Source organism: Strigops habroptila, chromosome Z (assembly GCF_004027225.2).
Source record: "Strigops habroptila isolate Jane chromosome Z, bStrHab1.2.pri, whole genome shotgun sequence".
NCBI lineage: Eukaryota > Metazoa > Chordata > Aves > Psittaciformes > Psittacidae > Strigops > Strigops habroptila.
Window position 1 is genome coordinate 19,366,123 of NC_044302.2, and position 127,704 is coordinate 19,493,826.

Consider the following 127,704-nt stretch of genomic DNA (forward strand, 5'->3'; position numbering starts at 1 on the left):
ACAAGTTTCCTACTGTTTCAGATACAGCATACGCCTCCTCAAGAGGGAGCTCAAACAACACACCAAAACCCCAGCTTGAATGTGGAGGAAATCACAAAAGGAAGAAACTGTTTTTCATTATTTGTTCTTTACTACACCAAGAACTCATTTTCAATAATCTCAAGAGTCACTATTCAAAGTGAAGCATTTGCCTTACAGTTCCATAAATACTTTCCATACCTACAATTTGCTTTAGTCAAATAAAAGTTGTAATAAATCCAATATTGTTTTAAACTTATCTACTATACTACAACTGCATACTGCTGAAAAGTTCAGGTAGGGAACTGAGAATATGAAATTCTGATCTAAGTCAGTCTTGCGAAAACACTGGGGAAGGTACTTCAGGAAGTAGTTTAGTAATCATGTAGGAAAGATGAGAATAATTATGAAACAGCTGTATGTATTCCACAGATTTTACTTACACTGTGATCAAGTTAGTATGCTGGTGGCATATAATGTAGTATCAGAGCAGGCATCTGTTACAATACAAATCTGATTACTTTAAATCCAAGAATCACTACACAACATGTAATATCAGGGTCAGTGTCAATTTCTTACCTCTTTTGGATAGCAGCAGAAATGAACTTGCCCAGTGCGTGTGGCTGCATGATCCAGCTGCTATCAAGGACACCTGTTACATTGAAGAATTATCCAAGAAAGCACCAGAAAGGGGATGTGAAATCATTACAATATCTACCCATTGAAAAAATTAACCACTAAACCTAACTTTGTTTGTATCACTAGTTTAGAATAAACCACATAGGGATCAAGACAATCCAAAGGAATGTTTTGCTAACCTAGTGTAAATAAAACATACTGCTTAGTTTAATGTGGTTGCACTAGCTTTCTGTCATGTGCTTGCGAGCTTGCAGAACAATTGCTAAGAATCTTCTCCTAGATGAGGGTGAGGGTTGGACATGAGGGTTGCAAGGAGTAGTAGCAGGGGCATGCGTGCAACCATAACATACAGGATTCTGTCTGCAAGCCTTCAGTGCCTTTCAACAGCTCCTAGTTCCGGGTCAGACATGGCCTGGTGCTCAAACTTCTAAATTGACTCGTTAATTCTTTTCTTCAAACAGCTCTTGAAAGATTCTTCTATTGTGGTCCTTACCAAAAGTGCAAATAAACTTCTAATTAAAACTACACTGAATAATGACTTCTTCTTTTGATAAGCAAGTAAATAGAAAACGTTTGGAAATAACGTATCAGTTCATGTGTAAGTTCACTAATAAATAACACACACTGCTTCATAAAATGCTTCGTAACTACAGCATTTTTTGCAGTTCTTTGCTTTTGATTAGCAAAGCAGAACCCTCACTTTGTTTAGCTGCTTACATGTAACTTCTAGCTTCCAAATCTTGGTGGGAGGGAGCACAGCTTTCAGGACTTTCTCAAAGACCGTAAAAGCTATAATGTCGCTTTCTTTTTCTCCTCTAACACTGTGGAAGAACTGTAGGAGAACATTTTGAAAGTCTCCACAAAGAGCGCAGCGATCCCCTGATAACGTACCGGTGAGGGACAGCCTGGGCACAGCCGAGCACCAGGCGGGAGGAGCCCCGCTGCCCTCAGGGAGCGGAACACAGTCGGTTCGTCCGCACCCGGGCCCACACCGGGTCAGAAGGTCTAGGCCGCGTGCACCCGGCCGGGCCGGCAGTCGGCCCCGCTCACGGCACCGCACAATCGAGCCCCCGACGCCGCTTGCACAGGCGACGGGACTACAGCTCCCGGCTGCCCCCGGGAGCACAGCCGACTGCTCCCGCCGCGGGGACGGCTGGGAACTGTGGTCATTCCCGCCCTTTCTGCTCGGCAGCCACCGCCCGCGGGCCGCGTCCCCGCCCGCCGCGGGAGCGGGGCGGGGCGGCGGCAGCGCCTCGCAGGGAGGCGGGCGGTGGCGCGGCCCTCCCGTGCGCAGGGGCGGGGAGCGCGGCGCCGGCCCCGCCTGTGGCGCTCCGTGGAGCTGTTCAGCGCCCAGGTGCTGAGTCTCCGCGCGGCTGACGGAGGCTCCGGCAGCGCTCCCTTCCCACCGCTCCCCGGCGCGGCGATGGCCCCGGCGCCCAACCGCCTCCGCCAGGCATCCTGAACTCCCACCCGCCCGCCGCGCTCCAGCGTGGATGCAGCAGCTCCAGGGGCCCCTGGCTCCGCTGGGAAACACGGCAGGTAAAGCTTCCCCCTCCCCGCCCATCCGCATTGCACCCCAGCCCGCCCCTCGGCTCCGAGCTGCCGGCGGGGCCCGGTTCGAGGGGCTTTTGGCACCCGAGCGCCGGAGGCTGATGGAGACACGAGTTGCCTGGCAGGGAGCGAGCTCCGCGAGGTGGACCGCGACGAACAAAGCGGTGCAGCGCATAGGCTCTTTAAGTAGTTTCGTTATTTTAATTTCCGGGGGGTGGGGAAGGGAAGAGAATAGAAGGATGGCTGGTTAACTGCAAAGATCTGTGCTTAGTTATATGTAGGAAAAAACCCCAAACATCTAAGTATATTAATTTGCTCTTGGAATATTGTTCCTATTCTTGTGGTTCAGCAGTGGAAGAGATAAAGGCAGTGTTTGTCATACAGGTAAGGTAGTGCTATAGTCAAGACTGCAAAATGGTTTCCTCGAGTACCCTCCTTAGCTGTAGTGCTTGTATAGATTTTGCACAGCACGAATTTCTTACTTATTTTTGTGTGGATTACTACACATACAATCCCCACCCCCCCACCCCTGCCCAAGAGCCAAGACAAGCAACAGAAGCATAGAGACAGACTAGCAAGCACAGTTCCTGTAAATAGGTGTCACAAAAGAGAGGACAAAATTCCACTGTGTTTAAGGCCAATTGGCAAGTTCTATCCTACACGAAGTCATTTACAGCCCAGCATTGTGCTGCTGTACCTGATGCTTCAGGCTTCCCCTCAGTGTTGGGTGATGAACAGGGAATTGAGCAAACAAATTAAACATGCATAATCAAGCAGCAAGTGTTCTTAAATGCTTCTATGTGTGATAGCTTCTGTAGTCAAAGATTCCTTAGCTATCAGAAGACCATGTTGTACCCTAGAGTACAACAGCTGTACTTTTTTTTTTTTTTTTTTTTAAATTGGTAGTACAGGTTGACTTACAATTTCTCTGGGTGGCATGGGAAGTGGGAGGCTGGCAAAACAAACTCAGCACTCTTCTTGGGTGTAGATAGAGAGAAAAGTTTAGCCTAGGAGACTGCCTGCAGCCAGACCAGTAACTTAGGCAGCTTCTATACTGATTTTGACAAAAAACTGAAGAACCAAACTGAGATTAAAAAATTGCTTCCTTAAAAAAAACAAATGCAGTCTATTTAGCAGATTTGTAACACTTCTGCCTTGTATCAAGAAATAATTTCTTTGTGTGTAAGGCATCCCTCACTCCTCACATTGCTATATCATGTATTAAAGCAGGAAGAGAGCCAGAAGGGCAACTGCTGGAAACAGTGAGGCGGGTATTTAAACGCAAGTTGATCAATTCCCATGTTATTAAAGATTCTCCAATCTGGATAAAACCTTAGTGCAATTCATTACCAGGATAACACATGTTAGATTGGTCTTACATAGGCTACAATTTAACAGTTTTTGTGCTTTACTGTAATAAAAAAGTTGAACAGATTGGGTACCATCCCACAGTCATTGCACATCCAAAAACTCTTCTTCCGATGGGCATGTTGGACATGCAGGGGCATAACATCAGGCCCTCAAAAGTAGCCTTTTAGGAACTGAGTTAACAGTGCATTACTGTAAAATTAAAATCAATTTGTGCATGACTGCATGCAAGGCAAGCTTACCCCCTGCCAGTAGAATTAAAAGATTTCCTGACAGAGCTCCTCTCTACCTCTCTGCCTTTTAGTGTCGGCACCATAGAAGCCTCCTAGCACGTGATCGGCTGTGTGTGATTTAACCTATGTTATTGAATTTTTTCCCCAGGGAACAACTACTACAGAGTGATAAGTCAACCATTTTGATCTAGTTCTGTTTAGTGATGGTAACCATAGCATACACGGCCTAACCCAACCTGAATATCTTACAGTAGCAGTTTGTTTCTAATTTAAAAGGACACTGTTACACCTTAAATAGGTTCTCATGTTTGGGTAGGAATGAAAAAGCTGAATACCAGAAGAGCACTGTAGACATTTCAGTTGTATATCTTCAGTTGCTGCTGCCTGCAACAGCCCTTGAAAAGCCAGTAAAATACCAGAAAATCTGAGCTCTGACCCCACCCCTGCATTGCCATAATTCATAAACTGAGACTCTGTGCTTACTTCCACATTCATATTTTCACCTGGTCAGTTAGGACAAAGACAAAGCTGCTTTGTGCTAGTGAAGCTCGTGAGGCACGCTTTTAATAGAGCCAACGATCTGGTCTTCCCAAACTATTTTTAAAAGGACACTTCTGTTACCCTGGCATTGTTTATGCTAAAGGCTATTGCAAATAGAACATTTATGTTAATTACTTACATGTCAGCTCGGGCAATAAGCAATCAATATTTTTTAGATCTACCACAACTTTCCCTGTCCACTTTTCATGCATTCAGCACAGTAAATCTCAAATTGCAATCTCTTTGCGAAAATGTTTATTTTAACTTCTATAGTAGATTGCTGAAGTCATGGATATGTTTCCATTACACTTAAGTAAAAGTCTACTTTTCAAAAAGACTTGGACAAAAAACACCGACCTGGAAATATTTTTAACATGAGAGCCACTGTTATGATGACACTACACAGCAATGCATCAAGGATTTTATTTATTTTTATTTTAAAGATTAAAAAAATCCTTATAAGCACAATCTGTACGAAAATGCTGCAGTTGAAAATCAACATGTGCTATTGAAAAGGAGAGATTAATGCTTTTTTTACTGCTATCTATATAAGGGAGAGTGACAAGACATATACATTTATGAAGAACCAAAGTACCCTATATTAAAAAAAAAATCTTTTAATATGGTGTTCTGTTCCCTGTGATTTGTGGATTGTGGTTGAAATGACGTACGCATTTTCTACAACTCTAAAAAGAGAAAAAAATATTTTATGTATTCTATAGTGTAGTTTTTCTGCTTGAATTCTAGCAATGCTTGGCATTAAATATAACTTATCCTCATAAATGTCTTTAATTGTTAGTATAATACTCCCAAATCTACCCTTCCAAGAATATATTTAAAGGCACAATGCAATAAGCGGTTACTGAATGTCCTCCTCCTACAAGAGAGGGCCTGCTAACTTAAAAGGAGCAATCCTGGTGACTCGCTCCAAGTGGCAAGTAATATTCTCAGTAATTTTTGAAGGTACAGCTCCTAACTTGTGAATCTTTAACTATAGATTTTAAGCATTTGTAGTAAGTTCTCTGCTACACTCAAGAGTAAGCAGAAGAAAACTGTCACTGCTCTCCAAGTGTGATTGATACAATCATGTATTTTTATGTATCACAGGTCAAACTCACTGTAAAATCTGGGAAAACATTAAACTACAGTTGAATCATGCCATTGTTGGGCTGACAATACAATGCTGTCAAAGGTTTGTGTACAAGTGTTCACTTCCATTTTATTTTGTCTTGAACAAGTAGTTTAAGAAACATGTAGAATTGCAATGAATACAATATTTTCCTTCTTGACTAAGTTCTGCTCAACTTTGTTTCTAGTGCTTGGGTTGAGGATAAGAAGAGGAAGAATATGGGATAGAGGGCAAGCCCTGCACATAAAGTTTTATTTATCCACTGGGAAGTCAGCAAATTTTGGAGATTCCTGACTTAGTCATGCAAATACTGCCCTTTGATAGCTACACTGTCAGGATCACTCAGCTTTTACTCCAAAAACAGCAGTCAGAGTGGTGCCATACTTAATGAAGTGAGCAGCAAGCATCCTCTTAAGTCAAAGCAGGAGCAAGCAACTTCATAATTATTGAAAATCTCAGTGAAAGGAGACTGAGAAATCTCTCAGTCTTGAATCTTGCTCTACAAGTCTGAGGTTTAACAAGTATATTTAAAGAACAGAAAGAAAGCACTCTGTGAGCTGACCCCAGTCTTCTCAATGGGAGCGGATGCCTGGGCAGCATGCCTGCTGTTCTGTGTGATGTTTATTCCCTCTGGCTGCTGGCCTACTAGGTTTCAGATTAAATGCTGCTATGTAGGTTTGTATTCTTCACTCACCTGCTATTCTGCAGCTAGCACAGACAATGTAAATCAGTGCTAGTCCAAGTACAAGAACTGTACAGAACTTTTTCTGTCATTCTTTCATTCTTCAGGTTTCTTTTTTGCCTCTTTTTTTTAGACTTGTCTTAGGCTGCTATAAAAAAGTGGGTGGTTTTTGTTGTGGGTTTTTTTTGGTTTTGGATTTTTTTTGTTTGGTTGGTTTTTGTTGTTTTAAACCTCTTGTTACTCGTCCTTAAAAAAATACAACTTGACAAAATTTTCAAATACAGAATCATAAGAGTTCAATGTGAACACATAGGACCAAATTCTTTAAAAATTCTCAAACAGCTAGAATTTCCATTAGCTTCAGTTTAAGATGACCATACAGTCTTCTCTAGATCTGAACCCAAGATGTCTCGGACATTACGAAACAAAAGTCATCTATGCACAAGCAATATTCCACTCATAAGTTTAGCTTCTGCCTTTATGCCTGCAGATAGGAACTATTCTTGCTGACATTTGCAGGTGTGGAGAGCAGCCCTGGTGACACAGTTTGGTATCTTTGCTTTGGAAGTGCATTAAAAATTTTGGCATCACACATACAGGGTAGATAAACATTAAACCAGCATCTTAAAAATATGGGAAACAATTATTAAAGGTACTTTTTGTTAACATTCCCACAGCATCTGTTGAAACCTAAATCTTGAAATTGGCATGTGGCCTATGGCACAGCTCAACTACGGAATTAGAACAAGATTTAACAACTCTGTTCAGTTTTGAGATCATTCAAATTCTATATTCTTCAGCTTATCAAGAGGATGTTTACTCCAGAAATATGCTACCAGAGAATGTGTTACAATTAGACAACAAAAGCTGAGAAGTTCTGATTTAAGTATGAAGTACACATCAAGGCTTAGACTTGTATCACTGTCTCATGGGAAAAATACCACAAGATGCACTACAAATGTAATGTGAACTGCAGAGAGAGTATCCTAGACGCTGCTGTGGGTAGCTGAATACTGTCTTAAAGAACACACCTAAGGAAAAAGTTTAATATTTGTTTACTGTACAATCACACCACCTCCAACCCCCTTTCCTGCTAAAAGGCATTAATTTGAACAGCATTCTATTACTGTTACACAATTTCAAAGTTTAACCACACACAGTTCCTTAAATCTGAAAAATGAGATAATAAATGCAAGCCAAGTAGTTGCTTTGTGGTACTTAAGACTTCTGTCAACTACTGTAACTCAAGCACAATCTATTTCAGTACTAAGAATAGTAAAAATAACATCTGACAAGCCACATTTGCCACTCAAAAGTACACAAGCTTTCAACGTATTTTAAAAACTGACTCAAGGAGAAGAAAGAACCACAGGATTCCATCTGTCCTTCCTGACTATTTCTAAACAAATTAACATTTGATTAATAGTTTTGCTTCAAATCAGGCTTTGGGTTTTTTTTACTCTTTCCCACTTATACCGTGCTTCAAGCACAGTAGAAGCTATTCACCTTTAAGCAGGAACGTCTTGCCTTAATCTTCTGTCTGCCAAAAGAGAAGATAGATAGCCACTTTGCTCCCTTCACTCAAAAAAAAAGAAAACTGTGTTGGAAAAAGGGGTAAAAATCCGTAGACTCGTTTAGTTATTGCGAAGAAGCTAGCAGAAAGACTCATGACCACTTGCCTCAGGAAGTTGTGAAACTTTATTTTCTTTTATTACCAAGCAGTTAATGGGTGGAGAAAAGGCAGAATTTAACCCTGCCTGGGAAGAGATAGTCTTATTTCCAAAATAATTTAGCAGCTATCAGTTGAGAGGTTGTAGCTTTCTATACAGGCTACTCCACCCTTCCCACACTGCTAAGCAGAACTGTGTGCCACTGATAATGACAATAATGAAAAATTCTGTCTCAGTGAGAAATTACAAGTGAAGATACGTTAAAATAGTGAGTATGCCCTGAAACACTTCAAATATCACAGACTGGAAGAAGAACTCATCAGTTACAGACTCCTTAGCACAGTTACTTCTGTAAAACAGTACTGCCATACAGATGGGAGACCAAAGTCTCAAAGCTTTTTCTATAGAAATGCTTCATCCAGCTCAAAAGCTGAACTCCACTGATGACCTACTAGCAGAAGGAAAAGACAGGGAGACTCTAGAAAACACAACACAGACAGGAGTCTCTTATCCAAGCTAAAGAACTGGCAGAGATCAATGAAGATAAGAATCTTGTTAATCTTATTATTTCTGTGTGGGGTTGGGATATGTTAGTAAAATCTATTCTGAGGATAGAGAGAAGTTTGTGTTCTCACAAGTGAGAGTAAAGAAGGATAAAATCCATGTTGGAAACCCTTAGTGCCTCTTTGAAAAAGAGAGGAAGGAAGAAACGCTGACAATTAGTGCCCATAATTAATTCGTAACTGTAAGTATGCATATTTTTCTGACACACACACACTGGAGATGAGGATTCTTGCTAGTCATAGAGGATGCACATATCATTTTTTCATGATGAAACTTAAAGCTCTATAGAGTTTTAACTTTAAACTTCATGTACCCTTCAAACATAGCAAGACAATGCAAAAGTAAAGATGACTGTATAGTCTAAAAACAGCACTTCATTGTTTCCAGTCCTGGGGAAACTTTTCTTACTCCCACACCAAAGGTGGAAAAATTACGGAAAAAACCTTGTCCTTGATAAAGTGCGATCATGTATATTACTCTAGTTGCTGCCAGGGTATCAGCTGTATGATAAGCATTCCTTTCAAAGAGCAATGTACAATGGAAACAAAGCACAAGATGTCGGCTACCATTTGTCCTTTCAGCTTCCTAGTTAAACTCTAAATTTTCAAATAGCGTGAGTGACAGAACTAGAAAAATGGAACTTTTAAAAAGCCAGCCTTGTGATCACTTCTCAAACTCCAGCTTTAGGCCAGTATTCTCTTTATGTCTCCCAAAGAAAAACAGTCATGTATTCAAGGTACTTATGGTAAAAAAGTACAGGAACAGCTAAGTCTTTATTGAACAGAGGAACCTTTACTGAAAGTTTCTCTGACACGCAGTATAGAGGCTGCTGATGCATACATCTAATTATATTAGTCTGTGTTTTGGTACTACAAGAAAAGGCTATGGAACACAAGAGTCAATCTATAGGTGAGAAGATTACCTTACAGATCACTAGGTCAGCATGAAGTAAGTATTCCTTCAATATGTTTTGGCTTTCCAAGACAGTCTGCACAAGTAACTTACAACAAATATGGAAAGTTCATCTCTGCCATCTAATATGATACTTGATTTCATAATTTCACAAAGATAAGGTCCTTGAAGCTTAGTTTGTACATTAATCTTGCAGACTCTGCACACCAAACTTTCTCAGAAAAAAAAGCTAAACCCAGCCCTAAAAGAAACCCCCACATTTAGGCCTTCATTCAGGTCAATCATTCTCCTCAGATCTTAATGCTTTTGATTGTTATTTTTCCCACTATTTTCTTGCACACCAACAAATTTCAAGTGTCACACAGAAGAGGGGGAAAAGGATTTTTGATTTGTTTATTTATTGTAAATAACTACTTCCATTACATTCATTTTCTGCTTCACCTGGTGGTCTGCCTACAATTCTTACCAGGTGTTCCATAACATACCCACAAAGAAAGCTTTCCTCTATCCAATCTCAGTTTCAAATGTATGTATGCATTTCCCATAGAACCTAGGAAAATCCTGACAGAGGGAAGAACCAGTAAACAGCTTCAGACATGGAGAGGCTGCATATTAACTCTACGTCAAGCAAAGATTACAGTGCTAATTTCATAATCTGCCTCTGAAGAGCTACTTCTGACAATGCTGCATGGCCCAGCTCCAGATTTCTCCATTCAGAACTTACCTATACACAGTCTTTAGGTCTGCATCACAACACAAGTTATACCATATTATATTATTCATTTTTACAGAATATGGGAAATTACTTCAACTTATTGAGCCAACTGTAAGTAAATCAGTCTGCCTTTTCTCAGAAAGTGTGAAAAGTTTAAGAAGCTCTATATAGTGATGTTTCTGTTACTTTAGGATGTTACAGATGAGCATGTCTTGGCCACTGAAGTGTGACTTAGTCAGATAGGTTTAATAAAATGTAAATCTAATTAGAATACAATGTCAAAACTATGATGAAGCTGAAGCCTCTATTTTCCATGGTGGAAAGATCGTATTAATGTAATGCAGAAGTTGATTTTTTTTTTTTTTTATTCACTTCACTTTGTCAACTATATTGTTCAAATTTTGACTGGTTTGTTACCAGGAATTCTCTTTAGTAACAGTGATTATTTAAAGCAAAAAATTTGAAATCTTGTGAAACCAAATGATTTTTTTTTTTTTTTTTTCCCCTCCAGAGAGAATTAATTGAGAGATGCCTTCTAGTTAATAGGATGCAAGTAGCAGCTAGTTCCTTCTACCCTGGCATGTAAGTGGTTTTTGTCTCCTCTTAAAATATCTTCCCAATAACATTCGGGTGAATAGTTTTATTCTTCTGTAGAGAGATTACTTGTTTTTTCCAGCACAGTAAATTAACATAGGCAGTGTGTTCACCTAACAGTGATGACATTCCTAAATAGTAATGGCATAATGCTTACTTTGAGCCCAGAGTACATCCTAGTAACAGTGAGGGAAGGTAAGTTATAGCTCACCAGCTTCTGTCAGCAGCTTTCTTGGGTTTGACTACTTGCTTTTTTAGCATAAGATATCTACGGCTTCACTCAATGAGAGGAAAAGTTTACCAGTTGCCAGTTCACAGTTGCAGAATTCTGGACATTTTCAAATTCATCTGCCTCTCACAGTCATACTTAATCATAAGGCTTGTCATAAACACACTTGAGAACTTCACTTACTAGGGTTTTGGAGACAACTTCTGCAGCCTCAAATACTACCACTAGGCTACCTTCCTATTGAAAGTCAGATACTGGCTGCAGCAATTTGACTTGCCTGAGAGAAAGACAGAAAATAAGTAGATTTATACTCTCACGTCCCTCCATCCTCCTGTCTTACTTGACTGTTCTCACTTTCTGTGCACAAAGACTACACAAAAACCGTCTAGGCAATACCAGAAAGACACTGTGTAACTTAGCAAGATGACAAGCTTTTCCATACAGCTGGAATTACTATACTAGCATGTTAGTCTGTTACAATATAGTAGTACTGCTTTAACTTTGTAGCTGAGGACAGACCAAGATATTATGAGCACACCTTTACCAGCATAACAGCATCACAATGGGAGAAGACCTGTTTCAACTGCAATAGTTTAGTTTGGAAACAAACCCTCATCACACAGACAGTCCCTCACTGGAGATATTAAATGACAGGTCTAAATTTACCCTGGAGATCAGAAGTACAGTGGGGAAATAAAATCCAGCTTACAAATTATTAGTTACTAAGCCCACTCAGTTTTCTTTATCAGTAAGAAATAACATATATGAAAGACGGTCAGAATATGACAAGCAGTAACATCCAGCATGCGAATCAATGTCTCAGGAGTTTTAATCTCCTGGGGCTTTCTCCATGAGGACAGCTGCCAGCTACAGATGCTTGGCTGACTAATTGGCACTAGCAGTAAACAGTATTTGAATTTGTCCGGAAAAGGAGCAGAGAATCTGAGAAAGGCTTATCAACATTCATTAAAAAAGTCTGGCATGCCACTATCATTATTAAAAGATTCATTTCTACCCCTGATAATTGCACTAACACCAAGTAGCAGTTTATAATGCTCTAAACACTAACTAAATGAACTATCACTATTGGCAGATTATAAAACAAGTACAGTGTACAAAAATAAAACAAACTGCTACTGTAATGGGGGATACTATACACTTGGGGCTTCGTAAAGCAATTTTGCATCCAGGCCTGACTGGCTTACAAGCAAACAGAACTTTTCGTAGAAAAAGATGGCTAGATTGTTTAGCAATATGCCAGCTACAAGGGCATCTATCGTATCTGTAATGCTACAAAGAAGTTGTTCTCTACTTCTTAACAAAAGATATCAATCTTATGTTTCTCAGGAGCTATTATGTGATTTATGTAGTATTTGAAAGTATTTAGATGTCTCTTTCAGTGATGTTTAAAGAATAGAGTTACTGGGAAACAACAAACAGAACTGGACTAGGCTTTCCTTGCACTTGGACATCGACTTTCCACACAGAATTCAGAGTAAGCTACATTGCCAAACTGAGGAAAATTACTCTGAAAATTTCAGGAAAATAAACAAAGTGATAGAAAATCAAATTCCAAAAGAACGCAGAGAAAAAGAGGAGGCTGAAGAAAGCAACCATAAGTGCCAAGGACTGAATAGTGAGGATTGAAATACAGGATATTTGTGTGCAGCAACAATTGTCTTAAAAGCTTCTGAATAAAAAATTAACAGCTGATGGTGTACTCTCTAGGACTTGCATCTAGTCTGAGATGAAGAGCTGTTAAGATAGTGAGTGAGCCAGCAAGACAGATGGCTGGTGAAGGAACTGACATTGCAAGAGCTAGAACATTCAGTAGAGAGGAAAAACAACAGCTATACCCATGAAGGAACTGCTGCCAAGCATTTAAATGAAGTGAAAGGAATCAGGCAATTTCAACAGTTTCTATAAAAATTTGGATGATATGCTGAACTGCAGGCAACGTATAAGGCCCCAAGCCTGACAGTTCACCACCACTGCAGAAACAAAAAGATGATAGAATGATTAAAAGGTCATGCATTACCTGAGAAAACCACAGCAAACAGTTCAGAAATGTGTGATTCCACAAGCAGGTACAGAAAATTCTCAATAGACATGAGCACTGAAAAGATAAATCTACCACCTAGAATCCATTTGCAAAAAGCTACCTCTTGGTATTCAATATGAAAAAGTGTCAGAAGCTAAGAATGGTGCCCTCCTCTCCCCCCAGCTTTAAAGTCTGTCTAATAAGAAGAAAATAGTCTCCATGAAGCTTGCATTCCTCACAGCTACAGGTTTACTATCAGCAGGATTCCAGGAATTCTTTACAGTCAATTGCAATACCTGTATCTTGAGACCCACTTAATACCTGCAATCAGGTTTCCACATGCTTTCAAATACTTCTAGTACAAGCCACGCAGTTCTCTTCACATTAAAACAAAAACAAACAAACAAACAAACAAAAAACCAAACCAAAACAAAACAACAACAACAACAAAAAAAACCATGAACAAAACAAACAGAAACCCAAACCAAAAAACAAAACCACCACACACAAAAAACCCAAACACCTGGAAAACTTGGCCACAACATATTCCTCCACAGGGAAGTGAGGGTTGCAGGAAGAATAAGTTTGAGAACTGAACAGTTGTGCATTCAGAGTGAGGTGTCCTGAGGTCTCATTAAAATTGATCTCAAATTTTATTAGCACTTGATACCATCGTAAGAAGCTATAGCTCTGACAAAAAAGAAGATGCATAATAATACTCATAATGGGCACCTAAATAAAACAATAGGTTCTACATTGACTACTGATTAGCCAATTTACTTTTTTTTCACTACTTTTGCAGCCCATTACTATTGCCAATCATCAAGAACAAGAGGAAAACCGCATCCTTCTTTTGAGTTCTGTGATGGTGCTTATGTATTTAGAATTGCATTATTACATAGATACACACTTCAGTATTCGCTGTTTTCATGAGACATGTACTGTAGTAAGAGGTTTTGAGTTGTTTAGTTCAAGGAAAAAAAAAAAAAAAGAAAAGCTTATTGCTGAAGACTGCTTCTCCAAAATTCTTTAAGCTGTGCTGAGAATTTTGCCACTACTGCAGAAGAAATATGGCTGTGACATGGCCAAGCAGAATATTAAAAATCCTGTCAAATTTGTTACAGAATAAGATTATCTTTCTGATATTCAGAAAATTACATTACTTTCCAAGATGCTGAAAGATTTTTAATACACAGGCCAAGCAACCTAATTAAATAAATTGTATGGGATGGCTCCAAAACATTATAGATCACATATTAATGCAAAAAGCGAACATAATTATGAAGTACCTGTCCCAGACTTTTGGGTACATAAAACAGAATTATACAAACCATTAACGTAATAATGAATATAAGAATAATCATCAGAATGACAAAAATAAGCCAGTGCAACTGACAAAAACTAATTGTTTACTGTTCAGAAAAAACAAAAACAACCCCAAACCAGAAGTCATCAGCAGCAAGACTGCTTAAAGCTACTACCAAGGAATCCCCCAAACTCCATACTTTACTATCTAACTGTCTATACAGATATATCAGAAATTAAAACGCCCTTTCATGGTATTTCCCTTCTTCAGATCATTTCAAGTTTCCCTTTCCTAGCTTACACTTGCATTCTAGTTCTGCTAGAAGATAGCAGCAACATGAAGCAATAGGAAAAGGCTAGGAAAGCCGTGGCTGCTACAACATTTCAGGAGGGACTAAGTAATAAAAATCCCAGAAGGCCAAACAAGTAACATGAACAGCTCTTCAGCATCCCAGAGAAGAATATGATCTCTCCCACACAGCACTCAATGCAGTCAACTTCTGCCAGACTTACAATCAATCCTCATTTTGTACCTGAGTCACTTCCCAGTTGAGGAAATGATAGAAGTGGGCTAATAGTCAGCAAGCCAGCCAGCCAGTTCAGCATCAATAAAGATGGCAGGGTTTATTAATCATAATCAGATGAGGCACCTTTTTCCTGGTTTAAAAAGTGACTGTGGTGTTAAAGAGTTTGTGGCATAGTATTGGAAAGATACATGTAAGGTAAAACAAGGCTATACCTCAAGAGGGCACTGACACTTTACTTCTGAAGCTAACATTATATAGCTCCAAACAAATGTAAGATTGAGAAGAATAACGTACAGATTACACTTCACCTGGAGAACACCAACTGATGTTTCACTCTCACCAAAGCCAAGCACCTGGCTTCCGGGAACGAGAGCGCCCACCCTTCGCCAAAGCGTTCTGTGCTCTGCTCAACCCCGCAGCCGTTACACAGCGCCTCCCGTTGGTGCTTTCCCGCCCCGTCTCCGCCTCTCCTGCCGAGCAACCAATTAGAGCGAGGGTGGAGGGAGCGCGGGTCCTCCTCTCTCGCGCCTCTTGGAGTTATATCATCCTAGTTCACTTACACAGCAAAAGCTGTGTTCTCTTTTGCAACTGTATTAATTATCAGTTGGATTAATATTCTGTTGTTGAATTTTATTTCCCCTATGTCCTGTAAAATCAATTAATTTACATAGATTCAACCAATTTTGGTTACAGGAAAAGAAAGGAGGGATTGCTGCTTTTGCTTCTGGGCCATCTCATCTATTGTCACTAGCAACATTGTAGGCTGACATGAGTGAGGAGCTAGTAAAAGGAAGAGGTGCTCAGTTCTGGCTCAGAAAGACTGATCTATAAATAAAAGAGGGGCTAAACCCAAAACCGACCCATGGATATTACCAGCAAATGTAGTAGTAAGCTTTGTCATTCAATGTAGATTCATTTGGTAGATTTACTTAGTCTGTTTTAGATTGCCTCTTCTCTTTCTCCTTCTCTGGTAGAAATACAGTGTCAGAAGTTCCAATACCCTTACTGGGTTGGGTTTGAGCATATGAAAACAGATTTTTAAAAGCTCAGAGCCAGGTTTTCAAGTACTTGGCATCTATAATTGGGGACAGATTTTCAAAAGAGGTTAGCACTGTCTGTTCTGAGCTCTTGTGAAGATTTGTCCATTTTGATTTTGTGCCTAACTGAAGTGATCTGTTGAAAATCTGGTCCCTGTTGCTAAGCATGAAATTCTTAGAAAGCCAAGAGGGCAGTAATAACACATACAACCCCCAAAAAAGCTATACAGCAGCCCCCACAAAGTTCAGTACCCCAAAGCTGCTACCCAGCACAGAGTAAGACAGGGTTGAGCTCTATGGCATGGGCAGCCAAAGAATTTTCTAGGTTGAGACCCAGTTTAGCAGCAAAACATTTTTGCTACCTCTGTTCTGGCTGTGTGTTTATTTAAAGCATAAGCTTTTCTGAAAGGGAGGCTGCTAGTTATGAGTCCAAAATGTCATATGTGTTTGGGAAAGTACAGGACTGAAATGTTTTAATTAAAATTTGCTCAAGTAACCATCTATAATATTGTGAGTTCTGAGATAACCACCTACTGCTAGAGCTGTGCTGCCTGCTGTCCTGGAGGCCAGGATAAACATTTTGATTCCCTTTTGATATAATCAATGGTTCAATTTCTACTTAGTTTGATTTGCCAGTGTTGAGTCCTGCACTAAAATAGTTGCACTACAAACAAAATTAATATTTTGTATTGGAAAAAAACTTCTTTCAATCGTCCACTTTTTTCGGTTTTTTTTTTTTTTTTTTTACTGGCAGAGCTCTTACAGGGTAGTAATATTTATTCAGGTAGCCTTTCTGGCTAGTTATGTGATGGCTTACTGCAGATTCAGGCACTGTAGAGGATTTTTAGTTCTGTTTTTGAATAATTCCTTTAATTTTAAATTAATTTAGTTGTCCACTTGTGCAATATTTTGGCCTTGTCATTGGTCCCTTAAAAATCACTATGTCTGATTAGATATTGAATAGTTAAACAAATTTTACATGGTTGGAGATTAGCTTGCATTTATGAGAAGTACTTACTTTAATTATGTGAAATCTGTATAAGGATTTATTATTTTATTATCAGGACACAAATTATGAATATGCAAAGTTTTTGTAAATTGATTTGGAAGAGTTCCTGTGCCAAGTTAAGCTACAGAAAGATATTTTTCTTAAGCTTAGAGATTTTTTTTTTTTTTTTTTTCTCACTTAGCTTGCAGTCCCACAAACTGTGATGCCTCACTGGTGGATAGAACCTGTGCAGGATGTGCCTGTTTTGCCAAGTGGGAATGTAGTGCAAGATTCCTCAGAAAATTTTACTAGTCCTGCTTCCATAGAAGCAGAAAAACAAATATTGATCAACTTTATGTAATAGAAAACGATTTGCGAGGAAGAAAGTAAATAATCTGTTTCAAATGCCAGAGATACTAACATGGCTGTTTTACGATAATTTAGTATGCCTTTGGACAAAACTTCTCATACACAATCTCCATCACTTGATGCCAACATAAACCCTGGGGAAATGAATAATTAATTGTTGCATCTGAAGAAACAAACCAATAATTTTCTGTAGACTTGTAAGGGGAAAAAGAAAAAACAAAACAAATGAAAACAGAGTTGTATTTTTAACTTGCATTCTACTACTTTTGTGCCGTGCTTGCACAGATTAAATATGGACTTTAAATAATCCAGATTAAGCAGACTCTAATACTATAATTCTTGTGTAGGAAGCATGGGATACCTGTCTATAAACTAGTGTTGCACTTACAGAATAGCTGTGTAAACCTCAGATAAACAAATGAAAATAAACTCAAAATGGCTAAATTTAAGACAATAACTCTCAGAGCAGTAAGATTTAGAAAGATTCAAGTAAAGGTCATAAGGGAAAAAAGATGAACTGTTATAAAGGTAACCACTTTACTGACCTTTCATAAAATCGAACTGGAAATTTAGGACATCATTCTGTATTCAGTGTTAGCTGGAGCAAATTCTAGGCTCTTAAAAAACTTAGGAAGTTAGGATAGTGTGGTGATTGTACAGATTGAAAGAATTTGCCTGAGGAGAACTGCCCATAAACACTGTCACCAACTTTCTGAGCTCCAGGTACAGGTCCTTCCATTTTGCTTCAGAGCCTGTCTATGGGGTTGAATGGAGACAGTATGTTGTTTGCAAGGTAGCTATGATGATAGGACACTATTTTGTTTTGTTCGTGTCAAGTGCAAGCAAGTTTAATGTGAAAGATTTTGCTTGGGCTTTGGGAAATATTCTTTTATTCATTGTTCATCTGGACACAGAGTTCTGGAGTTTCACTTATCCTTCTAATGTTGCATACATGCATGCATGCTAAAAACCACATGTGCTTTGAAGCCAGAGACATGTAGTTTTTAAAATTATTGATATCAATTTCATGTAGTAGTTCCTAAGGTTTCATCTTGGGTTTGTTTTGGTATTTGGTTTTTGTTTTTGTTTTAATGTAGAACCTGAACACTAAAATTGCAATGCATGACCTGTAAGGACTCTGTAGATCAGGGAAAGCTATTTTCCCAGACACACCATTAGGTCACTACACTTCATCTTTTATGCTACGTACACAGTTGTCACAGTGATAAATACATAAAGTTGAGAAGGGGTATGTTTATAAATCTTTCCTCTTTCATGGCAAAGACTGAAGATGCTCAAAATTAATAACAAAACAAAACCTACCACAGAAGGCTATAGAAATGTCGCAGCAGTCACAAGCCTCATTTTGGACAAAGAATGTATCATGTGCTTATAATGATATTCAGCTTTGTTTGTCACACTTTTAGGGGAAGATCACTTAGCTCTGTTTTACATGTCTATTCCTTGAATGTCCTTCTGCAAATGAAAATTTAATTTGGTGAGGCTAATGTAGTGAATCTGATTTAGCTCACACCTCACTGATATTGTGAGCCCATTATGGTGTTACTACTCTTCAATTAGAGGCATTAAGGTAAGAAGTGGCCTAGTAATGAAAGGTACACACCCAGAGCAATGTAGCAAAAAATTTAAATCGGGCAAAAGGAAGACAAAATTATCTACTACACTGATATCTAATGAAAGGACATTTTTCATAAGCGGCTATTTTGAAAGAGTCCTGAAGAAGTGTTAGTGCTAAACGTTACTGTGCCATTATCTGTTCATCCAGGCTACAGACTGGAATTTGTCTCAGATGCAGATACCTACATCTGTAGTTCTATACACTGCCTAACACTTGTACTTGAACAAGGTCAAGCCATTTGGTATGAAGATGTTTGTTCTATTTGTGAGAATAACATCTAAGCTACACTTCGAAATAGAATCATAGACTGGTTTGGGTTGGAAAAAGGTCTTAATATCATCTCATTCCAACCCCTCTGCCATGGGCAGGGACACCTCACACTAGGCTCTGTGCACCCTGCCCTTGAACACGGCCAAAAAATGTCTAACATAAAAGTGTATTTTCTGCTTTGGTGTTTAATGTGCTTTCAGTTTTGAAAATCAAATGCTTAATGTAAAATGATTTATTTGTGCTCCAGAAAACAAATATTTACTAGTGTTGGTATAAAATCAGTGTAACTGTCTTCTGTTGTTGAAGATATTAGAAACTAACTTTGTGTGCCTTTCCAAAATGTCCATTCTCTCATGTGACTAGCATTTTGTGAGACTGACTGTCACGGGATCTTACAGAATACCTTTGTTAGAGAAACTCTTGCTTCTGTAGGATCACTTCAGTGAGGCTGTTCTGAATTTTGCACACTAAGCTGAAAGGATTAGAGGAAGCAGAGGGATACTAACTGACAATAGGGGGCAGAGGCCATAGAAATTGCATGTGAGTTACCAAATATTTCAGTACTGCTTCAAAAGTATGAGTATTTCCATTCTGAAGAAAAAACAGTCCCATGGAGGATTGGTGGCCAGAGAAAATGTAATCAACCCGAGCAGCAAGGAAGTAACTTTTGTTGGTTCAGTAAGGAGTGAAATCTAAGAAAAATGGCAGAAGTGAAGGCAAAAGCTGTACTTCTTTTTTTTCAGAAGAAGTGTATTAAGCTTGAGGTGCTTCTGACAGAGATCCAGTACAGTAGGAATAGTAAGGCTGCTGACTGATAGAATTGCAAGTAATAGTGAGTTTCACTTAGCTACTCTTTTTGCCTTCTTTACCAATTTATCTGCAAATAGTCATATAAAGATTTCAAAGTCGCCAGCTGCAGTGTGACATGCTGTGATACACTATAGTACTTTGATGATGCAGATCCATGCTCAGTTTTAAGACGATGTAAAGCAGTGCTGCTACACACAGCTGCGTCAATTCCTTGGTTTAGTTGACTGTACAGGACTACTTGAGGTGCCTGTGTCAGTGTGAAAACGCATACAGCAGGAAGGAAGAAGAGCAAAACCATCTTTTCTGGTGGCTGCACAGGTTCACACTGGCTGAGTCAAAATTTCTATGAACATATGAAAAATGGACTTGCACATAGTTCAGTTACTCCTTGCTGTTTGGAGTAGTTTATTGAATTATTAAATGTCATCTTGCATTTAAATCTGTCCAGTTTTCTGCTCTGGTTTGCTTGAAAACCGGTAAAATTCACTTAAGTGTTGTGGGTGCTATGGAGACAGTGGTGATGTCAGAAATGTTTTCAGTGGGGGTCTGGAAAAGGGAAACAGATGGCTACAGTTACTGTTAAACACGGTTGCTAGCTGGTGTGTAGCATAGAGCCATGGAGTGTGGTACCGAATTGCTGAGCTAGCAGTAGGTGTGGTGGCCTGTTAGGAAGATACCAGAGCTTGAGGGAGGCAGAGGTGGTTAGCCTACCTCCAGTGCTGTGTTAACGAAATGCAATTTTGTTGTGTCCCCACAGGGCTGAGCCACACCATACGGCTGCTTTAGCTTAAATTTGTGCCGGCTCAGGTGTTTGTATTATTTGTGGACTTTGACCACATTACACTGTATGTCCAACTCTGCCTTTTCTTCTGTCCCAGTATGTGACGAAGTATCTTTTCGGTACGTGGATGGTCCTGACCTTAATTTTCTAAGTGACTTCTAAAGTCAGGGTTTTTTTCAAAATCTGAGGAGCCAGGGTTGAAGGATAGTATAGATGTAGCTTGAGTGCCACTGTTACTGAAATAAATGCTTAGTTTTTCTTAAGCATTGAACTCTTGGGCAATGTTAAATGCTCTTGCCTCTAATAGCTTGTCACAGTATTTTGCACTGAACTGGAGCAAAACCAGAGACACAATCACCAAAAAAGCTTTCAAAATCCTGGACTTCTCCCTCATGCTGGGAAAAAACCACCGCCTCTATGAACATTCAATCCAATTTTTTCCACTTAACAACAGTGCAGAACTCTGCTGCTAAGGTAATTTGCTTGGTTCTTGGGTTAGCCAACCTGCATGGTTTCCCTGCATGCCTCTTAAGTATACTTGTGATCCGAAGTTTCCAGCTACTTCCAAACAAAGCTGCCTAGTTGTGGTTTACTCTGCCTTATCTGTTACCTCACTTGCTGTTAGGTTTTATTCTGAACTACAAATGAGCAGTCAAAGTGTCTTGATTGTTTATTTCTTAAGCTTTCTAACAAGCCTCTTTTGTTTTACCTTCCCTTGCATTAAGAAGTAGCTGCCTCTAAATATTCCTTGAGGTCACCTTTCTTCCTTTCAAGTCCAGCTTTTTGAAACTCTCATTTGCTGTGATATCTGTAAAGCTTTTAAAGTGATTAAACAGTGCTTATGATCAAAATCATCTTGTTACTTGTGCTTTCTACACACTCTGTGCTGTTGTCTAAAAATAAAATGAAAGATTCTGTAAGCTCTTCAGTGCAGAGATTGTCTCTTTGTACAAGTGTTTAACGCAGCAGGGCCCAGGAATCCTTGCAGGGTCCTATAATAACAGCTTGAGAGAGAAGAAAAAAAAAATGTTTCCGGGTATAAATTATTTTTTAAAGGGAAGGTAAGTGTAAGGTGCCTTCAGGGATCATTTCTTAGTAATGAAATGTGCATTAATGCTAACAATATGCAATCATTTTTTATCAAGCTGACATGTCTACAATGCAAAGAACAAATTTTTTTTATTAATGGTATTTAGGGCACCAGTAGCGTTTTCATGAACTAGAATGGGCTATGCGACAAAATGATTCTGTGCTCAAAAGCTACAATTATTCTGTAAACTTCAAAAACCAGAATTCAAGATTAGAAGAGACTGAGAATTTCTTCATTTGATTGGTTCAGGCTGAAATCTGGAGAAGAAGCGGTTTGCCTTTTATGCGTTCTGTCAGCTATAACAATGCTAACCAAGGAAAGTGTCATATCCCTAGAGTCTCTTTTCAAACAAAAGTACTATAGGGCAATAATGAATCTCAAAAGAAATTAGTGATTGGAAAAAGCAGTGTTTTACATATAAATGTTTCTAATGGAGCTATGAGCATCAGTCTCATGCTCTATCACTTTGAAAAATACCATGTGAATCCATGTAGCTTTTAGTGATTCAAGACATGAAAGATGTTATTTATTTTAATTTGTATTATGTTCCTTATAAAATATTAAATAATCTTTTGGCACCGATGAGTACTATTAGGTCTTTAAGACTGTACAGAAATGTTGTTCATAACTTCAGAAGCTTAAGTTGCTAATGGATGCCATAAGCCATGATCAGTAGAGGATGATTCCTACTGGTGTCTGAGATCTAAGTATGTACAGGTGTGTATATTAAAATTTGTAAGAAATACATACTTTACCAGTATGGTTGACCGAACTAAATTCTTAAAACAAAGTCATACTTTACAGCTGCAAATGAATGGCTTAGTTTTTTAAATGTTGTCTATTTTTTCTCTCTGTATCATCTGTCACTCTCAGGAGCTCTAGAGTACAGATTTCCAGCTCATCTCTTCAGCCTTAAGGTGCAGACTTCCTGTGTATATTTTATTTTAAGAGAATTAAGATTCATATAATTTTCTGGAACCTGAAAGAAAAAAAATAAAAGGTATAAAAAAGGTATAAAAAAGGTATAAAAAAGGTATAAGAAAAGGTAAAAAAAAAAAAAGGTATAAAAAAGGTATAAAAAATAAAAGATTAACAATAGGGATTGTTAATCTTAAGTGTATTACATCATTGTGAAATTAAAAAGAATATTAGACCTTTTTCTGCTGTATTGCATGGGAAATTGATGACTGGTTTGATTGTCCATTTTCATGCCATAGCCATCCCCAAACTCTGCCCACAAAGTTTATCATCATAAAAATGAAGCTGTGCTTCCTCTGCCACATATAAGTGAAACAAAATGTTGACATTTCTTGAAAATTTCAGAAATGTGTGTACAAGCTGAGTTTTGTGAGATTTTTCAAAGGAAATATTTTAGTGCCTTTCCTCTCCCCTCCCCCCCAGATTCTGCTGTTACAAATCCCTAACAAGTAGCCTATGTAATACACGTGAAGGATGCTATATGCTACGGGGAAGGACTACTGAGACTAAAACAAGAAGAACTGGCCATTGAAGAATCTGTTGTGTTCCATTAGGATTTCAGTAGAAGTAGCCATTCAACCTACTTTGCAAATAGAAAAATCATCCCTGCATCTTGCCTTTGTGTTCCAGTGGTGTTGCCTGAATAATTTATGAAAAAATATAGTGTGATTTGGGTCCTACTGCCACAAGTTGTTTTCTGTGGTTCCAGAATATATTGGCAACATATGGTTTCATTTCTCCTTGGTCATTACTGTGACCTCATTGCATTGTGCATAAGAGATGGTTTTTTTTCCCCCTCAGAGCTTTTCATTGAAAATGAACTTGTAAAATTTGAGTCATTCAGGAGTCCATAGCACTTGCAACAGTCAGGGGTTGAGGAACACAGGTAAAAAGCACTAATTGCATTCTGCAGTATACTTTTTTGCTTGCTATTAGAAAGTACCATAGCACTGTCTGCATTTTTCCAAGGACTGTACTCAGCTATTCTCTTTTCCTGAGATGGTTGGGCTCCAATGGAGACTGCAAATGCTTTTTGCCTGAAGATAGAGCTGATTTGGATGTGGCTTGTGTTATTTAGTGCTTATTTTGCTGGTGTTTGGCAACAGTATCTACTTACTAGGTAAAAAATAGTGTAGAATCCTTTGGGACGATAGTACTGCTTTAAAACTAAGCAGACTGATTTAAAGTTTTAATTCAAGTCTGAAACTAGAGAAAGTGCATCTGGTGGATAAGATGAGCAGCTAGTTCTAATTACTTCAGCGTGCAGATATCATCTGCTTTGCTATATGCAACTTGTTTATCAGAGATCTGGATTCCAAAATAGAGTTTCTTTTGACTGGATTTCTCTCCTGGACTGTGTTGGTGACTTCTTTATATGAAGTTTTAAATAAAGGAAATAATAAATTGGCATCTGACCTAAATCGGCCTTTTACTTTTGAAGTCAAATAGTCAGCCAATTAAAAACCTGCATCTAAGCTGAAATTGCACTCCAGCTTTCAGAACCAGAATAATTTATGAAAGATTAAAGGTCATAAGCTTGTAAAACTGTTTGTTGATAGACTACATTTGTGGCCTCTAAGATTTAGGTGTTCTTTGAAATGTCTGTGGCTCTCCAGTGTAATTGGGAGCCCCCTTTGTGTGATGAATGTTTCATGTTTTTATCAGAAATATTGAGAGAGAATAGCAAACCCCCTAGAGAGTGGGAAGAGAATGCATGGAGAAACAAGACAGATGGTTAATTTGTAGTAGACTTTTTTTTTTTCTTCCCTAGTACTAGGACATTAGTTATGGCATTGTCTCAAACATCACCAATATTTAAATTTTGTCCACTGATAATCACCGTAGAATCAACTTTAAGATCACCAAATCCAACCATTGTATTCTTCATTCTTTACTGCTGGATATTGAAGAAGAACAAAATTACATAACATTAAAACTATCCTTACTGATTCTAATGTCTTCAGTGTTCTGTTTTAGAATCAGAAATTCAAGTATTTCTAAGTGTCAAATCACCACAGGACTACCTTTCCCTGTGAAATATTATAGCTTTTCTCACTTTAATGGTGACATCTCATAGAGCTGCCAGATTTCTGGTTATTGTTCAATCTGTCTCTGTAGAAAAGAAGAATTTACGTGACAGCTTCCTATTTCTAATCCCTATTTGAGATAGCATTCTTGGTAGCATGCTTTCTTATCGCTAGTAAAGTCTGTTTGATTTTGCTGGTTTCAGAAATTAGTTCTACTCTACTGTTCACTTTACAATTCCTCGTTTTTCTTTGCTACAAATCTGACTAGTGAAAATATCTATTGTTTTTCAGAGAGAGGCAGAATCACTTTTTCTCGCATTTGTGCATGGAACCTTCATTCTTACTCTTAGCCATTTTTGTGTTTCTAAAAAAAAAAAAAAAGAGAAATCTAATGAAGTTTTGGGGGGTGAAACTCACGTAATTTAGAGTGTCTTCATGTTAAACCGTGCTTCCTGAAAAAAACTGAAGAGGCTTAATGGACTGAACATAGGATTTAGGAAGTGGAAGACTTAGGTTTTTTCCCTGATGCTACTGCATATTCTTCCTGTGTAATATTTTGAAATCTTGTTCCCTTCTATCTTTAGAAATGCTGAAGAATTATCTGTGAGAAATATACCAATTTAGGGATTATATTTAGAAAGCATGCACATTGTTTAAGTGTTTGAGTTTTATGAGGCCTTGTGCTATCCTCTTACATGAAAACTTTGAATATTCTTCACTACCAATACATTCTGTAAATATAAAGCCATTCTTTAAATACTCAGGTGTTTCTCTGTTCATGATAGTGCTTTTCTACAGTTTAATTATGGTTAAAATTTTAAAACTGGTATGGATTTATTAGTACCAGTGACCATTTCTGCCAGTATCTTCAAGACAACAAAGACAAAGGAACAGGTATTCTGGCAGCAAGTTCAGGACAGAATAGTTTAAAGTATTTTCAAAGGCCAAGGAAAACACAGAGGTTAGGCTTCTGTGAGGAGTATTCAACTTATTTAGCTTTGTGCACTACAGTATAAACATTGTCTACACAGCATCTGAGCTAATCATCTGCACAACCTCTTGTTAGTGGGAAGATAAGCACTTAAGTGTGCAGTACATTTCAGCTTTGTAAATCTGGGTGAAAATAGCTGCTATACAGATACCAGAGAAATCTGTTACACCTTTAAAACTTCTTGGATATATTTGTAGGGGAGGAAGAGCACAACATGTTTGCCTGTGTCTTATATCACTTCAGCTAATGTTTAAACTACGTATGTCTGTCCTGAGACTGTATAAACATAGAACAGATTTGCTTTGAATAGGCTTTGTCCAAAAACTAATCATGTGTAACAGATTGCAGTCACTAACATATAGCACAGCTAAATGACTGTCACCTCTTCGCAAGGAGACGTGCTTATTCTATAAAGTGTGCACAATACTTTCATTTTTAAAAGTGGAACATTTGGTTATTGACTGTATTTACCCATTCTGCTTGATGTCAGGTGCATGTTGATGTGTTGCATAGTTAATTCGAAGTATTGTGGTAAAAGCAACAATTAAGTAAATTGGAACTAAAAGCAAATATGAAGAAACAACATGTCTAGGGAAAGAGAGCATTGTAATGTTACTTAAAAACTAAAGCAGACATATAATTTCTCATATAAATAATGAGAAATGTTGCAGTTTCCAAACAGTTAGTTATGCATGTTTGCTCAGGTGAACTATGATAGGAAGTATAAAAACCTAAAGAGATCAGTGGGTTTTAATCCTTAAAGACTGTTAGGTTATGAATACTGAAGTTCTGTGGAATGATGGCAAGAAATAATCAGTTTGCCATTCCTGTGTCCTGCTTATATGTCTTCAGTAAATGTCTTTCCATGGATTTCTTCAGCCTTAACGCAAAAGCACTGCTTAGGACTCTCAGATGGCTGTAATCCCACAACAAAGTACATTTGTTTTTGCAGTAGATTAATGACCATGGGCACCCTTTATTTGTTAGAGTCACTTCTCCACAAGTAGATTGTTAGCCTGTTATGTGAAGAATGTCCAGAGATAGTGAAACCCGAGGACTGAGTTTCATACTTTTATTTTCAGCTTACGTGATGGTAAGATATTTATCTAAAAATACTTTTTTAATAGATGCTTTATATTTTCTGCTTGATGATTATTGAGAAAGTAGAATAACTTCATATACAACTCAATTTGGATAAGCACTGAAAGTGTTAAATGCTTACTTGAAACCTCAAACACTTTTTTATTAATTGAACTAACATTAGTGTGGCCCCAAAGAGGATAAGTGAAACTCAACATTCTGTGTCAGATAGGAGGAAGGGAAGATAGACTGTAAAGGATATACACTTATAATTTGAGTTACAAAGAAGTACATAGATTGGCAAAGCAGCATCATCTTATTGATATCAATGTGACGCTGATTTTAACAGCTTTGATTCAAAGACTAGGATTTCCCACTGTAATTTTTTTTTTTGTAAGAATCAAGAGATAAGATCGTATGGTTCTGCAGTTTTTTCCCGCGTTTCAGAGGTGTGGGAGATAGGCGCTTTTTGTAGAAGTAGTGTGTGTGAGAGACTGATTCATACATACTTGTATGGATTATGCATATGCAATTAGATACATAACAGATGTGAAATTTTTGTTTGTTTTGGGGTGTGGTTTTGTTGTTGGTTCCTCCACCCATTCCAAAATACCTGTTCGTGTAAATTGCATAGAACTTCCTGAGAATATATTTACTTGTATGTGTATACATATAGATGCCAGTGCATTGGTCATATTATACAATTCTTATTTGGATATTTGTGTGTAGTCATCGTGTAAAAATTGCTGTCAGTTACACTAGAGTTAGGTCCCAGTTTTCTTTCAGATAAAAGAACTGAAGACCCAGTGTTTAATCTGTCTTTCTCCAAAAATTAAAATGAGTTGTTCTTAGTTAAGGATTTAGGAATCTTAGGTTGAGAAAATGCAGTCATTCTGGACATAGACTTTTCTATAGCTTCCAGTCCAGGCTTCTGAGAACTTGCTAATGAAGCATTTGCTTTCTTCCTTTTACTTACTGCTTCTTAGTGAGAGCTGCTGGTTGACACACGTTTTCAGTCTAGTATGATTTTGGGTGGTTTTGGGGGTACTTTTGTTTGGCGGTTTTTTGTGTTTTGTTGGTTAGTTTTATTGTTTGGTTTTTGGGGGTTTTTTGGGGAGGGGGTGTTCAATCTAGAAGAGCTGTAAGTAGCTATTGCAAGTAGGTAAATGTCTTCCAGATGTATGTATAGATTGTGGCTGTCCTGGAACACACAACACAGAAAAATGAGTAAAAAGCCACATGAGAAATCATATTTGAACACCAGCTGAATAAAGATATGTACCAAATTTTTGAAATAAACTGCATCAACATAGCTTCAGATAAGTTAAAGTGTTCTAATTTCTGTCATTACTGCATTACAAAACAAGTAGTCATATCAACTGCAATGAAGTAGTATGTCTTCAGTATCTTTTGTTTAAATCTGCATAACATTCATGCCCATGTCCTGTACCACCGTTCCTGAGTGTAATGAATTCTGGCTATAACACTGCAGGGAAGGCAAGTTTAGAAGATAGTTACAGTCTATGTATTTTATATATATAAATATGCAGAATTATTCAGTGAGGTATGACTATGCCTAAAGAACATGTCAGGTATATGATATGACTCAGAAGCTACTTCAACATTGGTTTAAAACAAACAAAAAAGTGTAGTCTAACTCAGATACTGGACTTGTGCTTAAAATTCCAAAATCGTGACTCTAATATTACAGTGTATTGTGAAAATGTGCTCTGAGACATGGTCATCCATCACTACGAGTCTGTGATTCCATAATAATAAGTACAGAGATTAATGTTATATTACAGCAAGGTAGCTTTTACAATTACGTATGTAATGAGAGAGTGAGCAGGGGGATTATAAAGCCTCCGTTTCTCTATAATTAATATGGAACTCAGATGACCTAAAAATGAAGAACATTATCATCCTAGAAAAATTATCTGTCTAAAGTTTCATTCTTGCCCCCATCATGGTTTGTTAATGAAGAAAATCCTATCCAGTGCTATTCTGTACAAAATGATATTTAGCAAGGACAGAGTTCTCATTATGTTTCAGATGGTATTTAACCCTACCAACAACCATACAGAACAATCTTATCTCTGCAGTGACATGTATGTTCTTTACACTACATGGTTCTTTCATTGTGGTTCATAATAGTGAGATAGCACCTTTAAATAGCTGTTGTTGGTTCTTTTTATTCTGCTCCTGAGAAATTACTTGCAAAATGGAAAGAATAGTGCTATGTCAGCTTGATTTTGCTTTCTGTCCTGCTCTTGCCCTCTCCAAAATTTAATTGGAGAAATACACAAATTCACAAGCATGATCTAGTATAATAGCTGATTACTCCACAGGTCAATACTGTTTTCTATAGTAATTTGCAGTAAAGAATGGTGGGAAGGTTGTATTGTCATCTGTTCATTCCCTCAAATTGATTACAGTAAAAGCAGATTTGTCCCGAAAACTGGGAAGAGTAAGCGAAGTCAAGTCTACTCGTAGTGATCAGAGACATTCTATTGTCTTGTCTGCTTCTAATCAGTTCTTGATGTGGTTCAGAAACAGAGCCACTGGTTGAATGGTGTAGCCTTTACAATGTGGTAATGTTTACTTAAAGCTACAAGAGGGAATTCTGTATTTGATTGTGTTTGATTTAGACAGTAACAGAATCATCAGTTTCTTAAGATGTAGTAAGATGATTAATTGCCTGCTACATGTTCTACAGCTGTCTTCTGAAATGTTAGATCAATATGTCTGTAAGGTCAGGGAATGGGGCAGCTGAAAAAATACAGCTTGTATGGGAGGGAAAGGAGGCAGAAGATGATTAGCTACCTAGCATCACAGCTAGTCAGGGACACACACTAGCTAATCTGTATAAACCTATTATATCTAGCAACTAGTGGTGAGGGAAAAGCCATGCTCCTGAAACCTGGGAGTAACTGGAAATCCACCTAATTGCAGATTCATTTTGAATGGTACTTGAGAATGTAGGCATGTCGCAGTCAGGTTGAAGGCAAATATTAAGTTTTTTATGACTTCTGGAAGCTTTTGAAAGCCCTTTAAAGGGTTGGGATGGAAGAAGAAACAGAAAATAAAGTGAAGCCTTAAATTGCTTTACTAGCTAAAAATACTCCATACATAGGTAACCATAAGAAAAGAAAATATGGCGTGATGTTTTCTCATCAGATTGAACCATGAATAAAATGTTAGATATTGTCATGACAGGCCTTTAATATTTATAGCTAATATTTACCTATCCAAAGAGAAAACAATTATTAAGTTCTGGCAGAAAAAATCCTTTGTTTTTCCAAGAGTGTCTTTTTTTTTTTTTTTTCCCCTCCTTTTTTTTCTTTCTTCTTTCCTTTTGCCTTGCATTTCAGCTTTACTAGAAGACTATCTTCTGTAGACTTGTTCATGCTAGAAAACAGCATCTACACCTACTGGATAACTCAGTGGGTACCTCGCTGATTTTTATAGCTAACCTTTAGGAGGTGGGCACAGTGGTAGTAATGCTCCTAACATCTGTTGCATGGCATTTGTTCAGTAAATGTGCTGATGTCTTCCCATAAAGTTCTGTCATTGTCCAGTATAACAGGAATGTGATTCAGGGAACAGTCCTAAACTTACTGAAGTTGGTGGGTATTTTGTCCATCTGCTAATTTGCACTCAGCGTGACTCTTGTAGAGTCCCATTTTGTAAAACAATTAAACATTCTTGAGCTGTCTTCAAGCTTGTTACCCTGCCCCATTGAACTGTTGTCAGGAAAAAAAAACAAACAATGTCTGTTTCTCATTGACAGAATTAATAAAATAGAATGCTGACAGGATACAGAACAATCATAATTTCAGAACTGCTGTTATGATTCATTCTTCCTGAGAAATGGAAGAGACAAGTACAACTAGAGGGTTGTTGCAGGATATCAAGGTGAATTCCTTTAAGAAAAGCTGTCAATTTGTTAATTATATCTCAAGTTTATATCAGAAGTCAAGTAGAAATATATCTAGTTTTTGTTAACTATTCTCTCACTTTAAGGAAAAAAAGAGTTTAATATGACATCACCAGATCGATGTCAGTGTTACCTGTTTCAGTTCAGAGACTTGCTTCCTGGTTACCCACCTGCTCTTAAACTTAACTGAGAACTGCAAAGGCTTGTTAAATTCTGTGGATGTACTTGCAGGATTTATAGTGTGTTAGGTTTTAAGACTTTACAGGCTGGTTTTGGATTGAGCAGATTTTGTAGCTGCCTTGAGATACTAATCGCATCCATAGTAACTGAGAGTGCTAGTTAACTGGAGAGCTCCTTCTTCCCCTTTCTACAAGTAAAATGCAAAATTTCTGCATGATTACTGCCATCTTTCATAAAATCTGTGCTTCTTTTTGTTTGTGGGATGAGCTGAGAGGTTTTGACCATTTTATAGAAGCTCCAAAGCACTTCAAATCTTTTAGGCATAGCAAAGTAATAACTGCATGTGTAGACTTGATTTCTGGACAGCCCCTCTGAATCAACTCATATAATTGGAGTCTGAACAACACAAGGAGTGCATATATATATAATGTTATGCAATAATACAATAAGAAATAATATTATGCAACATGGTGCATAACTTGGTCTGCCTAAACTAAAGGGAATTAACTGAAGGAATATAGGAGCACCACTTTCCCATGCCTCTTAATTGTATATTCAGCTGATCACTGCTTTATTCTGGGAGGGGCATGGCCTCACGAAAGATCCACGAAATGAGAATAACAAATGTAGTGGTAGGGACAGGAATGCCTCCATTACAGAGATGGTGCTGCTTCTGTCCAGTGCTTGCAAGCCAGTCTCTACCTTTTTGTGAGTTGCGTCAGGAAATGTTTCTGGGAAAGGATGGAGTCTGTAATTCCAAACTGCTTTCAGTCGCTTCCTTTCTAGTTACATGCCATTCTCAGCTGGTAGATTAGACCTGGGAGAGTGCAGCTAAATTATGCCTCGGTTTTTTTGGTCCCCCCTCCCCCCCCACCAATTATGTAATTCCATCATTTGTATTTTAGACATGGTTTTCTTTACATTAATTTTTGATATATATTAGAATTCAGAGAGACTGAGTGGGGAAACTTAGGACATCTTTGTATGCTAAGTATAATACTTTAATATGATTGTTTATAAGAGGAAGAAAGAAGATCTGCAGCCCAAAATGAATTTCATATGGAAAACTACATTTGAAGTTGCAAGTAAAAGAAATATTTAAGGTTCCATTCATGGAAAATATAGTACATCTTCTACTACTTAGCTTTATCTGTATAATACATAGCCTCACTTGAAGGTCTCTGTTGGGGTGGAACAATTTCTCCTAGAGTATACAAACCTTAATACTTTTGTCTGGCACACATCCTGCTGAAGAACCTGGGAAGTGTCAGAAGCTTGGTTTCTCAGACTGAAATTTCTCCTGTTTCTTGCTTTGTTTGTATGAGGCATCATACAGCACATGCTATACAGGCACTTTTGTGTGATGCATACCTTCAGACATTCTTTGTTTTAGTGCTTCTGTACCTTCTTCAATCTAAAGTGGTCTTACTGATTGCAGGAAAGAAAATTAAAAAAAGAACCCGTGAGTCAAAGAAATATCTGTATGTGCTATTTTGCAATCTGATCACAAAGGCTTTCCTTTACTGAAAACCAGGACTAGTGCTTCAATATTTGGTATATCTTCATTTCTCCTGCCCATTTTATCATGTTTATGAATGTGTATGTTTCAGGGCAAGTGTTTTTATAATCAAGTTTTGTGATCCTTTCATGGACCACAACCTGTTCTTAGAGATTGCAGCTAGCAAATGGGTCACAACAGGGGAAACCTAATCATAGGCCTCTAACTTGAGTTTCTCTGGTTGGTAATTGGTTAGAAGCCAGTCTGGTAGTAACTTTGAGCAGAAAGTGCATAATTGTCTTCAATGGTTTCTTCTGAGGAGCAGGCCAAGAGCTGAGCACTGAAGGCATTAACAACAACAGTAGCAGCTGCATCCATTAACACTGATGGAAGTCGTTTGCTGCTCCCTTCACTGGGGAAGGGAGTCTTTTTCATTGGGAAAAAGACTGTGGCTAATAACTTCTGGTAATAACTTTTTAGCTTGTAATGACAGGATGCATGCAGATATTTAGTTTTAAAAATTAATCAAAAATTGAAATTAAAGAGAATGGAGAGTGCTCAGTCCCTCTCAGGCAGCTGATGCTTTATTTCTTTGCTGTTTCTTTTCTCCTCTGCCTCTGGGTTTAAAATGCTTCAGGGAAGGTCCAGATGCTTGGTAGTTTTCCAGCCAGTAGGCTGAGGTAGTAGCTGCACTGAAGCAGTTCCTTAGCTGTAGTTTCTGAGCCCATGGTTCAGGCTTGGTGAATTCTCTTATTTTACTATGTTAAGTGGAAGTTTGTTTTTCAGTCTTAGTAGACACAGGAAGGACTTTACCCATATGGTGAAGGTATTTTCATTATATAATTTCTTTTATAACTCTTTTCATTCTATGTGAAATGTAAGCACTTCTCAAAATTGGCAGTCACCTAAAACAATATATACAAAGGCATTTTGTTATTTTAACCATAATATACAGTTGGATTATTTCAGACACATATGAACCAATTTAAAATAGAAAACTAATAAGTGCTTTCCCTTAAATCTATTGATATTTATTGACTGATAACTATGTGTGAATTCTTAAATTTTTTAAGGAGAAAAAAATCTTTCGTGCTTTCATTGTTAAATAGATGTTTAATAATGTTCATTTCTTTTACTCAAAGTTGGCTCTTTTTATCAAAGATTTGCTGACTTTATTTTCGAAAAGGCCATTGTTTGCCTCTGAAAGGTTCTTAATAGAGCTTTATCAGGCGACTAAATTTGAACAGCCAGAAATATTTGAATATAAACTTTGCTCATTCTTACTCTGGATTGCTTAAATTTTAATCTTGTGAACTGCAGCAAGAAATTTGAAGATGTATCCCCTCTCCCTCTTCTGCCCTTTAATTTATTCCCTACTAGCAAAATCTTATTATGATCCTACTGTGTCTCTATCAGCATCATTATTATTTGTGTACTATGCACATCAAAATTTACTTCTGCATCTATTTTAGGCAATCTAATTTCTTTCGACCCACAGGGAGAAAAAAGTTACATGCTTAGATGTTTTACATACAGACTGTTCTAAAAATGTTTCAAATATAAGATTGTTATGATTCTTGCATTAAATTTTATTTGATGAAATTGATGTTTATGTATTCTTCAGTAATTTTGAGTTGTGGAAATTATTTCTGATTAAGAAAAAATTGTCTTATGCAGAAAAAAGAGAGGACTGAAAGGAAGCTTGAAACATCAAGTACTAACCTTACATCTTGTTTAGGCATGGGGGTTTTTACTGTGTTTCATTGTGTTTTCATCTAACAGTGCATGAAGCAACAGGCCTAGGAAACAGGCTGTTGCCTGGGTATCTTTTCCTGAAGAAATTGTGCTTTTGTTTTACCCATAAATATGGGGGGGGGGGGGGGCGGAACAAAACCACCAAGGATAAGCACTTTTCTTCATGGCCCTAACTAATAGTTTAAAGGAAGAGGAGTAAATGCCTGAGTTCTGTGCATGTTTCCCCTAGCCTGGGGAACAGAATATTATAGTCATTTCATTGTGAACTGTGGCAAAAGTAATCAGCTCAGCCCATAGAGGATTTTCTGAATCAACCTAAATCATGTGGGTCCAGATCAGATTTCTTTCTCTGCGCTTTACTCCTCGTACTGAGGTTTGCTTCTACCATGTTAGCTCAAAGAGTGTTTGTATGCATGGGCTAAATATACTTATATTTTTCCTTGTTCTCATTAATGAAAGGACTTGAGACTTCATAAAACCCTGAATAACTCGGTCTGATGTCAGACCTGACCATACGTTGGGCCAGAGTTTGGACTACAGGCCTCTGGAGGTCCTTTGGAGGCTGAATTTGCCATGATTCTATGAGTATGGAGAGGTCACTAAGGACTTTGACATTCTAATTCTAATGTGCAGTGAAACCTGTTTAGGGAACAATTCCTTCATTAATCTGAAAATGAGCTAAGCTTTTATAACTGAATAATTCCTAGGTGACTTATGCAAAGTAAAAAGATTACTTAATTCAGGCAGGTACATCGTTTTCTGAATAGAGTTGGTGCTGAGCAATTCTGATGTTCAACTGAAATGAAGGTGATGGTGAATGATCGAATTCTGAGAACAGCCAGCTGTAATGTGACTCATCTGTATGCTATAGCTGTTGTTTTATGGTAGTAGTTTGACACATGTACAGTAAAACCTGAGGTCCCATCCATTAAAATGATGATGTGATAAACTGTTTACTATTAATCCAGGTGGTTGGCAGCTGTAATAACACCAACTAATAAGAAGATTGCATAGCACATGTGTCACTGAATAAATGAAATTTGTTGTTATTTAGTAAGGTAAATTTAATAGGCAGGGAATTTGTATGCAGTAAAGCAAAATGTAAATTACAGTTGTATCAATGTCATTAATATCCATGTAGTATAAAAGTGGAATTGTATAATTGTGTGAAATATAGATCCAAACTAGGTCTATCAGTCCAAATATTTGGCTGTTCACCTGCTGCTGCTGACCAGGTACTTGGTAGCTGTGTCTTCCCAGCCTTTGCTGGGAAAGTTGAGAAAAGTAGCAGTTAGCATTTCTCCCTAATTCCAGGTCCTCACCTGGGACCCAAGTGTTGAAATCAAATTAAATAGGGAGTTGGGAAAGCACAGACAGAATGACTTTGAGAGTGAGCTGGGTATGAATATAACTATACTCAGCCAGGAGCACTTCCTGATGGTGGTTTCATGATACACTTTAGCCGATCTAATGTCACATTGTTGCTGTCTGTGCAGGCCTGCCATCCCTCTGTGCTGATCTGGCTCACCATTAGCACCAGCACAAAGTAGGTGCCAGGAATGCAATACATGGACAGGAGACTGCCTTAACTGTGGCACTGAGTTGTTCCTTCACAGAAGTAAGGGTCAGCCAAACATGATAACATAAACTCTGCAGTTTCCTCTGATATGCTTCCTACTCAGAGAATACCTATTCAGGACTCTCTCTTTAAAAAAGGACAGGATGTTCTTTCTCCTCTTAATACCTCGCAAAACCACAAACCTTCACAATCTGCCATGCTGTACTTCTAGTTTGGAAATATTACAAATGATCATATAATTCTGTAGGTTTGAAGGAAGGTGGGACCTTGGCTGGAACCCCAGTTGTACCCAAAAGCCAGGTGCCATGGTAGTGTGCTGAATAGTAGCAAGAGAATGGGTTTAGTCCATTTACTTCTGGGTTATTTGCCCTGCATGTTCCTTCTGTACCAAATACTACTGTGAATTTAAAAATCCAGCAGGAATTTTTCCCAGTGACTTTCCCCTTCTACCATGTCAAAGCAAGTGCTACATGGCAAGAGTGTTAGGGTCTTTGTATCCCTTCTGTATTCCAGGTAAATAATCTTTATTTGGTTTTCTCCCCCAAGAGGCTGAAACCTTTGTGTAAATTAAAAATCTGATTATGCAAACTCTGAATCATCATCAATTCCCACTGAAGAATATCGTAGACAAAGGAAATAATACACCTTCCCAATGATTCTTTTCTACGTAACCTCTGATGTCAAAAACAAAAAAAAAAAAAAAATCCATTTTCTTGGTTATTTTCTGAAGAAGAAAAGTGTTAAATTCAAAATACAATTATTTAAAGTTAATCCAATGACTTAGAACCAAAATTAAGATGGAGGGGGCAGACACTCAATTGAAACGTTCCACTTTTGAGGAAATATTTCAGTATTTTAGAACTTTAACTGACCTGACACAATAATTTCATACAGAGCTTTTCACAGGAGCTCTCAGAATACAGAATATTGCAAGTTTTAGACTTCTTTTAAAACCTAAACCTGAATGTGTTGTCAGATGACCGTGTAGCCATGATAAAGGTGAGATCAGTATCACAGTACTGAACCCTGACAAAATCTTGGTTCTGGAAACCTTATTAGTAGTTGGATCTTTTAGAGACTAGTAATTTTGACCAGTGTTTTACAAAGAAACATAAGAAGGCAGTGTCTGCTCCAGAAAAAGTTTGTCTTGTCCATTTAGGTTGGCAAGAACATGTGGCAAGGCAGGGGGATGGAGAAGGGATAAATGGCCTGTCGAAATCTGAGAGGGTATGAATAACAGCCCCCAGCAGAACCAGAGTCTTCTAAACATTAGTCTAGGGATGTAACCGAGCAGTTCTGTCTGAGTAATTGTAAAACTTGACAAAGGTGGGGGGGAACAGATCTGTTCTTTCCCACAGGCTTTACACTGCATGTTTTAGCTCTCCTGTCACTTACTGGAGAATTCTCTCATCTTCCTTTGCGTTTTTTTTAGTGTAGACTGTCTTTTGAGTCCTATACTGTTGTGAGGTTGTTTCGGAGGAAGGGTATGTGTTTTGCTTTCTTTGGGAAATGCTGTGTTTTTACAAACTAATAACTTCTGGGAATTAATTTCTCTTACAGCTTTCTTCATTCTGTATTGGGTACTATTTTGTCCTTGTTTTCTCCTTGGTGTCGTCCCCCCCCCAGTTTCTTTCTTTTCCCCATAGTTTCTGTCTAGGGCCAGAATAATTCTTGATAACTGAATTCCTGGATAACATCATAATATAAGGATGTACAAAAACCAAAGTGTGTCTCAAAGTTGGGACTTTATCGCTCTCTACAATTACCTGTAGTGAAGTGAGGGTCGGTCTCTTCTCCCAAGTAAGAAGCAATAGGACAAGAGGATGCGGTCTCAGGCTTTGCCAGGGGAGGTTTAGATTAGATATTAGGAAAGATTTCTTCACAGAGAGGGTAATCAGGTACTGGAAGAGGCTGCCCAGGGCAGTGGTAGAAGCCAAAACCTGATTTTTAGATCAATGTGGAGACCCAGCAACTCTACCCAACTATGCAGGTGGAAAAGAAAGAATGGGACTAGAGGCAGACCTTGGACTGAGTAGAGTGCTTAGAAATTGCCTAGAAGCTGCTTGCCCACTGGGAAGAGGTTGCATAATGAGAATCAGTCTCTGGATAAGTCTGATCCCTTCTGAAATAAAACCTGGAAAGGAAATCTATCCATAATACGAAGGGCTTTGTTAATGCTTTTAGGACTACAGTGGCATATGGCTCCTACTGCTTGCTTTATTGATGTGAAAGGGGTAGAAATTTGAAGCCTGTTCCCTGAACAGGGGAAATCCAGAGAATGATGAGAACATAGAAAGCTGAAAACCATTTCTAGATATTTTTGTAAGCAATGTAATGCCACTTAGCACATTTATTTCTTTTATATTTTTAGGGGAGATTACTACTAGGTTGCTTTCTTTTTCTGTTGAAGTTTTCCAGTGATCTTTCCAATAGGCTTGCAATTTTAAAGGATTTTTTGTGTTTGGAAAAAGTAACATTTGTGTATAATATAGATTTTCTTTAATGTTACAAGAATTCACAGACCTTGTGGGCTCAAGTAAAATAATAATCTCAGCCATACTCATAGTCAAACTGTAAAACTGTACTTGCAGGTGTTGCTTGAATAAAGCCAAATGTAATTGCTAGAGAAGTCAGCAGGGAATTTGATTCACTTGTATGTGAACCAAGTTCACAAACGGCTGCAGTGATTAACAGCATGACTTTTGTATGTCCAACTGTTCTCCTGCAGAAAGCCTTAGAATGGTTCTAGAACCTGTCATAAAAAATTTGTCCTATTGTTACAAACGTTGAACTTGCCTCATGTAGAATGGTGCTTAAATTACAGCGTAGTCCAAAGTCCCCAGCTTTTTTTCTTTAAAGTCAGTTTTGACCAATATTTCAGCAACCAGCATGGCTTTTTCCTTTGCTTAACCACAGGGTACGAACCTCAGGTTTTAAACTGCTGCTAATCTGTTGATGAATCCCACTGAGGAGAAAAGGTTGCTACATAATGATTTCCAAATAGGTCTTTCAGATTAGAAAGCAATATGTTTATTGGGAAATATACAAAGTTCTTGTTGTCTGGTATTAAATTTGAAAGTTTTGCATTAGAAATAGCTTGTGGAGCTATTGTTGTCTATGCTGCAGTACTCTTTCTAGTAAGAAATTAGTATTTTCAGGGACTGAAAGCGTAGTCATGATTTTGTAAGGAAACGCCACATTGCTAGGATCAGGAATATAATTTGGTTGTGTTTTGTGTTTTGAATCTTCTCAGGAGTTTGATAATGGAATGTGTTCTGGAATGTTTACAGATGCAAATAGCTGTGGAATCTTTATGAAAGTAGGCTGCCGGGGGTCCTTTTTGTGACCAAGAAAGCTGCTTATAGCTCTTGAGTTTACAAAGATCTGAGCATATAAATTGACCTGCTGAAGCAGAGATGTGTATTTACAAGATAAAAATCTGTGTAAGTAGGCTTTGGGAAGTTAATGTGTTCTACTGATGCCTGCAGCTTGAAGATGCACTTGCACAGTTAACTTCTATGTTTTTATACAAAATGTTGCATCAGTGCCTCTGAAAAACTACTAAGGAGAAGAGTATAACTGTCTTTCTGGCTGGCTGCTTCAGAATAAAGTAGTTCAGAGGCAGAATGAAAAGCAGTCATTGTTTTGTCGTATCACTTTTGTGCCATACGTTCATTTACACAATTCAAATGCAGATTGTATGAGACTACCCAGTCCTCTGTAGAGGATGGTGTGGAACTGTGTAAACGGGTTCTGACAAGTGTTTGTGGTAACTGTTGAACTTGGAACTCAGCCGCACGTTCCATTTTGCATATGCCATTTTTTTTTTACAAGAAATTTCTAGAGAAATTAGACCACACTATGTCTCAGAGATATTAGTTATAAAGCCTGAGTTACTACATACTGTGCATGTCCATAGTAATAAATTACTTGGTAATTCCATCTAGGATTTGTGGAACTTGATGATAGAACAAAACCATACAGCTGAATGTGAAGAGTGGTGCATTAGTATAAAGTAAACCCCTTGATTACCTGATAACTGAAAACTGCTTTAATGACTGTGCTTTGCCACATACCTTTCCTCATGCTTTGCTTAACGAAGATGTAGATTATCTACATTTCTGAAAATGCCATAATTTGCTGCAGAATTCTTCTCCAGCAGGCATCTGCTGTGTTTCTCTTGCAGCTTTCCTCTTCAGCAGGCATTGCTGAAATCTGTGAAAGTGTAGTAAACATGTCTCTCAAGAATGATAGCAAGGCAAGCACATTGGTCGTGAAAATGTTGTTTTCAGTTTGGTGGGGTTTTGTTTGGTTTTTTTTTTTTTTGGGTAGGGTTTTTTATTTGAATTTTGTGGGTTGGTTTGTTTTAAGAATATTACAACTGAAAAATGTTACAGCGTGGAGCATCTCAGTTGTGGTAGAAACAAATGGCAGGGTTAAGTGAGTGTTGCAGCTGGAAGTACAGAACAAATGTAATGCAGTTTATTTGACTTTTGTGACTTAAACTCATCAGGAAAATCTAAGGCGTCTATTATGTATGACAAATGTGCTGGTGAATCCAGCTTGGAAACATGACTTTTGATTACTATTGGGAATACTGTACTTGATTTGGTGGAAGAGATTTGCCAAGAGCATAATGAGAATTGCTGTGTCATTCAATAGATGCTTAAAAAATGCAGTGGGATAGGATGAGATGAGGGGGAACTCTGTTAGGGAAGTGATTACTCTAAGCCCCAGTGATGCTGCATTGCTACTATCATCTGTCCCTTTCTCTTCTGATTGTCTTACTTGCAAGATTTCTGTTTACATAGTTTTAGAAGCTGCAGTGCTTGAATGTGCAGGATCCTGTAGCTACAATAGTTTTCTTACAGTATGGATAGGAAAATTATCCATGTACCATTAGCCACCTAACTTTAAAGCATCATGAAAAGTTATTATTTTTTTTTTTTTTCTAGTGCATATGGTATCAGAACTCTCTTACAGTACACATGCAACTGGTATGCCTAAATCAAGACAGCATTTTCTGGTTTTATGCATCCCTTCTGGGGGCTGTATGATTAACAGGCATAGAATGTTTGAGCAATTAGTGAGACATATATGAAGGGGATATTTATTAACTTTTGAAAGTAAAACTCTGAAGCTTAGTACTGGATTTCTTGTAAATATCATTGCTTTTTCTTATTTACAGTACAGTCTGTGTATATGGCAGTTACCTGCATTTTTTCTAATAGCATCTGATATACTATCATAAAAAGACAGCCTCTGGTCATGAGTACAAATCTTAACATCAGGGCTGCAGAAACAGCATTTGGAATCCCTAAGAGATCACCTTTATTTCTTTACCTGAATCTTTGTAATATTTATTGGCTATGTAGAAGCAAAGTGTCTCTTTTGTTGCCATTCCATAATAAAGTAAAATTTGAATATTGTTTTGAATTTAATAGAGAAGAGTAATATTGGAAGGAGGGCATTTCTTGAAATGGAAGTAGCTGTCTGTAAAGATTGTCAAATTACTGAAAGAATGGCATGCATAGAGGTCAATAAATAAAAGGCTTAATAAAAGATATAATTGAGAAAGATTAAAGGGATGAAATATCTAATGTGAAGGACTGGTGGTTTCTTTTAGCCATGTTGGCAATAATAACAACAAATTTCTCACGGGAAATCTCAGTCAAATTGACATTGACAAATAGTGCTGTTCTTTAAGTAGAATTTGCTAGGTACAGAGAACAAATCAGATTTATTGTAAGCCCAGAGGTCTACTAATATGTAAATTGGGTGATTTACATAATCTGAGTAATTTTGTATCTAAGATGCTGTAAGTCTTAGAATTCTTCAGTATGAAGAATGAACAAATAAAGTCAGATTTTGTTCATGGGTGAAAAGCATTCTTTCTGTTCTTGAAGTGGTTAAGGGGCTGGTTAAAACTTGATATGGCCTATCAATTTTCACAACAAATATTTTACTTTGTAGCAGAAAGGTGAGCGCACCAAGCACAGGAGAAAACAGGACTTCTTACTGTGACTGCTCAGTTATAAATTATAACAGACAGACAGAAAATTCAGCTGCAAACCTGACATTGCACCTGTTACTCTGCTACTATGTATTTGAGAAGAATTTTGAAACCAAGTATTTAGCTTCCTATCTCACTATCCCATTCTTTACTGTGGCATTTTGTTACCCACTTACCAGAACAAACTTCCTAGTGATTTTGTTTGAGTCAAGGAAATAAGTTCTGGAAAAGCGCAGCCCTTTCCACCCTGTTGCATCTGACCTTTCAGAAGTTGAGGTTCCAATTTCCTAATCCAGATGGTTGAGGAAATCTTTCTAATAGAGTAAATCTCTACAGATGCAAACAGTTCATTAATAATTCAAATTGCCTGAATTAAGACAGTCATTCCATTCTTTATTCAGTGTTTGAACTAGTGTAATCTTATTTCCTGAATTTCCTGTACTGCCTTTACCAAATCTTATTTTGATATAGCATATGATTAGGCCATGCTATGAAATAACATGTTGTAAGGGGTTCTATTGAAAGGCTCTGGTCATAATAATGTAGACAGTGAAGATTAGCATATATATGAAAAGAAATCTTTGCATATAAAATCTAGAAATGCTTTCAAATAGCTTGCACTATACCGTTACATCTAGTCATTTGCAGTCAAATCTCAGCGTGATGATCAATCTGATCTAACAGTAATTTGGATAAGAAACTTCCAGAGGTAACTAGGTGTTCTAGTCTGTATACCTAGTTTTAGGTAATTTGAGTGCTGCTTAAATATTAACTGTTCAAGCATTCAGTTTTAAAACTGTACATGGTGTTTTGTCTTAAAATTGTGGTAAAATTATTGTTGTTGTAGTTGTCTTTTTCTTAGTTGTAGAAAGAAATGGTTTTGTATGAGAAATAGAACACACCGCTCAGTTCACTACTGAGATCTAGCTATGTAACTCCTATGTGACAAATACATCCAGATTTTCTAATGATTTAGGGAAAAACCATCCCAAAACCCACAAAACAAAAAGCAGTGCAGGTTAAGAGAACCTGGTAATATGCAGAGGAATCTTTGATCTGAATTTTAAAAGGATGCAGTTATACAATACAACCTTCATTACTTGACTGGTCCCAACCCTCCTAGATAACAGGAAAACGTGGTCTTAGCCTTGTCAGAGTTTTAGCATGGCAAATAAACTGATGAATGTGTGTCAGCAGGGTTTGAGGTTTTTTTGTGAAAATTTCTAGAGGTTTATATATCAGTTTGCATTGAGATGTGGATACTGTACTTGGACTTCTGTCATTCCATGTTTAGAAGGCAAGTTCTACTGTACAGAACTCACTGAGCCAGAAACTGGTTAACTAACCCACATTGAACAGGCCTGGACTCTTGCACTACAAGAAACAGCAGAGCCCTGCAGAGTGAGAGGTTCATCAAGCTGAACAGAGCTCAACTGGAGGTGAAGGAAGCTATTGTTCAATCAAAAATAAAAGCTCCTATATACTTACTTGGGTTTCTGATTGGCTTTTAGCCATACCTGCTTAACTAGCGTGCTGCCAATAACCTTCACTAGTGAGAACTGGGCTCTTCAGAAAAGGGGGGATTGGAGGTACTAATCAGGACAAGTTTGCATGTTTGGTTTTTTTTCCTGATACTAAAAGTGTAAATGCACCAGGCCGCTTCAGTTCTTCATCTCATAAACATTTCTTTCAAACACAGAAAATATCCCCTCTTTTTTACCTTCTTGTTTTTGATGAAATGATTTTCTTTGGGAGGGGGGGTTTTGTTTTAAAGTATTCATCTTTCTAACAGACAGGAAGTGTAATGCTTTGACTGCTCTAGCACTGGCTTTCAGGTGGTTGCACCTCTTTGAGTTCTACAAAATTGAACAGTAAAATAACAATAACAGTATAGCATGAAACCCACAGACCACCCCCTCTTGCACACCTGAAATCATTATACATGCTAATTCTGCCACCATTAGGCTCACAGCACTATGAATGATCTGGCATTATGGCTTCTTTTTGTCAGAAATTGTTCAATTATGTGAACATGAACATTTGTTCATTTGTATTGGTGGTTAGAAAAAAAGGACAATGTTTTTAGGGATCTAATGTTTTAGAGAAGAGGGTAGGTAAAGTGGAAGAGCTGACATGGGAGAGATCTTAGCAGCAGCCAGACCACTTCTGTTAATTGTATTGCTTATTTTTTAAAAGCTGTAAGAAACTGGGAAAGAATGAGGTTGAGATTTGATTAATGGCTGCCTAGACTGCAGTATGAAAGAAATGGATAAAATGCTTTTGAAATAGTTTTGGCTTTTAAAAATGAAAGAGAATCTGTTACGGTTTTCTTCTTCTTACATCATCATCTGGCGAATGAGGTATACTTTGGAAGAACGAAACATAGTTGAGATACCAGTGTGACAGCACATCTAATTCACAGTCACAGAAATTTCCAGAAGGTATCAGCGTTTCCTGTAAGAAGAGATGGCGATATTACTATGTGCAAAGTAGTGCCAGGAGGCGTCACATATAGGTGCTGGGAATGCCTAGAGTATAATTTTATTCAACTAATTTTCTAACTACTGAGTAAACCCTTCCTTGCATAAAAGAGTAAGTTACTCAAATATTTTGATTGACAAGATTACTTAATTCTCTTTGTACTTGTCATGGGGATATATTATAGCCCCTCACTATCTCCACAGCATTCCCACTGCAAGCGTTGTCTAATGACTTTGACTGGGTCAAGTTCACGTGTATTGTGCAAATGGAGTGTGCAAGGGGCAACACTAATAGGAAATGATTCAGTTGGTAACTGAAGGAATCCTAGAGCCACTTTAGGGATAAGGTTAAACTGTTTGCATGATGATTTCCAGACCTTTTTTCTGATAGTCTTCCAATACATAGTGTTTCATTAGCCTGCAAGTTACTCTTTTGTGATAAAAAAAAAATGGAAGCATAGCATGAAGCATGCTTTTCTTTGTTTTAAAAATGTTAAACTTGAAATTTTTTCTGCATACAAAACTGGATATACCAACATGATGGCTACTAAGGTTAACTTCGGTCAAATTTATTTGAAAAAAAACCCCACATCCTCACAAAAATATTTTAAAAATGAACTGAACTATCTTCAAAGACCTTTTCTAATTCTGGCCACTGTTCTGCGTTTCTACTGACTTGATAAAGAAGGCGCCAGAGTAAGAATGAAATCCCATCCTGTCCTTGGTGTGACTCTGGTCAGATTGACAAAACTTTTGATGCATTGTTTTTCTTGACACTGTTTTGAGGACTACACCCATGTACATGTATAACTTTCCCCCCCCCCCCAGACAAACCCCCTTCTTTTCTTTTTGCCCCAGATAAACAGTGCTGTCAGTCTTAAGTGTACTTGATCCTGAAGCTAAGAAAAAAACTCTCATGCCTTCTAATAGGAAAAAAAAAAAAAAAAAAAAAGAAGCCATAGAGCCTGCAGTTACCATGCCAACACTGTTCCCTGGGGTGTAGCATTACAGAGGTGGATGCTGTGAAATTAAGCTCTTCGTGACAAGTAGGAGGTACCATTCCATGTGGCAGTTCACTGTTTGAAGCTTTCATGTGCATTGTATTTTACCGTTTGTATGTTTAATGTTATGATTAATCTGGTCTTTCTGTTGTTCCCTTTGTGCACACTACAGTTCCCTATTTTTGTGGAGTGTGAGGAAAACTTGGCATTTCAAAATATAGTGTATAGTAATTTCCATGAAAAATGGGTTATCAAATGGATGTGATGTGATAAAGAAAGGGTGGCTTCTGGCTCAATTTCTGCCTGCTATCTAGTTGTCTCTCTGAAGTTATTGGAGTTGTACTCTGCTCTTGTTTCCTTTGGACTTGCACTATTTGTGGGGGCAATATGAGGATAAGCAAAATGTTTCACAAGAGGACCACTAGCAAAGATAACTCGAGACTGGTGCAGGACAAAATTCATTTTAAGTGTGTTTCTGTGCTTACATGTGATTTTTCTACAGCTGATCTTGTCAAGTACTTGTCAAGTATCAAAGATAAACTTCCTTTTTCTTAATATTTTAGGTGTGTTTACCTAATACTGCATCCTCTTTCGGAGTCACAGCTTATTCATCACTACATAGTACTTCTTCCTTAGATTCAAGACAAGGGCACTGTTCCATATTCTCATCTCCCACCCTGTGTTTGTGCTTTCTGGGGTGGGGGAGACAACAAGAGTTTAGAGGGTACTGTTCTCAGTAAGATCTTAAGCAGGTTGTAAATCTCTATGGCCTTCAGAGATCTTAATTAGAATTGTATGTTACAATTTCTATGGTGTTGTCCTATTTTAATGTTTTGATTTAGTGACTGCTTTGGAAATCACCTTTAAGTACCTTCACAAACTTACTTCTTGAAGCAAATCCCTTCTGTAGGTTAAGGAGCTCAGTTGAGGTTTTTTTCTGCTGCTTTGTTTCTCAATCCTCCACTCACAAATACATGTAAAGTACAGACAGAGCTGTTTCTAACATGGTGAGCCTGCCAGGTTTACTTACTTGAACTTTCTTGGAAGGCTATGTTGGTTATGTAAGTGGAAATTCAGTGGGATATTTTACTAACACTTTTTCACATCTCTTGGGAGGTTACTTTGTGCACTAGAAATGCCAATCTTAAAGATTTAGACCGAAAGTGTCATAAAGCTCAGGCAGATCCAAAATTAAGTAGTCTGTTTAGATCTGTCTTGGGTCATATTAAAGAAAACAAGTCTTTAACTCAATAGCAGCTAATTAAAAATATCCAAATTGAAATGGCTTTGCATACTGATTTTTGCTAAAGGTATAAAGCAACAGAGTGAAATTTACGTTAACTGTGCTTATGTAAAAAGTCCCAGTGAAGTTTCCTTCCTTCCAGAACAGTTATACTAAGAAATGTTCAGCACAGCAGAAAGTGCACTTTGTCAGTGTTTATTATTAAACATTGAAAATTCAGCTAAAAAGGTAACTAAATCTATTACTGTTAGTTATGTGGAATTATGAGAAGGATTAATACATATTGCAGTGAAGTTTAAAAAACTGGTCTGCTTGTAGATAGAAGCTTATCAAGCCAAAACATGAGGCTTGTAGTTTACACTTGCTAGGTGCAACTATGTGTATTGGAGACTTAGGAATTAAGGCTTGAAGATACCTAAGATACTAATGCACCTGACTCTTTCCTGTCAACCACTGGTTTCTTCTGGGAGTGTCTTTCTGAGATTGCAGCCAGAACTTCGTGGGTTTAAATCTTTATATTGCATCAGGCTCAATGAAGTTGTTCTTGACATCTGCCAGCATCATGTTAATGAGGCTAAACTAGAAAGGGGGATGAGTCCAGAAAATCTAACTAGAAGCTGCTGTATAACAGCTGTTACATCAACACATAGTACAGATGTAGAAAAAAACCACATGATGGACTCGAATTTTGAATATATATGTATATTTTATGTGACGTATGTAATTGCCTGTCTTGGATATCTGTCTGATAGATAGAGTCTGTTTTGGACTGTCTCATTTGCACACTAATCTATTTTCCTGTGACTCCATATGATGTATAAATTCCTTGAGCAGTTGAGCCTGACTGCTTATTTATCCACAAAATTTGACTGTGAAAGCACAGGAGTTGTAATTGTGACAAAGATTTTCGTAACCCCAATTCTTTCCTGTAAAAAGTATTAATTCATTAAGCTGAGGGGAAGGGTCTGGAGCTATAAGTTACCAAAATTTACCTTTTTTGTATTTTTATAGAATCCCTTGAACAGATTATATTTTTATGTTGTAGCCTATAGGGGTTGTTTTTCGATGAACTGTATAAATGTAATGAACTTTTCACTTGATGGAAACATCAATAAGCACATACCAAATTCCCAGATTTTTTTCTCGTAAGCAAGGAAGCTGTTGGCTCTAATCTTACACCATCATCTTTGGACTCATGATGCTCTTTTAAGAACCAACTTTTAAAGAATTTCTTTAAGAAATTCTGCAGCTGGAACTCAAGTGAAACTTATGTTGCCATGTGGAACGACCACATGCCTGCTGCTACTATATTAAAAAGAACTCTGCTATTACATTTGTGACCCAGCTTGGAGAAAGACTGTTTTTCAAAAACCTCTAATTTGGTCATGTTAGCTAATGAACTGAGCAGGCCTCAAATGTAGTAACTTTGTAAAGCAATATGTATAAATTTACTTTCTGTAGAGAGTAATGCAACTTTTGCAGCTGCTTGAATGGGAAGAAGCCAGGTGACAGCAGGACATGACAGTTAGATGAGCCACGGGTACCTGAAGTTAATTTGAGATTTTTAGCCCTAACTAGTGGTTAATGAAAAGCTTTTAATTGTGAATCACAGGAAATCACCACACAGAGCATACTTTAATCTTTACATTGTGCATTGCCAGGCAGAGCACCTGGAAACATGATTTAAGTGGTAACTCTATGCACTACATCTGTCTACCTTGCACTACACAGGAAGTGAGCTTGGTATTCTGATGCAAAAGTGAAGACATGCCTCTGAATTAAAATGCATCAGGTTATCTGAATGCAGAAATTAACCGCCTGATTGAAAGTGTGCCTGATAAATATTAACTCTAACTGCATTGTAAAAATAGAAAGCATATTACAGCATACAGTTAAATAACAGACACCTTCCTTATAGCATGTGTTACCTTTTATCCACTCCCATGTTCTTCAGGAATATTTTCAGACTGTCAATTCACTTTTCCTGTAGTGGATTCGTTTGTCAAACAGAGACCAGAACCTTGCTGTTTGCAGCTTGATCCTAGATTGTGCTACTGTGCTAATCTTTATGTGCTGAGCTGCTTTCAGGCTTAAATCCTGAAGGATGTACTTAAAATGGAGATTGTATGTTACTAAATAAGCCTTGATCTGCAGAGGAAGACTGAAGGAGAAAATTGCAGTCAAATAATGGGCTAAAAAGAAGCGGGGCACAGTTAATCATAATCCAGTGCTGACAGTAGGCATTATAGTAAATGTTACCAGTCATATTAAACTGGCAATGCATTGCTCTCACAGGAATCTCTTTGAATATTTAAAGCCAGTGCAGCAGAGTTGTGTGATTAGGACTTTCCAAGAGGATAGTAAAGTCTCTTGAGTATCCCCATGCGATTCTAAAATCTAAGAATAAAATTTCCTCGCTTAATTACTGCCCAAGCAAAAAAGCTGGAGTCAAACTATACATCTGGGAAAATAATTAAGGCCTCTATAATGTGCTTGTAATTTCTGATATCGGGAAAAGTAGTTCTGAGTTTTCCTATTATACTGACTGACAGGTCTCAGTGTTGCTTGATGGCTTGCTTTTGCTGTTAGGAAAGCTCATTGTTTTAGCCCTGCTAACTTGCTAGCTACTGACAAAACGAGAAAACCCCTCAACTGTCTGAATGTCTTATGTTGCTGTTGGTACTGGTAATGAGGTAGTGTCATGGTTTGAGCCCAGCCGGTAACTCGGAACCATGCAGCCACTCGCTCACTCCCCCACTACTTTCTCCCCCTGCTCCCGGAGGGATGGGGAGGACAATCAGAAGAATGTAACTCCCACAGGTTGAGATAAGAGCAGTCCAGTAACTAAGGTATAATACAAAACCACTACTGCTACCACCAATGATAATAATGATAAGGAAAATAACAAGGGGAGAGGATACAATTGCTCACCACCCGCCAACTGATACCCAGCCTGGCCTGAGCAGTGATCTGGGCCTTCTGGGTAACTCCCCCCGGTTTATATACTGGGCATGATGTGCTGTGGTATGGAATACCCCTTTGGCTAGTTTGGATCAGGTGTCCTGTCTCTGCTTTGTCGTGGCTTCCCCTCCTCCCTGGCAAAGCATGAGACTGAGAAAGTCCTTGGTCAGAGTAAACATTACTTAGTATCAACTAAAAACATCGGTGTTATCAGCATTGTTCCCAGGCTGAAAGTTAAAAAACACAGCACTGCGCCAGCTACTAAGAAGGAGAAAAATGTCTGCTATAGCTGAACCCAGGACAGGTAGCTGTACTTAACGAGGCATCAAATTCTTCAAATTAATTATTTAGTGTTTCTTTGAGAGGTGTTGTCTTAGATTCATAGAACCATAGAATGGTTTGGGTTGAAAAGATCATCTTGTTCCAACCTGCCTGCCATGGGCAGGGATGCCTCACCCTTGGCCATGTCACCCAAGGCTCTGGTCTTGAACCCAACCTCGCCTGGAATACTTAATGCCAGTGCTTAAAATTTCATTTTGGTAATGTTAGTTGTCAGAGTACTTGGAAATTTTACATAATTATTGTGTAATTTAATGATGTTTAACAGTAATGTTGTTGAAGATGTTTAGCTATGACGAATATAGAATAATAGAATCATAGAATAGTTAGGGTTGGAAAGGACCTTAAGATCATGTAGTTCCAGCCCCCCTGTCATGGGCAGGGATGCCTCAAACTAGACCATGTCACTCAGTGTTGAATATCATAGAATCATATAGTCACAGTATTCAAGAATTAAAATAATGTTAATGCAGCTCATCTTGGAAAAAAATTATATACAACAGTATCAGCATAATCTATTGACGCATTGGGTAGGGTTGGTCCTAATACACAAGTAATTTCAGTGTGTTTGTTGTTCGCAGTATGTTCATAGAATAAACTTATTAAAGTGGAGCTTTATATAACAGTCCATCAAAATAGGGAGCAGTAGCAGTAGCTTTGACCTAAAGCAGGTCAAAGGAGGTGATCCTGCCCCTCTACTCTGCTCTCATGAGACCTCACTGGGAGTATTGTGTACAGTTCTGGTGTCCTCAACATAAAAAGGACGTGGAGCTGTTGGAGCAAGTCCAGAGGAGGGCCACGAGGATGAGAAGAGGGCTGGAGCACCTCCCGTATGAAGACAGGCTGAGGAAGTTGGGGCTGTTCAGCCTGGAGACGAGAAGGCTGCGTGGAGACCTCATAGCAGCCTTCCAGTATCTGAAGGGGGCCTATAAGGATGCTGGGGAGAGACTCTTCCTTAGGGAGTGTAGTGGTAGGACAAGGGGTAATGGCTTCAAACTTAAACAGGGGAAGTTTAGATTGGATATGAGGAAGAAGCTCTTTACAGTGAGGGTGGTGAATCACTGGAATGGGTTGCCCAGGGAGGTTGTGGATGCTCCACCCCTGGCGGTGTTCAAGGCCAGGTTGGACAGAGCCTTGGGTGACATGGTTTAGTGCAAGGTGTCCCTGCCCATGGGATGGGGGTTGGAACTAGATGATCTTCAGGCCCTTTCCAACCGTAACTATGCTATGATTCTAAATACGAGTGATTGTAATGGAGAAAGAGAGAAGGAAATATATAAGTAATGAAAAAATAGCAGCAGTAAATGTAATAATAACTTGGATGGGAGAGCTGATGAAATAAAATGATGCAGAATACAGGATTGTCAGTGTGAGGAAATGATCAGTTGAAGTGCAATTGTGCATGGTGTCTTCATCATAGAAAGGCTAACAGATTTGTAAGAGATGTTACTAGACATTCTCTGTTTTGTGTAGGGATTCTTTAAAATGCTTCAACATGAATGTATGGAAAGTGGGTCTATGCTGGTGACCTTTGAAACAGAAGACAACATTTGAGCTGAAAACTCTACCCCAGAGGTTTATTTCACTGCCTATTGTATTGTAAGCTGGGAAGGAGAGCTTATGGGGTGGGATTTTTCTCCTTTATTTGTTTATGCAGTTATGTTACCTTTTTTTGCTTATGCTTATACTCTCATAGTTTTATTTACTTAAAACTTATGCTGTGTTTGCATGCACAAATGGGCATCCAGGCATGCACGATTTAGTAATAACAAGATTAAAATAGCATTTCACTTTTTTTGTCTGTACTCTGGTGGCAATGTGTGTTTCATTAGCACTCTGATTGCAGTGCTCTTGTCAAGATTCCTGTCTTGCTGCTGGATTCTGAAAGCACTTGATCAGTTCATCTTGGAAATGTGCTGAGCTTTTTCCCCAAACCTTTCATACTCACTGTCAGCAGGTGTATTTTTTAACAGTTTGATCTTATGTGTAAATCACTGAAATAGAAGTGGAGGAATCACTAAATTTTTAATGATTTTTATTGAACCAGAGAATTGGGAATCTATATGAAAAGAAATCTCCTCTTTCTGCAGTATTTGTTTGTAAAACTAGGTGAATAATACAAAGATCTCAATACAAGGACGCTGGCTGCTTTTCTGTGCTGTCAGTAAATAAAAGAATCTTCTTCTACTTTCTGGAAAACTCCCTGTAACATATACCCTGCACACACCTGATTTTTTAACTCATTCTTCTATGTGGTATATTTTACCAGCATTGCTTCTCCATTTTCTGTGATGTCTATAGTCATACAAATTGGTTCTGATGGGCATTATTATTATCAGAGGATTCTAGACAGTCTGTGGGTTGTCCTGAATGATGTGTAAGCAAGACTGTGTCATACAAAGACATGTTTTGAGAAAGGCTAAGTTCGAGAATTCAAATCCAGGTTTTAGGTTCTGCAGTAGTAGAATCTCCCCTGGATATCTGTTCCTTTTCCAAAGGTCTCCTTTGTTCCTTGAAAGTCTAAGCCATGATGCTGAGAAAATCTTCCAATATCACTATTTAGATTAACCTCTTCTGTTCTTTAGTGCCTTTCCACGTTTCACTGGAACCCTTTTTCTTTCCTCTCCTGATTTCCCTGCTTTTCCTACCTACTTCTTAGATGTAACTGAATAAACTTAAGATTTGTATAATTTACAAGAAGTGATTTTATTTAGACCTTCTTCACAGACTGTTAATCTCTGAAGTTGAGTACTGAAGTTGATGCAACAATTGAGTAGTGAGTGGAGTGGGAGAGAACCCAAATTGGAAGGGAGAGAGATTCACAGATTATGGAATATAACTGGAAGAGACTTACAAATGTCTTCTGTGAAAGACTTGCATATGTGATCATAACATCCCCTGTTGGAGCATATTTTCATGTGGGACTATATCAATTCCTTAAGAACGGTAAAGGGAAAAAGCACAAAAAGTTACTTAATATATAAAAAGAAAGGATGCTGTAGTAAGTAGGTAACCATATGGAATGTGTCTGTTAGGAGAAAAATTCTCCAAGTTGATCTTTTCCCTAACACTCTTTCCTCACCCCTTCACAAATATAGCAGTTTTCTTTCTAGGTTTGCATATGGATAGCAGGCTTGTACTACATGAATTACCTTTTAATTTTATTCGAATATTTTTAGAGTTTGTATTTTAAAGATATTTGTAAAAATCATAGGGTTTTTTCTATATGACCACTTGCATAATTCTATTTATAGCACCAAATTAATATAAAATATTAAAAATTAGAAAAACAATCTAATAGGAAAGTACAGTGAATTTTTGAATGTTGCAACTAAGAATGTGAAAGGCCAGTAGTAAAGACTGTTAGACCCAAGTTCAAATCTAGAGCTGCCAGGTGATATTTGCAAACTTAGCAGCTGGTGCTTATCTGTATGTCTGACAGAGCAAAGCTTTGACTTCAGTAACACATACCATAGTAATTCAAATGTTACTTAGTTTATATATGCATTAGGAAAGACTCTTTGCAGTTGAAGTCATTATTTTGTACTCCTTTTAAGGTGAATTGTGTGCTTGCTGCTCCTCTGACCTTTATCCCAGCCTATTAGGGTTACTGTGGTTGGGTAAATGACAGCAAAAACTTGCTAGCAGCTTTGAATAAGAATCTCCTATATCGAAACAGATGAAAGTTGTGATGTGGGTGTATTTTGGAGAACTTTGTCATTATAACTTTGTTTCTATTGTCCTGTTCAGTGACAGGAAACAGGGACCTCCCATCTCCCTGTGTATTTGAGTGCTGCTGCTTTAGGAAAATCTCTACTTTTTCTAAATTTTGGGATTTTACTTTCTCCTTGTATATGTCTCTGAGTGATTTCACTGTCTTCTGCTGTGTTTTGGAGGTGTTTAGACAAGTAGTTCCTATGGGCAGTGCTGTGTATTGGTTTGGTTTGGGCTAATATTTCCTTGATCCTATCAAGGACAAAAACCAAACTGACCATATTGATAAGTCTGTGGGGAAAGAGGGAAAGTGAACAAATCATTAGCTAAATGGCTGTTGTGGGCTGATACTAGAAAATTTTAAACAAGAGATGCTTAGAAGAGATTGTTTGAAAAGAAACCAGTGAGAAAGTAAATATCATACAACAGCAGCTTACTGGTGCTGTAGCTCTGATTATTGCCGTGAGAACTTTTTGGTGATGTTCCTGATCTGGCATTTTCTCCCCATGATTCTTCAGAGAGCGTTTTAGGCTTAAGGCATGAACAATGTCTTGATGTAAGAGAACAGAACCCCAAGCTGTGTTCTACTACCTATTTCTAGGGTAGTAGACTGTTCAGTCTACTACTGAACAGTAGGACTGTTCCACGTAGTCACATTGTCCAAAAACTGTACAGTTGAGAATACCCCACTAGGTGGGTGCTCTCGATAAGCCTTTAGCTGGGCTATGCTCGGTTCATTTGAAAGAGTACCAATGCCTGTCTGCAATGGATAGACAAGGCTTTGGAGGCCAATAGGGTGGCACTGTTTTCTGTAGTCTTGTGAGATGATTGTCAGAGTTTCAATCAAGTACCAATATCTTTAAACTGCTAATTCCGGTTAGTTTCTTGTTTATGTTACCAGTTGTTTTGAATTCTAAACTCCAAAGGTAACTTTCAAGAGGACCTGTCTGGCAAACATAGGTGTCTAGTTCAGAGGGTTCCTCTCTGAAATCGAGGTGCCTAAAAGCTAAGGAATGAAATGGCTTTCAGGTGTCTATAAAAATAGAAGTTTACTGTTACGTCACAGCCAGTTTTTTTGCCTGTCCAGGTCATCTTTAGAAAATAAACTTTCATCTGCCTTTCATCCCCCATACTTCCTTCCCCATGCAGTGTTATAGGTGATGGAATAATACATCTTTAAAGCACCTGAGAGCACACATAAGAGACTAAGATATGTAAATGAATTGCAACTCATCACAGTCCTATAATTAGGTTAAAGAGAGCACAGTATGTCTCTGAACACAGAAAGCAGGGTGAAATGCTTTTTTGTTCTTTTTTCTCTTTTAAGGAAGGATGTGGCAGCACTATGGTAATGACCTTGTACGCAGATTCTTCAACACTTAGATATGCTGCAAGAACAGCCATTGTAAAGCAGATTAAAGCTACAAAAAGGTAGTGTCAAACACATTACTTCTTTCTTTCATACAGATTTAGAAACATGATTTCTCCCAAGCTTGTGCACTTTTTGTGTAATTATTATTCTTCTGTGCAAACTTCATTTTAACGAAGCATAAATTTGAGGAATATTTCACACTTTCATTTAAATGAAAGCTGATCTTTAATGCAACTGGAATGGCTGTTTTAAAAACAATGTTTATATTTGGAATATGTACTTTGATTATTGTAGATTAAATACTCCTTTGAAAGATGGAGTTCTCTACCTAGTCCTTATTAGGCTTTACCTTAACAGTTGAGCGAGACATTATTATAGGGTCCAACTTGAAAAGTAACCTGCTTCATCAGATTCAGTCTATAGAATAAACTAGGCTATATAAAGGGTTGTGCTAACAGATTTAGATCAAAAGAAAACAAAAAAGGGAAAAGTACCTTCCAACACTAGATTTTCTTTTTTTTTTTTTGGAGTGAAAATGTTTCAAGTGTTTCTCCTGATTCTTCCGTAAAGCCTTCTGACATTCACAATAACCTATTGGCTATGCTTGCATTTGTATCACATGATAGTTAACTATGTTAGCAGCAATTATATTCCCAGCACCCTGTGAGGATCCACTTCTGCCTCTAAAAACTGATTTCAGCAAATAATTTTGAGAATGGTCTCACTTATCATAGCTCTGCTGGCAAGTGATGATGGGTAAGAATGGAACAGGTTTGTTTTGCTGTGGGGTTTTTGGTTTTTTTTTTGGTGGGTTTTTGTTTTGTTTTGTGGTTTGTTTTTTTTTCTTTTTTTGTTTTGTTTATGAAAGTGATTACTGTAAAATGCTTCCAATTCAGTATGACCTTAAAAGGGAAGTAGATCAGTTTTTAAAGGCTGACACTGAAAATGGTTTTGGTGATAAAGTCCATATCTATTGCAAATGATACTTGGTCTCAGCCCAAAGTTGATACTAAACCTTAAAAATCGATTCCTCTCTACTAACCCTCTCTACTAAACTACTTTTGTTTCTCCAAAGATAGAACTAACATCCAGTAACTTAAACTTTGATGGCTGCATATACACACTTACCTAGTACAAAGATCCATATTGGAGTTAAGATCCTTATGGCTTGCATATCATTGCTTGTCCCACTAGTTAGAGGCATTTACCTTAAAACTGATGTTTTAAAATTTATTTATTTATTTTAGATTTTTGTTTGTCTTGCTGAAGTGGCTCAGTCTGCATCTGGAAGGGAAGGATGGGCTGTTACTACTGTTACAAACTGGCATAAAAGTTAAGTTCTCTGAGCCCTGTGATGTAACATGGAGTATTTTTTTAGCTACTGACTTCCAAGGAGACCAGAAAATCCCACCTTTGATGCTTTGTGTGTAAGGAGGGGTACATTTCATTCTTAATTCCAAGAAACTGCATAAACCTATGGTGCTCTTTTTGTAGAGGAAGAACAAAGCAGTGATTTATAGTGTTGGAAAAAGTCAGAGCTGTAACACTGAGTGACTTCCCTGGTGGCTTTCTGTCAAAGACATTTTTAAAGTCATCTCAGCACGAAACTGTTCTTTTTGTCTTTTGAAAATCCCTCCTGTGAAAACAAAGGTGACTTAGAAAGGCTTTTCAGTTGGAAAGCCTCTGATAGAACTCCATACTGGTTTTACAATTTCAGGAAAAACATTCTGAATCTAATAGCTACTTGCTTACAAACAAGCTCATGCTTTCTCGAATGCATTCCTAGTAATAAGGAGGCCATAATGATTGTTTGGGTGCCTGATCTGAATCCCTGAAAAGGATGAGTTGTGAGCAGCATGCCCTGATAGAGGTGCCTTACAGAGAGCAGTGCTTTAGTGCCTTGTTGACTGTTACATAAACATGTACTGAATTTTCCAGGGCATGTCTCCATATTTATTGCATGTTTAAGAAAGGCTGAAAGAGCCAGGGTTGCTCAGCCTGGAGAAGAGAAGGTTCATGGCAGACCTTATAACTACCTTCCAATATCTAAAGGGAGACTACAAGAAGTTTGGAGAAGGCATGTGGTGACAGGACAAGAAGGAAAGGCTTTAACCTCTAGCAGGTTAAAGCCATTCCAAGAGGGGAGATTGAGATGAGTTCTTAGGAAGAAGTTCTTCCCTGTGAGGGTGCTGAGGCTCTGGCACACGGTGCCCAGAGAAGCTGTGGCTGCCCCATCCCTGGCAGTGTTCAAGGCCAGCTTGGACGGGGCTTGGAGCAACCTGCTCTAGTGAAGGTGTTCCTGCCCATGACAGGGGGTTGGAATTGGATGAGATTTAAGGTCCCTTCCAACCCAGACCATTCTGTGATTGCAAATGGGATTTGATCCTTCCTATGTTTGCTTACTAACCTATTCATAGCTTCTAAACGATGTTGATTCAGATCCCTATTGAAGTTAATTATGTTTTTTTAGCATCGTGTTAATGATATTTTTGTGTGGTCATGGTTGTCTACCTGAAAGTTCTTACCAGTCTCAAGCTACCCATTACCAGCATCACTTCCATGAACGATTAGAATATGCACAAGAACAAATGCTACTCTTGGGCTACAAACACAGTTCTAACGCAAAAATCAGTTGTGTTTTTCACTTACGTTGCATGCCATTATATTGCTGCAAAAAGCTGTAAAATATTTGAGGACAAGGTGTAAATCACAATAATAGTGAGGAAGGGTTGCTGTTCCTCCATTTGTCAAATACTTATCTCTACACAAAAATACATCTTGGTGGACTTTTAGGATCACTGCCCAAAAAAAAAAAAAAAAAATTTGCTTTTTTTTGTATTGTCAGCGTTGCATATATATTCAATCAATAATCATAGTACTTATGCTGCAGATCCTGGGGGAGAGATAAGCTGCATTTATGCCTGTGTTGTTTAATAGGAAAGCTAGCTTAATTTTCAGATTTCGGAGCTTTTTACTCGAACTGAATTTGAAAATAGTAGTTTTCATTTAGCAAAATTAGTAGGGCTAAAATTTGCTCAGTAACTGCATGACATTTTAAAGAATTTTTCAATTTTTGTATGCCATGTGGCATCAGCTTACAGTACTTGGTGTCCTTTTTAAGGAATGTAAGACCAGAAGGGACCATCTGGGTTATGAAATACAAAGCCCTCACAATAGCAGGCAGCACAGACAGAAACAGAGCTGATATAGAAAGGCCCACAGAAGTGTTTGTTGGGTTTGGTTTTTTTTCATGTACCCTCCCTTGCCAAAGGCAATAAAGAGCTTCTCATATATTTATATATGGGAAATGCTTTATTTAATAAAGCAAAATAGGGTTATTTTACTTTATTAAATATGTAGTAAACATTTAATAAAGTGAAAAATCTTTCTAATTAGAGAAAAAAGTAAACTACTGTTTCAGGTTTTATTATGGCCAAGAAGAAAAGCTAAAGCGTAATGAATTGCATACACATTTTAAGAAAAAAGAAAGCACTTACAATTAACTGAGAACAGAATTCAGAAGACTTGCAAATTTTTGCAGTTTACTTATTGCCAACTGCATTTCTGAAAGCAAAAAGGAGCCACTCATTGGCACACGCTGCATGTAAACATCTTTACTGTTTGGAAGGGACATCAAGGCCACTGAAGAATGGATATCCAAAGCACAACTCTGTCATTCTGAGCTACAAGGGACATTGCATTTCATAGGATAAATTATCTTTATCTTCATGATGAATAGAAAGTAACAATTATTAAAGGATGATGATCTAGTAATGCAGCTATTCATTGTAAGCAATTTTTAGTGGATTGATTTAGAGTTAATTTGTAAAACCAGCATCTTTTGTTCAGACAGGAAGCTGTGTGTGTTACTGTAACATTGTGCAGATCGGCACTCATTAGGTAGCGTTTCAGTTGATTTTAATAGGAGGAGATTTTCAGAGCCATAAAGGGGGTAGTTGTTGTTTAGTTCTTTAAGGAGTTCAAAAGAGTGAGATTATTTTTGTCTGAGTGTCTTTTGAAAGGTGCATCGTTTTTCAATATTTGGGAGAAAATGAACAGGTGACTGTATACTTCACATATTTGGAGTTTCTTAATCCACAGGGACACATACATTGAATTAATCTCCGGAAGAGATATATGCATGAGGAAATTTCCTCTTCCCCGCCCTTTCTCCCTTGGGATCGCTATAGACAGTAGAGAGAGAGATTCTAGCTGAGTATTAGGTATTTTTCATTCTTTATGTATTATCTGTGATTACTTTTAACTATTTCTGTTGGTTTTAGGGAAATTTTATATCATAAAGTAAAAATACTTTGCCCTTGCCTAAATGAAAGAAATAATGTAATACTATGGAGGAAGATGGACCGGTAGTATTAAACATTCACATATGCATGACAATAAATCCACCAGTTCTTTTCTACAGCTCTTACATGCGATTGTAAAACAGCTGAACAGTTTTGCCAGTCTATGTTAATATATACAAATACAAACATGACAGTTCATGCGCACCTACACACACATTGATCCGTGCAGATGCAGTCTTGGGTGTGGAAAGTCATGAGCATGGTTAGCATGGTACAAAGCTCCCTCTTGCAGACAAGTTTTCCAATGCTCCAAATTGTTTCTTGACACATCTCCCAGCTCCTGCCTGTTGGCTTCATTACTGCTGAAGTTTCAAAGTGTCATGATCTGTTCCTGTGAAATGCATGACACAGTTAGGACTGGTTGAACAAATTCTGTCTTTGGATCTGTACAGCTCCCACTTGCTCAGACTAGAGCTGCTTGCAGAAATGCAAGGGTAAAAGCTGGTCTGAAAGAGTAAAACATGTCAGGAAAGACTAAAATGTGGCTATTGGTCTGCTGATGGGTGCAACTGTGTATTCCCACTGAGGGTGCTTGATCTGCTGAGGTGTTAGGGGCAGATTGTGCTTGAGTAATAGAAAATCTAAAAGTCAGGTTAGGTTGTTTGTCATAACTATATTATTAAAGTGCACACGCTTTATGGATTTTAAGTAATTAGATTTCTTGCTGTCTGTGCAGATTATTCAGCTCACTTCGGTGTATCTTGAAAGGATTGTAAGTTTTGCTGTCAGATGATTTTGAGTGATACCTGGAGAAGTTAATTGATCTTGAAATAGTATATGCATTAAAATGATTTAAAAAACCCAAACTATTTATTATTAAGAGCTGGCAACTGTGACCAGCTCCTTTAGCTCTTATTTAGGTATAGCTCAGGTAAAGCTTTATTCATTGGGAATTTTGCCTAGCAGAGATTGTCAGGTTTGTTTCCAAGTGTCATGGTTAATTTATATAGTACCCCTACTTATTTAATTTACAATAATAACACAAATTAATTAAAGTCTTATATAAAATGTCATTTAAAATTATGGTAATATACAGTTAGAGCAGGCAGTAAGATAGAAAGTTATTAAATAACTTTGTAGATGCAAACAAATTTTAATTAAAATAATTTTGGTTGCCTCGAGCTTCCATAAAGTCAGCACACACTACAGGAAATACAGAACACTAGATAATAAATTTCAGAAGGTTAAAACAGGTGGTAATTAAAAAATAAAGCAGAATAAATAACAAATACCCCCAAATCCCTGTGTATTTCTCTAGTGATTGTGGAGCCCTTCTTTTCATTCTTTATGCAGAACATTTCTGTCAAGGACAGTTCTTTCCTAACCCTTGCAAAGAAATATACCACCACAGAAATAGAAGCAGATAACCGCTTCATCTCTCATACACTGCATAATCTCAATACTGGTAGGGTTTTTTTGCCTGTTACTGTCTACCTCTGTTTTAAAAACTGTACTGTTGGGAGAAATATTCTGCTTAGCATTTCCAGTGCAAGTACATAAAACAACCAATCTGACAAACAATGAGCACTGCTGAGCACTCTGAAAATGCTAAACAGCATTTAGCACAGAGTGATATTGTAACAGCTTTGTTCTTGTGAAAGATGGGCAGCAAGTGTAGCAAGTAGTATTATTTGTTGGGAGCTTCTTGTGTTGTTTTAATGAAAATAATATTGCTTGCCTCTTTATTGTTGTTTATTGTTTCACGTTGCTTAGCTATTTGCATTCAAAGAGTTATCTCTTGCTAAGTTCACATCTTATGTCTGCAGGAGACAGGGAAGGAGTAGCTTTAAGTAATCCCTTTGACAACATTTAGTGGTCTGTGCTGACTGCTAACAAAGCTTTTCATCTCCAGTATCTCAGCGTGTGATACCAGATATGAATTGAGGAGTTTCAGCAGACTTAGATTGAACAAACTTTTTTTGGTTAAAAACAAAATCCCCAGAAGTTACTGAGAGGCATCCTCCGGAACCCTTTTCCTTAGAAGATAATGGCAAGGATAAGCTGGCCCTAAGAGTTGTTTCCCCATAGTAAGATATAGGAGGAATTTCGAAGAATTCCTTTTTTTATTATTTATTTATTTGTTTATTTTTCCTTCTGTTTCCTATATTCCCATGTGCAATTAAGAAAGTATTTATTTTGAAAGAGGCATATGTACATGACGGTCCGGCTCTTCTTGTAGCTGAAATGCTAGCTGGTTGTCTTTGCTGAGAACATGGAGAATGAGGATTCAGTTTCCTGGGACATTATGACTCAAAGAATGATGCAATTCTACCTCAAGGGTCTGATCTCTCTGGGAATGCATTTCTAAGAAGCCCTCAAAGATAACTGTAGCTGTTGTGTAGCAGCAGGTAGGCTGCCTGGGTGAACCTGTTTTTCCCCTTAGTCTTTAAATCTTTGAACTCATGTTCTTTGATCTGTTTGTAATGACAGTTTGTTGGAGGACTCCAGTATGGGTCTTTACAGTGAATAATATATTAAGATTTTGAATGCTTCCAAGTGGAAGTTTGAGGTGTATGTATTTGTTTGTTTTGTCAAAATTATTTTGGTGGGTGGCAAAACAATGTAAAATTAAGTAGATAAGAGCATACAACTTTAATGTTAAATAGTTATGGCTACTGTGAGCTACTTTTGGTATGGGCTTTCTCTCTGAACCAAGTATAGCATCTGTCTTTCATGTAGTCTACGTTTGTACTGAGGTAATGATTCTGAAGTTGGAATCTATAAGCTGAAAGAATTAGTAATTATATGAGTATTGTGTCCTTTCCCAGGGAATTCAATCAGTGACACCATACACAATTATTTTGAACAAATCTAAGCAGGTTACAATAGGATCAGGAGCAAGCATGTATTCATAACAATCAGGCAACACCTATATTAACTGTTCAGATTAAAATTAGAATTTGAATTAAAATTCAAGTGAGGCCCATTTGCCTTTAACTAGTTTCTTGGAAATAATCACTGCTGAAGTACATTACATATTGAGGCATTTCATTAACCTTTAAAAGAATGCCTCTAAGTGTTGCTCTTTGGCTGAGACGTTAATATGCCAGTCATGCTGATGACCTGTTCACAAAAGCTGAATTACCAACTGCATTTGCACTGATCTGCAGATGAAGAGTGCAATTTCGGAGCTGAGTGTTGTTCTCAAACCATAACTGTATATACCTCTTTGAATGATAATACAACAAACATAATTATTTTGATGAAAATGTGTCAGTTTTTAATGTGATGAGTATGAAACATAGCTTTTTAGATATATGATGAGATATCTTATACAATGAATAATAATTCATCCATCAAAGACACCAAGGTAGACAGTTATGGCACTCCTGAAAGCTTATGGGGTGAAGGGGTGAGACACAGGGCAAGAAGGCAAGTGGGGAAAGCTGCTTGACCAGCGTTGCACAGCTGATTGTTGCCTGAAAGAAAAGAATTGTCTACTTTAAGAGGATAGCTTGTCTTCTGATAATGTGACTGGCTGCAGGTTCACTAGCTCACACTGATCTCCTGACCAGTGGGGTGCCTCCCTAACAAGCTGTGCATAAATTCAAGGTTTAACACAGCACAGATCTCAAGCAGGTAAGTCAGCTTGGACTGGGAAATTGGACAGTAAATGAGGAGGTGCACAGTGAGGTCCCAGAGCTTGCCTGGGGGCAGGTGACAAATGCAGGAGCAGGAATGTGCTTTGCTTTGTGTTTCTGCCCCAGCTCCTGCTGCTGGATCCCCCTGTCTCAGCTGCTGATGTTGTGCAGTGACAAGAAGGCAAAGGCGAAGCAGCCTTTGAATTGGGACCGTAGATGGTACAGAGATGCTGGTACAGAGATGCTGGAAACAGCAAGGCATGAAGTTTGTGAATCAATACTATATTGGCTGCCATAACCTGGTCATTACTCTGGTCATTAAGTTTATCCTCCTGATGCAATAAATAAGTAATACAAGCTATTTAGAATTACAGTGTTAGGCTGCTATGGAGGTCACCCTTTAGTCCTGGCCTGACTGTTCAGTTAGTTTTTAATTCCATCATTACCGTTGTCTCTTTGAGATGAAACCTAGTGACAAGAGACACATCTGATTCATTTCTGTAACATTTCTCTTTAATCTAACATGGCTTGAAGGTAGGGCTTCAAATCTAAAACTAGGTAAAAGCGCTAACTTGAAATCAATTGTATGCTGTATAACTACGAATGAGGAGAAACTAGATATATCAACAGTACTTACACATCTGCGTGCATTGAAAGAAACCTGTGACAGAGAAAATGTTAGCCAGAGCAATAAACAAGGCATGTTGTAAGATTTGGGTTTCCTACTGTGTAAATGGCAGTATTTGTCGGTGATGATCTTTTTTGTGTAGGTATACCAAACCTGCGCCTGTTTTGGGAATTTCCATAAGGTACTACTGGTAATAATAATAACAACAACAACAATAACATAGTTGTACTCCCTCAAATAAGAAATATAAGTGATTCAAAGGATTTCTGTAAGGGAAAAAAAGATGTGGTCACAGACCATAGGTAAAAGAAATGGGGACAAATATGTCCAATAGCTAGTAAATCACTAAAAACCAGAGCTAACAGATTTGTATCATAAAGCAAACCAGAAAGATAAGTCACACATCCTGAATTGTGATTACTGTGAGTATTTGATGGGAACATTGCCTAGATTATCTATGTATAAATAGGAGATTATTTTTTTTTTAATTGAATTAAAGCATAAAGCCTCTCCTAGCCTCACCATGTGAAACTGAAATTACAGTAGTTAAACCTCATCAGTTTGCAGCCTCCTCGTATGAGGCACAATATCAAATAATCCTCCTCAGCCGTTCCTCAACCTCTCTGTGGTTGCTAGAGTTAAAGCTGATGACTGCTACTCTGTTGTGCTTCCTGGGAAGTCTCAAGTGTGTTGCTTCAGACAGCAACCAGTTCTTTTACAGGTAACTGGAGAGTTCAGACTGAAAGTATGCAGAATACAAATGTGTTTTGTTTTTAAGAATCAGTGTGTATGCTGATGACAGTGATAGTTTGGTATGTGAGGGTTTGACTACTCAGTGTCTGTCTGGGAAACATGCTGCAGTCTGTAGTTTGTGAATTAGCTTGCAAAGGATTACAATTTTTACATACAGCAACAACTACTTAATGGTGATAAAGTTCTGTTTTGATTCTTCTGCTGATGGTATTTTAACATGAAGCATCGTGTATTTTGTAAAAGCAAGCAAAGATGTAGTTAGAGGAGCACTAATTGAAAGCTCTCTTCTTTTTACATGATGACTGAATTGAAGAAGAAGTTAGTCCACTGAAATACCAAGTACCAAGCAACCAAGATACCAGTACAGTTGGTAACCAAAATATGTGTGGTTTGTTGATTATTCTAATTAATCCAGAGATTATTCTCTTTCTGGGGGGGGGGGGGGGGGGGGGGGGGAAGCTGGTTTTATGGTAGTTATTTAAAGCATTCGGACACTGAAATCTTATGCTTAAACGGCAAGCTGGCACAATGTGATCAATGGCATTCTAAATTTTCACAATTTAAAACGTGTCACCATCACATCACCTTAGCAATAGAACCAGAGGTTTGTATCAGTTGCTGTGTTGTAGTAACTACTGTAGTAATTACAAGTGGTTGTTAGAGCCAAATGTATGCATGTAGAAGTCGTTTCTTTTCAAATGTCCCATTTCCATCAGGAGTACATCCAGAATGGTAAACAGGATGACCAGTCTTTGGATCAGTATACTTCAAAATCTACCACTGAGGTCTGTTGGTGTCAAAAAGGGTCCATGTGTATGACTGCTGCAGTGATGGGGCTTAAGAAAGAGTCATTCCATACAGTGGAATATGATCACTAAAATAATTTATAAAGCCTTCCATACGCTTTATTGAGGGTAACTTCTTATTTCTATTTGTGGTACTGCATACTAAAGCCTAGGGTTTTATAGATGAATTCTTAATATGAATTGTCCCTATCCATTCAGACTTCAAAAACCCAGTGGAGTAAGGATCGAGTTGTTCATCTTGATGCCTCCTTGTGTTTGGACTTGCAAGTGATATGTACAAGCTGTCTTAGTTCTATTTGACTTCTCTGCATGTTACTCTGCTAGCCTTTCTAATGTTATTGTTAACATACTTTTTTTTTTTTTTTTTTTTAAAATGCTATCAAATTAAGGAAGAAAAGGTCAGTAATAGGAGATCTCCCTTAGACGAAATTGTGGCATCTGACACTGCATCTGTGTGACAGAAGCTGGCATTCAGCTACTGTGGTATTAATGTAATTTCGAGGTGGTATCACCTTATGGCCACCTTATGTGTGTAGTGGTAAAAGGGACAGTGAACATTTTGCATTCAGTATTATTCAAGTCCTTTACTCTGACATTTATTTAAAATACACCACTGGTACTGCTGAGTTTTAATCTGTGTTTTCAAACATACTGTTTCAGGCATATTCCAAGATTACAAAAGAAGGTATTGTTTAGGGCCTCAGCGGGAGGTTGCTTAGGAGGTACATGTGTGGGTAGGAGGTCAGAAATAAAAGATTTTTAATTATTTTTACTATTATTTATAGAGGCTTCCTACCAGAAAGCCTATAACATTTCTGTTATTTCAACTGGCCAAATACTCTACTGAGCATAACACAGCAGAGACATGGTTTGGGTTGAACTCTCTCCTATAAGATAATCAGCATCTGTGCTTTTATAGTCATACAAAGTTCTTGGGTTCTTTTTTCCTTTACCAAGTCAAGTTTAGCTTCAGAGTACTTTTTTTCACATGGCTGTTGCCACAAGTAGATGATGTTTCATCTGAGACTGATACTGATTTAGCTGACTGTCGAGATCGTGTTTAGAATGGCATGCTTGAAAAGCCACAGCCATGGCCTGAAAAACGTTTAGTCTTGCCTGAATTACTGCAAACCAGCTGTGTAGATTTGTGGGTATAAGCTATCGTAGGTGGCCTTGGAAATGAACTTTGAAAAGTGGGTCCTAACTTAAAACTTCAAAGATGAACTTTGAAAAGTGAGTCCTGATTTCCAGGGCCTACTTCTTATATAAATGTAACATATAAATATGTGTTGTATAACTGTAGCAAGTAGCTGGTGCATGTAAATAGCTTACTAGAGGCCTAAGACAGAAAACAAGCCAATACACATTTGCCTGTAGAGATCGATGTTGATTGCAAAAGCAGTTTGCTCAAAAATGGTTTGTCAGAGTTCTCACAATTGAAAAGAGGGATGTAAAAGTGGTAAAACAAGGCAGCTATTTGGTTTCTGAGAAATAGTCACGAACATAGAATTAGAGATCTTGTTTGTTGTTGTTCTGCTTTGTTTGTTTTCAGATAATGTTGCAGCATAAAGATCCTGGGATGTAGAAAAAGAATGATCAGTAAATCTGCATTTAAGTAACAGTTGACTTCAAAGACTGCCTTTCATACTGGAGAAGTGTTTTTGGAACATAAATGAATTCACTTTGAATTTACTTAGTTTGTATTCATACCTCCCTTTCTTCTGTCAGTTCCTCGTAATTTCATGGATAATATGTATCAGCTGTGTATTTAAAAACAGTATAATGATGACATAATTAATATGCCAAACAACACGTGAAGGAACCTTGACAGATTTGTGGTTTACCAACAACAGTTTTACAAGATTACGCTAGAGCTCTCAAACCAGCCTACATGAGTTGTTTACTTAAACTCTCATAATGCTGAAAATCAAGCTGTGTTATCAGCTAAGTGACCAGCAAAGTCTTACTGTCTTCATTGCTCACCAGTTGGGCCTCTTTGCCTTAGCGGATCCAGCCATAATTCTCCATTAGCTTCAGAATATCAAGTGGGAGAGTAATTTTGATCTCAGCTACAAAATTATTTTTTAAAATGTGTAATACAGTCTGAGATACAAAGGAAAAAATATTCATTAGGAAAAATGGAATATGGAACAAAAAGCCAGAACACAAAGTTTTTTATATGCTTACAAGAGGTTTTTGTCTTTGGGAGGATGAAATAACTTGCATGTACTGGTCTTATGACCTTTTACCCGGTAGTATTTCCCATAAAAACTGATCAATAATCCTCTTAAGCAGAATGAATAGGGCAACCAGCTAGTACTACCTGCTTTCAGCATCCTCTGGGAGTTCAGTGTTCTCAGCACAGGCCCTGGCCAGCTTGAAAACAACACTTAGTACAAAATACATCAACAGTATTCAGGAACTTCGTGGTTGTTTTGGCTGAAGGACTGAGGAGTGAATGAATGTGGCTTGTAAATATGCCCTTTTTTCCTAGGAAAAGGTCACTCATTTCAGGGTAACTGTGTAGCTTGTGGGTTATCCTGGTCCCTGGGTATCTCTGTGATAGCAGTCTGCAGCTTGGAGCTAAGGCAGTTATTTTTCTTGATCATATTACAATTAGTTGTTCTTCTGGTGTGGAAAGTGTGATGTTAAACTGCATAGACATAAGTGTGTTTTTGTTACCCGTAGCCAAGACACATTGGAATTTGAAGTTCTGCTTTGTGTGCTGTACTGTATAGCCCTATGTCAATACACAAGGTTTCTGGTCTCTTGATTTATCAGCTGAACACCTGCCGGTGTTCAGAATTCAGAAAAAAAATTAATGCTCTTTTTGTGAATTCTATTCACTAGAGGTAATCCAGAGGCTTTATTTCTTAAGTTTTGCTGGTGCGCTTATTGCACATAGCAATAATTATCTGAGATAAAAATCTACTGTACTTTGACTCCTGTTGATAGTAAAGCTCATTACACCCCCATTATAATTATTACCCTTCTTATGTATACCTTGTTAAACACTTCAAAAGCAGGCATCCAGGGGATGATGTTTTAAGAACCTATTTAAGTGATTAGGATGAATTATGTAAGATACTAACAGTATGTTCCCTCTACATCACTTCAAATCTTACAAAATTTGGGGCTCATAATAATCAGAATGATGTAAATAATGTGATTTGGTCTAACTGTTCTCTGATTCCTTTCCAGTGTGCATTTGCTCCTGTAATACAGATTTACCTCTGGGAGTAGTCCTGCTAAAGGCAATACAGGAGTACAAGCTGTGGGCAACAAGAAGATGGGATCTCTACCTGCAGCACTTCAGTAAATGGGTGTCCTGTGAAGTGTAGCATAGGCAAGGGGCAGTTAGGAGAGGTGGAAATGCAACTAATAGCTAATAAAGATCACTTGAAAAAACAACAAAACAACCCAAACCAGACAGACTTTTGCCGTGTCATCACTGAAGCTATCCCATTCATAAACTCAGACTCTTGAGATATTTGTATATGACAACGTCAGGTATGTAGTGGTGATAACTCAAAGCCAAGGAGATCAAAAGTATCAGAAACATAGCATTCCACGACGTTATCCCTGGTTCTTTGGCAACTGTCCTGTTACACGCTGGAGAGAATGCAAACTTATATTAGCAATGAATTTCATTTCAGAGCTGAAGAGCTTCACTTCCAAGGTCACAGCATTCAACATACAGAGGCCTGCTTTTCTAGTAAAGACAATTGAATTTTTTAGGAATGTATTTCTGTTCTACAAAATGACTCTTAAAAATTGAATTCTGAAGTGAATCACAGCGCAAAGTGAGGACAAGTCTATGTTGATTTGGACAATGCAGCAAAAGTCTTTCCAGCTTTAGGCATTGCTGTTAACAATTCTGCTGTGTGGAATGCTGTGCTTCTTAGCACTTTTATAACCCTAATAATTTATACATAATTGTACATGTCTGAGGATGCTCTGAAAATAATGGACTGCACAGTCTGGGAAATAGAACAAACTTGACAAATGCATTGATGATGCAGGTCTTGTAAAAGCAAAACCTTCTTTAACTTGCCATGTAGAACTGGCTGTGTAGAGTCTATTAAACCCAACCTTTCTGAAGCTAAAATAGGTTGCTTGCACTGTGAATATGCAGCTGAAATCTGGTGGAAATGAAAAAACAGTAATGCAACATTTTGTTTTTCTGACCACGTTTTTACCAAATATTAGTGCATTCTTACTTTTTTTTTTTTCTTCCTGTGGAATATGGTACCAATTTGTAGTATCTAATCACTAAACAGTTACAGCAGTAAAGCTTATGGGCCTGAGTAAAGGCAGCAGTGAGAACGTAAGATGCTTGCTTTGCCTCCAAAATGTGATACTGAGATTAAGTTGCCTATGTTAGAGAGAGGTTTGGAGTCAGCACTTCTGGTTCTCTGAAATTTTGTTATTTGGATTGAGATCTTATTCAGACTTGTCTTTCATTCTAGTATATGGGAAATATCATGCATGAAATATGATCAAGATCTAACCTGGAAATGCTATGCATTCATGCACACAGCTTCTAGTTATTTATTAAGTAATAATAGCTGTTTCAATTAAACATTTTACTTTCAGTCACAATAAGGAAAATGGTAATAGTTTTACTCAGTAGAAATTCTTAAAAGCATATTAAATATTTAAACAGATTTATTTCTGCTGATGGCTGAGAGAGGCATCTAGTGTGCATCATCTGCTGGTGATCACATGAGAACACTGCAGGGATTCCTTTTAAATATGTAAATAAACTACTCTGTCCCTCCTGCTCCTTCTGAGTGTAAAACACCTGCTGATTTCATTGTAGTTGCAAGAGTAACTAAAAAATGGGGGTCAGGGATAGAATCATAGAATCATAGAATAGTAAGGGTTGGAAAGGACATAAAGATCATCTAGTTTCAACCCCCCTGCCATGGGCAGGGACACCTCGCACTAAACCAAAAAATGAAATATCTGTAGATTGTTCTGATCTTTACAAATGCGTGTAATAACCGAAAAAAAAAAATAATACTATATTTTTAAGGAAAATAGAAGTCCACAGAATAGTAAGGTGAATTTTATTTCTACATACGCATAAGGCAGCTGCTACTTATCACTTGTAGATTGTTTTTTTCCTTTTAAATTCTTGACAGGTTCTTTTCTGGCTTATGGTGCTCTCTGATGTAGTAGTACAAGTGTTAGAATGTTCTGTATTTAGCATAGCTTCTTGTTTCTTTTCTAAATACAGACCACTTTCAGTAACACCTCCACAATTTTGATATTTCAGGGTGTTTTATAGATTAAACATAATTTTGTCCAGACTACAAAATGAGATTTCCCTTTATTCTTGTTTTTCCATAAAGATATAAAATCTTTTGGCTGGGAAATAAAGATTCCCCTTTCCCTATCTTTTCCCTCCCCCTTCCCCCCTGATTTGGTGTTCACTTTTTTCTACCAATTCCCCCCCCACTCATGCACAAAACCATAGTGATCTATATGGAGTATGAATCTCTGAAACATGAGACCTGAAGAGTTGGAAGCATCCAGACGTGAGCCAGAATCTGTTCTGCCAGCAGAAAATGGGGAGATTCTTGGGCAATTCAGTGGAGAGTGCCAGAAACCTGGTTCTTAAGAGGGCGGTTTGGGACTGAATGTTGCTTCCTGTGCTGTTCCAGGAAGGCGTCCAGAATATCCTGAGTGTGTTTCCCAGTTTGTCAGGATGGGTTGGAAGGGAAACAGGAAGGATCAGCCTTTTCTGTATACCCCAACACTTAATAAACACATTTTAAAAAAATGCTGCAGGGTGTCTACAAACGTGCAGAAGCAGAGTCATGTAGTTAGTACAGTAAGTAAGTAGCTAGTAAGTAGATCTTTGGCATGGGTCTTCTTAGGTATAATGTATTGTTCTTCCAGAGGCACACAGTGGAACAAAGAGGAGCGTATTACTTCAAACTGTGAAGAGTTTCATAGTTATAGCATGGCATGAAGCTTCCTAGAATAAATCTGAACAAAATCTTTTCTCTGTTTCCGTAGGAGTGGTTTTGAGACAAATCATCAAATATTTTGTGGGTTTAAATACTTAATTTGTGAGTATTTGAGAGATAAGTAGCTTTGTAATATCTGAGCAAAATTCAGCCATGCTTTATGTAAAGGTGGCAACAAATGTTTTCTTAGAGCACAAACTGATTGGATGGTATGTTTAAAAAAACATACATTGCTAACTGCCATTATGTCTTACTCTGTAAGAAGAAATGCAAATATGAGAGGATTGGTGTGCTCGTCTACCAGTACATTACAGTGAAATGGATCTACAAATAAGTAAATACACTATTTTTGCTTGAATTTGTTACCACATTTGAAAAGTTGAAAGTGAAGAGTGCTCTGGGTTGGTTGTATTACTTTTTCCTTTTTTTTTTTTTTTTTTCCTTACCCCAGTATTTTAATAGATGCATATTTAACTGTTTGAAAACTATGTGACAAAAATACCAAGCCAATCTCAGAACAATTTAACCTTAAAAACGTCTTGAATTTGAATTCTTGCATGTTTGTCAGAGAGGCTGATATGGTAACATGTTTTGGGGAGAAGTATTTATGTGTTGAGTTTTGAGGAATGCTGATTCTTTTATGACTATTCACCATACAATTCAAGGGCCACGAGGATGATAAAAGGGCTGGAGCATCTCCCGTATGAAGACAGGCTGAGAGAGTTGGGGCTGTTCAGCCTGGAGAAGAGAAGGCTGCGTGGAGACCTCATAGCAGCCTTCCAGTGTCTGAAGGGGGCCTATAAGGACGCTGGGGAGGGACTCTTCCTTAGGGAGTGTAGTGGTAGGACAAGGGGTAATGGCTTCAAACTTAAACAGGGAAAGTTTAGATTAGATATAAGAAGTCCTTTACTGTGAGGGTGGTGAGGCACTGGAACAGGTTGCCCAAGGAATTGTGGATGCTCCATCCCTGGCGGTGTTCAAGGCCAGGTTGGACAGAGCCTTGAACCACGTGGTTTAGTGCAAGGTGTCCCTGCCCATGGCGGGGGGTTGGAACTAGATGATCTTCAGGTCCTTTCCAAGCCTAACTATTCTATGGCTCTATGATAATCCTGAGTAAATACACCTTTGTCAGTAGAGCAAGAACTTGTGAGTTAGGGAGTCTGCTTTCAGGGTTTCCATGAAAACTTAAGTTACAAAGGCTCTAGTTTTTCAATTTTCCATATGGAGAACATGAATAAATGTATTTTAATTTTCTTCATAGAGGTAGCTGTGTTAATTCAGTTGTGTTTTATTTTAATTTTCTTTATTTTGAGAACTTTAGGTGAGCTTTTTTTAATAGAAGAAAAGATATTTATTGGCAGGGTTTTGTTTTGGATTTACTGCAGGCTAAGATAACTTTTCCTTGCCAGGTGTTCAGAACCACTTCAGCAGTATAAAAAAATACCCTCTCTGGGGGAAATTGATTACTTTATAATTCTATCAAGCCATACTGAACTAATCAGAAGCCTGAAGGCTTAAAGTGCTGCTTGAGAAAGTACAGCTTTTAATTTTACAGAGAGGCTGTGTCCCTTGATGATTTATGGCCTAGGCATGGCTGTAGTCAGGCCTTTTGAGGTTTCACATGGTGAAAGGTGAGTAGGAAAAATTTTGTCTCCAATTCTGTCTTGAGCACCCAAAGCTTATGGTGTTCCATCTCACTAATATTTCTTAAACATACTATCTACAAAGATCAGATTTATTTAGCCATTATTCAGTTACTCCAGCTACTGTAAAATATGAGGCTAAAGACCACTAAAAGGTGATTTTGTAAATAGAGCCCATTCCATTTCTATTGTATAAGCAGAGCTCAGTGTCACAGATTCACGCATTTGTGTGCTGCAGTTGTCTCACTACTGAAGTACACCAAATAAGGTCTCAAAATAGAGAGTGTTTAGCTTTCCAGGTACTGAGTGAGATCACCAAGTGGTCAGATGATTTTTTATTTTTTGGTTGTTTAAATCTTGCCTGATAGCAAAGCTTTTTCTGAAAACTTAAAGCTGTATGAAGTATATGCTGTTATTTTCAGCCATTAGAGGATATGCTGTTAGTTCTTTTTCTTACCATTCCTAAGGCCATAAATATGAACTGATAATTTGGCAATATGTAATTTTGTCTCCAAGTTCCCATATGGTATGTATATGCCTAATCAGCTTATGTTTGCAGGCTGGTATCGGTGCACTTGCAACACTGATGCAAACAACAGAATGCACAAAGTTTTTGAGGTGTATTTTAGGATTTGGAGTTGGGTTGGTTGAGTTTCTGGGTTTGGGTTGGGTCTGCTGGGAGCAGTTAGCACAGTTGGTGTGTAACTCAGTATAGACTTGTTGTTTTCTGCAATAATGAATTCATCTTCAATTTTCCATCCCTTTTGAAAGAAAAAAGGGACAAAACTGTTGTGCTTTTTGTGGTTTTCAATTAGTTATAATGTCTTAGATGTATTTTTAATATGTGTTTCCATACATTAACATAATTGGATTTATATTTGAAGTTTAAAATTTAATCTTATTTAATTTAGGTAGCAGAAGGGGTATGGGTATGGGTTTCGGCCTTGCAATAAGATCTGGGACTACCAAATTGAGATGATTTGCTTCCGGAAATGAGAATCTGTTGCCATGCCAGACTTAATTGTAAAGCACAGAGCAAGTTCTACAATCTGACCATAAGCAAATTCTCAGCTCTGCGATAGAAAAACTCACATTTAGGTTGAGGAGGTACATGGGATACCATGCCAGCATGAAGCTTAGTTCCTCTGCTAAGGTGGAGGACTGGACTAAGCAGGAGACCAGCTACAGCCAATCTTTCTGTCACATGAGCCGTGTTACTACCTCCCATTCACTGTGGGCAGGCTGTCATAGAGGGATAGCGCTACCTTTGTCACTATGGATCCTATTCCACCATCACAACTCTGCGCCTTACTAAATATGCCACAGGCTTAAGCAGGCTCTGTAGGTTTGTGCTTCATTTTGATGTTTTCCCCTGTAGGCATGTACTTAACTGCTGACATCACTGGTATTCAGTGAGACTTGTAAGCTCACACTTATTAATTTTTTTTTTTTTTTTACAGGTTAGTTCAGTTAAGCTAGACATCTTGTTTATTATGGCTTGCTGTCTGATAGCAGCCTATGGGCTCAAGGAAAGTGCTGCAGAGTAGCCAGGCAATGTTGTCTTTAGAAAGACGGAAGAAAGTTTAGGGAGAAAGCGGTAAATGAACATGTCGATGGAGAGTCTGCAAAACCGCTTTCCTCCTTCCCTTCCTCTTCTAACAAACCCTTCGTGTGAACGAGTACTGCTTTTATTCACCACTGTCAGTAATACACTGAACTCAACTTCTTCTATCATAGTAGATCCACATTTTTACTAAGTTTTTCTAATATATTCTTAAGCTTTAAATTGTTATTGACTGAAGTGGAAGTTAAAGTGAGCCAGTAAATGTTGCTTAAAAATCCCTTACCCTACATCTTGAAATGCTTCATGGAATGAGTCTTGTATAGGATGACAGGATTTCAGTTAAACATCCAGCTGTGAAGTGATCACAAAGGAACAAGAAAGTGTCTCCATTAGAGCCACTGACACCCTGTATCTCTAATTACAGTCAGGTAATCAAGTATGGAAAACAGTTCACATGTATTTTGGAGTATTTTGTTTTCCAGAAGGTAGGAAGCTGTTGAACTAGCCTATACTTAAAAGCATGAATAATAATAATCAGGGGAAAGAGACTGAATGAAGAAAGGAAGAATGTATGAAGTGTGTGTGGGAGCAAAACCAGATGAGACCATGGAGGAAAGCAGAGATTAAATCATGGTTTGTATAACAAGCAAGGATGAGAGCCTGAGTAAGAATTTCCAGTTCCTTCAGAGCTTTGCCTATTCTCAGTTTCAAACACTACTTTTTGCTGGTTTACATGGTGCAGTTGTAGCATTCTTGTAAGCTGTACTTCTCTGCTTCAAATTTCAATGGCAGTAATGAAATAAAGCTAACAGAAAGTCAACGCAGTCTAAATAAACTGCTTTTCTAGAATCCAGGTTTAGATACATACTGCTATGACTTTCACTGAAGATCAAGCAATTGTCAGGATTTAAGAAAAACTAGTTTTAAGGGATATATGTGAATTATTATGTGGTTACCCATAAAGTAACTTTCTAAATCAGTTAGTCACTTTAGCAGTTTTATTCTGTTTTTAAAAAATAACTGTTCTTGCAGTGATTTACATGTATTCTAAAAATCAGTTGAGATAGTAGCAAATTTAAAGAAATTTGAGTTGCCTGAATTTGAAAGTGTATTTGAGTTTTCTAAGAAAACGGAAGTTAAAACTTTTCTGACCATTTCTAGACTGTCTCTGTAACCTTAATATTGTGACATGTGTTGTTTTTCCCTTCGTGCCTCTATCATTTGTTGACTCATATTGTCCTTTACTTAGTTTGCAAGCTATGTTGGAGCTAGGAACATCTCTTTTGATCTATGATATCTATAGCATACTTCTGGCCATAATTATAATCATAAAAATCTTTGAAATCTTTCCATCTGATGTCTTTGCTATCACTATAGTGGAGATGTTCTATAATGGCACAGTTAAAAAAAAAAAAAAAAACACCTTTTTTTTTTTTAGCCTTTAAACACTTAGAAAGTAATAAAACCAACTAAACCCAACTGCAGTTTACATCTTTGTAGCATACAAAAATGTCTGTTTCATTGCAATATCTTAAATTCTCCCTTAATCTCTCAAACCCCTATGAATAAAGCATTGGATTACCAAGTAAAACCCTTCATCACAAGGAATTAGGCACTTTAGCTTTAGGCTCCATCTAAACCATTGCATTAGAATAGACATTACTGACGTCATGTTTTCCAAGTTGCAGTTGACTCAATGGTGCCTTCCCTCTCCCTTTGAGATCTTGCTGGGATAAAATGTGTGTCTCATGGCTCTCTTAATTCTCTCTTTTTGGGTGGCTTTGAGGCACTAGCATGCATATGGGATGTAGCTAAGAAGCAACAGTAGGAAACTTCGTTCCTGTTCGTGTGCATGCCAGTGAGTCCATAACAGAACTCTGGCAAATTGTATGATTTCCTTCATCTATACGATTAATAAAATAGGATAATATTTTACTTACAGAAGAGTGTTTTTAATTAGGGCCTTGATGTACCAATATTTTCTGATGTAATATGCAAAAACTTAAAGGATATCCAGCTCATGATTCCCTCCTCCCTTTTTTCCAGCTATTATATTAAAACTTGCTGTGGTACCACAGTTTTTGTACTTGTGTCATTACTCGCACAATTCTATTACAATTCATAGAATAAAATGGATGGAATGCATCTCTGTACTCCTCACTTCAGCTGGCACCTCGTCAAAAACTGTCCAGTAAATTCCTGAGTTTCAAAGGTACTATCCCTATTTAAGGCAGAGGAAGTGTAGAAGTTGCCACTACAGCCTTGAACCATCATTCAGCCCTCAGTGTTTACAAAGAATTACATTCTTGCTACATGTTTTTAAAACAGACCCCAGTTTGAACCAATTTGCTTTATGACACTTGTTGCATAATCTTATCTCGTGAAAGGATTTCTGATTGCATTCATTTTTCTTCCTTTTTTACTAATACAATAATGTGTTGTATATCCAGTGAGCATGAATTCGTTTGATTTAGTATGACCCCATAATCTGGATAATTGCTTTCGTGAAGCTACTTTAGTTGAGCATTTTATGGTTTGCTGGACAGCAATTTATCTTGTAGATTATTGATGCTGCAGTCCATAACAGAACCAGCATGAGTTATGTTGGATTAAATATTTTTCTGTACTTCATCACATCATCAAGCAAGCATTGACTACTGTATTTACAAAACTGTCACTTGATGTCACATTTTCCTAGGAGTTGTAACACCCTGTCATCATATACTTAAGAAATACTTATCTCTAGAAGACCTAATTAGACGAATTATTATGATCCATTATAGTTCTGCATTTTTTGTCTAGTGTGTTATTTTAAAATAGTAAAAGTCAAATTGATCTTCCAGTCTGCAACACAAGTGCAGCTTTCACCAGAAAGGTGGTTAGCCTGAAAGTTGGAATACAATGTTTGCAGTCTGTTCTTGCTTCACATACCCAAGCCACAGTGTTCTGTTCACCCGTAGCACTGTTAGCACCCAGGAACTGTTCTGGTCTGCTGATCAATTATGTAAATAGACAGGGTTTTTATAAAGCATTTTAAGCACCCAACAGAACAGAATAACTTCTTCACAGTTTTTTTCTTTTCTAATGAGAATTACATAATTGGACAGGTTTTAAGTTGTTGGTTGGTTGGTTTTTTTTCTATCTGATATGTAGATGCCAAAGTCTCTTTTGAGCATTCTTATTAAAAAGTCATAAAAATCATTCAGAAAAACAAATCTGCTAGGCTTCCCTCTATTATCAGCATCCCCAAGTGCCTTTGACGATGAGTAAATGCCAAGCATTTGTTATTTGGCACTTGATGAGTCACTCATTTCTTTAAACTCTAACATGTTGCACAAGGTTGTGAAAGTTATGCTAAGCTAATAACTAAAAACAACAAAAAATCCACCCTCCCTTGATCCAGCCTTTCTGATTTCCATCTAAATATTAACATCAGGGCAAAAATACACAGGACCTTATATCCCATTAAACAGAATTGCCTGCCTGGTGTTGGCACAGGGTGCAGTGGGCTCTGAGCAGTTACGGGGGTGTTATCCTTACACTTGAAGGCTCGGTGTATGTGCCTGCAGTAACACAGCTTGGTGGTCAGGTTTTGGCCATCTTTTCCTGATATCAGTACATGCATGATATTGCTGTCTTGGAAGATGCTACATCATACCTCCGAGATACAGCTTTGCTTGCATGCCCAGGACACATGCAAGTTAAAAGCAGTTTTCTGTTGTGGAAATGCCATCCTTTCTGATGCATCTGTTTACTGACTTTCTTTCTCTGTAGTATTTGATACCACCTATTCGGTTTTGCTTTTGAAGGTCTTCATAATCTTGTCTTCACCCAACCTGATTTTTCTCATTCTGTTTTAGAATTTGACTCCTATCTCCAGTCAGGTTTTTGTTATAAGCCCCTGTCACCACCTTACTAGATTTTTCAGACTAAAGCTTGCTTGCCCATAGGTTGCTTTTCTCTTCTGGGAAGAAATATCTGCAAAACTATCTCATCCTCATTTGCTCCTGTGTTAAAATTCTTCTTTGCCATAGTGCCTACCAAAAATGGATGGCTGCAAATCTGATGTGCAATGAGTATTCTTAGTCCTGATGATCAGGAATCTAGACTGAGGGAAGAATTTTCTTATTGTTAATAAGCAACAAATGGGTGTGGAAGAAGGAAGCTGCTTAAGCCATGTATTCTAATGCCTTCCTTACTGCTTCTGACTTGTACAGTATTTACTGTGTCACAGTCTGGTATCACATGTGTACCACAACTAGAAATATGCTGACAGTAGGAACATAAATCAGTTGCAAGGGCTGTGTTTGAAGCAGCAGAAGTCTCAAAGGTGAGAAGAAAACTGAAAAATTCCATTTTTCTTCTGATTCTCAGGCGCATTGCTTTGTGAAACAGTATTCCTCTCCTATGCCTCATGTCATTGTTTTATTTACTTTAGATAGAAACAGAAATGCCCTTCTGTCTGTGGGTGCCCTGAAGAATGTTTTAAAGTACTATCAAACTATTATTCCCTTAAGTTTGTCTCCTTGAGGGCCCCAAACTTTAACTGAACTTGTGCCAATAAATATTCACATGTAATTTTAATTTCTCCAAGATGACAAAACTAAAGATAGTTTTTGAAGCATGATCCAGTGTACTTTTGCTTATTTGGTGAATGGTTAATCATAGCAATTGCTAAATAGCTCAGGTCAGGCTGTAGCTGAATGAGATTGGACTGCAGCTTGAAATAGATAACAAGTATTAAATATCTAAATATTAATGCAAAGTAGTTTGACTTACTGTTTTTAATAAACTGAAAAATAAAAATTTGAAACCATATTCAATCATATGAAGAGTATTTTAAGTGATTTAAATCAGCCTGTTTCGTTTTAAAGCGCAGCAAAGCAAATAATATTTTATACCAAACAAATGAGGTTTGCTCTTAAATACAAGATGCCTTTTGGCAATTCAAGCAAATCTCACTTCAGTGATAGAATACAAGATATAGCAGTCTTTTAGAGCAGCCTAGACTGCTAACTGCTAACCACCCTTTGCAAGGTTCTGAAAACAGCTAATATAAATAAACAGAAATATTAGTGGGAATGGATTATAAAATAAACGCTAAACTATATTTCTTGATGTAAGGCCTAAAATTCATGACAGAAATGTGTTTCATGACATCATTAGTGACAGGCATTAATGGTCAATGTACTGATTTCATGTGCAGAAATACCAGTCCCTTGTCATTGGACTTGCCCTAGATCCCTAATCCAATCAAAACCACCAAATTAAACCAAAATAGAGCAATAATTTAGACTATAAGGCAAGACTGATGAAAAGAAATCTTTAAACTTTCAATAACTGTTATGTATGCTTTGTCTCTCTTGTTCTTACAGATTTCCTTATTGCCTCCAGAGTGTTCCGTTATGGCAGCCTCCAGTGAACAATGACATCCTCTGACAAATCTAGATGCCAAAAAGCCAGACGGAAACAGTGGCCTTGTTTCATTTTTACTTCAACACAGTGAAATGGTGCTCTTAAAGTTTTGTTAGTGACTCTTACTGGAAAAAAACAAACTCCTGACTGGACCCTTTTCCCCCAACCCTCTCCCAGTGTTCTTATGGATGCTTGACCTAGTGACATCATGTAGTATGCCCTGAAGTGTTGTCATAATTAAGTTGCAATGGTTTTATACACTTCCCCATTTCCCAACAGCTGTCTGTCAGTTCTGCATTCTTTTTCCTGGGGGCTGATTTTCCCATGTTACTGGTTAGCAGATAGGCTTGTGGCCTCTTTCGTTCCAACCACCTATGAAAAGCGTCAAAGAGCAGATGATCCATGCTATTTTCATGCCCTCTGCATCATTATTACCACTCCCATCTACTTGGCACTGTTACTAGCCTCTCTTCCTTTTGCTCTGATTGGCTTCTTGCTGTGGTCCCCGCTCCAGTCAGCCAGACGACCGTATATCTACTCCAGACTAGAAGACAAGAACCATGCCAACGGAGCCGCACTGCTCACTGAATGGAAGGCTGCAGGGAGTGGGAAGAGCTTCTGCTTCGGCAGCGCTAATGTTTGCCTGCTGCCAGATTCTCTGGCAAGATTTAATAATGTTTTCAATACACAGGCTAGGGCTAAAGAGATTGGCCGGAGGATCCGAAATGGGGCGAGCAGACCACAGATCAAAATATACATAGATTCTCCTACCAACACCTCCATCAGCGCAGCAAGTTTTAGCAGCTTGGTCTCCCCCCAGGGTGGAGATAGCACTAATCATACTGTTAATCCTGGCATGAAAAGGACAACATCAATGGAGTATAAAGGAGACAATTCTGGCTCAAACAATGGTGAGGATAGTAGAGAAGATAAGGGTAGAACCAGAGAGCCAAATGAGGGAGAAGAAAACTCTTGCATTGTCCGCATAAACGGAGAGGATAATGGCCACATGTCAGATACAGAAACAGATGCCGTCAATGGCCAGGCTCATGCCAGTGGCCCAGCAGAGCCCTCACTGGAAGGTGATGCAGAGATCTCAAAAACACCTAACCACAAACAGAAGGAAGGAGATTCTGGAAGTTTAGACAGCTGCTCTGCCTCGCGAGAGTCCTTAGTTAAAGTTCGTGTTGGGGATGGTACAGTGGACCAAAGCACTGTCAACAACAAGCTCCTCTACAAAGCTTCAATCATGAAGAAGACTTCAGTGCGGAAAAAGAAACATACAGATGAGACCTTTGATCATGAGATCTCTGCTTTCTTCCCTGCCAACTTGGACTTTCTGTGTTTGCAGGAAGTGTTTGACAAAAGAGCTGCAGAGAAATTGAAAGAGCAGCTTCATCACTATTTTGAATACATTGTCTATGACGTTGGCGTCTACAGTTGCCACAGCTGCTGTAGCTTTAAGTTTGTGAACAGTGGTCTACTTTTTGCCAGCCGCTATCCTGTTATGGATGCTGCCTATCACTGTTACCCCAATGGAAGAGGGACGGACTCCTTGGCTTCCAAGGGAGCCTTGTTTCTCAAGGTAAGAGCCTTTTTGAAGCCATAAATACTGACTCTGTTTATGAGACAAGTTATAAAGTTATGTTGTTTTCTCTCTGTCATTTCTATTAGAGTTCAAAGAAGCACAATTTAGATCTAGATTACCTGATAAAATTTATATAATAGGTTTTATGGCCTAGATACTGTGCATGAAATAATGAGGGACATTTGGAGGTAGAACTTGACTATCATTTCAAGTGTCAAAATTTTGAAGTAGTTTTCACGTAATTTTAGTTTCTTTTTCTACAGAAACCTCTTTAATAAAATGCAGAAATTCTAAGCCTTATAACACCAGTATAGAACAATGAGTATTATTACTGTTGGAAATCAGCTTATGCATGTTATGTGTTTATGTGGGAACCAAAAGACAATTGAAAGTCTAAATGCCAAGAGGATAAAACTGAAAGAATTGCAATGAAATATATGGCTATCCTTCTCTCTTGGTTGTGAAAGAATTGTTAAGGAGAAATAAAAAGAAGAGTAAATGAAAAAAAAAAAAATATGACAATCTCCTAGAATACTGGATTTTGGATTTTGTAATTTTTATCATAGTTTGGAATGGGTTTCACTAGCTAAAACCTGAACTTTTTTTTTCTACTGCTAGCAAAATACACCAGGTGCTCACATTGTACGTACTTTCTGGTGTATATGCTGATGAGTTCTCAACAAAAGCCATCAACAGCCATCGAGAATATGGATTGTTAATAAGGATCAGCGGGGTCTGTACCCACGTTGTTTGTAATATGTAAAGAAGGCAAAACCTGTTGGTATTGTGGCTTGCACAAAGAAAGCAAATATTAGAATCAATAGTCTGATGATAGTTCAGTATTTCATTTACATTTGACATAAACAAAAGCCTATCCATATCTGAATACAGCTTTCCAAAAATTGGGTCTAAGCTTTCTATACTGTACTCTTATATGTTGTTTATAAACAGCTGAAGTTTGGTTTTTTCATCATAAAGTGCAAAATCTGAATATACGTGTTGGGCGCTTTAAACGTTACCAGGGTCACAGGGACTGCCCTTCGACATATGCATTTATTAGGGATTAAGAGATTAAAAACAATCTGCTGTCAGATGTCCGTTGCTGAGTCACTGTTTTGCTCCCCTGCTAGGCAGACCGCAGTGTTTCCATTTCTCTTGTAGAAAATTAAGCCTCTTTTCAAAATTCCACTGGGATGATGAACTTAATTATGGATTTGAGTTGTTAAATAATGTTACCGTTGAGCAGGGAACAGGGACCAGTTATTACGAAGATTCGAAGACGACTGCATTCTTTTAAATATGACAGAATTCTGGCCCTGCTAAAGTCCATTTTTCCTCATGTCTGTGTCATTCTGGCATTCTGTACTTTATACCTAACATATTTTTCTTTCTGAGTTAAGTCTGTTCTGATATGAAATGACTTTCTGTCTTAATTGTACTGTAAGTGATAATTGGTTATTTCTTTCACACATACACACAAAGTAGGAATTACCTATTAAATTTTAGTTTTGAAAAAAAGTAGGTTTGAAGGTTTTCTTGATATAGTGCTTAATGAACAGCTGAGGATGTGTGGACTCTGGAGATGAATGCTACAGTAAGTAAAAGCCAGGTTTAGTTTTTGAAGTCGGTGAGAAGCAATCCATTAACTTCAGAAGTCTCCAGCTCTTACACTGGGATAACAGCGAGCCAGCAAAGCATATCCTAACTGTGGCTGAAGGCGGTGTTCTAGCCAGTCCTCTGCCCTTCCAAACAGGCAGTTTCTATCACTGCTTTTAGACACTTCTTTAGATTTTTGTATGTATCTCATGCAATCCAGTCCTACATCTGAGTTCATCTCGGTGTAGTTTCAAAGATAGTAACAGAGCCTTGCAGAGCAGGAGTCTCCTAATTGCTTTTCATTCAGAAGTGGTGTAGAGTTAGGCCTCTGTCCTGTGCAGACTCCATGTGGAAAGCAACAATGTTCCCTTTCCTGAAGTAGCAAAGACATAAGTGGAGCTTTGCTTTGGAAGTGTGCTTACAAAGCTGCTCCCCTTGCACAGCTTCCATCTCTGCGTAAAGGAGCAATTGCTCTCTGTTGTTTAAAAAAATAAGAATGAGGGGAGACAACTTGCATATTTTGAAAATATGGATAAAATCATTTAATGTTTCCACTCATTGGGAGGATGAAATTGGGATGTATTCAAATCTTTCTGAACCTCACGAAAGACCCAACATCCAGACTCAAAAGAATACTCATAGAAAGAAACTGGCACTCATTAAAGAGTACAGTTTGTCTCCTTACTACAAATATAACTGATAAGGAGATAAATTAAGGTCTCAGAACAAAACATTTAATGAAAGTTGCATTGTTTTGAACAAAAAGGCAAAATTGTTTGGGGAAGTTGTGTCACAGAAGGTACAATGGTTTCACACATTTTTTCCTTTCAGAATAGGTTCAGTTTCCCGTGAAGAGGAAATTTTTTTCCATTGCCCCCCTTTTCCCTGCCCTGCCTTCACCATCCAGATTGTAAAGTTCAGGTGGAGATTTGGAAGGATTTGAGAGATTTGCTTAGTCATACAGAGTTATTTTACCCAAGAGACTTCCAGAGCTCAAGGGTTATGATTAGTAGCTGTCATAATAATCGGCTCTTATGTACTGCTTTTCTTAAGAAGGACATGGAGCTGTTGGAGCAAGTCCAGAGAAGGCCACAGGGATGATCAGGGGCTGGAGCACCTCCCGTATGAAGACAGGCTGTGAAAACAGGGCTATTCAGCCTGGAGACAAGAAGGCTGTGTGGAGACCTCAGAGCAGCCTTCCAATATCTGGAGGGGACATACAAGGATGTCGGGGAGGGACTCTTCATCAGGGATTGTAGTGATAGGACAAGAGGTGATGGGTTTAAACTTAAACAGGGGAAGTTCAGGTTAGATATAAGGAAGAAGTTGTGAGTAGCTATTGTGTAAAGGCCATTTTCTGCATAACTGGAGGACTAAGCTACATTCAGCACTTTGATCTCTTCAGACTCCAGCAATGTTTCTGTTGCCAATCTGACAGTCTAATTCAGATTTAGAGGGACACAATCACATTAAAAATAGCTTCTAAGGGGGGAAATGTCACTTGCATCTCAGTGACAGTTTCATGTCTGAAGTGTTAAACCACTGTTACCAGTTGCTGCTGAGGACTCAGAGGAGGAGTTAGCAGATGCTTAAATCAGCCAATCCGTTTTCATACTTTGACAGCCTGGGCCCTTGGGAGGCTCTGGTGTGACTCTTTACTAGCATTGCATGTCACGTTACTTTAAAATGCCTACAAAAAGAGCCTTTGACTCTGCTTTGTAGATTCTATAATTCCAGTTGTCTCTTACTGCTGTTCTGCTACAGTGAGAGAGGAGGGAAGTGGGACTGACGCATGCTGTCCTGTACTGGTGATGCCAACTAAAAAGCTGGCTTGCATGTGTCTGTACATAACGTGATGCAGATTGCAGTGTTCTTGGTTATTCTGCAGCTGTTGGTTTGACACATTCATTTTAATACACAGTGGTTTGATGAATTTAAAGGGAGCTTTAAAATATAAGTCCCTTTCAGAAACTGGATGATGATTGTGCAGTCAAATCTAGTTTACAAGGTACCAGTGCGTGCTGAGCAAAAAGTGTGTAATGCACCACCTGTTTGTAATTTACTAGAAGGTTTCAAAATGTCAACATTCATCTCTAGATTGAAGGATTAGTGTGTAGCCTTAGTCACGCTGCCTTTCAGGGATGCTCTGTAAGGTTTGGGCAGTAGTGCAATAAAACCAGAAAACATCCTTAACTTGTGAGACTCCTTAACTGAAGAGCTTGACAGTATTTTTCCAGATGTATCAATCTAATAAAAAATTTATACATCTAATGATGCTTTAAAGATTCAGCTGGACAGGGTACTGGGACATCTATTCTATGCAAAGTCATGCTTTGTGCAGACAGGTTGGACCAGATGACCCTTGAGGTCCCTTCCAACCTGGGATTCTGTAATTCTATGAATAAAACCTGTCACTTGTGCTGACAAATTCTGCTTCTCCCTTATCCTTAAAGTGTAATAGCTGTAACATAAACCTGTGCCATGTGACATGTAAATGCATCCTTGGGGTGGGGAGCCCAAAATGGCTGTTAATCAAGGAAAGGTTTTGGAATGAGACTGGGGGATATGGAAGTATATTGCATAGAAGGCTGTTCTTCCTGCCATTCTTACTAGGAAAGTATTCTGGGTTTTGGCATCTGCCAAGAATTTTAGCAAAAATAAGAATTCTTGCTTAAAACAGAATTATGTGAACATAGACCAAACCCACAGTCTGATGTGGGTCGTTGGAACAGCTAGTAGTATTCTAACAAAATCAAAAGGAATCAAAAGGAAAAAATGTCTTGTGGGTTTTGCTAAATTTCTGAAAGAACTTGTGTTTAATTGATATTAGTTCTTAAGCTTATTAACAGATTTACTTTTCAAATTCTCTGAAAATTAATGCTGTTCTCAGGGAGCACAGTAATTGTGCAGAGAACATGCTATTATTCATTGCTTAAAGGAAACCTAGCAACCTTTGCTTTATGTGCAAAGCTCAACTTTGTTTTCAAAAAGAGCTGGTCTGGTGGTAGCAAATGGGAGAAGGAGCAGGAGCTCTGACTGGAAAGTTGCTGTGAAGCATGGGTTTTACTCTTTGCTGCTCTCAAGGTGCCTGCTTTGAAAGATAAAGTGGGGGTTCCCTGAATCAACCTCTGTAAATCTCGTTTTTGATGCTACTGATCCAGATGCAGGTTGCTTGGGCAGTAAAGCTGCCTTTAGTGTCCCCTGCCAGCTTGTGTGTGTGTTACGGCTGTGAGTGAAGGGGCAACCTCAGCTCCACAGTTGCACAAGATACAGAGGGGAAGCTATTTTACCTAAGGATTACAAAGAAGAGGGGAATGTCTATTTTCTGACCTCAGTATAAAATCATCCAGCAATTCCAGTGGTTAGATTTTCTTTTCCTTGATAAGTTGTCCAGAAACTACAGTTATCCCAAGATGTATAAAAGAAATGCATAGTGCTGTTCATGAATTTGTTTAGATAACTTTAAAGCTGTGCCATTTAAGTCAGGAGGGTAACCTAAACGTTTCCCACATGTTCAGTTTCTGCTATAAAATGTTAATGCAGGAATTGGATAGAGTCCAATGAACTGCCTGAGACCTTTCAAAAAAAAAGAAAAAGACCTTCCCATGGCACTGTACCATGTTCCTTTGCTCAATGTAGTTAGTATTATTTATCAAAGTCTTTTTCCCTTTCATTAATGGGGACAAATTAAAACTGCTGTGCAGAATGAAATACAGGTTTGAGAGAATGAGATGTGGCCTTCGTCCTCCTCAGAAAAGGAAGAGCCCTTCATTTGTGGTACCAATTTCCAGCCACTTTCCCTCACATATAAGCTTAATGAAGCTTTGCCAAATAGTAACTGATTCTCTGAGTTAATGGAACAGTGATTGTTGTTATGTGGCAGATGGGGAAAAACAGGATTCTAAACTTATCAAGTGCAAATGTGGCTAGAAAGAGCTTCAGTCCACCAAACCAAATTTTAAGCTGACCTCTGTAAGATTTTAAACTTCTTTAATTTATTTAGCATGCCTAAATAACATAGGTATAATAATAAATTAGTAATTTAACTAATGTATCTTCTTTAGAAGCTGCTACCTATCTCTAAAGGCAAAAGGCAGAGCTGTCAAAATACCAAAAATAAGATAGATCTTTTACACTGTCTAAGCTAACCAGAAAGCTACTACAAAGAACACGAAGTACAGGAATAAAATACATCTTTCTTGGATGTTACCACTAATCCAATTCATCCCAGTGGGTCGGGAAGGTTTGAACTGTTAATGTGAGCAGTTGCAAGATTTCCTTGGCATCTTAACACTAACAGGAGCAAGGTCTTGGACTCGCAGTTGGCCTGGCTCTTCCAGTTAGCTGCTTGGTGCTCTCAGAAAATTGCTGAAATAGAAACAAATATCCAGGAGGGGCTGATATAATTTGGGAGATTATGGAAAAAGTTGTACTGAAAAGAAAGAGAAATTGTGTTTTCCACTTCTTTATCTTCTTTTTCTCACTCTTATTGTTTGCTCATTATAACTGCATGTGATGATATTCCCACGGGAGTTGCAATTGGGAGGTACAAGCACTGTGCTGTTACCAGCACACCTCAGGACATCAAACCCAGGAGGTCAGAACTGCTAGTGTGTGTGGAGGTATCGCTCCTTGTACATGTAGTTGCTTGTCTGCAGCAATTCAGTTAAACTTTATGTTTCTGTACTTTTAATGGAGCTTCTCTTGAACAATATTGGCCACATACGGTGAATATTTCTGTGGGAGTAAGTCACTGTAACATCTACTGTGAAGGCTGTGTCAGTGTTCTCTGTCTGGTGTGTTTCATTTTCAAAGCAAACAGCACCTCAAGGCCCCTGCTCAGATGCTGTTCTTTACAAACGCACCCTTCAGGTGTCTGTTTTTAAGGAGAGAGGGTTTCCCCACAGAGCACGCAGGTGCTTTTCAGCCTGGCTAGTTTTTCTTCACAATATGAACATCATTAGTTTGGTTCTTGGCATGACCGTAAATGCTGTAGAGCCCTATAGGAGACATAACCTCTTCACAGGAATAATACAGGAATCAGTACTACAGTTCACATTTATTCCAGTGGCAAAACTGACACCTTTGTGGTCAACTAAGCTGATGAAATGAAGGGGTTTGCTCATTTATAGTCCACGATGTCACGAAACTGTAACAGCTGAAGCTAGAGTGATTCTGTGCAGCATCCCATCTCCCTGAAGGATTCCTAATGTTGCATTCAGATTATTTACCCTTCCCAGCTTTGGTTTTATTGGCCACATGTAGGCTGTGGGGGGATAAACTCTGTGGAGCTCCTTTTCGAGGAGTACACCAGAATTTTAGCTCTCTTCTGTTTTGCACACCTGGATTTGCTTCCCATGATGGATGAAGCACTGGCTCAGAATTGTTTGTGTATGAACCCTGCATACGGCAGGGTACACACTGATGAAACTGTCTTTTGGATTTTTTTGAGTGTGTACCTCCTGGTAATGTGAAGCTTCTAGAAAATGTCTAACTAATTATTAAGTTTCCCTCACAACAAACCTTTGGTTTTGTCTATGTATAATGGGTTAGTGTTTGAGAATCTACTTTGATTCCTTGAGTGGGATTTCTCATGCATGGCACAGTTTCCTGCTGTAGCCCTGAGGGCTTGCTGTCTTTCATGAGCACGGTGTATTACCTGATAACAGCCTCCTCCTCAGTCGACACAGGACAAGTTTTTGATACACAACTATGGGAATATACACCACTTTGTGCAGTACAGCACAGTTGATGTGGTCTCTCCAACAGCTTGTACTAAGGTGCCATGGCACAGACAAAAGTACTTGAAGTTACCAATAAAAGTTCAGAGCTGTCAGGTTTGCACTCCTTATTTAATTTATAGGCAGGGGTCAAATGTAAATATGTAGCAGTAGAAACTGATGTTTTGAATTCCAAATACAACCTAGCAGGCTTTCCCCGTTACAAAAAGTAGCTCCTTTCTCATGTGTAAGGAGCTTTTTATGTCCCCACAACAGCGAACAAAATGTAATGTTCAGTGGTGTACCAAATCCACTCCTAGCTTCCAAATGTTTGACTAGTTTGATTACTTAACTTTTGCAAAGTTAAATAATTAAACTTAACTTTATTTTTACTGGAATATATTTTGCATATTTCAGCATAATATGAAAAAATGTTCATTTGTTTCTGTCAAAACTGAATAATTGGGACACTTTATTAAACCACAAATATGTTCTAATTTTACTTCTAGGTGACATCAGAGTTTAACAGGATAACACGTGAAACTTTTTCCTCCAGTAATAACTACCCTGTTTTAAAACATAGGCAAGTTGTAAATATATTTAGATACTACCTTTCTTTAAATTTCCATAGAAATAGAAGAGTGCTTCATGACACAACTAAGATTATGCAATTCTTTTTAGAAAGTTGTATCTGAAGTAGTTCCTGCAGAAGGGTAATTCAGCGAATGTATTATTGACACATTGCTGCTACTGTCAAACAGTTAAGGTGAACTTAAGCCAGGCTTAGGGCGAAGAAGCCACTCTGGCTTATTTGCTTACATGTATTTTCTTTGCAAATGTGAATTTAGAAGTTTTTTCTGTATTAAGCAGCAAAAATTGTTATGTTTGTGAAATGACCTGGTTTGATGGAAGTGGAACCTTTCTGTCAAATCCCTGTTGCAGGTTGAAGTGAACACTCAGTGTTGCCTTCCTGCAAGACTGCCACGTAGCTGTTTGGGCCAAGTCACCACAACATAACATACCCTTGAAAATGGAACAGTCTAAAAGTAGCTACACTCTTTGGTCACACAAAGAAATCATATTGTGCAGAATTACAGGGCTTGTAATATTCTAGAGGTCAAGTGGTTTTCCTGACTGCACATCCCATAGTCCTTGTCCATCTGTGAAATACCAAATTAGACTGAATAATTACATTTTCCTTACTATTTTATTTCAGATCATATTTAATAGACTAGTGCTTCTGCTGTAGCTGGGAATTGACTAAGAGGCTGCAAGGATATTTATTTTCTCTCCTAGTAGTTGTCACAAATATTTGCGTCCATTATGATTATATTCAAAAGGTATCTGCTTGGTGGTTTACATCAACAGTACCACTGAAAATAAACAATAAAAACCAACCCCAAACCAAAAGTCAAAAACATTGGAGGAAATGTGGGAGTCAAGCTGATCTGGATGTACTTCCATGCTGTCACTTCCATCCTTAATTCTGTTAATGTCTTCAGCTCTTGCTTTTGAGTTGTGTGTGGTTTTTTTAATTAGCAGAGTCCTTAGGAAAGGCCCTCTCCTTTTCCCCCACAGGGGGTGTGTAAAGCAGCCCTTGTTCCCAGCAAGTGCAGAGCCCTGGGGCACTGCTCCTCCATGGTGGTAACCCCAAGGGGCATTTGCTGCACTCACCCAGCTGCCTGTAGCTACAGTCAATCTTTCTTCTAGGCCATTTCTTGTCGTTCTTTGAGAGTGAAAGATCCCAAGACCATTTCAGTATAGGTCTGTGCACACGAGGACACTGTGCGCAATGTATTTATTTATGCTTAAAGCAAATGAGGATGATCCTATGCATTAATTACCTGAGGAGTATGAGGCCTTTTAAGGCACTCCACTAAGGCTGTATAGGAAATACTAAAGCCATTTTGAGTTTACTTTTTTTTCTCAACTGACCGAAACGTATGTTTGGATGTTCAGCTTTTAGACTTCAATCTTTCATGCTTTTTGGATACAGACACTGACAATGATTCCATCTGCTGTGGTTAATAAGGATTACAAGCAGCACATTCTTGCTATAAGGCAGGAAACTTTACATGCAGTATCTTCAGTGTGGTTACAGTAGGCGGCACAGAAAGACATACAATGCACACTTTTCTTTGCAGCAGGAGACACTGAAGAGAAAATCTGATTCTGAGTTACTACATTTGGAAAATACAATCAATACATCTGCTTCCCCTAAATAGTCGAGGATATAAATTGGTGGTTTCCCACTTTTCTATTGGAATTGCATATGTTGCAGGAAAAAGTTGAAGAGAACAATTCTTTTAACTCATCTGTGACATTGTAATATATTCAGACCGGGGCAGCCTAAGGGAGGAAGAAAGAGATCTGCATAGTGAAGCATCTGCAGTAGTCACAAGCAGCCATCCAGCAGATCAGGATGTCCTCTGAGACTGTGCTACAGTCTTACAAGTTCAGGAGAATCCTCTGGCTTAGGGGTGGATCCACCAGTCTCTGCATGCATTTTCCCTGTCTTCCTCTGCCTTCAACCTCCCTGAAGCAGGTGAACTGTATGGGCACAGCAATAAGAACACCATCAAGAACACCATTTGGAAAGCTGTCTAAATGAGGACTGAACAGGCCGAGGACAGAATACTGCAAGTTGTTCATTACATAATCTGCTAGTTGGAACAAAACCTGAAAGTTAACAAGGTATTGTTGAGTACAAATAACTTCCAAATTCGCTCACTGCAGAGCTGACTTTCCAGTTATAAAACGAATCAGATGGTTTTTAGATGGCTGAAAAACAAGAAAACCAACCAAGCTGACAAAACTGTCTGTATGAAATGGAGCTCTGCTTGTTATTTAGAGATGTCAGTTGAAATCTGAGCCAAGACTTGTGAAGAAGAGTCATCTGTGGTTTTGTTATCTGAGCCCTGGGTACAACTTTCCTCTGTGGGCATTTCCTTTAGTGGTCCATGCAGTGTTGCCATGCTAACTGTGAAGAGGAAAACCATATGGTTAAACTAGTTTCTTGCCTCAACCCAAATCTCAATCCTCAAATCACTGGGAATTCTGACTTGCAGCTGTGTAGGTCCTGAGCTGCCAAACCCTTCAATAGAGGTAAAAACCTAAACCAAAACTTGATTCTGATTTGGCTGTGTGTTTACCAGCAAATATATTTTTAAAAGACTGTAGCACATAATATAGATGAGGAGTTATACTATGTTCCAGCTTCCCTGGAAGCCCTGCCTCTTCTGTGAGTAAGAGCAGCAGCACATGTTGTTTTCATTTGGTTGACAGACATGGCGGCTGCAGCTGTGCGCTGAAGAATGTAAACACTTTGCTGAGACGTAGCAAAAATCCCTAACACCTTTTTAGAAAAATGGAAGAAAATCCATCACAATCTAAAACTTGCTGTGGAATAGAGAAAACATGGTCAAACTTAGTATTTATTTCACATTTGATCCTTTTCCCCAGCCTCCCTTGGCATTTTTTCCTGCTGCATTCTGGTCTACACAGAGAGAAGGAATTAAGGCTGTTGATAATATCAGTATTACATGGCACTTCAGTCATGGGCCTGAATCCTGCACATGAACAAGAGGTGGGATACAAATGGGTAGCAGTGCAACTGGCACAGAGAACCAGTGGGATTGCAAAGTGCAGTCACATTTTGCATGTGTTGCAGATCAAAATGGAAAGGTTGATGTGAGGGAGGCAGCGTGCTAGCAGCAGTGGGACCCCAGGAAGCCCCAGTGTGTGCCTCCAGTGGATTTTCAAGCGTGTGTGTTTTCAAAATGGAGCCAAGATGGAAAGATTGGGGAAAAAAAAAAAGGCCAATGCCATGTACAGAGGCTGCACAGTTGGGGTGGAAGTGGAGTTGTACGAGCTCTTCCATTAATCACCTTTTTATTTCTTCCTTCCCTCCCAGGTGCAAGTGGGAAGTACACCTCAGGACCAAAGAATTGTGGGATACATTTCCTGCACTCACTTGCAAGCTATTGCAGGTACTGTCCTAAATTGCATATCTTACTTGTTCACTATTCCTAGGCCTGTGATGGTGTTCTTGTGCAGGGGTAACAAGCATTGCTCCTCCAGTATTTCTGACATAGTGCAGTCTGCATTGCAAATAACAGTGAAATAGTGAAAAAAGGTAGACAAGTATATCCCCAAACCTTTCCCTTTTCACTCTTGGAGTAGTTAAGTATTACAGGATACAAACAAAAAATATCCCTTGAGAGGTTTCCTCTTAATAAAATGCTGTTATTTTAGCATCTACATTGCAATCATTAGTCAACAGCACCTAACAGCCCATGCTGTGAGTATCAATATACAAATATTTCTTTGTATGTAACTAGGGGATTATCGGAACGTGTAAGTTGGGACAGCACAAATCAGCAGCTGGAGTAAGCCCAGATTCTCTGGGTCTTGACCTCTAAATTTCATACATAAATGGCAAGCAAGCTAATACACTCACTGAAAAATTCTCCTGGTCATGTTTAAAAGCAATCCCACTGTAACGTTTACTACAGCACCCCACCGCATGCTGTGTGTCCTTTGTTTCATGAAACGGTATTTTCTAAGGTCATTAAATAAGGTTGCAGTGCAGCCTGTTTCTCATCAACCATCTTTTATGACCTTTTTTTATGATAGTATCTCAACATTCAACTCTCATTTAATCTAAATATTCAGAACAGGGCTGAGGTAGATGGGTGGCCTCATCTCCATTTTACAATTCCAGTCCAGAAAGCAAGGGAAAGAAAAGTTAATAAAGTTTATAGATAGTAGGGTCATTTTATTCCATGTTTAGTGTTCTGATGCATACATTTTGAAATTGAGACGCTTCTCCATTTGAACTGTTCGTCTCAACACTCATCAATTAAAACTGACAAATACTTGAACATCTTAGAGAAGGTAGAAGCGAGGACAGGCCACCTGGGAAGAATATAGGAGCATTGCCCGAGAAGCTAGGGACCAGGTTAGGAAAGCTAAGGCCCAGCTAGAATTAAGTTTGGCAAGGGATGTAAAAGATAACAGGAAAGGATTCTATAGATACGTAGCAAATAAAAGACAGACTAGGGACAATGTAGGCCCTCTCCAGAAGCTATCAGGAGAACTGGCTACCATGGATTTGGAGAAGGCTGAGGTTCTTAATGACTTCTTTGCCTCAGTCTTCACCAGCAAACGCTCTGACCACACAACCCAAGTCTTGGAAAGCAAATGCAGGGATTATGAGAACGAAGACCTTAGGCCCACTGTAGGAGAGGATCAGGTTCGAGACCATCTTAAGAACCTGAACGTGCACAAGTCCATGGGACCTGATGAAATCCATCCACGGGTCCTGAAGGAGCTGGCGAATGAAGTTGCTAAGCCACTGTCCATCATATTCGAAAAATCCTGGCAGTCAGGTGAAGTTCCCGATGTCTGGAAGAAGGGCAATAAAACCCCCATTTTCAAGAAGGGGAAGGTGGAAGACCTGGGGAACTACAGACCAGTCAGTCTCACCTCTGTGCCTGGCAAAATCTTGGAACAGTTTCTCCTGGAAAACATGCTAAGGCACATGAAAAACAACGAGGTGGTTGGTGACAGCCAACATGGCTTCACTAAGGGGAAATCCTGCCTGACCAATTTGGTGGCCTTCTATGATGGAGCCACGGAACTGATGGACAGCGGCAGAGCAGTTGATGTCATCTACCTGGACTTGTGCAAAGCGTTCGACACTGTCCCGCATGACATCCTTGTCTCTAAATTGGAGAGACATCAATTTGATAGATGGACCACTCGGTGGATAAAAAACTGGCTTGATGGCCGCACGCAAAGAGTGGTGGTAAATGGCTCGATGTCCAGTTGGAAACCTGTAACGAGTGGTGTCCCTCAGGAATCGGTGTTGGGACCGGTCCTGTTCAACATCTTTGTCGGCGACAGGGACAGTGGGATTGAGTGCGCCCTCAGCAAGTTTGCCGACGACACCAAGCTGTGTGGTTCGGTTGATACGCTGGAGGGAAGGGATGCCATCCAGAGGGACCTTGACACGCTTGTGAGGTGAGCCGATGCCAACCTTATGAAGTTTAACCAAGCCAAGTGTAAGGTCCTACACCTGGGTAGGGGCAATCCCAGGCACTGCTACAGGCTGGGCAGAGAAGAGATTCAGAGCAGCCCTGCAGAAAAGGACTTGGGGGTGTTGGTTGACGAAAAGCTTAACATGAGCCGGCAGTGTGCGCTTCCAGCCCAGAAAGCCAACCGTATCCTGGGCTGCATCAAAAGAAGCGTGACCAGCAGGTCGAAGGAGGTGATCCTGCCCCTCTACTCTGCTCTCGTGAGACCTCACTTGGAGTACTGCGTACAGTTCTGGTGTCCTCAACATAAAAAGGACATGGAGCTGTTGGAGTGAGTCCAGAGGAGGGCCACGAGGATGATAAGAGGGCTGGAGCACCTCCCGTATGAAGACAGGCTGAGAGAGTTGGGGCTGTTCAGCCTGGAGAAGAGAAGGCTGCGTGGTGACCTCATAGCAGCCTTCCAGTATCTGAAGGGGGTCTACAAGGATGCTGGGGAGGGACTCTTCCTTAGGGACTGTAGTGGTAGGACAAGGGGTAATGGGTTCAAACTTAAACAGGGGAAGTTTAGACTAGATATAAGGAAGAAGTTCTTTACAGTGAGGGTGGTGAAGCACTGGAATGGGTTGCCCAGGGAGGTTGTGGATGCTCCATCCCTGGCGGTGTTCAAGGCCAGGTTGGACAGAGCCTTGAGCCACGTGGTTTAGGGCAAGGTGTCCCTGCCCATGGCAGGGGGGTTGGAACTAGATGATCTTAAGGTCCTTTCCAACCCTTACGATTCTATGATTCTATGATTCTATGATCTTGGAGATGCCTGTGGAAAATTTTCCATGTCTCTCTCCTGTCTTTTGTATCAAAACTATCAGCTTTATACTTAGAGTAGGTGTAGGAGTAAAATAAAAGCTGTATCTCCAAATCTTTGTGTAAGATTAGAATTTAATTTAACTAGAGGGGTGAGGGATATCCTGAAGTTTTCCTTGATGCAACTGCAATTCTTGTGCTCCTGAATGCTGGAGAGCACAACACAGCCTTCTTGGACTACCTAGACAGCAGGTATGCTGTGAGCTGACGCCAATTAGCAGTCTGCTACATGTGGCAGAAGGTTGAACCAATGTGCCACAGCATGTCGAGGTTAACCCGGTCAGGCAGCCGGCATCCTTTCCACTTCGTCAGTGCTTCAGCTGCAGAGAGACAGACTTGGGAACAAACCCACCAGACCCTGAAGTACATTAGAGAGACTAGGTAGTGGTAAAGAAGATTCATGAATTTTTCAGCTACATTTTAACAATGTAACATCCTTCTCTGGTTTTCTATTTTTAACTCTGGAATTATGGTAATGTACTGTGGGATTGCTGTTGTGGAGCTGAGATTTGTTGCTGTCTCATTTAGGTTATAAACTTCCATTTTCAGTCCTGTTCCTTTTTATTACCTAGTCATGTATTCTCAGGTAGCCTTTGATAACTGCATTGTGAAGTCCCTATAATACTGAAGAGGGGGGAGGGAAGAAGAATGGGGAGGTAATGTTCTATTTTCAAAGTCAGCCTTAAGCTTCTTCAAGGGTGAAATGCAAACTTCCATTTTCCTACTTATGTTCTTGCTTCATATTTTTAGGCTTACCTGGTTCAAACTACATTCAAAGAGCAGACAATGAGCTAAGAGTACAACTGTCCTTTGATATATTAGTTTATGTAATGAAATGGAAAACTAAAGTTCATGTGTTTGGCAGAGCTGTGCCTTCTGATTTGTATCATCTGATTCATTACATTTCACACATTTAAAATTATCTAAAAACCAGTTCAGTGATGTAGAGATGTGGTATCTGTAAAAACATGCACTGTTTAAAAGGTCAGCCATTTAAATCATCCAGTCACACATGGTGCGTGCAGTTTGGCTTCCATTCTAGGATACATAAACTTACACTTCACAGTTCTGATACTTGCATGAGTATAAGATGGAGATCCAACTGCTTATGGTCAGGGATGAACTACTAATGCTTTTCTCAAGAGATGTGCTGGCTCAACTCTGTTCTGAACAATTACTGTGTTTTCAGACCTAACATTCACCTTTTTCAATAAAACTTCAGAATGAGATGTAGCTTATCCTCTCAATTCTCTACCCATTACTGAATGCTGCGATGAAGCAGTTCTTCATTTCCACTGTGGAAATAGCTGCATTTCAGCGACGAAGAGATCCTTTAATGAGGCTTAAATGTAATTATTTTCCAAGGGGCTGTTAAGTTTACATGGCTCTTTTATGTCTTTCAATTAGTCAGTGATTAATGTTTTGGACAGGTTTTGCCGTCCAGAATCCACCCACCTCCCTTGGAGTCATGACTTTCAGACACCCCACCAAGCCATCAAAACAGAGCAAGCCTCCAGCTATTCCAGCCCACGTCAGATGATGTAGCATGCTGGATACTATCTTGTAACTTCATTCATGTCCCTCTTTTGTGGTTAGTGTGAATCTAGTTAGCAGCACAGGTACTGGCAACTCGTGCTTCTCTAGCACCAGTTTTGGGTTCCACAAGCTTACACACAGCTTAAGCAGAACTCAGATCAGGACTGAGAGAGACCCCTCAAGGTCTGGAATTCTGACCGTGCCATCAGGAGCAATCTTGGTGCCAAGCATGCTTAGGCAGTGATTCCAGATATGTTTCTGAAATAGCAAAGCTGGTGCACCCTACCCCCTGGCAGCCTGCCCTCACCCCCTTCTTTCAGCTGTGCTAACAAGGCTGTTGCAGGCTGTGTTGCACGTGCTGGGGACCTGACCTAGCTCAAAACTAATCCAGCAGAGTAAGGGGGGTGGGGGTGCGTTGCTGCTTTGGTTTTTTGGGTGGTTTGGTTTTGTTTTCCCAGGCTGTCCTGGATTAAGTCTGTTACAAGGGTAGGGGTCTGCTTAACCTGTCACACAGCCAGGTGTGGCACAGCCCGTCTCATGGCTAAACTGAAGCCTTTGGCTGTGGCTTGGAAAGAATTTTTCCTTTTGACGAGGCTTTATGGCCTACACTTTACAACCTCTTTTTGCTCCTCTTCCACAGCTCCCTGATAATATATCCCATAGCACTTATCAGTGCTGAGAACTCTGGTTTTAAAAACCTCCACTGGATGTTTTGATTTCCGTTGCCTAGGCTTGTCAGCTGTTTTGTTCAGCCACCACAGTGCTCCTTTTAACATCTTTCAGGGTAGGACAAAACAGTCTTCTTCAGTGTAATACAATACCTACCTCTAGTTCTGACTAAAGCCAGGTTTTCGCTTAAGCATTTCCAAAGTGAATGGAAAGGGCAAGTATGATTATGCTTTAATGAACAAAAGTGAAGTATTTATTTATGCTGGCTGAGGTTTCCCACACTACGCTTTCATCTTGCCACAATATCTAAAGCTGGAGGGAACTTGCAAAGAGTTTGGAAATGCTGACTGCAGGATCCAGTCACAGCACAATTATTTGCATTTTTCCAGGCCAGTTACTGAGGAAAAGTGCATAGAGCAATTAGCACAAATCAGTATTGTCTGGTTAATTACTGGTGGCAGTCAGTCAGATCAGTGATTCTATCTGAACATTTAATTAGAGCTGAAGGCTGGAGGAGGAAGTTGAACGTTAGTGTTGGGAGTTACTACCTAGGTCTCTTCTGTTAATATTTACTTCTGCTATTTCATTTCAGCAGCAGTTTCTGAAATGTCTGCTCCTCTGGCAGGTCTGAATTCAAGTTTGGCTTCTCCTCTATTAAGGCGTCCAATTAGTTCAGTTACCTTCATCTCCAAAGCCAGTGATCATGGGAGCTGGTCTGAGTCTCACTAGTAACTTTTGGCTACAGATACATGCAGTACCTGCTATGCCACTGCAGTAATCCGGATAGCAATAGCTTAATATTAATCTCAGAAAACAGTTAGGTCTGAATCGCAGTAGAGGATCCCATCTTGCATCATGGAAACGTAGCTCACTTCATTGTACCTGCTTCACGTAGTGTACTGGAGTGCAATTACTTCTATGACCTCTAGTGGGGATAGTCAGAGCTGCGAGCCTACCACAAGTTCTACACTTCTAAAGAGAAATGGAAATCATCTGTTTCTAGAGTTCCAAGGCTACTATTTTCCTGTAGAGTCCTGAGATTCCCTGGTGTGCAGTGCTGCTGCAAAGGCTCAGCATTCTTACCATGCAAAATGTATGTCACCATGTAGTTAATGGTTTTTTAATAATAGCAATGCACATTACCAAATAGCTGTTGCAATATTCTCCAAAATGGTTTTGCCTTGTGTTTTTCTCAAAAGTTTTCTGTTTTGGAGAACTCTACCTTTGTGTGTTTCAGTTGAGTGAATCTGCTACATTCTTCACTGTGCTGATCTGTGACAGGTTGCTGCCTGAGGTTTATGCCCATGTGGCAATGCCTGTATTATTTTATCACTCATCCTAGTGAAGCCATGTTAGATGGGTAACACAGAAAATGCAAAGAAACGTGGACAGTTCAGAGATGTAAAAGCTTGGTTTAGATAGTTAAGCAATAAATATAATGGGGACTTTGTGGGGAGGAAGATGTTACTTGTCACCAAGCACCATCCTCAAAAGTTGTGTGATGAGAAAACAAAGGTGAGCCAGAAGGAAGTACTGGCCTAAAGAGATGAGATAGGATAGAACGATTCAGATGATGCAAAGGAGGACAGTTCACAAAGCTGAGTAAGCTTCACCAGGAATGAGCAAGCTGGGACTGTTCAGACTCAGGAGGAGAAGGCTCAGGAAGGATCTTAGCAAAGTGTGTAAATATGTCATGGGAGGGTGAATGGAAGATGGAGGCAGACTTTCCTCAGTGGGGCCCAGAGACAGGACGAGAGGCAGTGAGCACAAACTGAAATGCCAGAAATGTCATTTAAAGAAAGGATAACGTTTTTTATTGTAAGGTTGACAAAGCACTAGAAAAGGTGACCAGAGGTTATGGAGTCTCCAGCCACAGAGATCCTCAACGCCCAACTGGCACAGTCGTGCTGTAGGTGGCCCCGCCTCAGCTCATGCATGAATCTGTAATTCTGTCTGTATCTTTACATAGCGGCATGTATGCTAGTCACGCACAACTTTCGTGGTTCATGTCACCTGCTCCAGGCTGTGTTTATTTCACGTGACCTATTTCTTGTCCTTTTGTCTAACCACATCTTCACTGTAGGGCTTTCTTGTGCTTGGTAGCAAGGGTGTTTCCCAAGAACACATTGGTCTGGATTTGTGACAAGCTGTGTGGTAGGGAATGTGTGAATGTGAGGTACAGGTAACCAGAAACTCTAAGTTAACGAACATATCCAGGAAGCACTTGTACCTGCTTTTATATTATAGCCCAACTTATAAAGATTTGTTGGGAATAACACAAGTGGAAGGGGGGAAAAAAAAAAAAAGATAATTTGCTGCTGGAATTACCAGTCTCAAAAGATGAGTCAGTGTCAGGACCTATTTAAAGCACTCTCTTTTCCTGTTCATGTCTTTTTTCCATATTCCTTTTAACTATTTAGGATTGTATCAAGTCATGCTTGGTTGAACATTACTGATTCAGTTTGTATTTACTGTTGTTTTACCACCACTCCCAACTCCCCTTCTCCCAGTGTTCTTGACAATCCAACCCTTCATAGGTTAATAGTGGTAGGAAAGTGAAGTTCTAATCCTTAAAGTTTGTCCGGGTGCTAACGCAGTTACAGTGTGCTGCTGAGTTCATGTTTGAACACTCTCTTTATAAAGTGCTGGTGAAAGCTGCAGTTGAGATGAGCGATTAACAAGCTGTGAGGATGTGGACTTAAATAGTCACTGTCTCCAGAGCCGCCACTGAAAGCAGCTTTGGATGTACATAACTGATGTTTCTAATTGAGTTTTACAGCTTTTCAATAGCTAGCAAGAAGTAGTAACTTAGGTTAAAATAAAATTGTAGTCAGGTCATTTTGGATTTGCTGCTTTTCCTTCCGATTGTGGTGTTTGAAAACACATCTTTTATTCTGAAGAAAAGTAATGCTGTTCTGACTTGACATAGCATTTCAAGTTGGAAACAAGGGAAATTACAACTGTTAACTATAGGTACAGTGAAAACAAAAGGAAAGACAATATGGTAAAGAATTATTTCTAGAATGCGTCCTGCTGCTTTGCCACACCAAGCTTTTGCTGTAATCATTTTAAAAGAGCCAGTGACTTCACGTCACCTAATGTGCTTGAAATTAACTGTCGTTAGTTGGTACAATTAAAGATAGTTTTGCAAACAAAAAGTATTTAACAACCAGTCAATCTGAACCCTTTCCTATCACTCTGATAAAACAGAGGCACATCCTCAGCACATGGAGCCTCGTGTGACTTCCCAGCAACTGGTGAAAGGATCTGGTTCTTCACTGCTTAAGTACTGCCTCCCTAAACCTGTATCTACATATACCTTTAAAAATAGGAAAAAATACTTCCAGTTAAAGCATTCTTACTTGAACATGAACCACAGAATCACAGAATGGTTTGGGCTGGAAAGGACTGTAAGATCACCTAGTTCCAACCCCCCCTGCGAATAGATCTCTTCCTCATATGGACTACTACAATGTGAGTAAGTTGAATTCACCATAGATGTATATTTTCTAATAATACTTGAAGTTAAATTTTTCATTTTAAAAATCAGAAAGCAAAGAAAGATCAAGTGGTTTACCACAGAACATGCTGTTCAGTTTGGTCTGAAGTAGGACTGTAACTCTGAACTTCTGATTGTAACTGCTGTGCATCAGATCCTCCTCCTCCTCTGGCTAGAAGGATAATCGTTTTGGCTGGTTGTCTGCAGTGTAGATGGAGATGCCTTGTCTTCTCACTTCTTCACACATGCCTGAAGAATTGACATGCCTGCTAGATTGACTCCAGGAGGAGGTATTTAAATCATCAAAAAGTGTGGTTCCTAATGAACTCCATAATGGGCTACGCACAGTGTGCTGAGTATACTATTAGCCACACCATTTTTTTATCTTGCACCCTTTTTCTCAAGATGTCTAGCAAATAGCTTAGCAACTAACACAGGGCTGAGAAACGTGCTAAAAGGAGGTCTTGTCTCTTGTTTTGATTATTTGAATGTTTATTTGTTTGCTACAGGAGATACTACTGTTCGATGTGAGCAACTGGATATGCTTCAAGATTGGCTGTCTGAATTCCGAAAATCTACCTCCTCCTCCAGTACAGCCAATCCAGAGGAGCTGGTGGCTTTTGATGTCATTTGTGGAGATCTCAACTTTGATAACTGCTCCTCTGGTAAGACCAGGTTTTGTTTTCCTGGTGTCTACCTATTCCAGAAAGAAACAGGAGAGTTCTTGATTCCTGTAAGCTATAGCAGTATCTGAACTTGTGACTGGCATTTGCAAGGGAAGACTTAATTGTTACAGATACCTCTTAACATAGGTACTAGCCTTGAGATAAACGTAGGAGGGTAGCTCACACATACCAGCTCTGCTGAGTTAGTAAGCACGATGCTTTTTAAGGCACAAAGGGCAGTAATTTGTGACTTCTCGTAGCAATAATGAGGACAGATCCAGTGGTTTAGCTTTACTTGAACTAGGGACATCTATTGTACAGAATTTTAGTTACTAATGAAAGACATGGATGTTATGGGATTTTTGTGGAGAAAAAAGCAAATTCATGCAGTTAAAAGTAATTAGATAGTGCAAATACACAAACAGGAGATTAATGCTGCAGAAAACTAAACATTGCTGAATGAGTCTTGGAAAAAAATTAACTGATGCTGTGTACTTCTGGGTTTTTTTTAATAATATTTTTCTTCTATATTTGGATGCTGAGGGTACTAGAATAAGAACGCCACACCACTATAATTAATGGGTGGTGAGTTCACAGAGATGGTAGCCTTTTCTAAACATAAATATTACACTTTGCTAATAGTTAAATTGCTAACATAGATTGCAGAGCATTGTGTTTGTGTATGCCCTCTGCCTTCCTGCTCAGTACAGCTCAGGCAGCCACCAGAGCTCCTTGCTGGCCTTACACAATGGCTTAGACCTGTTGGACACTTGTAAGAGAAGATTTTAGCAAAGTTGGAGAAACATTTAATAGGGTAGAAGAGATCATCAACCTGAAACACAGCCCTTCTGGTGTTCATTTCTAGCTCATATGTACCAAAAAATACATGGGTCACAATTGTATGATCCAAAGTAAACTCAGAATGGTCCGAGAAAGTGCTCGCAAGTGTTCTGACTGCTAGAAGAACCTGTTATGCACTGTGGAGGTGAACAGGAAGTGGTAATGGCTACAGAATACTGTAGTTAAACTAACATGTATTAGGGAAAAATAGAATGGTAGCTGCGATAGCGAGTTTTTTAGGGAAGGAGGGAAGAAATGTGCTCAGTAAGAGGCCTTCAGCTAGTCAAGCTGCTATACAGACAGGCTGAGGTGGCAACTGGAGCAGTGCTGGTGAAGGGAGATAGAAGCGGGGGGTTATGAACAGCCAGATCTGCTGTCAAATCTGTGATGTGGCTGTTTCACCTGCAGTACTGTTGGGTGGATGGAGCGGCCTGGAAGCAAAGGTATCCATCAAGGGAAAAAAAAACCCTGCTGAATAGCAAGGGGGAGTCTGCCCAGCCAGGTGGCAAATGGAAAGTGAATGGGACTGTGCAGCATGAAGAGAAAGACAGGAGTGAAGCCAAGAGGCAGAACATGCAGACGGTGTTCTCCACCTGAGAAGTTCTGGCACTCTAACCCACATTTTGCACAAGAAGCACAGGGTATACTTAATGCTGTTGTGACCTGCAACTATCTGCTTTTGCAGATAATAGTTGTAAACATTGCAACTACTACTAAAGAGGACTGAAAAGTAGGTTATAAAAATCCATTTTATTTTTGCTATCTCTGCTGCTTATTTAACCCCCTCCCCTTTAAAAGTCACTCAGCCTGGAAACTGAAATTAAGCTGACTACTTTGTTTTTTATTTCTAGATTGCTTTCTTTCCTTACGCTCTAAGCAAGACTAACACAGTGGTTTTAAGTTTTCTCCTCCATTTTTACATTGCCATTGCTTTAGGGACATTTGTTAGCATTACAGGGAACTGAACATATTAATTTTTTTAAGCAATTATCAGCTTTCTGTGGTTCTGTGTATGATTTTCTGTATTCTTTCCCACTCCACAGACTCACATGGCAAGTAATTAATGTTCCAGTGAATATCAAGCTTCTATTCTTAGCTGTATTGACAGAACAGTTTTCAAAGATCTCCAGGCCTATGAGTGACCTTATGCTTATGACAAATTTTCTGCAACTCAGTTTTCCCTTCCAGCTTTACAGAACATTATGACAACACTCATGCACTTAGTGGGAATGTTATTTGAAAGGTCAGGTTGCTTTTGACTGACATATGTAGAAGTCTGTTAATGTTTTTAAACCTTTTAGGGTAAGATAAAAAGCCTTCCAGTCAGATGGGTTAAGTTTGTCTCATCAGCTGTGACTTGTTGCTGTCGGTGTCACAGCTGCAAATCAGTCATGGCAAAATTTTAATCTATTTTGGTTTTGGAGAGATTTTGTAGACATATAACAAGCGAAAACCTGGAAAAATGAACTGAACAAAGGTTTCATCATCTACTTTTCCATAAACATTAAACAAACCAATTGGCTGTTGAGACAGAACAAGCAATTCTCTGCATTGCATCCCTGGCAAATCTTGAGAGGTCAGTCCTCCCATCCACTGCCACATCTCTAGGATGCCCTGCCAAGTTAATTTTTCAACCTCCCTGAGATTATGAGGATGTTCTCAAGATCAAGAGCTAGTCAGGAGAGGTGGGATGGGAGCTAGAAAGAGGTAATGAGATAGATCAGCTGGTGTGGATGCAGTAGCTGAAAGACAGCTCTATTAATGACTACTAGTAAGAAAATGGCAAACATGCCTACAGCTTATGGATGCAGTACTACTGCACTCCATGTTTGTGCTCTGCTTCCTTCATAACTGGGAGAGGTCAAGAGCTTCTTCCCTTGGCAGGAACAGCATTTCACACAAGATCTAATGTGATTCCTGCAGTGTGTGATCTGCATTCTGGCTAAGACACACAGCTCACGGTTCAAAGTTTTGTCTCCCACTTCAGAGGAGTCCATTTTCATGTGTACTTACATATGCTGTTGTCTTGGCAACAGACAGTGACAGGTATTTTACAGCAGCAGCTCCAAACGCAGGTGAATATTCTGCTGGTCCCAAGAGAGAGCCTTCAAGTGTTGCTATGAAGTTTTAACCTTGTAAAAGGTGTAAGTGCTGCAAGAAAGAAAGTTAGCAGGATCTGTGCCAGTTTGTTTGCCATTTAACACAAATGGAATTGTAGCAGCTGGTGTGTTCAAGTTCTGTTCGTGCTTGTTTTCCAGGTACAATGACTGCTATGTCAAAAAGCACACACAGAACTAGAACTTGCTTATTTGTTCAATGTCTGAAATTCTGCTATACACATTTTTGTAGGATATCTTACTAAATAATCCTAGGAGCTTGATGTGCTAAATGCAAGGAGCACAGCAGCAGTTAGGAAGAAATTCATTTGAAGTTGATAGGTCATGCTGATTATGTTCAGAACGACTTCAATGCTGCAGATAATATCCCTAGCGAATTATCATCTGCCCTCTTATCTGTTATAGCTTGGAAAACATTCAGTGAACTTTTCTGAAGCAAGTAAAGCACAAGCTTTTATCTTTGAACTTACTCAGATGTGTATATACACCCACAACAGCCATTCACATTGCCACTGTGGAGTCAGTCCAATTCTCCGCTGAAGTTTTGTCCCAGTGTAAGCCATGCAGTGTCAACGGCAGGAAGAAGAAATATGCTGGAAAACTCACTTCAGTTTACTGCTAGACACTACTGAGAATGTCTTTCTATGAAAGACTCTGTAGGAAAGCACTGTTTCTAGCAAACATTTGCTTGGATTTCTGATCAAGACAAGATAGTGCTGTGCAGTACAGCTGCTACTGAAGTGGTTCAAATCAACAGTATATATATGCATTGAGGAAGAAGGAGGACTTGCCTTCTGTGTTGTGGCAGGACACGCGGCTGTCCAAAGTTCACCACACATAGCTGATATGCCTTTTCTTGGGCTTGTGCTTTCCCTGCAGAGGACAAGCTGGAGCAACAGCATTCTCTGTTTACACACTACAAAGACCCATGCCGAATTGGTCCTGGGGAGGATAAACCATGGGCAATTGGTAAGACCTTCTCTAACCATGAGTGTATGAACATTTCTTTGTCTCACTCACACAACATCGGTAAGCAGCAGACAGTTCAGCTAACTGGGAGTAAGAATTTGGTGGAGACCAAATATTTACAAGAGGTTTTTCTGCAACATGGATATAAACCTTAACGGTGTCTTGCTGAACTATAATTAAGAACCAGAGATCTCAAACTTCAGTCCACATTCTGGAACTTCAGCATTGAACTCCTTGAATGCCTTCTCGCACCTATTCTACTTAAAAAATAATGTCTGGATTACTTGGGGAGGAGCCAAATTATTGTTTCTGTACTTTCTGCATGCAGTGGAAGCCTGCAGCTTTTGATCAGAATGTTCCATTTGGTGTTCTATAAATACTGTAAGCGAGGATGGAACAAAGCAGTTCAACAACACTATGAACTGGTAGGATTCATCTTTTAAAAGGTTTCATGGAACTGTAAGCTATTTGATAAAACTCAGCTAAACTCAGTGAAACTTTAGTTCAGCAATTAGTCTTTCTCTAGAGGAGGAATTATAACTGCGAAGATACTAAAGGTAAGAATGTGGAATTGTTTAATAACATGGCTTTACTCTGTCGTAGCAGAAAAAACAAAAAATCAGACATTGGGGCTGAGAGACTGTCCCAATGCTGGAAGGGCAGAGGCAATGTTTTGGAAGATGTCAGGCAGTAAGGAAGTCTGGACAGAGGAGCAGTGAGCACAACATGCTCTCAGCCTAGTGCCCTCTCCCCCGACAGATTCTGTCTTCACAAATCTGCCCCTAGAAGCTTTCCAAGTCAGGTCACAGGAGGAGTGCTGGGACAGTTACATCTCCCTTTCTCTCCACAGGTACCTTGTTGGATCCTGAAGGACTGTATGATGAAGAAGTGTGCACTCCAGATAACCTACAGAAGTATGCAATTCCTCATTCTCCCACATGCTTTGGACAATTCCTTCAAAAGCCAGTTTATTGCTTGCTATTTAACATTTCACAAGTTGAGGGGTGTTTTATGGACTGTAAAAAAACCAAACCAAAAAAACACCACCCAAACCCAACAAACCAATCAGTCTTTTACTCAGGGATACTTGGGGAAGAGGATAAAAAGGGAAGGAAAAGGGGCTGCTTCTCTAAGTCTTAAAAGAATTGGCTTCAGTGGGTGAGAAGATGAGAGCAACTGCAGCCAGTGGTGTTCTATTTCTCTAGAGTTGGTCCTACTTGGATAGCCCTTCAGGACAGGAAACTCTGAGAATTACCAGAAAGGGTACAGAAACAGCTTGTCTGGAGGTGCTTTTGCAGGCAGCCAGTTCTGTGGTCACAGCCCTATAAAGGACAGCAACAAAAAGGAAATGCTGAATTAAAGAGCACATCAGCCACAGCTTAACATCAATCAGGGATACTAGTGCAGCATTACTACTTTTAAGGAATATTTGATACTGAGAAACAGGTTATTTTTGGTTTGAGCTAGCAGACTTATGAGAAATGCAAAAAGCCCTTAATTAGTAGAAGTCTAAGTTAGATTTCTTGAATACTTGTGCTGTTTGTCAAATAATATGCTACTGGAGAGAAATTATAAGCTTTGTACATTTCAGAGCAGCACCTGATTTCATTAATGTAATGATCCTTTCTGCACCTTTTCTACCTTGAAGGCTAGTTTAATGGACTATGTTATTTGACTAACTAACTATAAAAGATGTTGTAGCTGTTCATTACCAAAATATTCTAAAGAGGTAAAGTTATTCGAATTACGCATCTGTGCAGACGCTTCAGTTAACACACATAATGGAAACGGAACCTTATGTAGGCACAGCTTCTGTTGGCATTTTTACTCACCAAGTACAGAACAGGGCATGGTACAGATGGACATTAGTTGAACGTATTTAGGTGAAGCTACCCTTTGAAGTTATCTTTGTATCAGTTTTGAACAAAGAAACTGAATTCTAGACATAAGCTCTGGGCTTAGTTGATATTCAAATAAATAAGCATTTGTTACAGTAAGTCATGCTTTATGCATTAAAGAGCCTGCAAATTTTCCAGGCATTTCTATTCACGTGTTGAAGACATGAATTTGGTACATGTGAAAGGGATTTCTGGAAATCAAAAGTAAAGTAATTTGGCCCCACAATCAACTGCAAATGCAAATCTGCATGTGGGTGTAACATTCTATTTTATGGTTCCAGGAGCAGGCTTGGAGCATTTAAAAAAACAAAACAAAAACAAAAAAAAACCCACACGCAACAAAAACTGAAACAAAACAAAAAAAACAAGCCCAAGGCCCCTGTGTTATCAGGCAGCCTTTTGAAACAATCTGTCACCAATTACTTTTAGGGCATTTTGTTTTATTCCCTGAAGAGTTCCTTGTATTCAGCAATTAAGTTCCACTGACAAATATATGACTGATAGATAAAAGCCATCAAATGACCAACAAAGATTTAAGAGTATTACTTCCACTAGCTATGTGTAGGTACAGCACTTAAGTATGATGTAACTGGAAAATATTCCTGAGTGCTGGCAACAGAATATACATTACACCTTTTGCCTACTCAGTGTGGCTTTGTTTTCTGCACAATGTTGTAATTCTCTTAGATCCCAGTTTCCACTAGCTTTTTATGCAGATGTGCAGAGAGCAGGGATCTGCATGTGTACCTTACGTAGATGTACTTCAACAAGAGCCTGTCCTCTCACCTCTGCAAGAGACTGGTAAACATTAAAATTGCCAATAAATTCAGTAAATTTTAAAGCCATTAATGGAATTTGAGCTTTAAAGATGCTTAAATGCTAAATAGCACAGAAGCTGTGGAGCACTCTGTATCTTAACAAGCATCATTCATCTACACAGCAAAACAGGGTACAGCCTGAAACTGATCTGTTCTCAAATTTTTCAAAATAAACCTTGGTCAAGCTTTACAGACTGTTCAAACAGACATTTAAATTGGCAGTGTAAGCTATCCAGAGAATTAGTTCTTCATCAGCACTCCAGTTCATAAATAAAATTAAGTACTTCACATTACTAAACTAATTAGGTCATAAAAGCAGCAGAACTACTATTTCCTAAGTATCTCTTTCATGTTAAGTACAGCATACGTACAACATTGGACTAGAAGAACATACTTGGTACAAAAAATGAGCCAGTCACAATTGTGGAACAATAACTGTATGTGGCTGTAATAATTACAATTAATAAGCTAGCTGACACAGTCTGCGCCCTGCCCCAGCACTGGAAGCTACACAAGCTTCTGTTCAGCAAGGCTTCACGAAAGGCACACAAATAATCTCATCTCACACAGATGACTGTCGCTTTTGAGCAGAGCACGGGAGTAAGGCCATTTTCATCTCCAAACCCTGACTGGAGTCTGGCACAGGAGAGCACAGCTGAGAAACAAGATTTAAATGCTAGTTTTTCCAGGCTCCACTGCTGGACAGGGCTCAAAGTTCTGGGTGACAGGCTGCAGCACCAGTAACAGAAGTCCTCCTTAACTCAGATGCTTCACGCCTGAATGAGGGATGGTCCCTCAACCTTTATGATGAGGGAGTAAGTTTTGCTTTATAGCTCCCTTACATACACTGTTCTTCATGCTCTTCCTGTGTTCACTGCAGCTACAGTCAGCACTACCAACCAGCTAGTGGCCAGAGTGCTGGCTGACAGAATGTTCATACTTAAACTCTGGAGGCTGAAAGTCTGTCAAGAAAAAAATGAAGTTCCAATTACTTTCTATCCTCCCCTTCTTTGTGTCAATGAAGTAAGCCAATTACTCTGACAAAATTCAGGTTTAGTTGTGCAACTCACTTGTAATTAGTTAAGTTCACTTAAGTTGTTAGCATGTAACTGTCAGCAGGGCACAGCCAGATGTCCAGTACTGGTGTCTGCTTCCTGCAGAGACAAACAGCAAACCACTGCATGTGAAGTTTTAGGCAGAAGCAGATGCATGCATGTTTACAGTTTGTTTTCCTCATGTATTTAAAATTAACATTGCCCTTCCGTGAACAGTTATGCAGGTTGAGTGAATACCCAGTGTTCACAGATTTTTGAAAGGACATAACTGCAGCTAAAACAAATTAATCTTTTAAATTAACGCAAATAATATTTTTGGCAGTAGCAATGCAGTGCTAGTCAGCAGTTTCTTCTACTTTGTTACTTAATTAGCTTTGCCAAATATAAATACAATTTTTGAAAGAGGCCAGTCCCATCAAAGAGCTTGCTTTCTTGAACCTAGAAAAAGAATTCCAGGAAGTGAATCATCTGCAGCAGCTTTTTGTAGGATCAGCTTGCAAATAGGGTGCAGACAGCAAACTAATTTAATGTGAGTTATTAGATGACAGGCTAAAATGCAGTAATACATAAAGGGAAGCTTGCTTTCATAAACTGGTTACAATAAACTCCAAGAACCTGTAATACCTCACCAAGTCCAAAGTGGGTTAAGAAAGGTTCTTGCTAAATAACTATGTGACCAGAATTTTGTAACTGTTATCTTTTGAGGGCACATGAAATACTACTTGTATGTCTCAACTAACCCAAATATACAGATTATAACACTAGTGAGACCTAATCAACTGCAGGAAGTGCTGTGCCCCCTCTGCCACCATTCAGATCCTTCCAAAGAGACAAAATTTGACAAAGAAACCATTTAAATCTCAACCATTAAAACACATCACGAGATTCTGGTGTTTGTCTTGTTTTTCTTCATTCTGTACTCTCAGATGCATGCATTAAAGAACTACTAAACCCAACCCCATAAAACCCATCCGAAGTCAAGTCTTAAAAACCAGGTGATCAAAAATAACTTATTTTTTCCCAAAGTGAAATTAAAGGCTTTGTACCTGCTAGGACCCAAGTTCCTGGCTCAGTGTTTCTCCTGAGACAGCTGATGATGTAGCTTAATGGCGTAATCAACTCTTACAAGGGAAACCATAGAACCTTGAGCTCAGGTTTTGGCAGGTAAGTAAAGCAAAATGATTTTCAAGGAGGTGGTTTTGAAAGTAGTTTATTTGTGTTTTGAGCCAGACAGTAAAACCACAGCCTAACCTGTCTCTCTCCGCATGCACAGTTATTGCTCAAACCAGCTGCAACTGTATGTGATGTTAATTGTCTGCATGATACCCTACACAGGCAGTTACAATGTGGAGCTCCTGATTTTGCAGGCACAGTTGTTTCTGTTGTTGGCAGATCTTTTAAACAGAACACAAGAAGGTAAACCAAGTTTCCTTTTAAATCCAAGACAATGGCAAAACAGTACAGAACAGCACAGCAACATAGAATTACTGTAAAATAGAGTGACATGGACCATTCTGGTAGTATGTTCACAGCAGGGCTAACTTCAAAACTTAGATCGAGTCGCTCATGGCCTCAATAGTCTTCTGTATAAAACACACTGCTGAGATTTAGTAGCCGAAATAAGAATTTTAATAGGAAAGTTGCAGCTCATTTGCCTACACAGGACTGGTACCTTGAAACTGATTCTTAATTTTGGGTGCTTCTGTATGTGGTTTTGGCTGGACCAATCTCCTTGCAAGATGGGGGCAGGACTAAAACACCCACTGAGTAAGTCTGTCTCTGCAGAAGAGTTCGGAGAGTGTCACATACAGGAATCAAATAAATTAGGCTGCCATTACTCCTGAGGTAAGCACGTGGGTAATCTGATGCTGAGGCTTGCTCAAAACCAGCTACCACCTGCCCAGGTGTGTGCTCCAGAAGCCATTCCTCATTCATACCCTGTCTGTAACACGGTTGTCTGAACCTCAGAAAGAGCTACTCTGATCAGAATGGAGAGGTTTGTATTGAAGTACTCAGGTTTATTCTGAAGTAACCCATGAAACAATTTCCTCCTCTGCTAGACTTAACAGAGTGGCTATGGGCTGCAATATACTAGAGACAGCAGGCAGACAGGGTCCTCTTTGCAGGTGTCTGTGTTCCTGGTTACAAGGGTAGGTCCAGCAGTGCAGCACCAGTGATGCCAAACACGCTCTGAGGCTTTAAGAGCACTGTCAGTGTTTGTTTAGCACAGCCTCATACTGGAAAACACACTTGGAAGAGGATGTGCTCTACAAGTTTAACAGTCCTTTTGGACAGGCATTACCCTTACTGGGGATTTGGAGAGAATCTAACACAATGCATGAAAGGACAGAATGAACAAACATTTAAAGCACTTGTTTTGCTTTGTAATGAAACAGGGTGCTGGAAAGTGAAGAAGGAAGGAAAGGATACTTGGTCTACCCCACCAGCAAGAACCACAGTTCCAGTCAAAAGGGGAGGAAGGCATCGCTGAAAGGAAATGGGAGGAGGATTGACTACATGCTCTATACAGAAGAAGGTCTCTACCTGGAATGGAAAGTGGTGAGTTTCAGAGCTGACATAAAGAGCCGTAACTCACACAACAAACTTGTCTGGATGTACTGCAGCCTGTTCTGCTTGGGTTCAAATTCATACTCCAAGGGGAACCTGCTGCTTTGCTATTTTCTACTTCCACAAGCAAGTATGGAGTTTGTAAACCTATTATGTAAACAAATTCAAGATGAGTAGCAGCACTGGTAGATACGCTGCTCCTCAACAACAAATAAAACACCTTGCTTCCAGTCCTTAAAACTCTTGCCAGACTAAGTGTTTTGGTGTTGCCAACAGTCTGAATGTTTTTTCATCTTCTCAAGTATCTGGATATAATTTTATTGTGCCTATGAAAAACCCTCATAAGTTATAAGCCTGTGATGCATGGGCAGATGTTGATATGGGCTAATCAGAGTGGGATCTTGCACTGCACTCTCTGCTTCCTGGTGTAGGACCTTAGCTTATACAGAATTCCATGATTAAAAAGAGACCCTAGTTCACATTTATCTACCATACCCTGCTGTAGCTGCTGCAGAAGAGCAGGCAATAAGAGCAGTTCAGCATAGCTTCGTGTCCAGTACCTTGATCGGCCTGTGCTCTGTGTGCGCTCTGTGGACATGGCAGCTTAGCAGCTAAATTATTTTCAGGCTTCCAGTTTCAGATGCACAAAATGCCCACGGTGCATCTGTATGGTAAACCCATCTTACATTTTGCATTAACAGCAACAAAGCCAATATTTGAATAGTTCCGACTCAGATTAAGTCATTGATAAGGCTCATGCTGGCAGCATAACTAAAATACATGTGCTTTCTGCAAGCAATTCCCAAAGTACTGGTTAAGGAAGTACCTGGCTGGTGGAAGGGGTAAGCTGCATTGCGTCAGGTGAGCGCTAGAGTGGCTCCATCGAGCTGCAGAAGCTGGGAAGCACACAGTATTTCCTACAGAACATCAATTTGGTCCTATGAAATGCTGCCAGAACAAAGTCTGGAATTTGGAGACATGAGGAGCAGGGTTCCTCATTGCCTTAAGTCCCCAGGAAGTTCAACACCTCAGTCTAGAAGACAGGCTTCCTTTTTAGCTGCATGCCATGGCTAGTGTGGTACAGCCAGCCCCTCTGTATGTACATGGATCACCAACTGCAGCACTGTAGATCAGTGTCTGCAACAGCACAGCTGTAATGGAAAGAAAAGGTGCAACAGATTCCATCCAGAGTAGTTTAACTGATATCATATAAACGGTTCACCTCATCAACTGACATGCCCTGCAAGGCAGATAGTTTACCATGAGCCCAGCCAAGCTAGGCTGGTCCCGCACATCTACTAATGCAGAAAGGTAGTTCAAAGTAAACTAAAGAGAGGCATAAACCCTGAGTCTGGTGTGTGCTATACCAGATCAGTTTTCCAATTCTTGTCTTGCTTTTGTTTTTCCTCTGCAGGAAGTGGAAGAGTTCAGCTTTATTACCCAGTTAGCAGGCTTGACAGACCATCTACCAGTAGCAATGCGTCTCATGGTTTCTACAGGAGAAGATGACCCTTAAAACTGACCAGCTTCAAGAGATCAGAAGAGGGAAGCATTAACGATATTAAGAAAATATCAGAGAATAAGAATGAACTGTTCTGATGCCACGTTAGGAAAAATGACCAGACCCAACTCGGGCTAATCGCAGAACATTACCAACAAAGGCAGATATAAAAAGGGAAGAAATGGAAAGGGTTGTGGTCAAAAGCCACTATCACAAGTTGCTCAGGCAACAGGGCAGGCCTGTACTACAATGCTTTCACTGTGGACCGAATGGAACCAAGATGGAAGTCCTAATTCCTTCTGAAACAGTGCCATTCTTACTAAAACATGTTTTTATACTAATATATAGCACAATTTAGTTTGTACTTAGTCTGTGAGTTAGTGCTGCTCAATGGTTTTTTGCATCATTTCTTTGTATAACTAATCAGCTAAAGCTTTTTTTCTTTTTTTAGCCTGTTAAAAGTTGTAGTAGCGTGCTTGCATCAGTAGCATGCGCCCGCACTGCATGCCACTCTGAAATAAAATAGTCAGTAAGATACCATGGGGAATATCAGAATGGAAGCGAGTTCAAAAATCAGATTACCAGCCAAAGCAAAGCATTCTGGGACCGGCAAACCCTTCTGTCCTTACAGACAGATCTTAAAGCAAATAAGCAGAACCTGTATTCAGTTTGCAGACCAGTATCTTCCTGTCCTAGTTAAGGATACTTAAAAGATTTGCAATTAAGACTTTAAAAACACAGTTCTACCCTTACTCCAGCTGTGTTCCCACTGAAATTATGAAGTGTTGTGTCTGAATAATGACTCCAGAATTGGGCCTTCAGCTTTCTAAGCGCAAGTTATTCCCTTAAGAAGACATACAGTTCCCTTGTAATGTTTTTTCTTTCTTTCCATACGTGGGACAGTTCTGAATTATGGTATGGGATGATATGTATGTTACAGTAGCGTGAATAGATTCCTGTAGTACCGTTGGTAACACCAGAGCCAACCTTCTGCCTTAGTTAGAGTAAGTGGGAAATAGCTTGTAAAATGCATGCTAGATATAGAGATAAAATTAACAGTTTTGGGGAAAAATGTAGAAGAGTGTATGATAAGGCAGGATAACTTCACAATTTTCTGAAGGAATCAATCAGTACACTTAAAAGGAAAATGTAGCATAACTAACTAGAGAGTAGAGAATAGAACTGTGACTCTCAGCCTTAAGTAACTGTAGCCTAGGAGCAGAGGGTTTGTTTCTGTCCGTGAGACACAGTTCTCCATGTGTTATGTACTCACAGGCTTTAACAGGGGACTTGCCAGCTAATTTGTATGTTCTTTCCCTGCAGATCTGTGAATGTGGGGCTCCCCTCTGACATCTTATCCCTATGACCTGACCTACCCAGCCTCTGTAACCTTAACAAAAATAATGAAAAGCTGAGGATCAGGTCCATGACAAGACTTGGTGTTTCCTTAGGGATTTAAATTCAGAAGGGTTCATGTTGCTTGGAGAACAAGGAGACCCCTTGCATTTTCACTGACACTTAGTTTCTTCTGCCCACTTCATGTTCAGTTTTAGCACTATTTCCTCTTACATTTTAAATACCCTGTGTTAAAAAGAGTTAATCTAATAGTTAGACTTACTCCAGTAAGTAAACTGTTTTAGTTATGCTGGCCACAAACTCCTGAAGATGCTCTTGTTTTGGTTTAGTTTGCATCTGCTAGGAATCAGCTTGAGCTAAATCAGAGACATCCCAGCCTGTGCAGCCTCTGGTACTGGCTTAATTAGCTGCAGTAAACAGTGAAACTTTCACTTAGGTCAGCCTGATTTTGCAAGTAGAGAAACAAAGCTTTAACAGTCATGAGAGTACTGGACTGACAGTACTGCCTAATCCCAAGTAGATAGCAGGCCACTGTTCACACACTCCCACAGCACCTGGTCTCAACATGTTTTATGCCTCATTTTCCAGTCCCAGCAGCCCTTCAGCAGAGACTGCCTCTAAACAGTGTACTGTGCCAAACCATGGGGTAGTCTGCAAGTGTAACCACAGGGACTCCAAAATGGAACCAGACCTAATTCCCCTTTTTGATAAAATTAGGAATTCAAGTTTACAGCATCAGAGACTCGAGTGTACTGTCCCAGTGCACCACCAGTTTCCCACTTTGTATGTTTCTCTTTATACAGAGGGTGCACATATTTGCAACGTGTTTTTCTGGTTTCTTATCTCCCCACCCAATTCAGAAAAACTTGTACCTGAAACAATGCTTTTAACCCTACTTTCTACCTTGCTTGTATTTTATTAACCTTTTTTAAAAAACCAAACAGTACCAGTAGTAATTTGTGTGCTGTCCAGCAGCTATTTCTCAGTAGTAAGATTAAATATAAGGTACAGTATTTTTAATAGCTTTCCTATCAATGTAAATTGCAATTTGATATCCACTTCTCTAAGTGTCAGTTGCAGGAACTGAATTTGACACTGTGTGGGATATAATCCTAAAACTACTGCCAAACAATGTTACATTATTTACAGTAAAACTAACATGGTCTAAATTACTTTAAAATCAGTTCTGCGGCTTTGTGCTGACTAAAAGGCAGGCACTTTTCTGTCAACTTTTTGAGACACGTTGGGAAATATTTTTCAAATTTAAAGTGTTTTAGATTTTGATGTTCTTAATTTCTCAGTGATCATGAAATGGATAGTGATAAAATGTTCTCTCAACACAATACAAATACATTTAATCAGTCTAAGTAGTTCTTACTAGTTTACTGTCTTAAGGATCAACCTTGCAAGAGCACGATGCTGGGAGGTACAGCATTGTGGCACCACTGTACAGATGCTCCTTGCTTTTGTGCATCAATCCTGTGCCTTCCGATGCCTTGGTACGCTTGCAGGAGTCAGAGAGCGTATGTACTGCTAAACTGTAACGAACATGCTTTCCTTTCCAGGGGAGAAGCCTCCTGGAGAAAAGCGAGTTTGTCTACACCACTACTACCAGTTCCATAGATTGACTGGCAGACAATAATTCAGACAATGCCTGTACCAGCAGGTATCAATCATTACAAGCCTTAGACAGATACTATGTAATAGAATATTTGCATTAAAAAAAGGGGGTGGAGGCGAACTGTCAAGGAGAACATGCCCAGGAAATCAAACTCTGGATAGCTTTTTCAGATGTCAATCTCACCTTGCTTAAGTATAGCATGATGCAATTTATCAGTAGGATGTTATTTATTAGAAGATTGAGTTAGGCTTATAAGACTGTGCTGGCCCTACTTTGTACAGGAGTTTCAGGTATCTTCAAGAAGAAGTGGGTGATAACACAATTCTTGGTTTAATAGCTGCCACTCAACAGGGATACTGTAAATGAAGTGTCACCTGTTTGTATAGAAGCTAGGTAATATCTCCTGTTTCTCATTTTCCATTTGCATTTTATAACAGCACTGCTAGAACAAGTGAACAGAATACACAAACAAGGACAGCCAAAAACTAAGAACTCTCAGAAGTTTTAAGGATGTCAAGTCCTTACAAAGTCAGTACCTATCAGTCACTTCAAAAACAGCCTACAGAACGTAGCCTCTTGGGCACATCCAGATCCAGTTAATCTGTGCACTATTTGTCTGAGGACACGTGATCCACCTGCTTTACAGCCACTAAGGACCAGGAGTAGTGCCTAGTGTACTACATCTCTATAACCAATTCAAGTAGTGGCCTGCTAGTTTTATTCCACCACAAACTGAATGCTTAATAGCAGGTGTCTAAAGCAATTGAACTGTGCCACAGACTGGCTCCAACCTGCAGCCTGTTGTAGGGAAACCCTGGAGAAAGCTGCCTGGTGTAATGAGTTTAACCGTCTTGTGCTAGCAGTATGACAGAGTTTTGTCCAGGAAGCACTCTCAGCCAGTCTGGCTAAACCCTCAGTCCTACTTGCTGGGTAAGACAGTAAGATTTAAGGAACTTACAATTCCGATAAGATTTTTCCTTTTTTATTTTTTTATTTTTTTTTTTTTTTAATGGCCTTTCTTTGGTGTTCCCAATTAAGCCAATTGGCTGTCCCCAGTTTGGTCTTCGATCTACCCTGGGATCACACAGCAGCACATCTATGTCAGCACATATCATCAGCTCAGAAATGAAGCATTTTTACCTCCTGACACTACAGGAGGAAAACAGAAATACAGCTCTAGCACTCTGACAAACTCCCAATTATATCATCCATTGCAATGAGGGTCAAATTGTTACTGAAGGTCCCATTTATCCATGCCATCCTGTTTTAAATATAATCTTGATGCTTTTAAAGACTTGTATTATTGCTGAGGTTTAGAAATCCTATACTATGAATAACCTTTTTTATTTCAATGATTTTTCGGTATTGTATCCTTCTGGAACCTGATGTTTTTATATGGTAAGCACACACCTTCTGACATTTTGTTACAAATGTATTAAAAAAAGAAAAAATTAAATATTTTCATTGGTTTCTTTACCTGCAAGAAAACCACAATCTCAGACCTGATAAAAGCAAGGTATTTTGAACAATAGGAAGGGGATTTTGTCTTTTATTGGTGCTGAAAGGAATAACTGGTTGATGCAAACAAGATAATAAAATTTCAAGGCTCGAATGATTCCGTGCAGTCCACTTTTTCCGGTTTTGTGATGTGGAGTCTGACGTCACTAACAGAAATCTGACTCTAAGAGTACAGTCTCCCTGTGCTATGCCTGTTGTCGTGAATCTGCAGAAAATAAAGGCTGAAAGAAATTAATGCTTTTAACTCACCCTCCACAGCTCAAACATTCCCCCCCACAAGACACACCCTGCTCAGTGCTTCACACAGGCATTCACACTGCCCGCTGTAGGCTGCAAACCTGAACCCCCATTTCTCTGCCAAGGACATCTATTCTGCACTGCATTCTGTTGGTGTTTAATATAAGACCACTTCACAAGAACAATTCCTTCTTATGCAGTTGTACACCTTGACATCTCAACAGTTATCTAGTCCCTGAACTAATGAGAGCATGTTTATCTTTGGTTGGACAGTATAAAGATTAAAAAACAAACACAGTCTCTGTACATTTATCCTTAAGAAATCCAATGATATAAGAAAACAACATCAAGGCAAAGAAACCCATTCTACTGGTTCAGTCTTTCTGAACAGTCCTCAGAGTCCTTTATAAAAGCTGGTAGGAAATCCCACCTTGAAAAATTTATTTTCTCCACAAGCAGAAAGGAGGAAATCAGTGCAGTGCAAGTGACAGAGCACAGCACACAAGTTTCTTGCCATTAGCTCGGGAAGGAACCGCTTTTGAGACAGGATGTTAGAGCTGGATCTCTGCAGCTTTCTCCATTGCTGTACAGACAATTTTTGTCTGCATTCTGATGCTTCCATAGCATTATCCTTCAACAGGCTTAATTTTCCAGTGGTAGATTCCTAGCATGTGCCTCTCCTGCAATACCTGACTGGTTTTCCTTATTGCATTTTGCATTATTACATGAGAGCTCATGAGTGGGTTTCCCTCTATGAAGTGCTTTAGGTACTTCATAGGGAAACACAGTCATTTCTTGGACAGTTGGCACTTTTCAGACATTTAACTAAAAAGAACAAGTACAAAAGAATCATTATTCCTTCCTGCTCCCTTTGCCCCAGCAGTTGTAGTGTAGTTTATTGTGAACCTGTGCCCGCAGCTGCCTTGTGGTCAGCACTGTAACTGCAATGCCATCTGCCTCTGGCTATTATACAGATTCTCTTGGCAAAGCACCCATTAAAACACAAACCTCCCTATCCCACTGAAATTCCTGCTCAGAATGCTGCTGGAACCACTCCTCTGTCAGCCCTCTTCGATTGTTTAATATTTCTATTTGCTGCAGCAAGGAGAATTGGTACATCAAAGTTGCTCATATGTATTTTCATGGCCTTTCAGAAGACATGCTCTTACTCTCTTGTTACTACTGTTTTTGACTACTCCAGATTTCCCATCTACCACTCCTAAATCTGCAAGCCCATTTTCCTGCACATTTCCCTGATGTTTAGGGAAGGCTTCAAGCAACCATTTGTGAGATCAGCGAGTGGGGCTTGCTAGGAAGACTGGCAGGAAAACAACAATCCTCTTTCTCATCTTTTATGTAATGGCAGATTTAACAACTTCTCCTTCCAACCATTAGATGTGGAAAGGAAGAGATACACATTAATTGCAGGTAAGACTACAAGAAAATGGAAAATGAAAAAAAAAAATTAATCTGAGGATATTTACACACTGGGTCTGTATACCCAAAAAGATCCTGGAATCTCCATCAACGCATACATTCATTCCCTTTACTCCCTTTCCACAGCCCCCAGACTCACTTCACAGGCCTGACAAACATTCTGTACTACTGCAAATCACACTTGCTGCAGAGGCTGTGCTCAGTCCTACAGAGACTGCAGCACCTACGCTGGTACCATTGCCTCTCACGCCAACAGACAGCTTCTCTAACCTGTAAGCCCAGTTCACCCACCTTCACCATTTGGTATGTCCTCTCACCCTCCTCCTGTCTGACCCACAGATGCTTCAGTGCAGAAGACAATGCCGCTGCCCTGTCTTTTATATAGCACCCAGCACTACAACATCAAGGAAATTGTTCCCAGGCACCAGAACCATCTAAACAGTAAACTGCTCAAAAAAGGAGATCAACTGTACTAGAAAAATGCTACAGCCTTTCTGGGTGCTTTAAAGCATAATTGAACATAATCACATAAAATACAGGGACATTTTCCCCATGTTTCTATTAATACACTAGCTTACAGCTGGTTTTCCTGTCTGTAAATTGCATAATTCCTAGAAAACAGTCTCTGCTTACTCTGTTCCCCTGGAAACATCCACCAACATGTGCTTGCACAGTTTCTACCACTGCCAAGCCCCTTCTTTCTCTTTTGTAAGTAAACCTTTGATGTCTCCAAGACCAAATCCACAAAACAACTCCAAACTGCCCTGTGTGCCATGGTCCCCAGTTGGTAAGCCATGTATACCAGAATATCTTTTATCTGTATAAACACTGCAACAAAATCCTAATGCGTCACAGTAGTTCTGTTATATTACATCTGTCCTTTTACAAAGCTCTGCTAAAGCTCCTCAACTCATGGCAGCATGTGTCCAAAGCAACCAGAAGCCTTAAAAGTCCCATTCCTATTTGCAAATGTTTTGACTCTTAAATCCCAGCAACAAGATGCGTCAGTCTGATGAGCTCAACAGAGACCTTAATGTGATCCTGAACGCTGTACTGTCATTAGTGTACTGAATATTGATATCTCTGACCGCTTTTCACCCTGCTAAAATGGAATCTGCCTCACAGACATACACATTAAACACTGTATTAGCTAGTAACTGATATAAATCCTTCTGCCTTAACAATACAAAATGGAGGATGATGGCAAAGACATTGCAGGGAAACAGAGCTGCCTGCAGAAAGGACTGCAGCATGTCTGTAAAGCGGGCACACACACCCTACGCATTTAACCTGAGAGCTGTAACTTCACAAATGCCTAGCAGAACAACTCGCACAAGTCACCATAGGATGCACCTATGGTAAGAACTGCTCTATTCCACAATGGTGTTTCTGTAACTTAAGATTCTGGATGATGCAGTGAGAACAACTGAAGGGATTTCCAATGCTGCTGCAGCATCGCATGCAACAGCACCTGCACAGGCAGGCTCTGAACACTTCGGTATTTGAGAAAAGCAAATGGAGAGTTCAGAACCTGAAATCACCCAATGGCAGTATACTGTGCATGGATCCACAGAAATGAATGGAAAGAGATAAGCATGAAAAGTGAAAGATGACATCTTTCCACATTAAATATAATTACGTATCTTTGTTCCCATTAAAGAGGTTCATAAACTTAAAAATGAGCAGCAGACCATCAGCTTGAACACCCTGGCCCAGCTACAGTTTGGGTAACATCCTCACTACCTTTTCATACCTAAGTAGGTAAAATTATTACCTCCTTTGTGTTTGGCTGCAACAGGTTCCTAAATACCTTCCAAATGCCAATCCAGAGTTTTGAACACCCAGCAAAATGCAGCTGGATCTTCTTCTACAATTAAAAACTTCACCTGAAGTCAACTGACACACTGTCACCAGCTTTAGCAAAGCCAACACTGAACGTTTTATACTGCTTAGTAAGGACCTTCAGGATATCAAGGAAAAAAAGGCAGCTGCAATGTCTGCAAGACATCAACTGAAAAAATATCCTGGGCCTAGGATGGTGCCAAGCACTATGCTAAATATACTTCTAATGAGAGGTGTATCAAACAAGACAAACTATTTCTCAGTACTCAGCCTGGTCCATTATTTCGGCCCCAAAATAAGACTGTTACGAAACAGGTATTTAAACACTATTTTCTGCTACTCCTTGTTTACATGTAATTTCTCTTTTCCACATTTGCTGAGAAAGCTATTTATAACCACAGCAAACTCAGACTTGAAACAAAACATGTCTTTTATCCTACAACAAGCACACAGAGAGGACTTCACACTGTAGCTACTTCAGTAATAGACTGGTGTTCCTGGAACTCTGTGGCATTTTTGAACTAATGGTGCTTACGCTGGTGAGACCCCTCTTGCCCACAGCTGACCTTGAGTGTCCTTCCATCTCACTGCAAAAACCTCAGCCTCACCATTCTGCAACTATGTGTTCCAATGTTAGCGCAAATTAGAAGCTGTAAATGTGGCATTTATTATACCCTGACAGAAAGGATCACTGAGTCAGGTTAAGTGCTGGGCAGTGGCTCCACACCCAGCGTAAAAGGTCCTTGTCCAGGCCTGCCTTCCCAGGGACTGACAATTAGAAGGTTTCTGACTACAAGACCAGACAAGTTCAAAACCAGCTTCCAACTGACCACAATGGAATGTGAAACAAACACACAAAAACTCCTCTCTGAAAACCCACTGCTTTTAAAACAGTTTGATGTATTTTTAAAGAGAGATTATATATGTGAGCCCTACTACAGGAAGAGACTATACAGAGCAACCTAGAAGGTCTCACTCAGTCCTGTGCTTGGTTTGAGGCTGGAGAAAAAGTACAGACTTTCTTCTGGTTAATTACTATTTATAAGCACAAGTAATTATTATCTGTTTGGGACCTTTGGTTTCTTCTTTTAAAAAAATAATTGATATTTCTGTTCGCATTTTAAACATGGACAGAGCTGGCACTTACTAAACAGAAACTAGCTATGAATAGCTCCCTGTCACGGTTCTGGGTCAGAAGACTGTACTTAAAGCATGAGGGGCAAGGGGAAATGGAAAAAAAGCAAATGGAAGGAGGAGCTACTCAATCTGCAGACATACTATAAAGACACAATAGCATCTAAAAAGGGAAAAAAAAAAGTAAACTGCAATTTAAAAAAGGTAAGAACATTAAGAAAGATTAAATGGCCCTCAGATAAACATTCCACAGTATGTACACTGCTGACTCGTTTTCTTGGTGACAAGCATGACTACACCTTGCCTTTAGTTTTAGAGATGCTTTTTTATTAAATTTTATTTTAAATGTAATTATTTGACTAGCTGTTGCCCAGCCAACCCAGGGAATGCAAATACAGACTGTCTCAAAAGAGTCCCAGGTTTAAGGGGAGGTAAACAATGGGGCAGTGTATCTAGCTCCCAGCTAGAGGTAGAGACACAAGTGGAATATTCTGCCCATAAGCAAAGGGATACGGCAGCAGCATCCAAGAAAGCAGCAGGAAGCTGGCAGTGGATAGAAGGCATTGCATCGATCTGAACAGATGATCTCCTCTGAGAAAATACCTTTATTTTTTCAGGCAGACTATACAGCCTGGCTGACTGGCACTGTGACGAATGACCGCATTCTAAATGGGGACAAGCTCTGCCAACAAGGGAGACTTCAGAGAAAGAGAATGCGCTGAACAGCAACTGAAAAGTCTATGTCACATCCTTACCACAGAACTCCTGTTGATACCTGATGACTGCCACTGTGGAGCAAGGAAAATGCTACAACTACATCTGTATGTTAGCATATCTGCAACAGATATTAGAGGAGTTCAACTCACCATAAAGCAACCCTGACACTAACGCTGCTTAGGAAGAAGCGCTTTGATGATCTGAGGTGGAACGGAAATGCTACTTACACCTCTACCCTGCTGTTGCATTCACATCACCTATAAACATCAAATAAACCCCACAGCCTGGCAGTGTAGGCATTGCACATGGATACAGTAAGAGACTGCTCGTGAAGTGCTTATGGCCTATGACAAGCACAAAAGAAAACACAGAAACTACATGTTTTGTCAGTATATACCCATGAAAACTGTGGAGCAGAGCACCCTGCAACAACAGACATAAAGTCCTATGATTTTTATTAAATACAAAGACATAGTCTTTCCTAGACTTTTCTCTGCCTTATTCCCTTTTTGGAGACATTTTTTTTTTAATGTTCATTGGAGGGCACATGCCAACATAATACAAGAAAAGGTGAAAATGTAACATCTGACATGGAAATTGATCTTATGGTTCATTTATTCTGCTATGCAACAGAGAGGGAACTCCCAGCTTTTGTTGAGCACTAGTCAGTATTATGCAAAAACATAAAGGGGGGGATGGAGGGGGAGAGATCTAAACTCTAAAGACCTAAAAGCTAAAGAAAAAAAAAATTACTTAATGCATGAAGGAGATGTAACTCCCCTAACAGTTTCATACAAAACAAAACCACATACTAAGCCATAAGAATGCAATATACCAGTGCAGCTTTCAATACAAGACCATAATGTACTAACATTCTGCTTCCATCAAGACCTTTATCCTTTGGCTTGCTATGCCTAGAGACTCAGGACTAGTGCTCTCTAATGACACAAAGGCTGCACAAGAGAACTTGGTTGCAATCCTATCACACTTCCCCCATGCCTCATCAGGGCCTTCAGATAAAGTTTTGGTTTTATGCTTCAGTTCCAGAAGTATAAATGTTAGATGATACATTTTTGTAGGCAAAACCACATTTTGCTAAAGAGAAGTTCAGGTCCCTGTGTAATCCTGGGAGACTTCTGGCTTACTTTTCAGGTAGCCTCTGAAATCTCTCCTCTCACGACAGACTGCCTGGTCAACAGGGCGCAAGGGAGGTTGAAAGAACAAAAGACATGGCCACTGATGTAAAGCAATGCCAAGGCTTAATGAGGAGCAATGCCAACAGGGTTGCTTAAGAGACCATCACTTAAATTCTCTTACCAGAACGAAACTACTAGATTTGGAGTCCAAAGACCATTTTAACCACCCAGGCGAGAACACACAGTAATGGAGACAGATGTATATGTAGGCAGCTGGAGCTAACCTGTGTCACTTAACACACGAAGTATGTTAAAGCTGCTACAATCGTTTTGTTTCTGAAGTGGAGGGAAAAAGTGTTTTAAAACAAACCAGGGGTGACCAGACTTTAGCTTAAAGAACCCTTTCCCTGAATTTTCAGCCTTGCATGTATAGATTACAAAAGAATTAACACTAAATTTAACCCAAAACTGGGCTCTACAACAAGTTTTTCCCTTCAACCCCACTGCCCTCTCCATTCTTCCCCCCAGGGGAAAGCAAGCTGTGATATAAACACTAGCCATAATACAGAAAGGTATCTAAAAGGGAAGCAGAATCCACAAAAAACCCTTTCATACTGTTTGCCTTTTTGTCAGTCAGCATGGCTTGAAAAATAGCTCTTCAGACTTGTTATCGGAAAGATATCTAGAAAAACTCTTAAGTTTAAAGCAATTTATACATAAAAGCAACTGGATTTCAGTGATACCAGAACAAACAAATTAAGCCTTTTGTTTTATACTTCTAAAGAAAGAGGACAGGTGCATTCAAAACATTTTTTCCTCTTCCTGAGCTTTCCACTAAAAGGCCCCAAGGACAGAGGCTCCACTCACAGGAACCAGGCTATGAGCAGCATTATGGAGAACTCTTAAACCACATGAGCTGACGAGATGAGACCCTAAATGCTACTGCTCTTTTACAACAACAGGGCACGAACATTCAATACTACAGCCCCTGCCTTAGTCCTCAGCTTCATCACCACATGGTACAATGTCCCAACACTCCAGGATACGCACACGGCAAAACAGCAAACAAAATCATGTGGTATGAATATTCTTTTCATACCAGTCTGCTACCTATGTGTGTGCTTGGTTTCCCCAGTCTGAAACTCACCCAGACACACTCAACACAAGAACTTTTGTTCATGAAGTCCCACCAAGAAGTTCTAAAACAGAAGAGGCCTCTACGCCAAAGTTTCCTCTCTCATGTAAACCAGTGAGCTGGAAACAGCTGCTGATGCAACTTAATTTTACATTCGAAATAACCAGGCCCGTTGGGAGGCGCAGACCCGCAGCCACAGCCAGGACGAAAGGCCACCGCGGCGAGACAGGTGGGGGCGCACCCGGCCCGCCTCACGACGGCGGCCCGTGCAATGACTGGAACCGCTGGAGCGCTGGACGCCCAGAGCTGCCCGCCGCGAACAGCGCGGCTCCCCCCACCGCAGCAGCACCGTGCCTCCCCGGCCCGGCTTACAGCGGCCTTCCTGCGGCACAGGCACCACCCGGGGCTCCCTCGCCGCCTCCTTCGCCGCTGCAAGGCCGGTGGGGACAAGAACATGGCTGCGCCCCCCCCCCGCAGCGGCAGGAGGACAAAATGGCGCCCCGCCGCCTAAGGAGAGGGCTCGGCCAATCAGGAGCGGGCCCTGGCGCTCCTGGGAGGGGGGCGGCCCCGGCGGCCCAGCTGCGGTGAGATTCTGACAGCGGTGGCCCAGCCGCCACAGGGACCGGCGGCCACGGGGGAAGGAAGTGCTGCGAGAGTCGATACACCGCGGGCTAAGGGCCGCCTCGCTACACTCTCTCACCTTGTGAGAGGAGGGACAAGTCAGGGACACGATCACCAGCTGACAAATTCGTTACAAATGCTTTTGCAGTTGTCCTTGAGGTAGGCGTGAGATTATGTACGTAGACATACAGTACAGTCACTTCAACCATTCCTAGAAACACTGTAGTTGAGAAGGAGCATGACATTTTCAAGTGCTGCAGCATAGACTGTCTCTCCCTTCCACCCCTTTCGTTGCCGCGGCTTGATTTATTTGCTGACTCTCAGGGTTGTGAACAACTGGTTTCTTGGATACTCTAGCATAAAGCAGGCACTTTATGGGTGTACAGATACAGCCAGATCCATCAGCCTTGAGAAACAGCTGCAGCACCCACTCTTTCTTCCAAAGCATAAGTGCAACACTTCACCAAGTGATGTGCAAGGCAAGGAAGAGCAAGGGCTGCAGAAAATAACAGGAGTGAGAGACCAAACCCAAAACAAACAGGCTGCTGCTGCAGTGTATCGTGCAGCTGCACTTCAGCAACACCCTGAGGAAGGAGCAGAGGTTACGTGGCCAGTCTCCTGTCTGTAACTCAAGAGCTGAGATACTCTGGGAGTGTGCCCACGCCACCACCAAGAGCACCAGCAGACCTGCAGCCGCAGAGCTTTCCTTTTGCCTACAGGAAGATAATTGGCTCTCATTCTTTCATTAGTGCCCTTGTCCACAAAACAGGCATCTTCAGGGCTCTCAAATTCTAGACAGAATCCTGCTAGGGGAAAAAAAAGTGGGTCATCTTCACGACAGCCTTTCAAAACAAAACGAAAGCCCTATAGCCTTCTAAATACATATATGTATGAATCTATATATATATAAAATCCTTTATATATATATTATATATTTTTAGCTATGTTAAAAACCCCATGGTTTTAATTACTAAGGTATCCAAGGATTTGCTGTCTCTGAGCCTTTATCTGCTGTATCTCGGTCAAACCTCATAAGGCTGGATTTGAAATCACATTGCGCTAAGACAACAAATGATTAAAGCAGAGCAAGGGAGCCAGGGGATTAGTTTATTCTGCATGGCCTTGAGCAAGTCATTTTTAGCTCTGAGGCCCTAATCTTATAGTGAGCCTGGGGCAGATGAAACACTTTAACACCCACACAGCACACTTAGTTTTTTCTCATCTGAAAAATGGGGATAACAAGACATACCTCTATCTGAGAAGATTCTTAATCATTGATTTGCAGTAAATGCTTGGAAATATTAAGTTTTAAAATGATTAAGTACCAAACGAAATTAACATTTTGCAATGCCATCGAAGTCAGTAAGACTGACAACACAAGCACCCATTGTATTCAGCTTACAATTGTCACTGGAAAAATCTAACACTAAGAAG

At 39.2% G+C, this 127,704-nt stretch overlaps 1 protein-coding gene across 5 annotated transcripts; it reads left to right on the forward strand.

The window, feature by feature from the left end:
- Positions 1-1,817: 1,817 nt before the first annotated feature.
- SMPD3 (sphingomyelin phosphodiesterase 3) lies at positions 1,818-118,108 on the forward strand. Of its 5 annotated transcripts, XM_030512539.1 has the most exons (10): positions 1,916-2,196; positions 10,533-10,603; positions 54,805-54,908; positions 79,542-81,166; positions 92,399-92,474; positions 101,595-101,750; positions 105,587-105,676; positions 106,527-106,590; positions 111,844-112,006; positions 113,430-118,108. In XM_030512539.1, exons 4-10 carry the CDS (start codon positions 79,829-79,831, stop codon positions 113,529-113,531), a joined length of 1,989 nt encoding a protein of 662 aa, XP_030368399.1. In that variant the 5' UTR covers positions 1,916-2,196; positions 10,533-10,603; positions 54,805-54,908; positions 79,542-79,828; the 3' UTR covers positions 113,532-118,108. The 5 variants fall into 5 exon arrangements, with proteins under 5 accessions (XP_030368402.1, XP_030368398.1, XP_030368399.1 ...); XM_030512538.1 differs by lacking the exon at positions 54,805-54,908 and having other exon boundaries at positions 1,852-2,196; XM_030512540.1 differs by lacking the exons at positions 1,916-2,196; positions 10,533-10,603; positions 54,805-54,908 and adding exons at positions 64,489-64,545; positions 65,371-65,379.
- Positions 118,109-127,704: the final 9,596 nt, after the last annotated feature.

Bases quoted from the DNA above. Each gene is read 5' to 3' on its own strand.
- SMPD3 (XM_030512542.1), top strand. From the start codon at position 79,829: ATGGTTTTATACACTTCCCCATTTCCCAACAGCTGTCTGTCAGTTCTG. The intron at 101,751-105,586 runs GTAAGACCAGGT...CTTTCCCTGCAG, and splicing joins CTTTGATAACTGCTCCTCTG to AGGACAAGCTGGAGCAACAG. The intron at 112,007-113,429 runs GTGAGTTTCAGA...TTTCCTCTGCAG, and splicing joins TCTACCTGGAATGGAAAGTG to GAAGTGGAAGAGTTCAGCTT.